The 132,804-nt window shown below is 39.4% G+C and overlaps 1 protein-coding gene across 1 annotated transcript; it reads right to left on the bottom strand.

Annotated features, from left to right (window-relative positions):
* Window positions 1-56,244: 56,244 nt before the first annotated feature.
* Window positions 56,245-131,492, bottom strand: tsnare1 (T-SNARE Domain Containing 1). The gene is made up of 12 exons (XM_044035111.1): window positions 131,401-131,492; window positions 127,744-127,854; window positions 113,164-113,241; window positions 112,746-112,815; window positions 105,808-105,898; window positions 105,627-105,701; window positions 105,132-105,188; window positions 99,458-99,613; window positions 87,663-87,735; window positions 80,799-80,881; window positions 69,112-69,221; window positions 56,245-56,864 (listed from the first exon to the last, which is right to left on the bottom strand). The coding sequence occupies exons 2-11, from the start codon at window positions 127,826-127,828 to the stop codon at window positions 69,126-69,128; spliced, it is 864 nt and encodes a 287-aa protein (XP_043891046.1). The 5' UTR covers window positions 127,829-127,854; window positions 131,401-131,492; the 3' UTR covers window positions 56,245-56,864; window positions 69,112-69,125.
* Between the last annotated feature and the right edge of the window lie 1,312 nt (window positions 131,493-132,804).

Here is a 132,804-nt window from a genome sequence, read left to right as displayed (position 1 = left end):
GTCTCATCAGACTTAGTGAGAAGTCACTGAAACATGACACATGAAGAGAATCATCAACGCAAATGCAAGCTAATGACTGGTTTGCTCCATCTCCAGAGGAGCCTCTTTGTCCCTGCGACTCAGGTTTCTTTAAAAGTATTTTGGCGGGAGGACAGGAGCCCACAACACTGCTCATTTGCACCGACAGCTGAGTCCCAGGGGATCAAAGAGGAGGCGTCACTGTGTTAGAGCTCTCAGACAGATTTGAGTGGTCTCCTTGGCCTGTGCTACAGTTAGCTGTCTCATTCTTGGCTTCCACGTGATGGGATGCATCGACCCACACTGTTAAAGCTGCCAGAGGTGTTTGCGAAAATCCTGTTTCATCTGTTAGCATATGAAGATTAAAAAATAAAATCCAGTGATCAGATGAGTCAGTATAGTTGGCAGGTTTGAATTCCCTATAACCTAACTTAACTTAATCATAATCTGACATGAATAAGGAAGACTTCCAGAAGTTTAACATCACCCTGGAGGACGCAGAAGGGCTGGCACCAGCGATGGAGTGCGATAACTTAACTTGACCCACAGCAAGTTAGTATTTCACCTTGAATTTCCATTGTGATTGGCCCTATGAAGTGACTTAGCTTTATAACAATAATAAACCAGAGTTGAACTTGAAATTACCTCAGATAGTCAAAAAGCCTGTCATATGTCACGGCTATTGAATCATATTAACGGTAAAAACACGCCAATGCGTTTCAGCCATCAAGGCCTTCATCAAGGCAAACATACAAAATGGCTATCCTTTGGCTGTTTTATACCTTGTTGTCATGTGATCACAGTGGGAGTCACGTGACCACTGCAGGCGGTTCAGGTTTCATGGCAACATGTACAACAGGAAAAAAAAGAGAAAAGCGGGAAAATCAAGCTCCAATTACTCCACACCACAGTAGCACTCCTGACTTATTGTTTATCAAGCACAAATCTGTGTTTGTAGTACAGGTCTGTGTGCCTCTTGGTTTGTATGATGCTCTTGCTTGATTTCATTTTTTGCATTAGTAAAAATAAGATAATCCTTGAAGGGGGGGTAAACATTGTATGATTAACAATAAATGAGAATTAGAAAAGCTTTGAAAAGAAAAGTTTAAATTTAACCTGGGGGGTGTAAAAGCTACTTTCAGAACAGCTCTTATAGGTCACTGCTGCCAGATAATGCAGTCCTGCCCAGAGTGTGAACCCTGTGCTTTGGTAACACAACCCCTATCTCCTAAAGCAGATACTCGTCAATTTGTATGCAACACCAGTGAGATTCAAGTGTGAACTTCAAACTTGAGTTGCCCTCTCTAGTAACGTCATTGCTGGTGGGTGGACATTGGTTCTCACTGAGCCGCTGACATTTTCCTGACAAACAAATGTCTCTTGCTCAGGGCTAAAGCAAAAAATAGGTTCCCAATCTTGGGTTATATTTAGATGTACTTACTACAGGAGTGCCACACAGAGACCTGTCTCCTCTGAGCTGGCGAAGAGAAATATAGTGAATATTGGTGGAGCCATACACCCACAGTGAGTTATATTAAACCCATGTGGTTAGTGTCAAACAAATCTTTTACAGTAGCCCTGCACTAACCGCTAATACTGCCTCCACTCTCAATAAAACCTTACATTAGCCTTCCATTTGGTAATTATGTCATTTGTTCAAACATTGTGGAATTCAACACACAGCCTGAAAGCTTCACAGCATATTTCACATCACAAGGGATCATTATAGCTACTTTCAAAAATGTCCAAGATAAACATAGATCTTCATCCAGAATAATTGCCTGGCTGAGATACAGATGCAAGATTTGCTTGAAATGAATTTGTTTCACTCATTAGTTATTCCACTTATCCTTCGAGGGTGGCTGAGGGGCTGTAGCCTATCTCAGCTGAGAGGCCAATTACACCCAAGATCAGTCACTAGCTCATTGAGTTGACGTATAAACAACAATTCACACCTGAGTGAAATTTAGTGTCTCCAATGAATCTCAATGTGTTTTTAACACACAGACACACACAGACAGAGTGCAAACTCCACATAGAAAAGAATAATGTTTCGTCTGTTCATACATGCAGACATCCAACATATAGCAATTTAAGTTTTATGCTCCCCGAGTCTGTCTGGACATATACCATCACTGATCTGTCTGTCTGGACCTGTTCTGGATTATCTGCTGATCCAATCCCCCATGTCTCAGAAAAATCTCAACAGAATAGAAACGCAGCAGTCTGTTGAATGAACAAAAGTCAGAGGACAAATCATAAATCTGACCGTAATTGAGCCTCTAATCTTGAAACCAGTAAGAGTTATATCCATAAGCATCACTAAGGCATCATCATTTACAGAAAAAAAACTGTGACGTAGTAAAAACAAAAGACGTAGTAAAATAGGAATTATGATCTCATAAATCATGTTAGTAATGCACACTGGTGAAGTGTCAACAAACAATGGCATAATTACCTGCCAATTACCTGGTTAATAATGCTTATCGAGGGCCAGGCTGTTGACCTGTCACTGAGATGATACTCACTGTAATAAATCTCTCAACTAAGCAGAGTGTCAGTGTGGAGGACAGCAGGAATCCAGAGGCTGACGCTGACATAACATGCATAACACGACCAAATCATCACATTGCTTTCAAACACAACAGTTCAGAGCCAGAACTGAGTGGCGGTCCCCTGGTGATTAGGGCCCCCGCTAATAGTGTGTGGATTTTAATGAAATCTAGATGTCTTTAGATCTATTTAAATATCTAAAGTTGAAGTTGAAGTGCACATTTGCAAATCTGTTTAAAAATCCAATTGGTTTACTTGTTTACTTGAGGTAGTTGGAGACCTTATGTCATTTAATATGTAGTGATACCTTACCCGACTTTTTTGGACTTCATCATATGAGTCATTACTGGCCAGGTAAACAAATGTGTTAATAAATAATCAATATTTAAGTTGAATGATTTTAGAGAGGTCGATTTTCATTTTCTTGCCCAAAATGCAATGGCAGCTAAATGATATGTTTGACTTTTGACTTGACGTGTGACATAATCTTTTCGTAACTTGAAGTAAATTTAGAACGCTTTCAAAACATTATCATGGATATTTGCAAATTGTATTGCAAAAGAGGCACGGCAAGAAAATCAATTAAGTGTGATTGTTTTAGTATTTATAGATTGTCTTCTCCATGAAACGTGAATGTTGTTGGAAATGAATCTTCTACTCCTTTAAATGTATGTTTATGTTGCATTTTTCATACATTTCTCACACTTCAGGTCCACTATATACATTCAAATGCCTTAAAGCTGTTGTATTTCATTGTATGTATCTTAAGGTTTTTCTTTTATTGAGAATGCCAGGAAGTGATTCCTCTTTTCTTTATAAACAGCAACATGACATGTGTGTGGTACAGATTCTGTAGCACCACAAACTGGACACAGGAAGTAATATACAATCTGCAATACATTATGTCCACCAATACATATTCCATGCAGTAAGTAAGATACACTCTGACATGGTGTGATGGTCTATTCAACACTGCTCGCAGCTTTAATTTAAACTGTTTTTACAAAGCTAATCTCTGGTGGGAGGAGGAGGAGCTGCTTGCTATTCATTCATTTTCTTAATTGAATTTGACCATTTCCTCACTTAGTTAATCCCTGCACTGGCCTGTGGGCTGATGATTGGCATGTGCTTCTCCTCTCATTCTGCTCTCCACTGAAGCAACTACATCTTTTTTCGTTTGTCTATCTCTCCTACCTGCTCTGCACCCCTTCCCCTCTTCTGATCAGGTTCTCCCCCCCTCCTATCACAACTCCGTTCCTTGTCCTCCAACATGCTTTTCCTCCTCATGCACCTGAGAAACATCACTCCCAAGAGTATATTTTTAGTAAAAACAACAAACTAAACTGGCAAATATGAGAACAGCCCTCCATTTTCTTTTTTTTCAGGATAAGGAGTAAAGAATTTGGTCCCCTTTTCCGTTTTATAATCATTTTCTGCGCAGCTCTATCAAGCACAGCATCAGTCAGAGTAGGGCTAAGTTAAACTCCTCTATTCTTTGAGGACATGTGTTAATAAAATGGCCAGCAGATAACAGTAATTACCTTTCAGAGGCTTCTGCTCCTCACTGGGGACACAGTATGAGAGAAGGGTCTGCTGCCTCTTCTTGAGCCCATACGTCCAAAAGATTAATTCTGTTTTTCATTACAACACACCCTGAGTGATACACCAAATGTAGCCCTCCCACCCTCCACCCCCCCTCCTCGCCTCTCTCCTCCACTGCCTCACTGTCATCACTGTATTAGCATAAGTAATTAGAGATTCCTATTTGCCTGCATGGTCTCGCTGATCTCTCTTGATTTTTCTGTAGTTTGAGGCTGCCTGTCTTGTACAATTAAGATAACGTGCAGGGAGGGTGGTTGATAGTGGGGGTGGGGGAGGGGGGGATTTTGGAAGCCTGCAATCTCCCACTTAAACTCTTATCTGTTTATTGTAAACTCTCAAGAGCTCTGTGGAGATTTTAAGGGGTGAGGAGTGCAGTTCATGTACGCTGAACATTGAGGGCCAGCAGCAGCAGCAGCAGCAGGATTGCAAGGTGAGGACCAAGAGTGAAGTTAAAAAAAAGACCAGTGATATGACTTGTGCCGACATCATCAGCACTATGCCATTCTAATAACATAATGAGGTTCTTCTTCTAATCATTTCCAAAGTTCCCAATCACAGTCTGAAGTTCTGAAACACTTTTATCATAGTTCCTCTCATCCCCTCATCTCCCATCTTTAAGTTAGTCCGCTATTATAATGGATTCTACTAGGATTCTAGTCTGTGACATGCTGATACTGAGCGCAGGGTCATTTTTCTTATTGCGTTCCTCACACAACTGTGAGATAGTCCCAACTTTCTCACTTTCCTAGTCTCACTCGCTCCTCCATTTTGGATACAACATTGGGTCATAATAGGAAACTTAATGCTCAGTGGGTTTTGCAACATTGCATCACTCGACCCCCTTTTTTTTTTACTTGAATTCAAATATCTCAACTGAAGTAAGCAAATGATATGCCTTAGCAGAATTTGCAATGCTGGATGAACCCAATTCACCTCACTAATCTGTCCTGTCCTCGTCAGAAAGCAGCCCATTGCTCGCAAAATGAAGCCTCACATGTGCGAGCACACACACCCTTGTCATACTTTATGACTGGTTATTAACCTTTACATGTTGCTCACTTTGTAAATAAACAATGTTAAAATGCTTGATGATGGTGTAACTGCAGCACGGCTATAGTATCACCCTGCACGTGTGACTGTACAAAATCTGTCTCTGTAACCCTTTCCTCTTCTCACCGACAGTCCAAAGCGTGCTCTTCAGTCAGGTTTGAACACGTCTCCTCTCTCATCTACTATGAATGTACTTAGCATGAATTATGTTGTCATGGTTGGAACAGTGGGACTCATCTCTGAGAGATTACTTTGTGTTTCATGCAGATGGGCTGCCTGCAGGAGTGTTTGAGAGCAATGCTTATTAAATCTGCCTGAACAGGCGAGCAGGAAGGCATAAGAAGCCATCTTTGAATGGCTTTTCTGACAGCATCATTTGCATTCTGTAATTAACTGTCTCACTTAAACCCCCTTTTTCCAAACCCTGACACACACACACACACACACACACAAACACAGAGTGAACTGGGGGCACTGGCAAACAGAAGTGTTACTGCAGTGACAAAATCTTTATCAAAGACAACACAGTGGTGAGCTGACACCGACAATAATGTGTGTAGAAACTAAACGTGTGAAGTGTTCATCAATGTTTGTCAATTATAGACACTTGGACTCTTAGTTTTGGTCATCACAAAAGAGTAATACTGTGTTGACTAAGCGCCTGTCGGATGATGAAGACAACAACAACAATGTTAGGGACAGCGAATCAAGAAACAAGAAAGGAAGAAACAAGAGAGAGGTGGCACTATGACATCATGTGGCAGCATCGTCAAACAATGTAAAAATAAAATAGGTTAAATTTCAGGTCTGAAATGCACGTGTAAGACGAGTTGCAGTCATTATGAGTTCCCGTCACACTTGAAAGGGAAACCGCATGTTGTGGCAAGTCACAATTACATTGGCACTGGACATAATGTATTCGTAAACAAATACAGTGTTTGTTGACTTCATACAGTACATGAAGTAACTCAGCTTTAACAGCAGCTTTACCAAACAATAATTATGCCTCCACACAATCACTAACAAACACTGACCACAAATAACAAAGACTTTAAATGTTTCAGAGATACACAACCCTGTGAAATTATACCTTCCTTCCCTTAACTTACATGTCATTTTAAGTTAAATTGTTTAAGTCATTCAACTTAAACAATTTAATGCAATTAGTAAGTTAACTCTAAAAGTGTTTCCACTTTTTTTAAATGAACAAATAAACATCTAAAAATGTTAAGGTGATTTCAGCTCCATATATTGCGCCAGCTATCGCCGATCTAGAGTGTTTGCACATTGACATGGGTGTGACAGTAAATCGAGGAGATTAAAGCAGCCGCAATAATGAGACTGCCAACAGTAAGACTCAATAGCCCACAATTTTGAGGCGTTATCAGTCGATATCCGACATGTCCATCTCAGCATAGCGGGGATTCTATTGTTCTCTTTTAACACATAGCGGTAGTAGCATGTATCGAATAGAACTACACTTAAATAGGACTTGTTTATCGAGTGATAAACGCCACACGCGTCGCTCAATTACAACTGCAGTTTGGTTTTGTTCCATTTAAATGCTGTTTTGTTGAAACATGTGTGTTCACCTCTCTCTCTCCATTTCAAAAGCACTGGTCAGAGGAGCGAGCACAGCTGTGGTTAGCTCAAGAGAAGTCAACAGCAGCAGCAGCAGCAGGTTGGGGTGCTCATGAAACCTGGGCCAGTCGGCTATTAAACAGCAGCCAGATGAGTGTCTCAGTGTAACAGCTATTGAACAGACTGCGCCGAATGAGAGGTAATCAAAGCCAAGTGTAATTACACACTCCTCTGTGCTTTTTCAAACACGGGCCCATTGTGCCCAGGGTTCACAACATTTAATGACAAAGGTGAAAGAGAAAAATATAATTAACGCAGAGAGAGATTCAAGTGTGCACCAAAATACGTGAGTGTGATAAATCAAAATATGCTAATATCCACTGTTGACGTTTCTATCAACTTAACTTACAACATGCATGAACAAAAGCAGTGTTTCCCAAAACTCTATAAACTGTAAAGACAACAAAAAGAACCACAATCCATCTGTGGTTTTCAGCTCATGAAATACGTCACATGTTTTAGAGCACTTTTCTAAATGAACTCTAGAGGTGAACTTCAGAAGTGTTGCACCAGAAAATATATTTCACTGATGAATTCAACTAGATATAGACAGGAACATAATGAAAACTACATTTTTTTGAAAAATATTTACATTAAAAGTAAGGGACAAATGACAGACACACACAATAAACAAAAAAAAAACTCAATGACCATGAACCAAGCGGAAAGAGAATTCGACTTGTAACCAGAGGGTTGCTAGTTTGAGTCCCCGCCAGGTCACGGGCTGGTGTACGTATCCAACCCCCATTGCTCTTTGTTAATAGGTTGTCCTTGTGCCGGTCCCAAGCCCGCATAAATGGAAAGGTTGGAAAAAATTCAAATGTGCAGATAATCCGCCGTGGCGACCCCTTGAGACGGAGCAGTCAAAAGCAAATAAATAAATAATGCTATTAAGGTTTCAGAATACCAGTGACAGGAAACGTTTTAATTGTGAGTGCCCAGTTAAGTGTCACCAAGATGACTGCCAAGTGGTAAGACTTTCCTGACTTTTAAGGAGCAGCAAAGTCTGATAACACCAAGCTCAGAACTTTACAAAAACTAAAAAGCAAACACGTGGATGATTAACTGTAGCTGTACCATCCGTCATGCGTTTGGACAGTTACACGAGGATGATGTCAAATTTTAAGAGACCAACTGGCCATGTATATTGCGCTGACCCTTTTGTGTTGTACTCAAAAAGTCACCATTCACTTGACAGCACGATAAAGGCTCTTCACAGTCTGTCCCAGTAATCCTTTCCACAAAGAATTAGCATTGGGCAACAAGGGAGAAGAGAGCGAGCAGTGTTGGCCATGTAGAAAAGGGCGTTTTGCTCAACTACTGTGTTTGAGAAACTGCAGTCTCTTATCTGAGGTTGTCAGAGGGAGAGAGAGGAGCTCAGCTAATCCAAAACAGCTCTTCTCAGTTAATCTCAAATGAGATGGAAATCCAGACGACTCGCAGGGCCAAAACACATGCTGCCTACGTCCTGGAATATTTTTGCTTTAGGGTGGAAAAAACAATCATCTAATATGTTGTACATTAAAAGTAGGAACTGGGGGGGGACAGTTGCACTGCCTTTGGATCAAATGAATTTTGCTGGATGATTCCCTGCAACATATCACATGAATGAGTGATTAACTACGCTGACTTCATTTTATTGCAACTGAACCTTTTAGTGAGCCAACATTTTGTTGTAGAAGGAAAGTCTACACGGTGATTCATTTAAAGTATAACAGAAAAGTCACACAAGCGATAGAGGCACCCAGTCGGAGAGAGACCCTGAACTAAAGAGCTGCGGGTGTCACGTGACTAAGTTTTGTTTTCAGCACCATGTTTGGCAGGAAAAGCTTCTGCACAAATGCACTTGTGCCCGTTTAAAGCTTTCAGAGTGCACCGTGCACTTTAAATCCCAGAGATCAAGCAATACATCGCAAAACTTGACATAATAATTATAACTGACCCTTATAATGTCCCTGTGGAGCTTTTTGTGAGTATGGAAACAGATTATTCTTCACCTGAGGTTTTCCGACATCTTCTGCTTTCTGATAAACTTTCCCTCATCTTATTCTGGAAAAAATACAAATGGACGCAGGCTTTGTGACAAAGACGCAACTTTTGGAGTCTATACCAAATAAAGACATGGATCAGGTGCAGTGTAAGAAAATGACCAATAATATGCTGGTAAGAGGTTACATTGATTTCTTTTTTTTGTGGAAATTAATTTATGTTAATTTGTAAAGAATGTGGGATTTCATAAGGTGACTAAACGTAATCAAACAGGAGCAGGAGGGCGTAATGTCAGTGTGGCCCAGAAGAATAGAAACATTACGATTTTAGTAAGTTTAATGTTAACCATGTTTTATTTCACACTAATCCAGACTTGAGTTTTATTAGGCTGTTTCCATGTTGAGAGGCAGTGGGTGGACATCTTGTACAGCTGTATGTGTAGAAAGAGAGCTTTTCTGGGCAAGAAGGGAGAGAAAGGATGACACTTTGCTGCAAATCACGTCATTCCAGATTTCCCCATCAAACACTTGCAGCAACGTTGACAGATACATGAAACTCTGGAGACATGCAAGAAATCAAAACAGTTTTTTTTTCTGTTTTTCTGCCTGCTATCGTACAGACGGGGACTGAATGACACAGACAGACAAACAGACATGGTGAAGTGTTCAATTTTAGGATGTGACAGTTTTTGGGAACCAAGCAACAAACCTGGGGTGAAAAATCCACAGAAACTTCAAATGTTTCAAAGACGAGGTTCAGTGATAAAAATGAAAAAAAAAAAAAAAACACAGCAGAATTTAAACCAGTCTTACTGAAAAGTATGAAATTAAGCACCACCACTTGTCATGGAACTTACTTGGGTTTTATGGATTTTCATGGACATTAAGATACATCATTCACAACACATTCTTCATCTTCTCCTCCCTGCTCTATTCTGTCAGGAAGTGTCCCACATTCTCCACAAACATATAGAGCTTATTAAGATATTCAACATGCTGCCAATAATATAGGTTGCTGTCTTCCTACTCTCTCCCCTGTCTCTCTTTCCTACCACCAGAGGGAGCCAGTGGTCTTCTCCTCTCCACCAGTAGAGCCAATCTGAGTGGGTTTTTTTTTGTCTTGTGTGTGTTCATGTGTGTGACATGTTCTCACGGGAGACTCTGATCCTTTGCTGATGTAACACTCACTGTACGGTGAGAGGAATTATTCCTGTGGCAAGTTCAGTCTGGGTTAACACGGTAACTCCGCTGAGATTTGGTTGTAAGGACTCAAACGTGCAGCAACGCACGTGGTTGGAATTGTCGAAATGGAAAGTCACTGTTTGAGATGTACAATCGATACTGCGATGTATCTAATTACAGAGTCAGTCTGGATTTTTGTTAGTCTGCATGTGTCCTCAGGCAGATAATGCATCCCTAATTGCCCCATGACGATGTAGCATCAGTGTGTGAGACAATGTGCAGGACTTGAGCAGAAACTTGGTGCAGTGGTTACATTTGGACTTAAAAAGTTGCTTTTGTTTTCTATTTAAAATCTGTTTAACATAAGAGCGTCTTCATGGTGCATACATTGCCATAATGAAATTACAAAGTGGAAACCTATTATGAATATAATAATGTCATTGTAGTCTTTGGTATGGAGGTGATTATGCTGTAGAATTCTCACAGCTCTTTCAGAAGCTTCTGATGCAGCCTGCCTGGGTCTCCCATTCAAAATCTGAGTGTCACCACAACATTTTTTTGTAATTATTTGTCCTTTTTCTGTTATGAAATTAGGTATCATGACAGAAAATGATGTTTTCAGACGTCACACAGCTCACTCTGGAGGCTCCACATCGTTTTTCACATCACTCCATCAACCCATTCCGTACTCATTTTCCACAATCATTATTATTATTATTCATAATGATCACGTTAAAATGTTTGCGCTTAAATTATGTCTGCTTTTACTGGTCACGACCAGCCTCTCCTGCTCCTCCAATTTTCCTCAAAGGCTTGTGAACTCCATCTCTTTTAGAAATGTTGATATTTTGTCAAAACAGAAATACAAAACATAAGGTTTCACATGGTTTTTAGTAAAGCAACATAACAGCATGTTTTTAAGGCTGCATGTGCACAAAAATAGGGACTACAGTACTGCAGACTGGTGGGACTGTGCGGCAATTATAGAATAGGTTGTATTGTAAAGAGCTTTAAGTGGTTTATCAAGACATAAAAAGAGTGTTTTAACAACCTTTTATTGATATTGCACACTATCTACTAATGAATAAGTAGAAACCAGTAGAAATAAGCAGGTTAAAACAGATATTATTTGCTGTGTGAGTGATCTTGCACACCGAGTCCCTTGTAAGTGTTTGAAAAACCTCAGGCTACACTCGTACACGTCGAGGAAATGCTGCCTTTTTGCGACTAAGGGTATAAATTGCAGGGTTGTGTGACATGTCACATGTGGAGACTGCAGTGCCCTGGGATTGATTTTGCTATCAGAAAAATGGGCAGTACTTCATAATGATCTGCAGCTGTCTTCGGGGAGTTTTGCAGCGAGAGCTGGTGGCACAGGAAACCCATTGGATCTCCTGTGGCTTTATCGCAACCGGCCATTGAGCCGCCGCTGGCTTGCCTCTATCTGCATATCTTCTACTGATGCTGAGCACCTCTGAGGCTTTCAAATCTTATCACAGAGAAATACATTAAAGGCAGACGACATTAGAGTGAAAACTACAGGGTGGCTTACAAAGACTGAGTCAGGGATCTTCAGCCACACTTCCCTTTAAAATGGCTGATGAAATGGAGATGGTGGCTGAAATGCAAACTTGAAAAAAAAGAAGGAAAAAAAAGGCATTCAGTTCTTGAAATATGCATAGGTGATAAAATACCATGCATGAAAGGTCAGTGACGTGCACAGGGGAGGTGTGTGTGTGCCCTGATGGACAAAGAGTGCCATCTTGAGTCACAAGCCAGGGTTTTGAATGGAGGCCTTATCAGGTCATGTAAAAGTATTTAGGGGCCAGCTGCTTTTTGCATCAGGTAAAAGAATAAAACAAAATCATTCTGACCTACAATGAAGTCACAATTTTATTTTATGTGAAATATTGGACCTTAAAAAAATCAAGTTCTAGTGACACCTGACCCACCGGTACCGGTAATTTTTGCCCTTACAAATGTCTATGCACACCCCAGCTATAGGTGTTCACAGTGGGAAAGGGTTCATCCTCTGGGGAGCAAAAAAAACACTTTCAGTAAATCCCATAAGTTAGTTCAGAGGGTCACTAACCGAATACGAACCAATCTTCCAACAAAAAAGACAAAACACAGAGAAAAGATTCTCAGAAAACATCTGCCTGGAGCTTTGATAACATTTTTGTCACATCACAAACAGTGATCATCATTTTGGAAATGTGGTCAAATAATTAGGCAGATCTTTGGGTTTGATTCACACCTCCAGCAGTCACAGCGACGTTGTTATTACTCAAAAAAGCACAACACACAGAATGCACGTGGCTAAGAACTCCGGGTTTTCCTCACATTGTCAACGTCCGCCTCCTCCCAAAAAAACACTGTGCATGCAAGCTCTAAAAATAATACAAATCAAAAACACCTAAAACTTTCCCAGCATCGTGGCAACAAACGTGAAGTTTCTTTTGAAAACTGTGAGGCGGTTGTCTTGTGGATGCCAAAGCAAATGCTCTGAGGCTCGTTCTCTGTGGTCTCTGCTTTCCCGTGGATGTCTCGCTGATTATTATTTCACGCAATCAACAAAGTCTTCACCTCCAGTTGAGAAGTGTGTCTCAACTACTGTGCAATAAAGCACTGGGCTACAGAGTTTGGCAGATCAATAGATTTAGAGACATTTTGGAGCACACTACCCAGTGATATCGGAGAGTTGTAAGGAACGTAAGGGAGGATGAAGTTCTTTTATAATAAGGTAATTATCAATTATGTATAAATGCATTGACGAATGACATTACTTCTGAAATGTTTCAAATAAATCAAAATTTTTTACTCCGAGTGCACAAATGTAACATTTCCCATGGTTTGCAGAAAAATAAAATAGTAATGTTTTTTTTTTCTGAGACAAGGCTCCGACTTTATTTCTTTTCACTGGCAGTATAAATACGTCAGTAATGTCGGCAAAGGATGTTTTTTTTTCTCCACGTTTTTCACATTCTGAGCTGAAAAGTGAATTTTAAGAGACCAGAAATCTCAGCAGATGGACAAGTGACTGTCGAGTTACTGATATTTATCATCTCACTGTGTCAATGTGTCCTCGAGGTGAGGAAGATGAGGAAGATGAAAGCTGCGGTAAACGACTTTGCACTAAAGCCTCAATCTGGACACAATTGGAAGAATTGTGCTATGCTACTTTCTGACTTTCACCCTAAAGCGGTGGTTCTCAAACCTTTTTATACCACGTGCCACCTGAGAAAATATTGAGCTCCCGAAGTAACACCATTATCACCAACGTTAAAATACAGTGGTGTAAATAAGCCGAGCAAAGTCAGCTATATAGACTTTTCACAGGAGGCAGATTTATTCCCAATAAGATTATTTGCTCTCTCACCTCCCTCCTCTTCCTCACATATACTTCACACACAGGTGAAATTAGACAAACACTTTAACATGGGCTGAAAAATTGCACATCAAAGCCAACCATGTTTTTATTGCGGTAATTGCACTGACCGATGCAAGAAACATTAGAATGATCAAATATCAAATTGTGAGACAGATACCTGAAAAAATTCAATTGGAACTACGTTTTACGCTGGTCAGATTTTCAAATTATTCTTGTACAACGACAGTGTTTTTTTCTGAATAAAACTAAAATCAAATTCCATTTTGCTTGACTTTAAACTGTTAATACACTCTCTCAACATGCAGTAAATTGTAAATAACTGCCAGGTATTGAAAGTTCTATGTGTTCTGGTAAAATGGGCAAAAGCAGTTACGCACATTTTCTGGCTCTTTTATGGGTACGATAAGCAAAAAAGGCCTGAATTTCCTCCAATTACCACCAGAGGAAGCTTGCGTACCACAGTTTGAGAACCGTGGTCGGAAAGAATCCATCTGTCCGTCACAACAAGGCTGCTGCGAAAGTGACATTGCTGCTAAGAGTCGACTGATTCCAGCCTCCCGTTTATAATTCACTTCAAACAGCTGCGTGTTCTCCTCAATAATCCGTGCTACACTGCCGGTCAGTCAGCGACCTGCTATTGGGAGGCAGCATGCTACACAGCTTTGACCTTGCTAATAATAACAACACACAGCAGCGCTCAGTAGTGAAGAGTGGCTGATGTTAGGGTTGTGTCCAGCTCAACTCTGGCTCTGCTGTGTGGCGTCTCCTCATGAATAAATGTTGAATTTGCATCCTGTGCACACAGAGTGGCTTTTGTTGTTACCACTGAGGTGGAGGAGGCTAAAACTTTAATGACCTCTAAATTATTCATGTGGCCATCAGATGACAAAAAAAAAAAAAAAGGAGGGGAGGGGGAAAAAGAGGGCAACATCCTGAAAAATATCATCTTTTTGAAGAAGGTGCCTGGTGGAGAGGGAGAACGCCATACATGACAAGAATTGTGTGCACGGCCTCGTCCCCCAGAAAAATCCTCTGCAAACCATGGGAAATGTTACATTTGTAGCATTCTGTACAGAACAAAAGGTTTGAATTTAAAGTTTTGTGGAGCGGTTTCACACATTTCATGTCAAGATGTATGAAGTTAGTTGGAGGTTTCAAGTAGCGTAATGAGCAGCAGCCATGAGCTCATTTCTGGTGCTTCATCTTTTATCTAAAAAACAAAAGAAAACAGAAAGTGTCAACCTATCAGTTTATTGTTTAATCACTGACAAATAAAAAGTGGTCTCAATGGCGTGTGGGTTTATGACTTAATCAATGCTTTCCCCAAATATCTGGATTGGAGCAATCTAGTGAAGGTAAAATGTCAATACAAAACAAATGGCTAATCTATATGAACAACACAGACTAAATTGTTTCATAGAGAGGTTTGTTGCTCCAGCTCCAAATCACACAGCCATATATCCATTATGCCACAAATCCAAATGACTATTCAAAGTTGTTGTTCAGAGTATGGACTGCAAAATCTGTTAACAGTAACTATAATTCAACAGATACATTAATAGTGCAAGTTATACAATTACGTTTATTCATTTAAAGAAAATGAAATAGAAAAGTGAACAAATAATTGACTAAAATAAAGGTAACATTTAATGGTATTAAACACAATTTTTTTTTTTCTACTTATTTTAACCATAAAAGGGCCAGATTAGGTGTTTTTTCCCCCCAATTCTTCGAGAGTAACTTTCAGTATCTGGCAGTCATTTATCATTTACAGCATGTTAACAATTTATAATTAAGCAAAACAAAAAGTTTTATTGGGAAAAAAAACACACACTGTAGTTGTACACAAACACCAGATTGTGCATGTTAAATTTGAAATTTTAATAGTAACACATTTTGAATTACATTTGTTTAAGTCTTTGTAACAATGTCCAACAACAGGCCAAAAATTGGAAACTATGTACACGCGTTTTTTCCAACTCTCTCCTCTCTGGTGACAAAGACGCTTTGCCAGCTTCCTGCAACAGCACAAGTGAAGTTACCGTAATAACCACACATTGGCGTTGGCTTGCAACTTCTCAGCTTTCAAACATGATATCTGCGATACTAATTTAGGAGCTTGAAATTTTGCAGGTTTTGGTCCCTCAAACTTCTCTCAGTGGCGATCAATCACAATGAGTGTGAAGCAGCTGTAACATAATTATCATTAGCATAATGCTTCAGTCTTTATGAGGGATGCTCAACCACCCTGACCTCCCACATGTGTCTTCTCGCCTCACTGGATAAAAGGTCACACTTTTCCCTGCTATGCTATTAGACACAGAGTCCCCCAACCTTTGATATGTGATCTTTGCAGCACATTCTGGTTTATGCCCCATGGTCAAAGGAGTTAAACACTACACGCCCTATAAGAACCTCAGCTGATCTCGGTGCTTGTAGGAGCTCCTTCAGGTGAGGGTCAAGGATGATGTGATGGTCTGACAAATGCAGTATTGTGGTTCTTACACTATGTTAGTCCCCTTCTCTCAGTTCCTCCAATATTTTTCATTCTATCATAATGGCTCATTGAATCAGTCCAGAAGATCTAGGATAGTCGTACACAAGCAAGTAAACAAACAAACTACAACTTCATACTTAATATACAATTAGGTGACAGCCGTACACTGCTCGTACACAATCCAGGGAAATAGAGAACACTCTCCCCAGCCACTGAGGCTGTTGTGACTGTGGGAGGAATAATTGAGTTAAAGCATTAGGCTGAGCAGTGGGACACATGGTAATATGTAACAGGATAAAGGCGGAGGGAGAGTTCTTTCCCAGTGGGCTTAATCTCCAGGCTCCTCAACTCCTTGATTTGCCAGTTTGATGAAATTAACAGTTCCCCTCACCAGTTTTGCCCTCCATCCTCCAGCTCGCTCTGTCCTAAAGAGATTAGACCACTTCAGCTATATTATTCAACTTGTTTATCATTCTCAGCTCCAATTGAAATTAAGTGGTTTGTTCCACCCAGGACTTCTGCAGAAACACTTTTCCCCCCTCTGTCTTCCCTCTTACCTCAGTATTATTAGCTCCCGTTTCTTACAAGATTTATTTGTGTATTTACGGCTCAGTCAGTGATCGTTTATAGTGCTTCTTTTTTTTTGTCCCTTATAAACTTACAATCCAATGTGAAATGTAGTAGAAAAGAATCAATTTAACCAGAGAAATAATTTGTTGGGAGCTTTAAGATGAATTTGAAACCATCTTTGTAGAGATGGACACAGAAATTAAATGTGTACATTATGAATAGTAAACCAGCATTCCATGTAGTCATGTTGACTAGTTTCTTGTGATCTTGTTTGGAAATATAAAAATGAGAAGAAACTCTATAATCTGAACTCAGCTAAAACGTCAACAACAATAATAATGCCAAAAATCGGCATTCAATCAAAGATGGATGCTTTCCTGTTGGTTTTAGAGCATAGGTCTTCACTAGCTTTTTTGACCGTCCCGACCTAACGAACACGCGTACCCAACACCAGATGACCTAATACAAGTTTTTTGCGTTGCAGTCATTAAGGGTGTGCAGCAGGTGGTGAAGATCACAGACAGCAGCCCCCTTGTGACATGTACCTATAGATGCAGGAACACAGCTTTCCAGAACCTCCAGATTTATAGCTGTAGACAGAAGCTCAGTTCTGTCTGGTTTTAAGTTAAATCTCTTTAAGTTTGCCACTGCGAGTCATAAGATAAATTCCAGTGTCTCATGTGGTAACGCGCTATCACTTTTTAAATCGACTGTATTATGCAGTGAATAAAGTCTTGAAGTTAACCTAAAAGTGATATTTTCATTCAAAAATCAAACTCTGCTCTTACAACTCATTGTATTTTAACCCTTAATGCTCTTAGTGCTTAGGATCTGTGCCGCAGGTGCACCCATGGTAATTTGCTGTGGGAATAATACACAACTCCTTCTAAGGACATCCTGGAGGTGTGCGATTATATATATATTATATTATTATATTCAGGCTTTCAAAAAATATATTTTTTTGTCTTATGGGTTGTTGAGTCAAAGTTATGATTCATTTTATGTTGCATTATTGCATAATTAGTAATAATTGTGCAGACTTTTTGTTCATAAAAACAAGCCAAGCCAACTTTGAACTGTGACATATTTCCAAATTTCACAAATTCAATCCGATTTTAAACATTTTGAGAACCTTTTTGCTCAGTTGTGTTTATGTACTGTATGTTTTAAACATAGTAATGGAAAAAAGCAGCGCAAATGCTTAAATTAAAAAAAAAAAAGTACTGTCATTTTTACCCCTTTTGTTTGGGTGCTGGGACCTGAGTGTCCTGAGACGGAACCAGCAGCAGTCTCACATTATGCTATATGTCATATGCTAATTTGATTCAATAAAGAAAAGATGTACAGTAAAACCCTTGAATGGCGTTAAGGGCACCCTGTGGTGACATTCAGCCACCTGCGTATCAGTGCGCTGGAATTTGATACGAACAGTTTAACGCCACAAAGGCCATGAATGAAATTCAGGAACAAAATCTATTCATGTTACGCTGATAATACTGATGGGGACTCACAGCCATTCATGTAGATTAATTGCACGTTCATTGTTAATTAGCGGAGATTGGGGAGAGGCTGCGGTTATCAAATGAGCTTAGCGTATTTAACTGGGACTAATCCCCAGCTTCCCTTGTTTGTGGCGTGTGATGAGGAAGACAGCGGTGAGTCAGCTGGAGAGGTGACAGAACAACTGGATTTACAAACCCATGTTGGGTTCAGAGCTGAAACAGCGGCGAACAAGATTAAACTACTTTTACTATAGATCTCACTGCTCGCCCTCATTAGCATTAATGAGCGCCGTCAAGCAGAGCTACATCCTAATAATGCAAGGTCTCTGTTCCCATGGTCTCAGTCAACATTATGGCTCTTTATTATTGCAAGCAGTAATGTCTTTTTTAGGGAGATAAAATGACTGCAACAAAACAGAGGACACTGAAGGTAATTTTGGTTTCACTTCGTGAAGCAAGCACAGATTTGTTTTACCATAACAAGAAGGATTTATTAATCCATAACATTTCACACCACAGTCACCAGGAATGAGTTTCTGGAAACTTCTGTGTTGCATTCATTGATTGTAGGCTATTTAGATAGATATTTCATTTCAAACATATTTTTACATGTACTTTTACTTCTCATGACATGTTTGAAAAGGAGTAGGCAGAAGTAAAAACTTATATATACCTACCCCATTCTTATTACACACCAAGGTTACTATAACTGAATTGTATGTTGATAAAACACACTAACTATATCCAACTATATTTAATTAAGGGATGGTTGCTCATTCCATGACTATTATGACATTACAACAACATGTCTGGCTTTAAACACTGCCAAAGTAAAAGGGGTAAATGTACAAATGAGAAATGGTATTGGGCCATGATCTCATTCACATACCTTTCATCTCCTCTGCATGCACACTATCACATCCTGGGTAATTTTGCACAACGATATGTGGGTTAGAATAGCAACATACAGTATGACCGTGGTGATTGAGATGGACTGAGTTATCAAAAAAATAAGAAATTGTACTTTAACACTGTGTCGTAGACCCTCACTTCCTGTAGATGGCAAGACTCAGAGCCCATTGTTCTCTTTGCCGCTGGTAGATTTGTATGAAGTTTTTCCTTTTGAACAGAGCTATGCCAACTTCAAACTAACTAACCGTGTCTCATAACCACATTACATTCTCAGGAGCTATGTAAGCTGTGGGCTAAATGAGCAAATGGAACTTGTTCAAAGCAGTCGACTATGAATGAACACAAGCAAACCTGGCTGTGACTGAACTTTGCATAAAATGTTTCACATTTCTTGCTCTGAGTGCAAATATCTCTGAAAACCTCTGGCCCTGTAGATTCAATAAATACAGTGACCTGCAGTCACATATTATTAGTATTCATTTTGTTTATAACTAGCATTGTTAGTATTTTAACAACCCATTGATGAGACACATTAATCAACATTTCCTGGGTGATACATTTTGAAATGTCTAATCGCTGACGGGTGCTATGACAACATATCCTCAGCTGACAGCATGCAGTGGGATGCCCTGGCTGTGTTTGTGGCCAAACCGGTATGTCGTCTGTTGCTGAGCTTGTAATCTCTGGCAGTACAACGTCCCTTCTGACCACCAGGCTAATGCCTCACAGCAGTGACAAGCAGCCAATTTGCACAATGCATTTCTTTCGTGAACGATGGAAAATCAATGCACACTTTGGAATTCCAGCATTGTCTCAGTTGGTGGGTGCAGCATGAAAAATGGTTTGATTTAAATGATTTGGTTTCAGTTGTTTTCAGATTTGTCACAAGATAAAAAAAAACAGGGGACAGATGGACAAAATGTGTGCATAGAGAAAGTCTAAACACAGAATGTAGAAACGCATCATATGCTGAACACATAGCTCTTGGTGTAGACTGCAGGTAAAATACAGTTAAAGCTGGGGTATTTTTCAGATATTTTTTGGTGACCTCTGCACTTCCTCTTGGCTCTGTTTACAGCCTTAGAAAAATCTGGTTTCTGAAGGAGATATTGACCTATCACAGAGGAGTTTAAAGTGAGAGGGCGCTATTATTGGCTTTTTTACCAAGCAAATGTGGCAAAGTTCACTATTCCATCATCAGTAACAATTGCCTATGCTGCAAAGCAACCTTAAAGCGAACATAGACCGGAAGCTCCAATTAACGCTGCAACCGCCAAACCGCTTTTTGTTTTGATACAATGGTGAACATGATGCCAATTGGAGCAGTTAACTAATTAAAACTCACTAAGTTATTATTAGGATTTATAGCCAGCTTGCAGTCATTTATAGCTGTTACCCTGTGAGCAGTCACTGCTTTGGGCACTTTCTTTCTTACAATCTGTATCTCACACATAAAGGAATTTTAATTTTACCCACAATACGTTCGTGGAGTTGGTATTGACTCCGAACAGGAATCAATATAATTTGAGAGGAATGTAATAAAGCGAGCACTGATATCAGTTGGGGAGAGCAAAGAAAGTGATGTTGAACGTCATGTTTTGCCCCATTGCACCTTTGGACAGGAAATTACTTTGTGTTGCTTGTGAGTACACATTTCCTTTCCAGAGTTCATCTTAGAGACGAGGAGATGAGGAGAACTCACAGCTTCTTATCTCTGAGACAAAATTTGATATTCCTTCATTCATAAAGGACGGAGAAGTCTTGCTTGCCTCCAACACATGATCCAGTTTAATTTCCCTCATAGCAAGTATGGCATCTTGACAGTGGATCTGAACACATGCTTTGTCATATCTTCAAAGATTAATGGCAAAACCTCTTTTTTGGACTATGAAAGCAAAAGGCTCCGTGCTGAGATGTTTATATTTTAAGAGTTTCAGAGGTTATACTTCATCAGTGATAGGCTTAAAGGAGCTCCAGGGTTTCACCACACAGGAGCAGGATTCACTAAAGCCTCTTTTACCTGGGATTTTTGAATTTAGGTGAACCCACCAAAAAAGAAAAAGAAGCAATTAACATTATTGCCATCGACAGCGGTCGGACTGCTCTGTGGTGCTTTTTCACCCCTGCATGAACTGCATTGTCCTGAATGTGCCGGAAACAAAGCGAGTCAAAGGAAGAAAGAAAATATCAACACAATGGAGCTCAGTGAAAACCTCAAAGTGATTATTACTTTTTCTATTTTACTTTGGCCCCTCTTTCAATTGATCTGACTGATGAAATAAGAAACTACTGAGCTCTGCCCCAAGCTGTATGAAATAAGATTTGCCACAAACTTTCATGTCTTGGCTATGCTAACGGGTGGGAAATTAATATGAACTGCTGCCAAAAATGGAGCAGACAAAGAAGAAATGAATATTGTCTTATGTTCTGACATATGTTCTCATTTGACCTGACAGTGAATATGAATTACAGGCATTTCCACTGTTTAAAAGTATTCCTGCCTGACTGTAGTGAATCTGCAATGCGTAATACCTGTGGAAATATCTTTCAACAATTAGCTCCAACCAATTCACAGCCTGATTTTTTTTAATGTTGGTGATGAGTTATTACAAGTTGTAGTGGACAAGCCTTGACCTCCGATGTGCATTTGACCAGCAGTCTTACATCATTACATGTTATCTATTCAAATCTGTGACACATCTTGGACTCTGATCTGATTTCCAACATGCTGGCATGATCTAGATCGTCATAAAACAAAATGTGGCAGAGATCACAGACAGTGCTGCTACAATAAAAGTTCAGATATATCATTCCCAGTGACACTTTTTTCTGTGTGTTTGTCATAATCAAATAGTAGTTTGGAGACCAGATACTACTCAGAGCACCTACTGGTGGAAGATCACGTTGTGTGTGATCCCTGTCAACACTGTTACTTTGAAGTGTAAACTCAAAATGGCTGCAGTTCAGCAATTCGTGAAGAGCGAAAGTTGTGCATTTTGAACTTAGCCATGGCGTCATTTGTAGCAGAGCAGGAATCCTAGAGGACTGCATAATGTGCATGTGACGTCATTAACAAACTGTGCAGTAACAGAGGAACAAAACGTAAATGATCTGACAGAACAGTGATTACCTGGCTGAGATCACACAGACTAACAATTCAGTCCAACAGATTTGTCACTCGGCCAAGATACTAAAACAAACACAACAAGAATGTGTGTTTTTGTTCTTTTAACTAAAGGTGTATGGGTGTGTTGACAAGCTGTGGTTTGAAGCAATTTAATTACATCCTCATTTCAGAGCAAAGCCTTTTGAACTGCACTGAAATAGCCAATGGCTGGATTGTTGTCCTCTATTTCAAGAGAAGGCACACACAACCCTGGTCTGAAAGAAACCTCAGAACATTATGTAGATGTTTCTATCTTTCAAGTTCTAAAGAAAACCACCGAAAGCACAAGCTAGTGTTATTGAGCATTTGGCTTCATGGTGAGGTAAAGCAAATGAACAACAGTGAAACTCAAGCCAAACCAAACCAAACATATGCAATTACCTTTCAAACATAGCAGCGGTCCACTGAAATGCAAACTGCACACCTAAATAAACAAAAATAAAAAACAGAACTATGCCCAACAAAACATTACTTAATAATGATTTGTATGATCCTACATGAACGTAAATACACACTAAAGGTTCATAGGTTGATGGAAAGCTCAACTTAAATCCCATAAAACGCCAACCATGCACAATTATTCAAACCAGTTAGTTACAGGAGGTTATACCTGGAGCCCATCAGACTCCCAAACACTGAATTATGTGACAGTGACCAGAGAATTGGGTTTTGGGATTTTTTAAAGTTTGCCCTTCACATTTCACAAATACAGTGGGAAGCTGCAGCTTATGTAAAACACAGCAGAATCCCAAGCAGTGGGTCATTAGATTTATGGTCACTACTTTAAATTCAAGAACTCACACAATTGAATCAATAAAAGCTTGTAAGTACCCTATAAGAGCATAGGCACTACCACAGTACAGGGACTAATTGGAATTGAAGTAAATAAACAATCATAAACAATGCTAAATTTGTCTTGAAGCTTAGCATGGTTGGTTGAAGGTACATTTAAGCTTGATAGGAGCTGAGGGAAATTAACAATTTGGTGTTAATTTGTCACACACTTCACGTTGCACGAGTCATTTCATCACATTTGATCAAAAACTATTGATTAATGTAGCTTGAACGTATGAACACAAACTAATTATACTGTCAGGTCATGCTGTGCTTTCATTTGGACAATTTGAACCAAACAAGAATTGTTCAGCATAAACTAAACCAACTGTATCTTCGGTGGAAACGGGACACTGCTGTATAGGCACAGACTGTCTGTGTGCATCTGTGTGTGTTCTCTGTTCTCAGCCACTGACTGGCAATGCAGGACTGCATCTGAAGCTTTATTGAGGCAACTAATCCACGAGATGCAGCCCTCAGCTGCCTTGCCGGTCTGCCAAGCTGAAAATAATTACATTTTAAATGGCTGTGCAAACAACAGCCACCACATTAGTGTGTTAATACAGGCCAATCACTTCTACTGAAGTAAAAAAAAAAAAAGACCCTGAAATAACAAGAGCCTTCTTTCTGTCCTCCACACACTGATAAATGCAGGGTAGTCCTCCGTGCCCCGGGTGACCATTTATAACATTTGATTATTTATTTATTTACCTAAATCTGCATAATCATTTTGGCTATAGGTCATATGAGAACGAGATGGGAAGCTGAGAATAGCATGCATTATTCATTATTATGCTGGATACAGAGGGTACCAGAGGTTTATAAGATATGTGAGTGTGATTGACCAAATCCATCCTTTTCTTTATCGCAGAAAGGCTTCTCCGACTGGGATACCTGGGGCACCAGATAGTGCACAAAGTGTGTAATGAGGAAAATGTAAGGAGATGAGGTAAAGCAGATAAATTAATGGCCGTGTCTTGTATGCACAATACCCTAACCCCTGTACTGTGTAAACAAGAGCGTTTGACTTCTTACTGAAAACTTGCTGCATCGTAATAGTTCATTTGTGTGTAGTGTTAACCTTTCAAGTCACAAAACATGTGTATGCTTCAGTATACGCTAATGTTCACAGTCTGTGCTGGCTTGAGTAAATGCAAGTGGGTAAGAAAATGCTGTGTAAAAAAAAAGTACACAGTGACTTGATGGAGGTGAGATTTTTTAAAAAAAAAGAAGGGCTCAGCTATTGCAGTGTAGTCCTGACTCATCCTGGTAATCAAAGCTGGCAAGAGTGTCACTGTGTGTGTGTGTAGGTGGACTGTGTGATGAGCGAGCGCCTCAGATCAGAGATAAATGGCTTCATTAAAGTGTAAGTCTCACAAAACCGGAATTACCCCTCCCTCCTCTGTGCCACACCAGATTATGATCTCCATAAATCAATATGTTTCTGTAAGAAAAAAATGTTCCCTACATCAAACCTCCACCAGAGGGTTGACCCACTCTAGCACATATTCCGAGTCATTCTGACTTAATGTCGTGGGAGGTCTGGGAGCTGCAGGTAAAGAATATATTATGGGCTCCACAGACACTTGTTATTATCATGATTATCCACAGTGATCCGTGTATGGCTGTTCACACCTGGCAATAAAATACATGGGTATCCTGTGAACGCAAGACATTGGACTGTAGAAGATGATTGCAAATTAAAAAAGAAGTTGGATTAACCAGATTAGGACTTTGCCAAACAAACAAAATGATCAAATCTAAAAATGTAAACCTGTGAAAGAGGTAAAATTATCCATGGAAAATGATAACACAGAGAAGGATTGTATTTCAGATTTACTGCAGATCCAGAGATACAGACATAGAGCGATAAAGAAAAGTGGTATGATTACAATGTTTACAATTCTGCTAAAAACAACAACAACAGTTTTTCCCAAACACTTGAAAAGAAATGAAATTTTGATTGGATTTATCAATCTCTGTCAATCTGTCAATAAGTCAGAGCATTGCTCTGATCCAACCGTCCTCAAGCATAAGCTGCATGTGCGTTACTCTTCACCAGAGAGAGAACGAGACAACAAATCCAATTTAATATCTTGTAGCTCTGCTTGCCTTCGTGTCGATGCTTGATTGACTTTCTTTGTGTGTGGAGCACCTTTTGGAAGCTTATTATATAACTTGTTTGACCCGTTAATGCAGCCTGTGGTGGTGTCTCAGTGGCACAGTGCTGTCAGATGTGAATTAGTTGCATTGTGCACTATAATTTATGTTGACGTCAGTCTTAATCTGTTGGAATTGACTGGCATTTCATCAGTTACACTTCAGCAGGCCAACAGTGGAAGCCTGTAAGTGATGTAAGTGACGCACAAAATAGTTGTAGGACTTTTGATTTGACATGAGCAACATGAGCATAAGTTAAACAGAAATCAAAGTAAGCATCAAGGAAGCATTTAAAACGAAAGCCGTGTGAGGTAAAACGTCTTGTACCACAATCACAGATGCACTTAAAGTTGTAGTGCATTACTTTTCATGTTCTCCCCGTGTGTGTGTGTGTGTGTGTAAAGGTTATTCCATCACATGTGCACCCCGCCTTTCACCTTATGTCAGCTGGGATTGACACCAGGGAAAAAAGGCATCCAGGTTTAAGCAGAACAAAGCTGCATGTTACCAGTTGAGGTGACAAAACAATCTGGCAGATATTGGTCAAATGAGCCGGGTTTTTAAGCAGGAAGGAGTGGCTGGTGGTAATCAAGCAAATCAGCGGCAGGTGAGTTGGAGGCAGGGAGGCGGGAAACAGAACAAAGGAAGCTCTTTGCCCAGCCTGTGAGGGAAAAGACAACAGACATTCCCACAAACACACCCACTGACAGGGAAACAAGACAGACAGCCATAGAACAAGAGGGGAAAGGCAAAGAGAAAACAGGAGGGAAAACAAGGTTTCTTCACACAAATTAGTTCTCACAATGCCTGTCTCTCAGCTCTACATGACTGTCTTTCTCTCAGTAGAGCAGTGTTTTTTTTTGTGTGTGTGTCACCACACAGAGTAACACATTTTACAGCACGACTGAGTAGGTGAGGAAGAAGAAGCGCACAGTGCGAGTAAAGCGAGGCAGCTTCATACGGCTGCACTGTGGCAAGAAGTGGTGGATTCTGCTGCTAAAAATAAACCTGGACATTCTGTAGGACATCACAACAATATTTAACATGATAATTCTGTGTTCTTGCGATTGTGGGTGTACCAAACACAACACAGCTGCTGATGCTGTTCCTGCACCATGCTGCTCCATGTTTCCTGGATGCAGCCTGTACGAATAACTCTACATAAAGAAACAGCTATACAGGACATGACTGGGTAAATGATAACAAGTGATTAGTTCACATGCTGTAAGATTGTGTTGATAGCAAAAAGGTTACTATTCTGTATCGCACATTTTCATTTTCACTGTGATAGCTGTACATATTTAACCTCATATTTTCTGCTCCAAACAATGTTTACATCATGTCTGCATGTATTTTTGAAACATGCTTGACATCATTTACCAACTTTACTGTGACAAACTGATATAAGGAATACTTTTCCGGCCCAAACTGTATTTTTTTTTCATCGTGTTCCAGTAGTTAATCAGCCAGAGCAGTGATTCACCGGATTTCTTGAATTGTCACACTGACACTGTGACTTACCGTTTCTCTCATAATTGCTGGTGGCACATAGTTGACAGAACACTTCATTACGTGCTGTGTTGAGCATGATGGAGCGGCCGCTTTCCAGTGGCAAAGGAAAGAGTTTGTTTTGATTAGAGCTGTGATCAAAAGTTTTGATGGGCTGCAGGAGATTTTCATTTCAATTTGAAATAAGCCACAGCATTATTATGTGAACCAGAGTCATTCTTAAAGTCATTTTTACAAAATGTAAAAACTCCAGTGTTTATATTTTTGAGACATCATGAGATGTCCATTGTCTGACTGAACCATCTAAGTGACAGCAGGAAATGTGTTGATTTGATCTTTCTGTTTTCACATGGGTATACTCAGAGAAGACCATTCATCATTTAAAAAGTGAATGTCTCTCACTGGATGTTATCTGTCATTTAATAACTGGTGGTTATTGGCCTATTGTGTTGGTAAACCAAGACATCGATCTAACCCAAATTGAAATGGTTTGGTCATGTTCCTCTGTATACACTTTGTACCGTGATAAAGAAGAGCGAAGATCAAGACAGCATTTGGAGAAGAAAAATTATGTGGATCGTGTGTCTCATCAGGATGGCTTGTTTGCAGAAACTAATTTGACTTAGTGAGAAATAAAGATCAATGGCCATGCCTGAAAACATGGCACATGTCCCCTGAGCTCTCACGTCAAAATTCCATTTTTCCTACATTCCATTCTTAAAAGGCCTTTGGCATGTGTGAGCACTTCACCCATAGCTGCCGCTGATCGAACACAAACTTGTGTATAATTGTATAGAGCTTCTCTCTCGACCTTCTCTGTCATGAGCGAAATAGGGGCCATCATTCATCCTTGCCATTACCAGCCTGCCTGCCGTGAATAATGTAATTTGTATCCTCTATGGAGTGCATCCAGAACAACAGGCACTTCAATAAACAAACAGCAGATCGCAGTAGAAATCTACTTGCAGGGGCAGCCTGGCAAACTCTGTGGCCATTAGACGCCCACTCAGGTCGCATCATTTCAGTTCGATAGATCCCTCCCATATCTGTTTTAGAGGGGGCATATGATAATGAGCCTGCCACTTTAGTTGTGCTGCACACACACACACACACACACACACACGCACAAAGCGGTGGAGATTTGTGGTATGTGAAAGGTAAAGGTCAGTTTTTGACCTTTTGCGGGTACTTACCACTAACAGGAGGAAATAGGTGAGTGAGGGAGAGGAGTGCGCTCTGTCATGATGAGACCTGATATTATCCGTCCACAGGAGATGAGTTATGACGTTTTAGTGATGTCAACTTTTAATTGACTTTTGAGCCTATGCATTTATGGACTTGTTTTATGTAATCGATTTGATGTTGTTAATCATATTTTACTGGTGGACATTTGATGAGAATTCAATTTCCTCCCTAATAAGTCGAAGCAATAAATTGAATACAGTAACTGTCTTTCATATTTCTGTCTCCTCGACGGCAGGTATTATTTAGTTAGGGTGAATGGCATCAATATCATGAAAAAGGCCTAACAGATGTGTTTTTTGTGCAGTTTATTAACATACTAATATTCACTTGAAGTCATAACAGCAACAGAATTATGTTGCGTAATTTAAAACAACAGCAAAAGGTGAAAAAGTCGTTCTACTGCTGCCTCCATCACTGAGTTTAAAAGTGCTATTTTTGACTCTAGTGTTAAAAAGTCGTTAACCTTAGAAACACAAACTTGGCAGCCTCTGTGTCCGCGTGAGCTGAAACGCAGGTTTTCTCTATTGGCTTTGGTGCAGAAGAGTGAGTGAGTTTTACACAGCAACACCATCTTCTGTTTCCCTGTGGAAAAAGCCGTCTTGCAGCTTCAGTTGACACACAGTAGATTTTACGTGGCTGAAATCCATTTTTTTCGGGTGTGCCTGAAGGCAGCCACATTTTCACTGAGTGCCTGCCTGTCTTTCACAGCTCCTCGACACCAGGAACTCACAGAGCACAGTGTGTAAACCTCTAACAACCAAACATTTAAAAAAAAAATAAAAATGAAATATGAATGAATGAAATATTCCTAATGTGAAGAATGAAAGTGCCTTGAAATTCACTTAAGAATAATTTAAAATTCTGTGCCATTTATTTGACTCGCCATTGATGTACAAGCTACATGTTTTTTGTCAACTACTGTATCAGCCACACACCTAAAAGGAAACGGTTTTTCAGATTCGACTAAAATATGCTAAATTATATCCTCCCTGTCAAATTTTTGTCCCATAGACATCAATCCACAAATGACCACTTGAGGCTATATATACACGTATATCATTTTTGACGTGTTCATCAGTAGTGGGGTTTTATAGGTTTGTTATGATGGAGTGCTTTATTACCATTCTCTGTGTGTATTTGTACAGCGTATAAGCTTGCATGATTGTTGGTGCAGGCCTGTCTCTTTGTTTGCTCCTCTCTATTTCAAACCATTCTCCAACAGCCTCTCCACGCTCCGTCTGCCACAATAAGATAATCCTGCTGTGTCCCATAAGATGGCGGCATCTGTCATCTACAATTATCTGAGGGAGCTGGCCAAGGAACAGGCAACAGGAGGCAACAGAGGGAGTAGTGAGCCTCTTTCCCAATGCAATAGCCAATTAGAGGGAGTATTACCTTCTCATGTGAAGAGGCTTTTACCCTCCTCCCCAGAGACATGCAGGGAGCTGGGAGTGGGAACAGGGACAGACAGTGCTGCATGACACCGTCAGGACAGGACATGCAGGTAAAGGCAACGTTTCCGCATAGCTGAGCACAACATGGTTGTGCTTGTAGACAAACGGAGCTTTGCCAGTGACATAATGTGACATTGTGTGTGGAGTTCAACTTGAAAAAGTGTTCAGCAAATAAAAACACGGACAGGTGCTTTTTTTGAGTGACAGCAAGAAGTAAGGACTTCTTTACAAACACATTATAAACAGAGAGAGAGAGAGAATTGAGAGGGGTGAAAGAAAGCATTTGTGACATGAAAGGATATTCCAACCATCAGAGAAAAAGGTGGCGATTGGTGTTAAAATTGTGGTGTACACGCAGTGAAAAGTGTAGACAACACAGGCCCCCTTTTCACCTGCCATTAGAATGTGTTTTCTGTCACTTGTTAGCGATTCACCACATGCATTTATACCTGGTATTAACATGCGTCTCCAGTGTCCACATCAAGATCCCACTGCTATCCGATCATCCCCCAATCAGACTCATCACATTCACACTTCTGTTCAACGTGGTCACAGTGTGTCTCCGACCACCCCCCGAAGTGGTTTAGCAGATCAGATAACAATCCATCCTGAATGCGTCTCGGGTGTATTTACAGTTGAACTGGTCTGGCGCTATCCGATTGCGATCCCATCACAGAAAACACATTTTAATACCAGGTGTGAGTTAGAGGATGTCAGCTTTTTCGATTAAGTTCATGCATGCTCAGGAACCGGGCCACATAAACCGGATCTATGCACACTTCGGTCTCAAACAGGGTTTGAGTACATCCGTGCCATGCAAAATCTGTTTTGTTTCAACACGGCTACAAGAGGTCAAAAGTCTTAAAGAGCTGGGCTGAAATTTAGCCTCTACAGTAGGTAAACATGAGAGTATCTGTGCGTTGATAACTTCTTGTTAAAGTATCCAGTTGTGTCATGTGTGTTGAATGGAGAGACCACTATATTCACAACAATGTTTTTAAGACCCATTAGATGATGACATCCGTGTTAACTCGTTAACTCGCAAAAGCAATGAGATGAAGAAACGTTTTGTGAAAAAAAGATAGGTGGATAGAGAATGTGTTAACTTTGTGCAGCTGAGAATAGAATAGAATAATGCAATGTTCCTGCTTTGTTCTTTCTTGCATATGCCCTGTTCTTTTTCCTGAAACTCGTCCAAACCACCTTTTAAATCACCACATTAGTTGTACACAGTTTGAACTAGTGTGCTTTTGATGTTTGTTTTTTTTCCAACACAAGAACTTGATGTTTTTAGAGTGGCTCCATCACTGTTGAGCATAATCATATGTCTTACCATCTCTGGCCTTTGTTAAGCACAGATAAGTAGATTTCCTTCAGTGAATAAAAGTGCATTTTCTATTAAATGTTCATTATGAAATGACTCACAATGACCCTCATTTGCAGTGTTGGAAGAGTTGAAAGCTTTCTCTTTTGTCTTCAGGCTTCGTGTTTGTAGCAGCGACTGAACGTGGCAATAATGTAAAGTTTGACTATTACAACAAGTGTGTTACAACATGACTCTAGAACACTGATTGATAAGTTGCATAAAATACTATGAAACACTGAGATTGAACTGGCCACTGTGAAAAAATATTATGGCATGGAGTGTATGTTCATGAACACCTGCACAAAAAGTAGGCGTACTATACGTATGGCTACTATGAGATGCTCATGTGCACACAATGAAACACACAAAACGTGGCTGATTGTTGACATTTGAACACTGAGAAACATTAGGATTACACACTACATTACCAACACACCACAATTAAAAACGTTTGCCTCGCAGTGAGCGAGGTGCAGTGGGAGTGTTTGCCAGAATGGAGTAGGATTGTAAGTGACAGCAACAATTTATGCAGCACATTTGAACACACGCTGCAGCTGGTTTAATGTGCATCTTGTTGTGAGCCTACAGTGTAAACCAAAACGTTTAATGGATTAAACTTCATCAGAACACTCTCTCTCTCACACACACACACACACGCACAAGAGTGAAGTAGAATGATTAGGAACTTTTTCAGTTTGACAGCTTTTACACAAAGACTTCTCCAATTAACCCACTTCTAAATCCTTCTCATTATCATGTCATCTCTTCTGATTACTGTGAGTTCCTAATACTACTCACTACACTTTTTTTGACAAGATCAGTGGTCTCGGTCAAATCTAATTCAGAAATTATATTCCTGAAAAAAGTAGTTAGTTAAGATTACTTTTTAGGGGCCAAGGACTTGTGTTAGTCCATTTTGGTCAGTGCAATAATAAACTAAATTAGACATCGCTGAAAACCTTCTGTCACTAGCAACCTTATGCCAGTCCATTTATATGTATGCCTATAGTCTATACAAAAACAACACAACTATTAATTGGAGTCAAATTCATCTGTGAGATTAAAGCGTCTCCCTGCGTCCCCCAGCCATCACAGCCTCGCATTATAACACATTTATTTGCAGAGATACTGAACAAGAGCAAATGTGTAAAAAATAATTAGAGCGAACAGTGACTGGGAAGGAGTGGAGGCCCTCACAGAGGACTTTTCCAATTAACTGACTTTAATGCAGCGTAATGTGAATTTTCCTCCCTCGCTCTTCATAATGGCTGCCACCTGACTGCTTACAGTCAATTAAAACATAATACAAATTGACTTAAGCAGTAGGCACTCAGTGATTGAATTTCCTCAAGACAATTACATTTGACAAAGAAAGCAGAGAATGGCTAATTCATTATATATATATGTATATATATATATATATATATACATATATATACATATACATATATATATTTTTTATTATTTCTTGCTTGTCATATTCATTCTGTTAAATGTAATGTTTGTTACACAGTAGCTTCGATATGTCTTTAGTTATCCAGGGGTCATGATTGTCCTGCCTATGCACCTCCCTGGTGGGTAATTTGTTTGTAGTGCAAATGTGCAATGTCTCAGGCTGTATAGCTGTACAACTGATGGGTATAATAACCCTGTGCTCATATTATACACATATCCACACAGGCCCCTCTGCTGGAGGTTTGTCAGTATTATCTCTTTGGCAGTGATTGAGTGTGGCAGTAAAAATGCAGTGAGAAAGATGTGGGGATGTAGGGTGATTGCTGGGTGGCTTTGCAGTGAGCCAAGGTAATTTCCCCTCGCCGCGAACTCAACTTTGTCATTTGTCAGCCACCACACGCGGCTCACTGGCAGTCATTGTGCCAACAGCAGTCAATCACGCTGCTTATGAATCCGAGCCACAGTCAATCGCCCTGTTTATGAAACCAAACAGTAGTCGGTCGCACAGTGGAGGAATCCATTGACACACCCAGTGGTTCCAGCTGGTCACATGAATACCTGACGGCGGGACATCTGCAAGGATTAATTACTACTGACACATGACAAGATAAAGACATTCAGTCCATTTTGAAAATTACAGTTGCGTTGTTCCTTTGGCTGATGCTACAGTCTTTGTTTATTTTCATTTGAACATTTTATTGTTTTGCAAAACACTGTTAAACTGGCATTGTTTTGCTTATTGTTGACACTGTTATAAGTTGACTTATACAATCAACAGCTCTTTGAAATATTGTTTTGGTCATTTTACACAAGCTTGAAATTAACTGCTTTTGGCAAATGCCATAGCATTTTCACTGTTGACTAAAAACCAAATGATGGGACACATTACGCATACATTAGCTACTGATTGAGCCAAATAAAAAGAGAACTGTACTGTGATTAAAATTAAAAAAGCAATTCAGTCTAAATGTGAGTCCAAAAAAGGAAAGGGAAATAAAAACAATGCATAATTGATATAAATGGACAGATAGACAATCTTTCCGTGTACAAGTTTATAAGAATGACTTCATTTTCTAAAATCACATTCCCAAATTTTAGGTAATTTCCTCTGAATAAATTCTCTCCAGAATTTAATCAACAAGCAGCCAGAGACCACCTGTCCAGAGACCAGTTATTTGGTTTCCATTAGAGGTGTACGATTGCATTCAAACCAACCCAAAGAAACCTCAACAGGGGCATAAACACTCCAGGGTTCAGTTCAACCCAAGTGGCAACCATCGTGCAGTTTTGAAGCTTCTAAAATTGAGAGTTAGTCAGAGCCAAGTTGACGTTTTGCGAGAGACATCACCTGAGCAAAAGGCTGCTATTGGATGATACCAAGTTTCAATCATACGTGTCCTCTCGTGCGTCATATTGTAGCATAACCTTAATGGAAAAGTTTCCTGATGCTGTAAATGATGTGAGAATAAGGTCATTAGTAATTTTATTTTTTGAATTAAGGGGTTTTTCTGGATTGGTTTCAGTGAGGAAACTGGAAGGCTAGGCGTTTGAGAAAAGTTAGATGAGGAGGCAAATCATGCCAAACCAGGGAGCCATTACCTCCACCTTTGTCTTCTCTCTACCACCTGCCAGTAGAGGATAACATTGGTGTGGTTGGGTTTGCACTGCAGGGGTTGGAGGTTAAATGGATTCCATCCTGCCGCTCTCTTATCATAACTGTCTACTATTCTGCCAGAGCAGACCACAAATACAATTCCCTAAGCCTGGGGTAGACTGACCAAGGCATCTTTTGCATTTAATAAAGTGCTGACCTACATTTTACTCTACACTCTACTACTTATGTGGTCCAGGTGGACTGGGAAAGTGCATGTAGGGGGTGGGTACTCACTTTGCTGGTCAAAGATGGGCCCAGTCCTATGATGGGTAACGACCCCACACATTCTCTGAATGCCTCACCAAACTGACTTGCTCCATCCCAAAGTTACAGGAAAATGCACTCAAAAGGTTCACAGACACTGGTGAAGAACAATACAATTGTGATATTGGAGGTGGGAGATTAGGACATTTTATCAATATTTAGCAATAATTTAAAGTGACATATTTAGCTCCACATGAGAGAGAGACCACAGCAGCTGAATGCACTGTGTGAGTGCTGACTGTATACAAAAAGCAGTGAATAAAAGACAGAGAACATACTTTTTCTAGAGGTTTTGCAGCAATGGTGTGAAACACAAAAACAAACTTTTGCATGTGCAGATTTCTAAGACTAGAGACACATGAATGCCTGCAGCTCTCACCTATGTTCAGTTATGCACTTTAGCCACAAAGGGAAAACTGGCAACCCTCCGGTTACAAGCCAAGTTCCCTTTGAACTTGTCTGCTTTGGGCTCACATAAAACACCTGTCTTAACCACAGCCACCTGACAATGGAATTGCAGATATGTGCAGATTGCAGATAACTGGGCCAAAGGTGAAAGGCCAAGATGATAGTGACCTTATGTTTCCATGAGTGTAATATACAACATTATAGGACATTTCAATACATTAGGCAGTTGTGTATTTTACATGATTAACAGACAGTAATTGTACAGTTCATGGTGTGTATTCAACACAGAGGTCCTAGCACCTCTGAGAATGCTCCCAGCGAGCACATAACTGTTGAGGCTCCTCTCTTTCGGTATCTGGATCACCACTAAAATGTAAAAAAATGTCTTTCTTGGGTCGTAACCTACATTCCCTGAAAATATCATCAAAATATGTTTTGAAATTTTTCAGTTACACTGCACACAAACAGACAAACGACAGCTAAAGCGTAACCCCCTTGGCCGAGGTAATTAAATGAAACCCTGATCTTGGCATTCATCCTTCATGTGCTCTTCATCGCGAAGAATGGTGAACGTGGGAAGAGAAACCCTGCAGAGGAGAAAGAGCGGGGGCAAAGAGCTTCCACTCTACCGTGCAGATTTACTGATCTGTCATGACTTAATGTGGTTGAAATGGAAAAGAGAATTGGGCTATGTTTACAGCACCATAAACCTTTCTTTTAAACCCAAGGACTCGACCACCCTAAAACTGTAGCGAAGCACCAATAAAACGGAGGCTAACGCTGTCTTTTAACTCTGATGAAACATTTATTGATTTTTTTTAGATCTTGTTTTATTTGCTTATTTTTTTTCCCGTTGGGTTATAAGAATAAAATCAGGAGGTTGCTAATAGTTTGTATGTGAACAACATCGAAGTAAGGGCAGTTAAAAACAGGGATCTGCCGAAAGGAAGACGTCACTTCCTTTACCAATATAAACTGTTTTTGATATAAAGAAGTTGACTGACATTCAGCTGACATTTCAATGTTAAGCTCTGTGTTATTATTTGTTAACAAAGCTGTAAAAAACCTATTGAGTCAAAAGTCACCCCCAAGCCGATTACTTAAGAAGCATAATAACGGGCAAATATATTGTAACACAGCTTTCAGCCACAGGCAAAAATGAATCCTTGCATCCCACTAGGCATGACTAAGATATTTGTTTTTCTGAGGTTTATTTTGAAATTCTCAACGCACTCAAGATGTGAGCTACATAAAACCTCAAACAGGGTTCCAAAAGCACAAGGCAACCAAAGATCAACAAAAGGCGACTCTTGAGATAAGGGCAAGGACGTTTAGTGGAACACATCAGGGCGGGGCAATGGTAATGATTGTGCCTATATGGTGACAGGAAACAGAACAGACTGCTCAGGATGCATCTGCCTTACTATTGGTGATATGTCAAAAGCAAACTCTCATACTATGTGAGAACATACCTTCCTTACAAAACCTATTTCAGAGGATGGTTTAGTTGCACAGTTGGTCAGGATGTCTTTTGTCTAGAAAATGCATTTTAATCAATAAAAGGCTTTCTAACAGAGAAGTTGTAGGAAGTCAGGTGACAAAGTCACCAGGATGTGTAACAGCCTGCTTAATGTTCAGTGGATTACAAGCAGGGCTTAAAGTGAATCAGCATAGCATTCTTAAAATTAAGAGAGGCAAGCACACACACACACACCGACACTTGAAGGAGAGAAGCCTCTATCTGTAGATCATCACACAAGGCAATGGCCCCTTTAACTTCATTGCTGCAGAAGCAGCAGCACCACCCTGCTTTATCTAGGAATGCATAAAAAGCATTACGTTGTAAACTCGCGCATTTATTGTACAGATCAGCTCAGTGAACAGGCAACTGCTGGTGCAAGACAGAGTCACACCACATAGATTAATCCTGATGGGTCTTCAAAAGAAAAGCAGAATGCAAAATTGTGAGTAGTTAACCAAGTCAAAAAAATAGAATGGCATTTGTTCCCCAGCCTCCTGGGTGAATGCCCTATCACATTCTGCTTTGTATGCAGTCTTCAGTAAGCACTATAGTTGGTGGGGGCATTTAGTTTTTCAGATGTGATAAATACCTTTGGTGCACTATAAGGGTATTTATAGTCACAAGGGCCGGCTGCAATATCGAAATCAGAGTTGTAAACTGTGGAGATTCCACACTTACTGCAAACCCATTGCCTATATGTGAAGCCATTTCAAGATTGAGTTTTAACAGCATGAAATATTAATACATTATATAATATTGCAAATCAGAAACTATGTCTGTCAGTGTGATGAAAGGCAAACATGAAATCCACCTTCACTTTGCTGTCTGCCCTCATTAAGTCGTCACATGTTCCAATTTACCATCATCGGCAGTGAGATAGCAATCATCATCAAATGTCAGCCAGGTAATGAATTCTCAAGTGTTCATTTAGAAACACTTTTCTGTGTACTTCACTTCAAATTAAAGAACACAAATACTGGTTCATAAAAAGAGAACTTCAGTGCAAATAAGTGTACCTTTATGACAACATTATATACTCGGCTCAGGTAGTTGGGTCATAATGACTGACCTGCTGAACATTTAGAACCCCCATTTGTGTAAAACCCTTATTAAATCAGGAGAGACAAATGGTACAAATGAAATGTGATAAAAAGTCTATAATCGTTGAAGCTAAGATTCAGTGGGGAGATATTGTGATGGAAGGATCTGGCTTGAGCAGCCAGCAGCTTATACAAAATAAGGGTGATGCTCATATAACATAAATATAAGTTACCAAGAAGCCAACCATCTTGCAGAACCCAAGTTTGTAATCTGTTCCTAAAACTACTACTCAGGATTAATGAATCGTGGGTTGAGAAGGACCACCATACCTCAACAATACTGAAAGATTTTAGCACATCTGTTCAGGTTAAAACTAATGGAGAACCCAAGCGCATTGCTTGTGTGCTGAAAAGAGATACAAAACACAGATAGTAAATACATTATACAATCACAAATTTGGGAAACTGGACAAACAAGTGAAGCAAAGCCAAGAAGAAACAATGAATAAAAAGTGTAGTCCAAACTAACAGCAAAGCAAACAAAAATAATGATGCTACAGATTTTATTTGCCCACAATTCTCCACAAAATGAACGACAGTATTGGTCACAGGGAAATGTGCTAGAGCAAAAACTTCTACTCTTAAAAATGTAGAGAATCTGAACTTCTAATCAGAATTCATGGTATGAAATAACATATCTTACCAAGAGCTAATTACTATTTTCATGATACAATGCGAACATATCATAACCATCTTATATTTTCCTTTTGGGAAGATTTCAAAGGATTGCATGATATTCAGAGTAACCCTGAATGTGTTGGTACTGCAAAGTTTATGCTAATGTTAATTCTAATTACATCACTGATTACTATTCAAGACTGAAGAAGATGGGAGAAGAAGACACAGACTGTGGCCGACGGTTGCCAAGACATTTTGCTTATTTTTTTTTAGCCTCGCGGACTGACAGCCAATCTGTAATGCAATGACAACTCAAACATTTGAATCTGAATTATCTTGAAATGTTCAAAGCCCATTAAAAAATCCCTATCTCACTTTGCACATATGCAAGGAAACAAATTGCATTATAACAGAGCAGCATTATAAACGCTTTACATGCAGTTGTTGCCGCGCAACCAATTGACCCGAATTGGATTAGACAGAGAAAACTCCTCTGTTGATAGTTTCAGATTCTATCAGCATTCAGACGCTGTACGACATAACTCTGTGAGCTCTGCTGTGATTACTTTAATACTATCAAAGCCCTGTTCCTTTTGAGCAGTCTTAATTAGTACAACTTTAATTAAGAATTGATTCATCCAGCACTCACTAAGTGTTCAGTGCAGGGACGTTGACTTTCCTCTGTGACGGTACATTTGAAACCATGGATACCAGCAGTGAGAAACCTCTGCAGAGGATGGCTGACTGTCTACTGACAATGAGTTGACACACTAATGATTTAAAGTGAGTTTGTGTTGTGCCCTGAGGCCCAGGGAGGGCCGATGATTGGGGGGCAGTACTGCATCATCCACAACATTTGTGTGGTAGAGAAGGTGATATCTCGGAAGGATGAGTGAATCCAGGACTGCCGATGAGACAGTCCTGACAAGACAGACGTCAAAGAGAGGGACCTGACAGAGGATGGTCTTCAAGAAACATAGCACAATAGCAAAGTGTCTATTTCATTTTGCATTTTGTTTGCATTAAAACAAAATTCTACAACACTTTAGAAGGCACCATTAGGCTCCTGAGGAGCAGGAGGTGACTAATATTTTTTCTCATAGTTGCACAAAAGCTCCTGAAGCTGTTAGCAATGAGAATTACAAAAAATACACTATAAGCTTTAACAGATCTATGGCCGTGTCAGCCTGGCTATAGTGCTAAATTAGGATATAGCATGTGCTGAAGACACCTTCATTTTTCATTCCTGATGGTTGGACCACAACTAACTGTTGTTTCAAAATAGATTTTATAGGATGTAAATGGTCCGAACCCAGTGGTTTTGAATATGTGTGAAGCATTTAAGGGGTTTACTGGCAAATATCATATAAGTGTATAATTAGTTAATTAGCGAAGAAGTCTTACAATCCACAGTCACACTAGTGGATGTCACTAATTCTTACACACTGGATCTGCAGAAGAAACAGAAAAAAAAAATGGGGGGGCCACAACACAACAGCACTTACTCCATGAGCACAGACATACTGATGCCAGGGTCAGCGAAGGGACAGCCCACTGGGTGAAGACAGGGATCACCCCAAATGGATGCCTCGCCTCCGGCCACGACCAACCCAGGACTGTCTGGAAAGGCCTGAGCCTGCGCCTCTCGCCCGTGAGTCGGCGAGAGACGCTGCAAGGCATCCCTGAAGAAATGGAATATAATAACATCTGACTTGTGTGTGTGTGTGCGGTGAACCGCAAACCATGGGATATTTCATGAGACGCAGTTCTGCTCCACAATGCACCGCAGGAGACCCGGCTGAACCAAATGCCGCCACGCTTGCCTGTGTCATCTACAGGAAGGATGTAAAGATGATGGCTGGACACGAGGAAGAAGTCATTTGTAACGATGGTGTGATGAATAGGTGCAAAAGTGATGTGGAAAGAGAAAACGATGGAGGCTTTCTCTTGGCGGTACTGACATGCACAAGCAGAAGAAGACGGAGCATGATGTGGGGAAATGGTGCTTCTGAAATGGACATGATTCAAGACTATTTTAGCTTGCTCGTCTTCAGCCAGACACCTCATGCTGTACATTAATGTGGACATGAAGTCTATTGTCCAACTGCCTACATTCAAATTCAAATTTGTTGTATAAATGTTGTGGTTTTGGCAAAAAAAAAAAAAACAAAAACATGACATACTTACCAGGAAACTGTAGCCTGATATTTTCAGCTGTTAACAGCACAGGAAACAGGGCACAGGGCCAAGAGTAAATTTAAGGTCTAGGAAGAAAATTGCGTTTGCAGTATCTGTCCTGACCTTTTTGTGTTATGTTGTCATGACAGGATTATTTCGTTAGACTCAGTGAGGTAAATCCAACTCAGAGATAAGGTAAAAGTGAAGACAGGTATGTTTATTGCAAAAAACTACAGAAGTTGTGAATCCTTTCACAGGGTCGAACACAGACAGCAAAGCGAGGACAAGTTACATACAGGCACACGGAACATAGAGCCATGAAACACAGAGGTGAAATGAATCAGAGTTTCGATTTGTTCAGTATGGGACAAGGCACCGCCGACCAAGAGTGAGGAGATGGATCTTTTTAGAGCAACCAATGAGAACAGCAACAGCTACATTGATGTCAAGCAATAGCTTTAACAACTAATAAATCTATCACATAGGTCAGATTTAATATATTTTACATGGTTTCAGCACTCTAAATTTACAACTTTATAACATTGTTTCATGTCAAACTTGTTTTAGAGCATTTTTATGTGACAATATTATACTCAAATACAATATAGTCATTCTAAATACTGAGCTGTTACCTGAATGGTGTTACTCTAACATTATCTAACAATTAACATACTATTATACTGTAAATACAAATTGAACTGTAATGCAAAGCATTACCAAATATGTTAGAAGGGTTCCCGCACCTTGGTTCTCAAATGAAAGGACCTTTGAAGGACTTTCCAGGACCAGTTCCCACTTTTTTTTCACAACAAACTTTCAAGGATTTCCGACATCTTCAGTATTTCAATAAAATGACCTTTGAAGGACCTTTGAAGGACTGTTCAGGAACAGTTCCCACTTTTTTTCAAAACAAACTTTCAAGGATTTCCGACATCTTCAGTATTTCAATAAAATGACCTTTGAAGGACCTTTGAAGGACTTTCCAGTTCCACTTTTTTTCAAAACAACCTTTCAAGGATTTCCATATCTTCAGTATTTCAATAAAATGACCTTTGAAGGACTTGAAGGACTTTCCAGGACCAGTTCCCACTTTATTTTCAAAACAAACTTTCAAGGACACATCTTCAGTATTTCAATAAATGACCTTTGAAGGACTTTCCAGGACCTGTTCCCACTTTATTTTCAAAACAAACTTTCAAGGATTTCCGACATCTTCAGTATTTCAATAAAATGACCTTTGAAGGACCTTTGAAGGACTGTTCAGGAACAGTTCACTTTTCAAACAAACTTTCTCGACATCTTGTATTTCAATAAAATGACCTTTGAAGGATTTCCAGGACATCAAAACAAACTTTCAAGGTCAATAAATGACCTTTGAAGGACCACTGTTCAGGAACAGAAACAAACTTTCAAGGATTTCCGACATCTTCAGTATTTCAATAAAATGACCTTTGAAGGACCTTTGAAGGACTTTCCAGGACCAGTTCCCACTTTATTTTCAAAACAAACTTTCAAGGATTTCCGACGTCTTCAGTATTTCAATAACATTTTTGGCTAAAATATTCATTGAGATTTTTGGCCAATGAGAAATGCATTCGGACCATCTGTCTCCCTGCTATCACATGTCCTGGACTGTCTCCCTGCTGTCATATGTACTGGTCTGTCTTCCTGCCTGTCTTCCCGCTGTCCGATGTTCCGATGTCTTAGCGGCTCACAATGTAGTTCTTCCATCCATGCTTGACATCACCTCGTCTGCAGGCCCCCGGTCTTCCTCCATCTCTGCTTTCTGTTTGTGAAACACGATACTTTGTGTCCATGGCCATGTGCTGTATAGGATGAATAATTTCAGTGCAGAGGTAGAAGTGAAATAACTCGAGAAACGTACAGAAGACCACGCTATTGTGACGTGAACATTTTTTAAGCCATAATGAAATGCAAGAGCTCAGTGAGCTAGTAAGTTTGACTTAATTACTTGTGCTGACTCACTTGGCTGAGTGACAGGAAAATAGAGACCCAGAAGCTATGATTTTTTTTAGAGCCACACTAATAATAATGTTGATTGGCTATTTTCTGTTGAGTACTCAACCGTAATCTGTGACAATTCTGCACCTGTCAAATCCCCAAACTTTCATTTTCCACTTCTTCCAGTAAATTAAAATAACACTATGGGCAGCCAAACAGGGGTGAACCTATTATTTGTACACTACTCTGCAGCTGTCAGTCTTTTGTTTAACGGGACACTTGTCTATTAATTACTGTCACTGAAGAACAATGTCTCAACAGTTAGCAGAATTAAGTGTTTGCCTCAGAATATTCATTTTAGCCAAACATTGAGATTTCTGGCCAATGACAAATGCATTCAGACCATCTGTCTCCCTGCTATCACATGTCCTGGACTGTCTCCCTGCTGTCATATGTACTGGTCTGTCTTCCTGCCTGTCTTCCCGCTGTCCGATGTTCTGGTCTGTCTCACTGCTGTCATATGTTGATCTGTCTTCCTGCTGTTCAATGTCCTGGATTGTCCCACTGCTGTCATATGTCCTGGGCTGTCTTCCTGCTGTCGGATGTTCTGGTCTGTCTCACTGTTGGCATATGTACTGCTCTGTCTTAATACATTTTATCTATGAATATATAATTTCACCGAGCCCGGTCTGTCTTACTTTTATAATATTTTTTTTTTTTTATGACAAATAACCTTATATATCTATACCTTTTTAAACATCTTGTATTGTCCTCCCTGCTAATTGAGGTATCTGTGCAATATTTGGAACAAAATAAGACCAGTACATTGACTTTACAGTTTACTGAACTTAATATTTGGACTCTTGTCTTGTGTGTGGTTGAATATAGTCCTCATTAACGGTCCGACAGTCTAATTGTCTAATTGGTTTACTGTGAGCTTGAGGTCAGAATAGTTGACCTCACACCGTGCTTCTCTCACAAAGAAGTGACTTCTGGCGTCATTAGTTCTCAAAGATGACATCTCTTGTGACCCCGAGAGAGCTGGCTGTTTGATTCATACAAATTGATGTTTGGCTCGCTGTCTGTTTCATGGGCCCTCACTAGCTTGCAGCACTTTGATCATTTTTCAAAGCCATACGCTGCATAGACACATGGGACAAAGTTTTTTTAAAAACTCTCTGGGATTCACAGCAAAAGGAAAACCACTCAGTAGAAGCAATTGCAGTTTAAGGCCATGTATGTTCACTGCAGCGGTATCGCAGTCATCCGGCAGCAGATGTTAACAATACAGCAGGGAGCCGGAGCAAATGACATCACTAATGCTCGTAACAGAACATATCTGTTTTCAAAGTCTATTTTATTTGACTATTGTCGTCCGGCTTCAGTTATTTTAGTCCATACGGCTTCTTTAAAGCTGCAGCGCATGATGTTTGGTGATTTCTGTTTGTTTTGATGCTGTTATTCTGCCTCTATTTGGTCTTGAACAGACATGAGTAGCAGCATTATATGTATGCTGTGTCCTTCATCTGAAAACAGGCTTTGACAAGCAATGTCATACCTGACTAATATACCAGTGGTGTAGGGGTGGGAAGATTGATTCTTTTCTTTTTCTTTTTTCTTTCAGGAGAATTTACTTCTTTTCATTTTTTATGGACACCTTCTTTTCACTCATACTCCAACCTGTACTAGTGCAATGTGGATGTTGCTGCTGTCTGTCAACATAAAACAAAATCACTTCCTGTGTGCAAGTAACAAGAGATCTAAACACTGCGATACTGAAAAACACAGGAGACAAATGGAGCTGATAGGCTTACTCAGCATTGTGTGAACTCATTTGACAATGGTTTGAAAGTAAGGGGAATTTGTTTATTTTTGTCCCTGGGAGGGAGGTTACAAATTTTCTCTTACAAATGATGTAAGCGATCGGGGTATCACAGCCTCTTCCATAGTTCTGGATATAATCAAATGTGTGTTTTTTTGTCTCTTTCCTGTCTGTTTGTATTTATCTGTTCAACACTTATGAAATTGTCTGTGAAGAGACTTAACCGTTTTGCAGCTTTCGCTGTCTCCTGTGTGGCGCTTCCAGTCACACAATCACGGAGTGCATTCACCAGCTGTACCACTTGTACAAAATCACTCTTGGCTGCAACAGAAATCAGACTAGAGGAGACCTTTAAAGAAACCTAGTTCTCCAAATAAGTGTCTTCAGGGGTAAAATGGAAACTATCTTCAAATCAGTGTTTGCTTTATCCTTTCAAGGTTCTTATAAAGAGTGTGAAAATGTTGATGACAAATCCAATTCCTTTTTGTGGAGGTAATAAAGGCTTGCCGTTTGCAATCGCACTTTTGCAGTTATAGCAGGGGCAACAAGATGGGAGTGACAGCCAGGGAAGACGTGCTAGCCAGGGGATTTAAAGTTTGGAAAAGACAGGCTGCTTCAAAAGTGAAGCAAAAGCCATTGTTAGAGTAATTTCATTTCATGAATAGGCGCTTGACTGCCTACACTGGCAGCCTAGTCCTCAGCCTGTGTACCTCAGCATCCTGCACCAATGAATGACAGACAGACAGACAGCAGCGCTTCCAAAACATACAGACCTGGAGAATCTGGCACTGATGTCCAACAACCAAAGCCAGCACCACCACCACTGATGTTTAAAGAAATAGAGGAAGGAGGGAGGTCCACGTGGAGTCAACTGTACTTTATGGAGGTAAAGATTTATGGGGGTGAGGTTTCTCTGGTGAAGCTTATCACTCTGGGGGGAAACGAATGGCATTCAGCAAGGAAACAAACATGTAAGACAACTGTAACAACAGCTCACAGGAAATCAGAACCAAAAATACTTTATTATTTGAATGTGTTACAGTTAGTACAACAAAGTTTGTAAAGCAAAGGGCAAAATGTTTTTAAATTAAGAAAATATTGAATTGTGTATTTTGGTAAATGAAAAAATATCAAATAACGATATCACAATACCATGGTAACACGTCCACAGTATGGTATTTATTGTGATTGTATGGTAGAGTATTAATTGTGGCATTGTAACATAGCTTTGAGTTGCTTGTGGAGTAAGTGCTCTTATTGATTGTATGACTTGAGCTTTTGTCTTTTATTTGAACTTTGCCTCAGCTTCAAGTTTACTCATTAGAACACCCCACGTACGATCGATGACAAACTGCTCTCCAAAGGCATTATCAATAGAGAACTGCTGAATCCCATACGTAATCCGGCAAAAGAGAAGCACTGAGTGGAGCACAAAGGATGATTTGCACAAGAGATTATTGTCTCTGTGGTTTTCTTTTTTTTCCCCACCGCTCTGTTTCACTGTGGCAGAAATAAAACTAAAAGATTGACGCGGACAAATTGGAACTGTTGTGTCGTGTGTGTGTAGTACTGTTAGTTAGTTTCATATGTGCCATTGACATTAAACACATTTTTTTTTCTCCCATGCTGTTTGTTCTGAGCAGAGTGTGAAGATGGGTTAGTGCGGGTTAGGTCTAGGTCTAACCGGGAGTGACAGTTCACTGTTTTGAAGAGGCGGGGTGACTGATGCATTATGCATGTGTTCAGTTTGCATTGCGAACCACAATGAACACAGCAAATACCACAGCCTCTGTTGTGCTTCAGAGTGCACTCCTGTCAACTCATTATTTGCTCTCTTGAAAGTTGGGGCGGGCACCAAATTATTGCAGAAGTTTTATGTCTAAGTCAACAATGTAAAGAGCAATTCTTACTGTAACTATGGTGATGGAGGACAAGGAGACTAAAAGAACAGTTGTAAAGGCTTAAAATAATAATCTTCCTTCAAGTTTCCCATTAATAAATGCTCATAAATGTGTGGCCTGTCTGGGCAAAATTACTATGTAATAAATATACCATAACAAGACAACTCAAATAATACTATTTACTGTCTCAATTACTTACTTACACAGCAAATAGCACTTAACAAGGCAACTCATAATAATAATAATAACTCTGTTGGCCTGGTAGAACAGCATCAGAATGATTTACAGGACTGTTTTCATTTCTCACCCTCATTCAGTAAAGCTGCAGCTTCATTCATTCATTCATTCATTTATTTCACTTCCCTCCTAAGCAATTGATCCTCTATCTTTTTACCGACATGCCAATGTATTCCAGGCAACTTGCCTAGTTCTCTCACCTTAACTTTGACAGCAATGATGAGAACCTTTCAGCATAATGCAGATGATGTGAATTGTGAATTTGGTAGAAAACTAGATTTCTAGACCACCTCTATAACTTTGGAAAATAGCTTGTGAAGTTCAGCCATCTGTGGTGAGTGCGACGTGTTCTGATTGCTTGAGGCTCTTTAGCTTTTGTCTCTTTGAGGAGAGTGGGTAATGGCGTTTGACCCAAGTATGTTAGCGACAGGACTTTGTACTTTGTCTCCAGTGTGTTTTCTAACCTTCACAGTCCTTCATTGTCCATCACAGAAAATGACTGTAGGTTTCTGGCTATAGATTCACTGATGCAACTCTCTATGGACAGGAAACATTATGGAAGTATGGAGAGGCCTTTCATGACCCCCATTTGATTCCAGAACTCTCTTCCTCATGCCACTGCGGATACGCCTGGTCTTGTGTTTTTATCACCTTTATGGACATAATGCACTGAGTCACTGCTGCAGTGTCAGAGGCTGCTGACAGACAGTCTTGGCAGATGTCACAGAGATAGTTTTACATTGGAGCGTGGGACAAAAGAATCGCAGCAACTCACAATCTTTTCCACCAATTAAGCATGGCAAGGCTTCGAGGTCCTGGTGTGGCAGTCCGCGAGGGCAATTCAGAGTTTATCAGGTGCAATATCCTCTCATTCTTCATGCTGTCCTCCTGCTGTTTCTCAACAACGTCTCACCGCTACCCATACCCTTATTTAGCAACAGAGCAGCAGCACTTTGCGTCCAGGGAGAAGCCAGGGCATCAGTGGGCAGAGTGATAACATGACAGAGTGGGGGCTCCGAAATGTGTCTATTGCTCATTAGATAATGGGTTATTTTGGGTGTTGAGATGAGTCTTCCACATCATTAAGTTGTGTGACAGGGGTTTCTGCAAAGTGGCTCGCAGAGAGGAGGGACCGACGCTGTGATGACAAATGTGATGAGAGACCAAGCTGCGACATTTGAGTGCACAGAGTGGAAACTGCTGACTACACACATAAATAGTGTCAACATAAAATGCAACAAATGGATTTTGATAGGAGAACTCGTAGCATTAACAGTTACTCTCCTACCAACTGTGTGCGGTATTAAGGTATGGGCTTTTTTGTCCCTTAAGAAAGACAAAGGAGAAATGTTGATGACTCCCTGTGGCTTTAATTAGAGTTAAGCAGCTTCATTGCACATCACTAAGTTCTCCCATTGCCTCTTCATTTGATTGGACAGTATTGTGCATTGTTAATGTACCATAAACAATGGGAGTAGGTACAGTAAAAGAAACACAAGTTTATACACAATGCAGTGGCGCATATCGGTCTCTCTATTAAACAGTATTTAAGATCTCCATTTAAAAACTCCATATTCCATGAAGTTATAAGGTCTCACTGTTAGAAAGCCCCGTTCTTCAGACTGCCCTCCGAAGCCACACCTCCAGAGCCCAATGCTTGTTCACATAGAGTGTTGGTTTCACACGGATTCAAGAACACTGCGCAGCATCTGCGACTTTCGGTACTTTTTGGATACTTGTTCAATTGAATGTGTGATGCCAAAAAACAACGGATGCTCTCAAAAGATCAGAAAGAAGAAAGTTAACCTACCTGTCCACTAGAAACAGCGCCACGATTTCAACACTTTGCAGCCCTTTCTGGGCTTTCAGTTGTCGGCACCGATTGTGTTTTTTTAGAGGCCTGTCAATTCCACAGGTGACTGACAGCTTTCATTTTTGGGACAATGCATTAATGAATTGGTTACAATACAGTAAAAAAAATGCTCCAGAAAATGATCATCTATTGTACCTATTAAACTGTACATCTTCTCCTGGTCTCTCTTTTGTCTCTACCCTGCCTCCCTCTCCACCTTTCTGTCCCCCACCTCTCCTCTGCCCCCAAACCAGTGAGATAATGTGATTTGGCACTATACAAATAAAATTGAATTGAATTCTGTCGTTTTTTGGGCTGCGCTTGTGTGTGCGTGTACGTTGTGGACATACTGTAGGTGAATGATGACATTTACATAACACGGACCATTGCAGACTTCAGCAAACTTACAGATGCATAAACCAAAAACTGGCCTCCAGGACAGCCTCATGAAGTTGGGCTGGAGATTTCTGTTTCGGGCAGTTTGGTCAACATCTAATCCCTTTGCTAATAAAGTGTAAAAAAACAAAGAAACTCTGATACATCCATGTTTATGAATGCTCAAGTACAAAACCGTGCCATATTAAAATTACCCATCTATGGAATTCTCATGATTCTGTGTTCATCTGGCTTAGCTTCAGTTATAGATAGTATGGCCATAAATCATAGTGTGTCTATTTAGATATCTGACATTTCGATGCTCTTTAGGAAGCAGCGGGTGGGTTGAAAAGAGCGGAGGAATGCAGCGCAGAGGAGTCAAGGAGCTCTGAGAAGCATTTATCCAGATGTCGATGATAAGGAATCTTGTCAGCCCTAACTCAGACATCCTGGCATCAACTCACACACAAACATGTCTCTGTCAACAGAATACACTTCAACAGAGGATCACGGCCGTCAGCATTCTGGGGGAATGTCAATATAAGGCGGCCCCACCAGGTTTAGATGAGAGCTGGCATGTCAGGTGTTTGATTAGCGAGGTTGTGTTGTGTTAAATGCTGCACAGTTGTTTTTCCTGTTCATGAGGACTGTTTTGCTCTTTCCAAAGTACTGAAATGGAACCGAATATGTGATTATATACGCACAGGAGGAGTGCCAGACTGTCGTGGAACCCTCATTTCATTATAAATGGAACTGCTGGCATGTATGTGTGACCAGAACACAGACATTTTAGTGAGGCGTTTAATGCTCTTTGGTGATTCACTTATATTATAAATGTACATGAGGAAACCAGCCAACAGCACTGACCTGGCTGTATTGGGTCAATTACTTTGAACAAATTGGACTACAGTTTTAGATATTATGGTTAGTTTTCATACTGCTGTGCTATTAAATGTGAGCCGTTGAGCAGAAAGGCCAGTTAAAACATGTGGTTTAAGTTCAAACACAATGTACATGACAGTGTCTGCCAAGAGCTGGAATGAGATAATAAAACCAAAAAGCTCATTTGGTCTATTAAAAATACACTTTAGAGCTTCAGCTTGTCAGTGTCCGTGTGCTGTCCGGACACCGAAATGTCAATGGCAATCATAGGGTAAACTGTCAAGCTTCATCCTGCAGTAAACAACCAATTTGCTAGAAGTTGGTAAACTAATTAAGTGACAACGATTATAATTGGGACCAGGCACAGGGGATGGTTGTAACTTTTTGGCATTTCTGTGTGTATTCTGCAGCTCTTTTGACCCATTGTGTTCAAAATGTAATGAATGGCGTCGCTGTTCTCTAAGGAAAACAAGCAGATAAATGCAGGGTGTAGGTCGCTTTCATATACATTCACATTTGCACTTGCATGCTCATGGCCGCAGAGCCGCTATAATGTCTTCTACCACTTTATCCTCCACATGAGGGTTACGGCGGTGGGCCCTGGTGCCAATCCCAGCCATGCCATCCAATTTGCCTAATCCGCAAATCTGCATGTTTTTGGACTGTGGGAGGAACCACTGGTGAACCCGGAGAAAACCCCCCCACACACACACACACACACAACACGGGGAGACTCGGACAAAAAAACAATGACATTAGTAACAGAGTTAATATGTCGATGTTTCTGTAACACAACCCAGTGCATCTCTGCCTGTCTCGTCTTCCCTTCAAATGCCCATTGAAGATGTAATTACTTAAAATGAAAACATAAAGCCTCTGCTTCACCAACAAACATCTTCACATAAATGCCATGCTCCCCAGATGATGAAACATAGGAATTCTAAAGCACAACATCACTGGGTTCCAAAAATAACTAAAGTAGGTTTCTTTGTCTCTTCATTCATGCATTCATGCAGGTGTAATGACCACTATGTCCTTTTGGTGGGGGTATTGACACTTCAGGTATTTAGTCCTATTAAGAGAGCTGTGGTCTCAGAGTCTGTTGGAACTTTCAAATATAATACATGTTGTTACCATGAGTGTGTGTGATGTACAATATTGATTCATAGAGATTTATATCAGCCAACAGAGGTCCACATACAAAAACCGACAACAAGATGTTACTGTTAATGTTATTCCCCACGTTATCTTTGTTATGCAGATGTTTGTTAGTTTACGTTTGTCTGTGAGACTTTGACGACAGAACTTCATATTCTGTTTGTTCGTGTGATGATATACGAGGAAGCCATTGTGATTACAGATACAGTAATATGCTGTGCGGCCTAGTGGGGTGCCTTTAATTTCTCGCTGCAGAGCTCAGTCTGATCCGTGGTGCCCCTAGGAGCTATAAAATGTTGATTTATTTCCCTCTTCCACAGCTCTGCACATTGTGCCTGGAGAGGAGCTAATGATGTACTACTGCAGCTATTTAAACCACTTTTCGAACACTGATGTATTCCTACAGAAGAGTAGGTATGGAATTAGCATACGTTTTACCACCTTGTGATCCCAACCTTGAACCTGACGCGCTTACTCGTACTTTCTTCAGTCCTTTTATCAAAAGAGGAGACAAATGGTACTCACCAAGAGAGAAAGGATCACACACAATTTAAACACAATAATAAACACAATTTATAAAAATTATCTCTCTGCGACTCTATGTCCACCGGCAGAGAATGCTGTCGAGAGAGTCGTCCTGTAACTCTTAATGCTCTGTGAGAATTCTCAGCAGGAGATGAGTGACACTGGTGTTTCCAGTAATGTCAGACTCTTACAAAACCAATTTGAGCCACTTATTTGTGATATCAGGCCCTTTCAGAGGACATAACAGAGAATGTCGCAGTTACCCCATATGATTACAGTGGAGCGATTGCCGCCATGTCATGTCATGCTAGGTAAACTGATCTACTGGATCAATTTGAAAGGGTTTTGTAAGTATTATTCACCTACAGTGGGATCAGACTACACAAATTTAGGTCGATTTTCAAGCACTTTGGTCATGACCGGCACATTTCCGGTGTCGGACCCAATTATTTCTATATTCCTGCATAGTCTGACATCTCCTACGTTGTTCGACAACAGAGTGCTCTGGCAGGGTTTAACATACAGACATAAACATGCTGAAGAAGAAGAGGGATCCTGCTGCTGATGATGATGTTTGGTGGAATAGAGACACCAGAGAATGATCCGTTGAGCTTTGGCAACAGTACCTCTGCCTCTTGTCACAACCGAACAAGGACTTGGACCCAATTGCATGACTCGGGAGAGAAAGTAAAAAATAAACAATCATTTATTATGAAATAGCAACGAAAAACCACTCATATGAGGGAAATCTACTAACAAAAACAAAGGCTTGACAAATGTAACAAACAAATGTAAAAAACTTGACAAGACAATGGCACAGTGGTTACGCCTGTTCTCTGGTTCACAGGAGAGACCAACTGGCAACAGACAAAGGCAGAAGCAGACCATATATACACATGATAATGAGGAACAGGTGGAAACAATCAGGGCGGGGAAGACAATCAGACCGGCGGGAAAAACACAAGGGGAAGGGGCAAGTTATTTTGAAATTTCAAAATAAAACAGGAAAGCACCAAGACAACATTGACACAAGACTAAACTAACTAAACATTAGCAGCTTTCTTGGTCATGACACCTCTTTGACATCTCAAGGGACTGCCACGACAAAGTTAAAAAACTAAAATGTTGGTGAGAAATAGCGCAGGCACGTCAGGAACCTGGTGATTCATGATTGACAACTCCTTGCCTAGCATCCCTGATGACCTATGAACTTTTTTCTTATTCATGTTCAGTTAGAACTTCAGCAGGTGGCCTTATCTAAATGCCTGTTGAGTTGCTGCCATGTAATTGGCTGAATAGATAGCTGTGTTGAACAGTTATTTATCAAAGTGCGTGTGGGATTCTGTGAACCATTATTTTATTAGGAAGTCACTTTAGAGTCACAAGTTATTTGAACTGGCTACTCAAAGGTGGTGCCCACTCGAACAAATTTGCATTGCTCAGTTCACTGCACTTGAGTTTCAGTTGTTGTGTATTCATTAATGCATACAAATATGGAACTGCATCACAGAAATACTATAAAAATAGTTTTACAAATAGATCCATTATCTAAATGGTCACCTCTGCAATTACATCGAACAGAGGAGTGTTTCTATGATTCTTTACTCTCCTGTCCAGAATGTCCTGATCTGTGCTGCATGCAGGATTTGCATGATTTAAGATTCATGAGGTTTGAAGCAGGGAGAACAAATTACCCCAGCTATTCATCCACTGCTCAGAAAATATTTTGGCTTTGAAAATGAAAGTCACCCTTCAACCAATCCCACATACACGTTGGTTATTTCCATACATTGTGTCCAACACAGCATTTTCAGACAAGCCATTACATTTGGATTTAATGTGTGTAACATGGGATTTATTGGCAGGAGTTGTATAAATGTATAATTTCTTTAAATTAAAAATCATGTGGTTTCTGTAACCTCTGACTGCGCCTTTTATATGTGCTTTGGGCAAGAGCTTTACTTCGCAGAGGCTGGCTATCTTGTGCCACCATGTTTCTACAACATTTTGAATGCACAAGCATTTCACATTTTGCAGTTGAAGCATACGATGCATCAACCCAATGCATAAGCTAATGAGAATGGGAAATTGGAAGAGTGGCAAGAAATGTGAAAAGGTGTTTACATCCTTTCTGATATGTGAAGGCCACCATAGTAACCTGAAACGATCAGATCATTACACAAGTCAATATCAAGACCAGGAAAGGAATCTGTGAGTTCTGAAAAAAAAGAGAAAAAAAAAAGCACACAGCAAAAAAGGTAAAAGACTGACATGGTAATATGAATGGTAAAATAGTTTAAAAACATCAGTAAAAATCCAGCAAAACTAGATACAAGTGTGGCTAAAATTCATCAGTGAAATCAACTTTAAAAAAAAAACAAGAACAAAAGAGAAAAGTTGATTTAATAGAAAAAGTCAGGTGATCATGGAGGAAGACAAAGGTCAACAGTAGGTTAATAGATGAATGAGCCTTGAGGGTTAGGGTTAATAAGCAAACATGTTCACAGGGGTCAGGCTGGGGTGAAAGGAAACACTGAGAGGCTGAAATGACCCTGTTATGTTAAGAATGTTCATTAGGATACTGTGAAGTTGACAGTTAAGGTCAGATGACAGATACTGGCAAAAACTCACTGATGGCTATAGTTTTATTTGTTTGCTTTTACATTAGGGACAGTATCTGGTACCCTGTGTTTTGGCAGCTAAGCCGATGCCAAAATGTGACGTCAACAGAGTAAAGGTCAGAGAGTGTCGTCACTGGGAGAGTCATGAGCGTGACATCTGACACAGGAATCAAACCCACAAGACGGAACAGCGAGTACACCATCGCCTCCATTGTTTGTGTGCTAATAAAACAACGTCAGGCCTGGAAAACTACGAGTCAAGTAGAGTCAACTTAATCTCATCATTGCTACCAAGGTTCTATTCAACTCAAATCGGTCATTGCCAAATTACTGGAGCCACCCATCCAAGTGAAGAGAATAACATGAACTCTGAATGAGAGTGAATAGTGCAGTTTCATGCACCATACAGAACTCTGAATTGTTCCCCCTCCACCAAACCCCTCCTATTGAATGTAATAACATGAGCTAAACTGACTGACTGACCCACATGATTACTTGTCATGTGTTGTAAATGTGCATTCATACGCACACAATCATTGTAAAAGAACCCAAATCAGACGGTCATTTCAAAATAGGCCGACAGGCTGTTCTGTGCACAAATGCCATCGAAGAGCGGGGAGAGAAAAGTCACAGGACCCACATAAAACTATTAAATGTTGAGCACAGTTAAAATCCTAAAGTTAATACTCATGCAGACCACAGTGAGAAGACAGAACCATTTCAGCATCACAGCTGTACTCCGGTAATGATGCCATATATGAACATGTCTGCCGTCGTAACAATGCATTCTCCCCCGTGTGTTTTTCTGTTGGTTAACATTCCAGACGTTGAGTCGAGGTGATACCGCCTTTAAAATTCTTCGGTGCACATTTTCCCTCATTCTTGCTGTATTATCAGACACAGCATGCTATCCGAACAATCAAGACCACATTAACTTTGTCGAACAAAAGCACACAATTCAATATAATCTAGATACACAGCCTCCTGCTGAAAACCTGACTGATTGCTTTGCAAATGTTTGTAAAGCTTTTTTTAAAAACTGCAATTTTCCTATAATGATTGGTGTTTAATGAACAGAAAAGCAACACAATCTGGCTTTGTAAAAAAAACATTTGAACAACAAAAACTGAATTATGTTGTGTAATTTCATTATGCCCAGCGCGGATGAGCAACTCGTCTTTCCTCCCTACTTTCTCGACCTTTGTTTCTCGTGTGAACGAAGACAGTTAATATTTTCGGAGGTCGATAATTCCAAAACAACAATAAAGAGGCGATTGCGATGATGGACATATTAGAAGAAAGAAAACTAACATTTTCAGCTTCACTGGTGGAAAGTAAAAGGCGGACTGCGGGACTTGACCCTGCAGCTGCACAGCATGACATCATACTTATCAGCGCGTAGCCTTGGGTGACAACACACAGCAACATAATCTTCCCTCTAACAAATCAAATAAAGCCTATTACTATCTTGAAATAACACTTGGAGCTAGACACATGAAGCAATAAAGAAAAGGGAGAATTATCTGCTGTGTAATTAACTTGCGCTCAAGGCCACCGAAATCTGTAATATATGGGCCATGCATGTCTCCTATGCTGGTGAAAGTGTGAAGTACATTGTGTGTGTGTGTGCGTGTGCATTTACACAGACGTGATTATGTTGCATTACAGGGATCTAACAACTCGTATCTTCGGGTGTAGCCAAGCGTATACGTCCTGCTTTTCCTTCCACTGCTCTGAATCCACAGTGGGGGCGAGTTCCTTGTCATACATTTTGGCAAGAAGCAGTGTGAGCAAGTGTACTGTATATATATGTTTGCTGCCATTTGGCAAGAAGTACATACTGTAGATTGTTTGCAAAGTGTGGGGGAATATGTTGATGTAAATTGGTCACAATATTGTTGGTGAAGTTTTCTGTGCTGTCTAAATCTCTCTCTAAGTCACTAAATTCACTCAGTAAAGTAGTTCAAACTACCCGATGAACAAACAAATATGAAAACTGGCCTGTCTCATGTCCCTTTCGGACAGAGAACGACAATGGCACTGCTGTTTATTGTTATCATTCATTTTAAAAGCCTTTACTGTGCAAGGATTTATTTATTGTTGCTGTACCGGGCAAAGGACATGCACAATGCAGTGTGCCATTTGGTGAGTGCACTTATACTCCATTTTAACCAGTAAAAAAATATAATAATGATAATAATAATAATAATAATAATAATAACAATTGGTTTAAAGAGGCTTTTCAATAGTGGGAATGCATCTGACTCCCACATCAAATGACTCAGGTCTTTACAGGCTTTTGCTGCAATCGGAATGTGAGATATGTGTAAATTTCTTCTTCATCTTCTCTGTTTTGCCAGAGATGTGTCATCTTTGAAGCTCCGATCCTTATTTAAAACTTGGGACAGTCAATATCATCTATTTCATCAATCTGATCATATAAATCCATGGTACTCAAACTGGGGGTACACGTACCACTGTGGTACACAAGCTTCCTCTGGTGGTAAATCTGAAATACTGCTCTACTGTACCCGGGTATGTGATCCCAGGCACAATGAAACAAAGAGCCTAATGTAATTTATAACACTGTGCAATATAGCGAGAAAAACAATGATGTTTTTTAGACAGAAAAGGTGCATTTTAAACAAATTTAACCAGCTTCATAGATCATATTTAACGTAATAATACTTAGAATTAATTAATACTTTCTTCAGTTGGCGAACACTGACTCAAGTGACTCAGAGGGAGCCAAATCCTAAAAAGGAAACGGTTATTACAACTGTATGTGAAAGGGCCTTTATACTGACATATTTTAACCTCCCACTATGCATTAAAATACAGCAAATTGTTATGATGAAAGAAAATTGAAAAGAAGTCTGTCAGGAGTTGACATAAATCTGGTGAATTCTTGTAAAATTATGCACCAACTAAATAGCACTCCATGCTGCTTCTGTTCCTGTATGGTGGGCGAACACAATAGCTGACAATATCACACATGTAAACACATGTAGAAAAGTCTTAAAGTGGTTCCGTTTCGGTCAAACACAAACACAGCCAGAACTTCCTGTTGTTTTTCAACATACAATTTTATTATGGAAGATATATTTAGCCAAATAATATTTCCCAATAACAAGGAATAGTACAATACTGTATACACTGCTAATTAAATGACACGGCACATTGATAAATATGAGGTTAACGTCAGTAAGAGAACATAAAAGAATTGGAGCATACAGTGCAGCAGTGAGGACAGTAAAGCTCCAGCGGCTGTGTCTCACCTTGAAGCCTCTGCTCCATCTTCATCTAGTCCTCTGATAACAAAAAAAACAAACAGTGTGCGATATACAACCGCACCCAATCACATCCAAGACTGGAAGCACCCGAGCCTGTACCCCTCCCTGGTGTAATGATGATTTCAGCATCGATGGCAACATTCATGCAACAGAAAACAGCATAAAAAAATTTTAAAAAAAGGAAAACAAGCGTGGAAATGATGGCATGAGGGGCTCGGACTGGGGGGCCACCACTTGACAAACTGATACTGAGAAAGTCTGCCATCCCCAGACTGAAGCACGTGTATACGGAGCCACGGATGATGGAGTAGAGATGTTGCGGGGCAGCTCCCTCTTACTGGAACCCAGCTGCTCAGGTCAGGGTTCAGACAGTGCAGGAGCACTGAGGTGATGCTACCTGCGAGAAACAAGCAGAGCAGACAAAGGGCATCAATCCCTCAGCAGACACCAATAACTCATGTTCAGAGATGGTGGGTCAGCATTTCCCAGCAACAGGAGGATACAGATCAGTGATTCTTGCTTTTTTTTTTTTTATGATTCCCTTTCATTTGTAAATTATTGGTTAAAAAAACACACGTGTTCTGAAAGTGACGCAGGTTAAGGGAAAAGTCATTTATGATTGGTGAGTTTTAATTAAGTCGGGCCAGAGTTCATAGTGCTGAAGATGGAAGTGGTTCATTAATCACACACTAGCAGACTGGTCTGGTGCAGAAAAGGCCAAAGCACATCACTTTCATCTAAATTATAGTTAATCGTCGACCAATAGAAAACATGTAAGTGAATTAAGCCCAGCAAGGAGAGAATTTAACGTGGCTCATGTTAGTCTGTGGTGAACACAGTCAAATCTGATCAAAATACAGTTTTTAGTTATTTATTTTTACTTTTTTATTTTTTTATAAATATGTGGGCTCCATGATGTGTGTATTATTTTAATGTAATTAATAAAGAAGGATATGCAACACTAGTTAATGTTGCGATTCAAACCAAAGATGAATGAGAGAAAGCCTCATTGAAAATGGTGGGAATTAGCTTCATTAAAAAATATGTTGGTTCAGTTCACGAGTTGATGGACATCTGAATGTTAATGGGATTTTAAATTTATAGAAAAATGTCATATTTGGCAGCAGAGATGGACAAAATATTACTGACAAACTGTGACGATGTGAACTGAGGGATGATTTTCCAAATCGATAAGTTGGCTTTAGGGTTAATGGACTGGAATGTTGTGCTGAGCAGTCAAAATAATCATCGCAGAAGTCAGAAAATGAAAACTGCGACCATTCTCAAAGCAAAGCAGTAAAAAGAGAACTAAGAGCAGGTGTTAATATATGTTTATACATTTCTTAATGATTTTTCAAGGCTACAAAAGGTAAAATAGAACAAAAAAAACTCAAATTAGAATAATATAGTTTAGCAGAACAGTGGGCAAGTTATGTTTGGGATGTCATCGCTCCCTTGCTATAAATGACCAACGTATACTGTACTGTTATTCAATTAATTTTCAATGTTTACAAAAAAACACACACTAATGCCGTCAATAGTTTAATAGATTTGTGGGCAGTTTCAGGTCAGATAATTACATGCATGAAATAAACCAGACTCCAAAATGAACAGAAAAGATAACGAAACGTCTGCTTGGTGTGAACAACATGGTTAATTCATACGGTTGAAAGATAACAGTTATTAGGCCGGAGCCAATTAACTCTCACTGATAAATATGCATGGATTGATGAGCTTTGCAGTTACCAGTGTGTAACTAAAACCTGGGGTAAAGATTAGCATTTCACATATCAAATGACAGTTTTTTAATATAACTCGTTTGACTGCGGTTATTTTCACTGTGGCTGGTCAAATACTCATGTTTCTCGACAGCATATACTTAAAGTCTGGTTTGCACAGTGGCATTATTACAGACGTCCCTTTATCCAGTAAGCTACTTCAGGGGAACATGACATGTTTGCAGGTCAGACAGCCTCTTCTTTGTGTTCTGAAGCTTCCCATGGTTCTTCAGTTCAGTAAGTTCTTCAGTTAAAGGTGCTTTAACCACCTCAACTCCCAACTTTCAGGAGCAGGTTCCGTCATCTGAGCTCCTTACCACATCGAAAAAGTCTTAACTCTTTAAAAGTGTACTTTACAAAATAACCCACCAATGTAGCATCCAAATTAATGTGCATCTTTTCTAATAATAAAGTGTAAATAGGCTAATGTTTTTTATCCAGAGTGAATTTTTTGTGAATTTTTTTTGTGCTGTTTTTGTGCGAGATGGTGTGTGTCTTGAAGTGGGAGGAAAATCAGATTTCAGTGAATTCTTTATAAGGAAATAGGACAATAGAGCTGTGGTAGCTGACACCATGCAATCCCATCATGCAACACCAGCAAGCAATGCCATTTCGACAGGAAGCAGCGTGATGTACATCCACACACGCATATAACAGGCAGCATACAACTTGTCTCATCGTGTCCATAGAAAGTGAAGATGGTGGATAGCTGTTGTGCAATATAGGATGACTAGGAAGTCAGGAACAGGCTGAAGGGAGAGCATTTTTATCAGATCACCAAAGATACTGAGGATGCCAGAGGCGGATCACTGCTACGCGATGGGAACCCACAGACAACGCTTAAGTGATCACTTCATATCAGATACTGTATCGCAACGCTGAAGTTGGGCATCCAGAGTCGCAGGGGAAATAAGTCACAACTCAAGTTTACTGGGGTAGAAGTGTATTGGACTAAAATGTAAAGCCTTACTGTATTTTAAGACACACTATAAAAACCTTTATTACCTTAAGTTTTCGTAAGAGCTCTATGGAATCATCAACAATTCAAATTGCGTGATGTGCTTCAGAGTGAGGCGGCTACAGTATTCTATCTTGTGTCGTGAAAAATCTAGAGCTTTTCAGTCCAGTTTACGGATCGATACGGATAAATTGGTGGGATAAATTGATGCTGTCCAATCCCCAAGTCCAAAACACAGTATCGAGATGCAGGAAGCTAATGGCTAAGTATCAATCACAGCCAAACGCTGTTCCATGGCACTGCCACTGACTGTCAGTCATTAGCTCAGAGAATGCCACACCCAAAATGAATGCCACGCTATTTGTTATAATTTTTCCCAAGTAACAACAGTGAAATCACAAAGCCTCTTTTTCTTTTATGCTGATGATGCAGTTTCCGGAATTTGCAAAATGTTGGTGTAATTAATTATAAACGTACACACTCGCCGTCCAAGTAATGTAAAAAAAACACAAAAGTTATAGTCACAGCAAAGTGTCAGAAAATGTATAAATGATGCATGTAACATCAATGGATTTTTTTTTATGCTAATCCATAAAAGGTTTTATTTTAATTTTCAACATCAACTTAAAAACTATATGCAAAAAAAAGAATCTTGGTGTCTCAAAAGCGATTTAACCCTTTAACACTGAGCATATCAAAGGAGACACGTTTGCACAAGCGCACTTTACAATACCGTAATTACACAATGGTTTCTGAAAGCTGAGAAGTTGCAAGTCAAAGCCAACGTGAGGTTATTACGGTAATTTCAATTGCGCTGTTGCAGGAAGCCGGCGAATCAACGTCTTTGTCACCAGAGAGGAAAGAGTTGGACTGTTCCAACTAAAACACATTATTTTAAATGTTTTCCACTTTCAAATTGAACGTTATTTTAGTTACTTTTCCTGGCCCTTTTTCTGGTTAAAAAATAAGCAAAGCAGGCTTAGGTGTTAGAGGGATAATATCACCATGCAACATATGGCGGTATTTTACCCCCCCACATACACACCTCTAACTTCTAACTAATATATATGTATTAATAAGCTAATTCCTACTATTTCCAGAATATAGTGAGCAGTAATATCTATCTGCCACATATGTATGTAACTTTCTTTACTTTCGTAAATTGAAGGCACCAGTGCTACAGAGGCACATATTTTTTTGCCAAAGTAAAAAAAGCACAGAACCACACCTGAATATGAGTCCCTTCGAGCTGTCACAGCCATGGCAGTTTTCATATGATGTGATTCAACAGTAAGCCCTGCACTGGTAGATGACACTCATTTCACCTATTTAAGTAATCAGTCAGCTTTAGGTAATCTCCGATCTCCTGGAAAGCTGTTGGCAGTGCATGCTGGGAGTGTTTGCTTGTATTCAGATGTGGAAAGGGAGGTTGGTATTTTGATTTCATTGGGGATTAAAGGTCACAAGGAAGTACTTAAATGCTCCTGCAGAAACTTTGGGCAAAATCATTTCTCCTCAGCTGTGAGTTGGCAGTGCACTCAGATCACCGTTGTCACAGTAAGTTGTCTCCCACTTTGCAGTGACAGAGCCTCACACACCCAACCAGTAATCCCCTGCAGCAAAGTTTGGAGTAAGCTGACGGCATGGAAAAAAAGATAAATAAGGATTTTCATTTTTCACCCTGTAATGAAAAATTGCATTGCACTTTCTCTACTTGCTGCATTTATCTCCAACACACTTTCAGATATGACTATAATGACATGACAAAAAAAACACCTTCTTACCATTGTTTTACATTACATTTATATTACAATTGTTTAACATATTAAACAAATTAAACTTATTTTTAATGTATTCATTTTCAACTTAGAGGTTTCCCATCATTTCACTAGTGACATATTTGAATACATGGGGAAACTTTCACCACTTAGAAAAGAGAGATTGACTGACAAATGACTTGCATTAACTTTGTTGTTTATTTTCCCCTCTGGAACATGTGAAATAACCATATTAAATCAGGTAGTCACTTGGCTATTAATCTCAATGCAGCTGACTAGTCCCTCAAAGCTAATGGGGTTTAGAATTTGCATGAAGCGAGTTTACCCACAAAGCTTCGCCTAAGAGGATTGCTGTTCAAACAGAGAGCTTATTGTCACACTTGTTCATAGACATGGATTAACGATAGCAGGCCCAATGAACTCCACAAACTGTGGCGGCAACTCACAGTTTCGCTTCACCGCTTCCGATCTCTGTTCGAGAGGGACACAGTGATTCACTGCAACATACTGTACATAAACAGTATATTTGATGCGGGTGCTGGATTGTTGAGCACCACTCAAGCATGTCATGAGTGTTTGAGCAATAAAAAGTGAGGGAATGTGCTGTATATACCCCCTGAATTCTCACTGTGTTGTCATCTTAGCTTTTATACATCATTTGAATAAGCCTCTTTCATTGCACGCATGTCTGCTATGTTTCATAGTGATTAAAGCAGCTTTAGGAGCTAAATATAACGTGCATCCGCTGCATTAGTTCTTCAATAGTTATCAGAGGGACAGGTTTAAGATATACAGGTATACAGTATACACATACTGGTTTCGACAGTTATTGTTAGGGCAGGTCTCGCTGAAACAAAAACTTATCTGGAACCTTAACCATGACATGTTAATACCGAACACTAGCTGACACTGCGGGACATGATTTTGTCCCCTAATAATATCCAGAACAGCTTGTATGAGCAGCGCAAAAGTGAGTTTGAATTTCTGTGCCCATCCATCTGTGTTCAGGGTCTACATGAGTGGTTCTGCATTTGCTCGGAGACATGAAGCACCCACCGTACATGTCAAGTACGTCTACTCGGGGTTCCCTGAGGTCTAACAGCAGCCAGAGCCCAAAGATGACTTTGTAAAATAGGGCTCCCAGTGCTACTGGTACACTGGCAAAATAGTTAGTGAACTCCCATTTTGAAGCCTTGAGAGTCATATTAATATTCTTTTTTTTTAAAGCCAGAAGTAGCTGTATTTGAAAGAACTGACTAAGTGTTCTTGTTCAGACAGAACTAGTTAAATCAATACATGTTGTGCTATAATGACACGTTTAACCATTTACTGATATGAATTTGTAAAAGTACAATTAAGGACGTTGGTAGTTGTGTCTTTTCTAAAATATCTGAAAGTTTTAATAAAACTATTTCTAATACAGTGTTTGCAATTGTCTTCTTTGTTCTATCGTTTTTGTTCAAGCTTGACTTAACACAAAGGGTTTCACACTGTTTTGAGTTGTGAAAAAAAACAAAACAACCAGTGACTGAACTATTTTAAGACAAACACATCAATTACACCTGGTGGTGTCCGGTCATCCAGATCGCTTGAAGAGTGTGGTGGTTGAAGTAATTCAAAATTTAACTTTAAAAAAGTAACATTTCTTTAGAGAAGTACTGACTCTTATTTGGAAAGTTTTGATGGGATACCAGTGAGGGGGAAAAAAGCCTCTACACTACACTGTTGGAAACCAATTTCCATTACTCCCTGTTCTCTGGTGTTTTACCCCTTCCTTCACACCATCAGCACACCTGAGTCTAATCAATCAGCAAATCAACATTCACCTGCAGCAACATGAAATCTTCTCGTCATTCCACCCGTCAGCAGCTTGTTCAGTCACAGACTGTGGTAATAAATCCTACCCCACCATGACTGTTGATGTTTTTTCACCTGCCATCTGTAAAAAGTAACTCTGTGACTCACGTTCTACTTGTTTCTGTCAGTTTGCAGCCTTGCCGCCATCACTCAGCTCTGCTTCAGAGGCTGAACTCTAATGGTCCTGTTCTCCTCAACCTCAGTTAACTCTACAGCCGTTCTGGACTCAGCCATCAGTGATAGAGTTTAAATATTCAAATCATTTTTATGTATTCCGACAATTAATTATTGTCGGGATACAATATTGAGAAATATTGACAAGTGAGCCAAGACTTTTCTGACTGTAAATGTCCAAATAATTTATATTTCAAAAATATAATCTTCTCTAAAATCAATTTATTTCTATTTATATAGAGGTAAGTCTCTGCTGTGTCTAATAAGCAGTAATAAGACCTGAATTTAGTGACCCTAACACAATTCACAACTTTAGATTTAGCATTTAGCTGTAGTATGCATATCCAGAGATCCGCAAATGACTGTGTGAACAAGAAGCGAGGGCAGTTCCAGTAACATGATTCGAATAAGAATAAGTGTCAGGGTGCAGTTATTGCATTATTTAGGGCACCATAAAGAGCCAGGCTATTGATTTGAGAGCAGAAGCAGCTCCCCAGTTATTCTTGTCATTGTCAGTATCATTAAACTGATGTATGGCTCATGCTTTTCTCCTCTCTGCTTCTCCTGACTCTGCTCTTTGTCACTATCTCACTCACTTTTAAACACTGGCTGCTATTTCAGGAAGAAAAAGACATACACACACTTGTTGCCATTTAAACAGCTTTTGAACTGAGTCATTGGTGAGTGATTTGTCATGTTTCAAAGGTCTAGTTCAGATAGTCATGGTTTGGTCACCTGAATTATGGTGTTTATGAAAAGGAAAACAGACGTGAGCTTGATCTATACTCTCAACACTTGATAATTGGTGCTTGAACTTAAAATCACACACAACATTTTCAGTTTATGCTTCGGCGAAAGGTTACACTTTGTGTAATGGATGGATGTGAGGAAATTGGTGAGTTGACTGATGAGATTTTAAATTTATTCCTGGTAGGACAAAAGGAGCACAAGAGACGTCGGTGGTCAGAACAAACCACGGTCAAGCTCGATCTTTCTGTATGGAGTTTGCATGGTCGCCCGGAGGACATGAGGAGAGTTGGGCTAGGGTGAGATGGAGGCAGATGATCCACTGTGAGGACCCCTAAAAAGAGAAGCTAAAAGAAGAAGAAGAAGACTCCCGGTGAACTGTAGATAATGATCAATGAAGGAGATTGCTAAGATGAATTTCCTTCATAGGGTATCTGGGCTCAGCCTTAGAGATTTGGTGAAGAGCTTTGGGCATCTGAAGGTCAGACCCAGGACCCACTGGAGGGATTATGCCTTGTGATCCCCCAGGAAAAGCTGTAAAGCATCGCTGGTATTACAGATGTCTTGAACACCCATCCAAAACTTGGATGAGCAGAAGAATATGGATGGACTCCAGCTTCATTTCACAGTCTGAATGCATCTGTGTGTATTCAGACAGTGAAATGAAGACTTGTTAAGACAAAAATCTTCAAGTTTTCTCTCCTGGTAAAGTGACTATCTAAAATAATAATTATGATTTCTTGTTGACACTTGTCGAGGAAAATATTTGGCTTGTCAGACATAAAGTGCACGCCAGATGAGCAAAAAAAAAACCCAACATTTCTCACGTCGTAATTGACTATCATTTTATCACAATGTTTGCAGGCGGTGATTCCTGCCAGAGGAGGTGTCACTGACTACTGACTGAATTGGTGCCCAAACATTTGGCTGTGTGTATTTGTCTATTTATTTATTTATATCTGTGAAGCAAATAAGAAAGTCACTTGGATCAGAGTCACATTTTGTGTTGTGTTGACTAAGAAAATCAGAAAGAAAATTACCCATAATGATGTAAAGGCCAAAAGTTCAATGTGCTTTCATGGACCGTTGACGAGTTGAATAAATGGTATCTTGTATTTTGGATGGTGATTCTCTGTCTTCAGGAAAAGTGCCGTTATTTATGCCAATACAACATAAACAGAGGATGCAAAGTCTGTTAAATCTCACATTTATGGTAAAATAATAATTATATGGTTGAGCAGTCACTGCAGTAACCCTCAGTTGTTTCTGCAGCCAAGTGTGTTCATATGGATCTTTAGTGCGAGAAGGTGTTGATATTGCCAGGCTGCTCAGCTGTGGCAATAAACTCAACACATACTATTTCTTACACACAAACATATACACACATTGAGTGTGAAAACAGCTATAAAAGATACCATCATAATAAAGTTATACTATGGTATTTGTACACTGTGATAAATGAAATAGAGGAAAATAATATTAGCTAGATATACATATGTAGACAATATGAATCAAATCATCCTATTTTTTTTCTGCTCTCTTTACTCAGCTCATGTGTGGATATTTTGTTAAAGATAGTTGGAGTATAAAGCTCACAGATGGGTTCAATTGTTAGTATGGCACAAACAAAGCCCACCTCTGCTGTAAATAAATGTGGTTGTTATGATTCAATGTTAAATGGAAAGTCGAGGTGTCTGTGAGTAATTATGCCTCATATTCTATAGACCAGGATGTACTTGTGTTGTATTTGGTAACTCTTTGTTACCACACTGACTTTTTGGCATTATCTGGTTATGGTTAAAGTTAGGGAATACACTTTGTTTAGGCTGCCCAAATCAAGTCAAAGCAAGTCAATGCAGTTTCCTGAACAGAATAGCTGTGCAAAAATGAGGAACAGGAAAATATGAATTCCTGTCATTTTTGAAGAATAAAAATTTAATTGTCCACAGATGTAATCCAGTTTTCAAAAGTAACTTATTTAAATTTTTATTTCATATAATTAAAGTTCAGATAAATACAGCCTAGTTGCCTTTGATTTAAGGTTTTTTAAAAAAGTATTCTCAATTAAAGTTGCCATTTATCACTGTGATAATGTAAAAGGTTTATATGTTGATCAAATTTAAGTTAACATTTTTGAAAGAACCAAAGAAAGGCTTGGCAGTAAACAGGCACTCAATAGGTGAATGACTGGCTGCAGACAGTTTCACTGTATGGATGTCCCTCTTTGATAGGTAGAGGTCACTCAAGGATTCAGGTTTGTTTGTTTTTTAAAAAAGAGATTAAAAAGCACATTATGTAATATTAGTAATATTATGATAAAAGAAAAAGAAAGATTATTATTAGTATTATTATTTACAAGTGACCAGAAACACAAGTCCACAGTTGGTTGGTTTAGAATGACAGTCCCCTGTGAGCCTGGTAAACATGAATGTGTGTGTGTGCAACAGAAAATATCAATACAATTTTTTATTTTTTTTTTACAAAACAATATCTGCCAACATATCTGTAGTCATTAGTTAGTCTGTCCTTTAGTGCTGCTTTTAGTCACAACAGGTGAACATCAATATCGCTCTGTCTTCACAATGACTCATTGCTCATTTTTTTTTCGAGTGCTGAGACTGTCATGCTTTTGTAACTGATAGTGTCTGGCTATTTGATTGCTGACCACCTACTGCTGCGCTCGTCACCATGGGAGCATCAATTCTGCCCGCTGTTTTATGAATAGAGCGCTTTGTTCCACCAGATTTCCATTTCCTTCCTCGGAGGAAAATAAGCGATGATCGATACTACATACAAACGGTGGTGTCTTGAATTGAATGTCATGTCGTTTGTAGGAGAGTTTTCAATCGCAACTGGATAAAATATGTCAAGCCTGCTGCAGTGTCATTGGGCAGATTTGTTAAATCTCAAGTAAATCTAAATAATTTAACAGGTACTTTTTTAGCTCCTCTGTCAGGCCTTGGTGTTTCTCAAGCATCTTGTCCCAGTCATTCTCAATCACCCTATAGGAGGTGTCTTTTAGTCTGACATTGGAACTTCCAGACCATTATCAGAGCAACTATTTTAGCCACCTGGTTGTGTTCCATTTATGCTGTTCCTGTCTGCATCTGATATATAATGTGTGTTTGAGGTCAATTTTTGCTTTAAATCATATTGACCATTGTCTATGTACACCACACTTTCATTACGGCATAATTCATTTGCCCCAAAAAAGATAAGACACAAAATAAAGATGAAAATAGCCTCACATAATCACATTTTGACGTCCATATTTGGAAGTATATAATTTCCCTTCCTAAGCCAATGCATTTGATGGGTCAATATTGAAACAACATCTTCAAACCCCAAGTTTATTCCTTTCACATTAAAGAAACATAATAAGAATACTGTCACTTCCAAAACTCAGTCAAATCACACACAGATTTATGTTTTATATCTTAGTGAGGACACATCATAGACATCATGCATTCTAAGTGTCTAACCCTAACCCAATTCCAACGCTAACCCTAAAAGCAGGTCTTAACCTTGGAAAAGTACACACACACACATACATACAAACACTTCATACGTGAGGCTTTCCTTTGACAATGGCCACGAGTTTAACTTTTGAGTCTCTACTCGCACGAGACCTGTAACAACAAACTGTCCAAGAAACCAGACAAGGGCTAAATAATGAAGATGATGATGACGAATGAGACCTTACATCCTGAGTGTAGGTTAATATCAGTGTTGTCGGGTTATTTTCAGCACGCTGAATAGAAACGATGCAAGTGGTCCTGTGAAAAGGTCTCTGCTGTATGAGCTGATGAAGGTTAAAGGCTCAGATGTGGTGTTTGTACAAAAGACTCACAGTGACAGCTTTAATGAGCCTGAGGGGAGGAGAGATGTGTGTGTCTGTGTGTGTACTACATCTTTGTGAGGTCCAAAAAAAGCGTACAAACCTATTTTGTGAGGACATTTTCACCTTGTGGGGACATTTTGTCTGGGCCCCACAACTTTAAAGGGCCTTTTCAAGGTTAGGACCTGTTTTAGGGTTAGGGTTAGAACTGGGCTAGGTAATCTATCAAGTCTATGATGTGTCCTCAGTAAGATATAAAAACAAATATGTGTGTATTAATTGTTCTGAGGCAGAAATGACTTGTAATCATGCTTCGATGCACTGAGGCTACTGGAGGCAAATGATTTAGTAGTTGTGTGGAAAAGGATGAATGGTGATAAAAGGCAATATACTTGGACTCATGCTAGAGGGAATTTAATATCCTTGGCTAGGTTAGTGCAGTTTTATTGTCTATAACATATTGTCTAAAAAGTGCAAAATTTTGCCTGTTGGTTTGACGGATCACCGCCCTGTAATTTGTCATGTTTGAAACGCTTACATTCCTAAAGTCTTAACTTAACTGAACAATGGACGTTTTATTACAGCTTTATTATGTGTCACTCATTTTTTAAGAATGAGAACTTTTGATTTTTTTTTTTTGAAAGGAGAACAATAGCATTTTAACTCTATGAGACAGTGATGGGATAATGGGAAAAACAGAGATAACACTGCTTCGTCAGCAGTCACACAGGACATTATCAGATCTATGACAAATGTAGAGAATGATATTTTGGAGCTGCACTGCAGGGTTTAGCAGAATGCAGTGGATATTGAAGCAATATTGAAGAACTTCAAACGAATGGAAAGTCTCTTACTGGATAATTAGGTAATAAAGCTCAAAGTGAGGCAATGCCACTGTCCAGTGTCTTATTTGGCCTACAGAGAAGCAGTATGAGCTCTGATATGGAACAGGAACTCAGGAGAATTTAGTGAGATGCGGGGATTTTTTAAGCACAGAACTTTTTTTTTTACATTTAGAAGACTTGAACTCAGGCGCTTGCTGCACTGGAACCTTTCATGCACAGTGGACGTGTTGTTCTGTGGTGTCCAACACACAGCGACACGTCACATCAGGTGCCTTTGCTTCAAAATCACCTTGAAATATCCAGGAAATAAAATGAAAATAATGATGGATGTGAAGGTGGTGTCTTTTGGTGAAAGTCCACCTCTTGCTTGATTTGATTAGCTGCCTGAGCCGAGTGTGACATTGAGGAGTGCTGCAACTCTGTGTCTTGTGTTGAAAAGTTCAAAATATTGTAACTTTTAATGGCCGAGAATGACCCCCACCTCCCACCATAGTCTGGTTCTGCTGACAGTTTCCTCCTGTTAGAGTGAGTTTTCCCTCCTCACTGTTGACAACATTGGCTTCAAATTAAAAGGAAAGAATCCGCTCTGTAATGTCTAAATTATAACACGATATTTGCCCAGTAGTTTAATGGAACACTGAGGGAGATGATGTCACGTCAGGGCCTTACCTCAGTGGCAAGTTCTATTTTCTTGCCGTAACAGCTATGATGATGACGAGGATGGTGAGAATGACCCCTCCAGCCACCAGGAGGTAACACTTCCTCTTCCTCAGCTGCCTCTGTGGAGAAAGGATTCAGTATGTGGGTGCAGTTCAAGAGTCACAGTTCCCATTGGACACTTTACACTGCATTCTGTGCCTTTAAGAGAAAGCTAAATCTGAGAGAAACTCGTCGTTGCCTTTAAATAATCATATTTTTTTCTTTCAAATTTCAATTTGTCCACTCTTTGTTGTTGGTTTCCGTCACACGGCGCTGGTTTAAGTAGATTTTGCTGTTAAGAAAACTAAAATGCTAAATCTTAAATACTCTATTTTAGCAGCCCTGTAAATGTCAAGCTCCAGTTTAATGGCCACGCAGCCACAACAGTCAAACAGCCCACTTACACCGCTTAAGTTGTTTTTCGAAACAATTCCACGGCACATGTTTACAGGCACTCAGACTCACAACACACACACAAAAAGAACAAATAAGACATCTTGAAAGCGTTAATTGAAGTGTTGGCCATCAGTGTGACATGATTGCTCATTTAACTTGTCAGCGTGATGAGGGAGGATGGCGTAAGATTAGAGGGAGGAAGTGGAGGAGGGACAGCATATTAGACACCTAAATACAGTATTTTTCTCCCCCCTCCTTATTATAACTTATTCATTCAGCCCATGAAGAGCTGTCAGTTTCGTGTGACACAGGCATTTTAAAATCAAAAAAAATAAAACGAAGAAAACTTTTCATGAAAGGGTGACTTATGCAGATGATCACCTTCCTCAAAAAAGCTTTCAATAAACTTTAAATGGATTAAAAAACACCTAATACTCTACCACCATTTCATCATTGTTTTTTTTTTCCGAAATACCACAAATGTCAAAATATTCTAAGAAAAACAACTTCAAAAAGTTATTGCTCGTATTGGTTTAATTGAAGATCAAGTTTCCGCTCTAAATGTGAGTTTTTAATTTGCTAAAGAACTCTCCAGGCCGTATGACGTCACAATGGTTCCATTTCACACTTTCTCTCTGAAATTAAGGTTTGTCAGTTGCACAAGCATTATAATAAAATTATGAAACTATATGTTTTTTTAAAGGGGAATGTTTTCTTTTTTCAGTAACTATTAAGTATGTGATCTGAATTACTTTCTGCAAAGGGACAAGCTTTCATTGCCAAAGTTAAATTAAGTTATGTTATTTTGAAGTTATTTAAGTGACTTATGAAAACTCATAAGTCATACAGCATGCGTTACAGGCATGTGCATCCTTTTTTTTAAAAAAAAAAACAACAACAAAACACTTGGTGCTTGGTGCTAGTAAGATGTGCTGGGAACGTGCCAGAAGTCTATGAAAAGTTTGTCAATGAAAAGCTGCAGATCACTCAATATTAAACCCCCGAAACGTGTAAAATCTCACCATTTCATCAGCACTCGCATTCAATCTATTATTTTCATTTTAAGTGATTAGAGGTCCTTTCAGAAACATTTTCAGTTTTATTTCCAATATCGCCTGTGGTGTAATTTAGATGAATGCTTCAAAACATTTATCCAAACAGCATGTGCGTTTTATTTACTTCAATTACTTGGCATATTTTTTGGAAAGAGGAAAACTGTTGACTGTGTTGAGCAGAAATACTGAAGTAAATAGAGTGAAAAGCAGGGGTTGGGGAATATTTATATATTTACTTGTCTCCTCAGGCGGTAACGATGTGTTGGAGCACAGAATCTATGTTGTTCTGAAATGCTTTTTTCTCTCGTTTCTTTTCTAGCCTGTTTTTTTTTTTTTTCCCTTACAAAGGCAGCGAGAGCAGCAGCGTTAGACCAGAGCCGAGCTGGAGTCTTTAAATCCTGACGCGCTTCAAAGCACGGAGAGAGCAATTCATCTTCTTATCTGAGACTCAAAACAGGCTTTCTGTATGGAAGAGAGAGGGAGAGGGGGAGAGGGAGGAAAAAAAAAAATGCTGTCGAGTAATTTTCCGTTTAAACGTTCCACTCCACAACAATTTGCATAAGCAGCCCTGCGTCTGTGATAAGAAGATTGGTAATTTTCAAAGGCTCTGTGGGGATTGAGAATTAAAAGCCTTTCTCCACTATCTCCCCTCTTGCAGCTGGCCACCACAGATTCCCCAGCTTCTCTCACGCATTTCCTCCTAAACTACGCCTTATAAACTTTCTCTGCCATCCTCTCCTTCTCTCTGCTCGCTCTGACAGTGCCGAGTCGTTCCCCCTCTCTATATACTGTATTCCACTCTCTCTCTCTCTCCCTTTCATCCGTACTCACTCCTTACTTTCTCTATTTCTCTTGCTCAATCCTCCCAGCACTGTTGTTATTTGGGGAGGAACAGGAAAATAAATAAGGTAGAGAAGGAACAAAAGCGGCTTAGTATAACAAAGGAAGTGTTGCAGCATTTTTAAACCAGAATTTTCCAGATTGCAGAATGGGCTGAGAGGTGGGACAGTGGGACTTGCAGAGGAAGAGAGAGGAGGATAGAAACGGGACGCTCTCATCTCCAGAGACTTAATCTGTCAGAGAATTGTCCTTAGCGCCAGAACTTCTGAACCAGTGGGTGCTGGAAGCTGCCAGAGAGAAAGACAGCATTTATTTCACTTTTGATGTTAAATATGTGGGGAATTATACATTTAATCTGGGATATAACTGAATTAAACCAGGTTGTCAACACTGACATATACAGTATAACATGCTTCCAATAGCTATAGCCACCATGATAAAATATGCTGTCAACAAGGACATTTAAGCTTCATTGAGAATTTTCTCAATGTTAATGTCATGTGTTTCCATTCACCTGTACTTGAAGTGCAAGTGGAAATACCAAGAATCCAAAAAAATCACATGATTTCTTTTAACTGTGTGGTTAAGTTTGAAAAGTTAGTCTGGTAATGAAAACGGCTGCTTTGAGCGGGAATGATTCTTGGATGGTTATTTTAAGAAGAGTGCATTGAGTGTAGTACTCAATGCTTAAGAACATATGTGAGGCTGGAAATAAATTAATTGGCTCAGCTTCAGCTTCTCAAGACAAAGATACAACATAACTCAGTTGCTGCATCTATTTTCAATCATGAGAAATCTTTCAACCGGCGCGACTGCCACTGTATAGAGTAATTAATATTCTCTGACAAAGAACACTGGTCTCACGGATAAACTCTCCTTTTGACCGCTTCACATGTCTGAAGTCAATGCACTATGTAGGGCAAAGCCATGAGAACTACATCGCTGGCATACAGCTGAGCTGCTGTATCTAGCAATAACGAGACCTTAAAATCACCAAAATTAAACGTGAGGCAGGGCAACTAGGGTAGTGACGAAGGAAGTTGATTGTTCCACAAGACATGCATACATATTCAGGAGTGCTCCGAATTAATTTGATATGACAATGACTAGATCTAGACTCCACGTCACATTTCACTATGACTGTGCTTGTACGAATGTAAGCAGCTTTAAGCAGCTTCAGGTGAAACTTGGGTACCACTGACTACATCAGTGACTGTCAAGGCATAATGTAAAGAATTCTACTGAGTCCTTGTAAAAAAAAATATACAATGCAAATGCAATTTTGAACAAATAATGACTTTCTTGGAGAAAAGTGGTGTGGTGTGGTGGTTAGCCTCCCCAGTTTGAATTCTGGTCAGAGGTTGTGTGTTTCCTACGTGTGTGGGTTTTCTCAGGGTTCTCCAGTTTCTGCTCACAGTTCGAAGACATGCCGATTGTGCTTTAGGTTCATTGAAGACCGAATTGTGTGAATGTGTCTTGGTTGTTTGTCTCCGTATGTTGGCACTGTGACAGGCTGGTGTGTGTACCTGTGTGTACACAGCCTCTCACCCAATGTTATCTCCACAACCCTCAATGAAAGAGCTACATTAAACCATTTGGACAAATACCATGTTCCTGCTATATAGCCACTGATGTTCGAATGGATAGCACGGCATTCTCTGGTAAATAAAAAAACAGATTTCTGCATGGTCATTACTTTTTTTACTTGTTTTCTTTTAAAACATCTAAAGTTCAGCAGTGCGTAGACAGAAATGAAAGTTTGATATAGATAAGGAGAGTATATATGACTTATTCGGCTTTCAGCAACTGACCAATTCAAACATTTCTTTCTCCAGAGGAAAAATGCATTGGTAGCATCATGGCTGATAGCACAAACCAACAGTCCGTCTCATCTCTGTCTCCCTATCATGGGAGACAAACTTACTGTCCAAGGAGAAAAGCTTACCTTGTGTGCTATGTGAAATATCCTACTAATACAACAGTGTATTACATGTTAATGTCCATTATATTATTCTCCCTTTATCGCATTTGGTTTGGAAAATTGGAAGTCCATAAAATAAATAATGTTTCCAGCAAAACTGCCTCGCATGTAATCGGCTTATATGCAATTTACATAAAACCAGAGTCTCATGCATTCACCCTGATTATGATATTTAAGAGGTGCAACAAATAAACAGACTTCACAATCCTGGCATCCTGAAAGTGCTGTGACAGCTATTGTCAATAATGGAACAAATACACCCACCAGCATAAGCATATTTGGTCTCGCAAGGTAACGCAACTTGACCAAGTGATGCCACGGCTACTGTTATGGTCGATAAACAAATGAAATTCACACTGATAAATAAGTGAAATTAATTAAAAAAAACACCAAAGCACACATAAAACCAAGAGAAAACAATACCACACTGTACAGTCTATGCCTACCATCAAACTGTAGTCTATAAATGGATAATAATATTTACAATTTAAAAACAAGTAAAGTACCATTAAAACCATGATTTACAAGCAGAATAAACCAAATAAAATAAAACAAAACAACAGTTGCAGTGTGTCTGGTATACAGTCCACTAAAAAAATAAAGAAAATAAAAACGACTTGCTCGATGCAATGTTCCATAGACCAAGGGGACATTCACTGTGTCTTAACTTAAAATGAGTGATATTAACAATGATATGAAGCTGGTTGAAACGTGTTTTGGCTCAACCATATATTGTATATAAAAATGCAAGTGTATATGGAAGTGTCTGAAACCTGTGATCTAAAAATGGCCATGATCTTTTTGGCCATTTCAGCTTCAAACAGACTCCAAAGCATGACATAATGTATTGTAAGTTGAACACTGCGTGATTGACAGCTAGTAATCATAATTAGAGTAGATGCAGCAGACAAGCTGTCAGTCAGGCCTGACCTCACTCTTCCAAACATGTTTTTTTTCAACATGGAGCTGGCCAAAATACTAAACTTAACAGTAGTTCACAAACCAAGGGGTGACATGGGTGTCTCAATAACATCATCATCATCATTTTCTGAATGTATATGCATGTTTGATTCTTGGCGCCTTAATGAAGAAAATAATTCTGTCACTTTTGGGTACACACATGAATTATATCTTATCTTATCACTACCATCTGACATCAAAAGACTTTTGTCATAAGACAAGACAAAAGAGGTAAGTGTGATGCGCAGTATGAGTCCATTGATTTAGTATGGCATGCTAAATGTATACATTTAAAAGGCTCCTGGTGAGAACAAGGACTCCACACCCCTAGATACAATAAACAAGCTGTTTGGACTCACAAAGACATTTTTATTGTCGCTATTTATGATTCACCTTCAGCAAGAAAGGTGATCTAATCATGGAGCATATAGGGAATATAAGCCTTGCTTTCATAAGACCTTTCATATCATGTCTTATGCACGTGTGTGTGTGTGTGTCCGATATAAACAGTGTGGCAATGTTGTGGCAATGTTGTGGCAATGTTGTGGCGATTTTAGCTCCACACTTCCAGATTTGTAGCAAAACACAGGGTGCTATCTTTCAATGGTTTATTAGACTGTTGTGTTTCATTATGTTATTAACTCATTAACTTGCTATTAAATATTTTATTTTAAATTGTAATCACGATAGTGTAATAAAAGCCACAGAAGATTTGCCACACTTTGTCCACAAAAGATGACCATTCTACTCAGTTTTTAATTCATAAGTGCTGAAAGGGTAGAGCTGAATGCTTGAGCAGAACTACACAGTGGTTAAATGTACAGAGGTTAATTATTCACAGGAGAGAAAAACAACAACAACATTATGGGCAGCAAAACCACATTACACAAAAAGCAGTAACTGGAAACGACACAATATGCTTACTGCAGTGTCTCAGAGCCATCAACCATACTGTGGTCGTGGCCTTTCTTTGTGGTCTGGAATGACCAGTAATTATATGGCCTTTAGAGAGGTTCTATAATGCTGTCTAAACAACTTGTTCAACTGTTGCACAATGGAAAATGGAAATTGGATGATTTCTCGAAAAAGGAGCGCAAGTGCTGTTTCAGCAAATGCGCCCAAAAAACACCACATACTTATGTTCAAGTGACAGAGCCTTGTATTGTGATTTAGGAATAATGAACATATACCTGCAGGGTAAAGTTATGTGACCTTTGTTGTGTTCAATTTGGTTAATGATATACAATAAATGTCAGACAATTAATTACTTTATTAATATCGATTTCTGAGTGGAATCTTATGGAAACACTTTAATTAATTACATAAGCTGACAACTGAGAACCATCAGAGGTAAAACATTCAAAGTGAATATGTTTTGTATCTTACCTTATCTTGTATAAATACCTGTTGCAAAAAAATACTTCACTAAACTGTAAACTATAGTCACTATTATGTATTTATTGGAGCAAAAATATGTCCTTTAAAGGTGTCCCAGTTTCGTCCCAATGACTCTTTACAGTGACCTCCTGGCCTCTGTTAATATTAGCATCCTAATATATGTATCCCAAATAAATTGAGTACCTTTCATTAGTAATAACATGTATTATTTATTTTATATAGTTCCAAAAATAGTATATACTACTTTAAATTCTTTGGTAATCGGTTGCAGCAAAAATGTTGAGTATTCTACACATTCACACTCCAAAGAGTATATAAAACCTTATTGTTTATTATCTGTTGCCCTCCTTTGGGTGTGTCTCACCAAATGGTAATGGTCTAATAATACATGTGTTCCATTCATTATTTTAATTTAGGTTTCCGTTTTCCTTGGCCCAACTGTGGTTGATCATCGTTGATCATCAGCTTATACAACTAGATGGACTAGATGTGAAAGAGTGACACAACAATAAGCTACAGTTTCCCTGCAGTGTTCACATTATCCCAACCCCCAAGTCTGAGAGGAGTGATCATTCACAGCTTTACCACTGTGATTAGGTTATCCTTTTTCATTATCTTATTTGTCAAAAGGGCATGCAATTTGTATGTGTCAGTGTCTGGATGGGCCCATTCATCCATCTACCCATAATTTACAAGACATCTCTTTTTGTCTTCTTTTTCCTTTACCTTCCTCTTCCGTAGTTCCGTCCACAGTCACAATGCATGGCCGGTCTATATTATGCTCAATTCAGCCGGGGAAGAACTGTGTTTAGTCGATTTTTTTTTTCCACAACTAAGAGGGATGTAGTCACTCACTGAGAGATCAATTTTCAGTTCTGAAGACGGAGAGACTTTAAAGTCTTAACAATGACATCAGCATGGGGCCCACCTCCACTCCCACTGTTAGATCAATAATTAATTCAGTTGTTTTGTAGCTTTTGAGCTTCAGTTTTTCCCTCACTAACTGCTCCAACATAATGGTAATTATAACCCATCTTGTGCAGCAATCAACAATGAGAGTTCACTGTGGTCTACTGAACACAGATGAGGTGATAAAACATTGCAGCAACTAGAGAAACTTTGCAGCAGCGAGAGTAATTTGCCTCCAGACAATGCATTATAGATTTAATTTATTTTCAATGTGAATAGACGGGGCAAGGCACGAGAAGAAAATGACATCTGCTCTTAATTGGTGGAGATGCATTTGTGTACAAAGACCAGCGTTCAAGGCCGTGCCAATGGCTTGAAAGTGTTTGGCCTCTTTCAAACTATTCCTTCCTTTTTATGTGATCACAAAAGTGCCATTAGCTTCACGCTCCATTCACTTTGTAAGGGGTAATTACAAGATACTGATTGGTAAAAAATATTCAGCCACTGTATCAGGAATTAAATGAGATTAAGAGTTCTTAGGGCAGATCCTGCACCGAACAACCAACAACAGACTGTCGCACTTGGGTGAACCAAGTTTTTGGTTGCTTTTGGCATTTTGAGGAAATGGGGGTGATAATAATTTACTTTTTATGAATGTGGTTAGGTTTTGTCACTAAATGTACTTGATATAGTGTCAACATTCTGATAAAAATTTCTCTTCAGCGCGTCCTCATATAAGGGCATCAAAAAATCAGCCATGTCACAGGATTTCCCCATAACAGAAAACATGTCGTGTCCATCCATCCATCCATGTTGTCTCAAACTGTTGTTTGCTGTTAATGGATGTTGCTCACTATGGTACAACATTTAGACCTGTCGGTTTCTTTCTGACTGGATCTGACTTTAACCTAAAGCAATGGAAGCTCTTGAGGTCTGCATCTTCACTTGACAAATGCCTCATTGATTGTGGCTTCATTCACTTCACTTTCAAATGTAATGCCTCTTTTTATTTACTCCAGTAAAGTTTTACTTTCTTTAGTACATTTAGCTTTTTTCTGACTATTTGTTTTGTTCTCTATTCAAATAAATGGTGCGTGCCATCTCATAATTCACACAAGAGCAACACCATTTTCATAGCGCAATGACCTGTCTCGCATGCTTCCAGAGATAAGCATGTCTGTTGAGAGTTGCTTTAGTGGTTTGTATAAGTTAATACCTTGATCTGACAATACATTACTTCATAATTTCCAGCTCTCAGTAGATTTCTGCAGTAACTTTTTAATGAACTTTCACATCTGCAAGACAGAGTATGTTTTTGTTTGGCAATTTTTTGTGTGTTCACAATGCAAAGTATCTCACCTGTGCCTATTTACCACAATGATCTCCCTCGCTTATGACACATAATTACACTGGGAGGTTAGCTCCTTCTCCTTGTCCTCTCCATTCATCAAGTTATTTCTGGAAAAATGTCTTTTTGGCATACTATGTAACAGTGTAGGCTGATAGCACCCACCATTCAGTGTAATTAATGATTATTCTGAACACATGTGTGTCCGAGTAATACTACAGTAAAAGAATACTAGCGTTGCTATACTCCATATCAGCCTCTTGTAGAAAATATTATTATTAGCACAAGCAGGAATAAGATGACAAATGTCATGTGTCATCTCAACAATACATATCAGTACAGTATAAATGGTACAACTCCTGAACCTGAATCAGCTGCTGACATCTGCGTACCACAAGGCACCTTCTCTTTCTATATAATTCCATTGGTTTAATCAGTAGTCCTAAATATTTATAGCTTGCATAAAATAAAATGTCTATAACTGTTAAAGCAGTCTCCTCACAAACAGGTAATTGGGTTTGTTAATGTGGAACAGTGTAAAATCTGCACTTCTCTCTCTCTTCACTTCCAATAGCCTGTCTGTGTGTCTTTCAGACTTCACATCTGTCTCTCTTTCCCTTTCTCCTCCTTCTTCAGTTCAGTCCGCTTTGCAACGACAGCGGCTGTCTGGATTGGCGGAGAGTTAAATTGCTCGGTGTGAATTTGGTCACGGCTCAGCTCTCCTTGAGATAATGAAATGACAATTAATTGGAAAGCTGTTGCCATTCGCTTATTTGTTCACTCACTAGTGGAGCAGCAGCAGCATGAGAAGATGACAGAAATCACTGCAGTCATCATCAACTATGGAAAATGCTCAGCAAACGTTTTCTCTTGGAATGACTGCTGATATGATGCATAATATCCATGGCAACGTAGAAATATAAAGCTGAGTCCACAACTCTCCAGGATTCAACCAAAAATATACACTCACTGGCCACTGTATTGAGAACAACTCTTCAACGGCTTGTTAACTCAAATATTTAATCAAGCAATCACATTGCAGCATCTCATAGTCTCTCCATATAACCTTCCAATTTCCTGGGATTCCAATGCACAACCATCACTGGTGTTTATAAAGAATGGTCAAGGAACATCCCAGCGAAGGGTGGAGCCTGGTTAGCGCATTCAGCAGGTACAACACTCACTATCTTTAACTTTTCCTGTTGTGTTCTCATGTACACTTATGCCAGGATCAGACTACACAATGTTTTTGTCTTTTACGATGGTCACCATGTCAGATTATCAATCACAAGCATAGCATGGATTCTTGCCATGTTTGGCAACAATACAACAATGACACTGACCGATCATCGTTCATGACACTGCATGAGTTCGTAGGTCATTGGGGAGGCGGGGCAAGGAGTTGTCAATCATAGCCACCGAAGTGTTGATAGATGGTAGATAGATTACTGATGTATTTTTGACAACTGTACAATAGAAAAGCCTGACCAGGGACAGAGATAGCAAATTAGCCTTGGGTAAAACTCTTACATGCAATGCATCTGTGATGTGTTAATTTCAACTTGTTACAATACTCCTTGAGGAGACGGCCAAGTGGCAGGGGTACTGTTGCCAAAGCTCAATGAAACGTTCTTTGGTGTGTTACGCCGGTTCAGCACTTTGTTATCCTATTGGTCAACATCCAGGAGTGCTTCGTGGGAGATGTCATTTATAATCAGGTCCGACATTGGAAATGTGTTGGTCATGACCAAAACGCTTGAAAATTTGGTGTAGTCTGATTCCGGTATTACTTTCACGTTAAACAGAAATTTGACGAGGGAGCTGGCAGGAAAATGTCTGGATTGGCTTTTATGAATATCTGTGTTCTCACATACATAAATAGGTCTGGATTTTAGTGTGTTGCTGTAGGCATCAGTCAAGAATGTTCTCAATTGAGCAAAATGCACCACAGGTGGTTAAAAGACAATCACATTCATATGCATATCTGTGGACAAGTAAATACATGACATCATTTTCTGAGAAATTAGATCACGCAAATCTGTGGTTTGCCAAAACATACAATGGCAAACCACAGATTTGACTGACTGGGTTGATATCCCTTATTAACCCAACAACACTAAAGTCAATCCAATATTTACCATTGCCTGCAAAATTCACAAGACAGAACAACACTGAGTCCTGGTCTACTGAGACACTTCCTAACAGAGCTGCAATACACATATATTTCCTTGAAAAGAAAGTGCAGAAACAGAGCCTTGGGCATCTCATAAACCATCTCACCAATATGTTCTGTGAAGTAGGAGTTCTTGCCATCCCAAATCACAGAAAAAAAATTAACAATATAATTGTTGAAATTGCCATTTAATGCATTTCCCTCTCTAAGTCAATACACTTGTAGCAACGGCTACAAATTTATAACCATTACCACCACAGACATAACACTTACCAATGAAATGGGAATAAATATGTGGTTTTGTTGTTACAAGACTCAAGGCAACAATATTGTGTTTTCTCTCTCAAAATACAATTAATTTAACTGGGAAAAAAATAACTCTGACACAGAATTACATCATCTCTGTTATTATGCTAGAAGGGGACGTGACAAAGCTGTGTAATCTAGTTAGCAAAGTCCCTGTTTGCACAGCTAATCAAACTAAGCTTCTTGTGAGTGCATTACAATTCAAAAGCTCAGTATAATACACTGAATTAAAACCAAGCAAAGTTAATGGGAACTACGGAGTGCACTGAGGTCGGAGGGAGTTTAATGTACCTGATAATGGTTGGCCTTCGCAAGCTCCTGATTGGCTGATTCCACGTTGGATGATGAAGTCTGGATGTAATCTTCAATGCTGTCTGGAAAAAAAGCAAATTTGTTTAATGGGCCATTTTTATTTTGTGCAACAACTCAAAGTTTCAAAATTCCTTCTTTTTTCTTACAAATTAAAGAAATATTCTTGGGACCCTTTTTACATATTTCCCTTGGAACAGTTTACAATAAATAGTAAGAAATCAATGAAGGGTTGGAGATAATAAAATAGTAGCTTTACATAGTTTGAGACCAGTTTGAGTCTAAACATTGTGTTGAGTATTTAACCTCTTCATCCCAGCTCCTTTTTTTTGGCCCCCTGCTCGAAGTTCTGTACTTTATTCAAAGTGTTTTTTGACATGTGTTTTTTTGTTTACATGATCCGGCTGATTCTCCGGTGACATTTTTTAATGTTTACACTGTGACTGTGTTTTTTACACCTGCTGGTTTGATTGACTGGTGTTTTAACTGTGTTTAATGATCATTCAAATGGTTGTTATGAGCTTTTAGTGGAGTTTCTGACCTTTCTGTGGGTATGCAGCATGTCTGTTAAAGTAAGACATGGCTTTATGATGTGTTTGTTGCCACATGCTACGACAGCCCCAGTGCTGTAATGGGATCATGGAGAGTTTTAAACCCTCAACCACACTACACACTTCCTGCCAGCACAACACAATGGTTGGATTATGTAAACAGTGACCAGTGCTTACAGTTCAACAAGAGTTTTTAATTGGTGGGTCTGAAATTTTATTTTACTCATTAGTGCTGGTGATAACTCCTGTGCGTGTGTGTGTGTTCATAGGGCTAGTTGTATATACTGTATGTAATGATAAATTTGTCATTTGTCGCGACCATAAATAAAGACTGCAACCACCATGTCAGATTGAGTACACTTCAGCTTACTTTAATTTACAGAATGAATGTTGGGTTCTGGTTGGATTTAGTTAACATTCTCTTGGGCTTGTTTGGACAGAAAAATATGGCCCGAGAAATACTCCCAGTCACAGGGCTGCAAGGACACAGGGTGAAACAAAAATGAATACAACCTATTTTAAATGGTCTGTAATGGAAATACATTTTTGTAAAACAATATGTCCATCCTCCTCCTCCACTGTGTTACAAAACACCAAGACAAAAATAAAGCTGAATTGAACTAAATGGATAATTAGATTTTTATTTTATCAAATTTATGTGAACTTGTTTCTTTTGAGCTCAGTGTAAGAGTCTCTGCTGTTGTCAATTGTGGTTAGTTTCTCCCCTTCTCTCTACTCTTGTTTTCTCTCATCTCCTCCTTCGCCTCCATCCACTGCTGACGTCAGGGAAGCTACACTGCCATTTGCACTGAAGGACAGACTTTTTAAGATGACATAAAGACTGCTTTCTATTTTAATGCTAGTAATAATATTGATTTCTCTGAAAATGGCTTCACTGCTTTAATTAATTATTCCACAACCCCAATTGTGGAAGGAACATTTTGTAGTTTTGTTTATCCAAGAGGCAACTCTAATCCCACCAAACACCAAATTATGTTTTCAGCAATCAGATAGTAATCAGTCACATAAAGGGTCCAAAATCCAAAACTGCAGACTCATCCTGAATTCTGTTTTACACAGTATTGACAGCACATTATGGGACAACTAACCCCCATAATAGTAGTGTTACTACAAGGGATGCACCAATACTGATACCAGTATCTGGTGTACTCTTATATGTATTTGTAAATCTACTCCGATACTGCACTCACTACAACTTGCTACAAACTAATGGCCAATGACCATTAAAAGAGAAAGGTCCCCATTAAAGGTTGTCAATACAAAGAAGTTAATGGGATGATACCAAATGTGTTTAATGAACGAGATGTTCTACACTGTTTGGTATATTACATAACCATGCACATAATTACATGTGGTGTTAATGCTGAGAATGTGAAGAGCGCACAGCCACAAGAGATGTGGACTAAGACACCTCAGTGTTTCCTGCTGTGCTGACTTCTGATCATTACTGGATTGTTTGAGCTTGTAGAAAATTAACATTTTAATTAACACTCAACAAGAGCTGAAGGCTGAATGCGTGAATGTACTCCTTTGGTGACTCAGAGGAGAGAGAAGTACATGCTACATATGTACTTCTTCAACTTGTTAATTGATTGATGGTTGGACTGTTATAGTAACCAACAGCTAATCCCACAGGCTTTATTTCACTATCTAATAATCCTGGTCTTACTTTTCTCTTCTTCCAAAACCCAGTATATCCATCTTTCCAACTTCACAATCAAAAGAACCATACCCTGAAACAAATGACTTAATGTGCATCAACCACATGAATAGCATAACACCAGACCAACGTGACACAGTGTATCTCGCCAACAAATTCCACAAAGAAGAAGAAGAACAAGAGAACAAAGAGCAAGACTGGATGACAGCATTCTGCTGTGCTCTTCTTGGCATGTCACTGTTTATCACAAGAAGTCAAGCTTTGTTTGAGAGAAGGCTGCAAGCTGCTCAGAACACAGCTGTTTTTCTGCACTGATGCGTGCAAGTGACGATTCTCGGTTGACAAATCAGTGGACTGCAGTGTCTGGCTCTGCCCTGCCTACTATGGTACAGCTTGGAATGGTAAAGCCCTGAGAACAGTATCTTTACTTGGTAGTACTTGGTACTAGGCGGGTGTGCGCTATGCCCTATGACCGCGCGGGTGAGCTACGTAGCATGACATCGCACCGCTGCAACGACAATGGCCGCGACACAGTAGACAACAACACAACAGACAACAATGGAAGACATCCAGCAGCTCATTTCCTGCTTGGTTTTGTCGTCAAGATTTGTATGAGAATAGATTCAACAACAGTTGCAAGGGAGTGATTTTTTTTCTGTTGTCCAATTAGCTGACTGTACCGTACCATTTTACTCTGGTTGTGCCGGTTATTTTGGTATTATTCCTAATGGAAATGCAAAAAAAAAAAATATGAATCATACCAAAATAAACCGTTCCACTCGGTGGATACACGACATAAGGAACTCTCCACTAATGCACAGCCCAGTAAGTGTCCTAAGTGTGATGTACCTTGAGCAACTCTCAGCTGGACGGACCTTTACTGCATGTGTCTGTCCTCCTTTTTCATCATGTTTCATGTCTCCTTCTCACCATCAAGATACAGTTTTGCAGAAAAAGTTAACTCAATATGACAGTATCTAGACAGCAGGCTTTCCCTCCTTTTGCTTCATTATAACTCCAATTTTCCTCTACAGGGTACGCACTGTACTCATTTCTTCTCCTGGTATTTCCAAAGCGGTTGTGATAACTGTTTCCGTGTTGCCTGCAAAAAACATTTGTGTTTTGTGCACACAGCGGTGCTCACGATGACACACTGCCTCTGTGGAGGAGTACCTGCTTCCTTAGCAACATCTTGCTACAGCCGCATTTCGAGGACAGTAACCAAATGATAATTCACTTGCAGCATCCAGGGACATGAAATTTGTCTGCACATTACACGCAATTAAATCATGTTAAGATCCAGTCTTAGTAAAGTGTTAAGAAGGCTTTTTTTTATTTTAATTTGGATTTAATTTGCTACGTGACCATTGTGATCGAAAAAGGTCATAGATGTTCAAGTGAAATATCACTTACATGTACTTCTTTAAATGCCGTTTAAAGTAGAAATTTAAATGACAAATCCTCAAGCAATAAACATGGATTTATACGGATAAATGGGTGAATAGTTACATTACATTACATGTCATTTAGCAGACGCTTTTATCCAAAGCGACTTACAATGGAATTGAGTACAATCCTATCCTAACCTCGCTGAGGTTAGGATAGTTAATATTGTTCCCATTAAGACCATCTCCTCCTTTATATTTATGTATGGCTGAGATGAGAAACAGTTAACTGAAGGTATGCTAGAGTTCTTTTTGAACTCTAGAGGGTGAACATACTTTTAATATACTTTCCTGACAGCCACTGAGGATTTACAATAAACATAGATATAAGGATGCTATAAATGCAAAGTTGAGTGCTTCAAGGTTTAATGATTTCAGACCACCATGTTTATAATCTCTGTACAGACAAGTTATTTTAAGCCCGTCAGGCTTACCACCCCATAAAAACTGAAATACTTTGGGCCAAACTTTTCTCCAGGGAAAGGTATATTACAGATATTAGAATTTATCACCGTTATTTTTCCATATAAACTTGAAGGACTTCCCAAACCTTTTAAGATTCTGTCAGCTCTTTGTAGATTTCTACAATACCTGTCTTCAGGAGGAGTAACTAAAAACTTCAGAACCAATTTTCTTGAAACTTTGGCAGAGCGGATGTGGGCAGTGCAAGAACCTATTAACTCACTCTGCTAGATATTGGTATTTTTTCCACTTCCTTTTGATATAAGGCTTCTTTTATATGTTATAATATTCACGATCCTATGAAGATGATTCCTAACATAGTGACACTCTGAGGTTGCATTTCACCCAGCAGGACATAATTCCATTTTCTCACAAATGTCAAAAGCGATGATTTCCATCCAAACCATTCTCTCAGGAGGATGAACTCTTTTCAACCTCATGAAGTCTTTTGCAGTGCCACCCTCAGGTTTCACACTTATTGTTGTCTTCAAGATGTATTATGCTCATGATCTCATTCATTAGCATGGCTTGACTTAATTCATGCAAGCCCTGAAGTGGAATACAATTTGTAAGGATCTGTACTGATTCCCAATTCCTGGCTCATTCCAAAAGTCAAACACAAACTATGACAATACAGTGTCTTATAGACATAATCTCCTAGCACCTAAAACACAAGTGTTCTCTGTGATGTGTACAAATAAATGCAAATGTGCGGTGTGCCAGCATTTGTGTCCACCTGCTAAACCAACCTTAATGATTGTGTATCGCTACTCCCAGACATTATGTCCTTAGCCAGCACAAATGAACCATAAAAGCACTAATCCTTCCTTTTTGAGACATTTTCCTTTTTCTGTGCTGAATGCTGCTCTTTGTGAAAAACTCACAGTCACATATTATTCATATCCGCCCTCTACACCAAGAAAGCCTTATTTGAAAAAGGGCCAAAGGCAATTTCAGTGCATCTCTTTTTAATGGGGTGAGGTCTATTACTGCATGGCTCTGTGATGATCAGATTGGACTTCTCTTCTGCCGTGGTGTAATTTCATGAACTCTGCAATCTTCCACAGAGTCCTATCTCTTCGATCATCCCTTTAGGTGAGAGTACACAGAGTTCCTTCACCCTCTGTGTCCATAATACCATACTTTTCAAATTAAGAGAATACAAAAAATCCCCTCTATGCAGTTCTTTCATGTGTCATAATCCAGATCAAGCAAGAGAGGCAGAAACATTCCAGAGAATGTTCCAAAATGTGGAGGCAGACTTCATTGATTTCTATATCTGACTAAGGAATTAACCCAGAAATGTGTTATATTTCATGAATTCTAATTGTATTTCACATCAACCCTCTGAACCTATCTCTATAACCACATCTCTATAGTTGTGCATATCATCACGATAGTGTTTGAACCGCTGAAACAAGGAAATTAAGTTGATGATAATGACTTTGTGACTTTGTGTATGAATGTGGTTAGGTTCAGGCAGAGAGAAAACGTCATGCATTTTCCTGAAAGTGTGAACATCCTCTACATTAAAAGAAAAAAAGAAAAAATGAACTGTGGTGTGCTTTGTCAAAATATGTCAACATTAGGAAAGAATAACAGTGACCATATCATTTTAAGAAGTCACTGGTAACAGTAAAGGTTGAAGAGTAATGTTAGCCTCGTATTAATCAAATTGTCTGAGCCACAAAAGCTCAAGATGAACTGACTCTGACTGAAGTCTTTAGTCCTTTCGCACATTGTATTTCCTCTCAGAACTGAACTACAAACCATTGAAAACAATGTTTTCAAGGTAATGCTTATTTGCCTGTTCTACTGTGTGATATTATTAAGTAAAAGCCAATTCTCCACTGAATGTTCATGATGGAGCCAGACATAGCTGATAACAGATTTGTGACCCAGCAGCAAAGCCTGCGTATCTGCCCTATATCTGTGTGCTAAGTTTCTTTCTTTCTGCCAAGTTTAAATCACTGCAGGGTGCAGAGAATCATTTACAGATACCAGGGTGTCTAAATGGATTTTCTCTGACCCACAACTTTCTGTATAACCCCACAACATTGGGCTTTCATCACAGTTTGTGCCGGCCTGGCAGCACAGTGGAGGTAAAAAAAAGTTTGTTTTGCCAAGTAGAAATATTGTGCTCATGTCATTAATCAAGCGTGTCAAATTAAAACACAAAGGTTATTGACACGACCTGAGTCAGGGATAACAATGTAACTAATATTAAGCATACACAAACACTTACTTCGGTAAAATGTCAGAAAGTGTTTTAAAATGTTGATCAGTGTACCTGGAAATGCTGTTGTCCTCCAATGTCTTGTTTTGTGCACAAACCACAATTGTTCAGGTTTTATACCAAATTAAAAACAATGAATAGATCAATTCAGCCCCAAACAGCTGTATTTTCATTTGCACAACTGAAATCAAATATAGCTATGTCACAGGTTTTCACAGCAAAACAAGTCCTGGTGCATGCTAGGCTTCATGTAATCCTATTTAGATGTTAAAAAAAGCATCGAGGCTCAGACAATCCTCTCCCTAGTCACCTCAACTAACTCTACTGGTGGGACACCTAGGCATTAGCAGGCCTGCGGAGAGATATATATCACCTCAGCATTTCTACCTACCTCATGTCTCCATCGTCTTAGAGTCAAACATGACCTTAAAAATTGAAGCAAAAGATTGCACACAAACAAACAAAATTTACCTATGGCATCTCCTTGTTCGTGAACCATACTGGCCAGATCCTTCATAATCTGACTGACGTCCAGCATGTCTTTCTGTGGAGAAAACACAATAGCAAAAAAACGTTACTCTACTGTTTAACTCTGCGTCTGTCAGTTTGATTCGATGAAATGGGCATTTATTACTCATGCTTCACAGAACATCCTCATCCTCGTCATGGTTTGACATATTTACGCCATAGAACACAACAATGTGTCACAGTGAAATACTGTGTCATTAAATTAGGTGATTCTTTTGTCAAAAGCACAATCACTCTCTACTGCCTTAAAAAAGAAATCTGCCCAACAATGTGCCAGTAAACATCATTTTAAAACTAACACACTCATGAGTGTTGGGATGGGCATGCAGAGTGTAAATGTTTCACGCTTGGTGCTGGTTTGTACAGCACTTCACCAGGTGTACAAAAGAGCCAAAAAAAAAGTATAGAAAAATGTTTTAGTTTTTTTTCCCCTCTGTCTGTGCTCCAAGAAAAATGGTGCAGCTACCATAGCTATTTACCCATGATCTCCCAACATTGAATTTGCTCTCTCTATTTTAACTCAGAGCAACATGAAAGCTTATAAAAGTTATGTCTATCTCCTGCTCACAGGTCTCCCCTTTCCTCCATTATGGCTCTGAGCAATCACAGCTGCGTTTGTGTAGCCTAACCCACTGGGCCATCCATCACAGGTGGCGGAGATTGCTGTGGAAACTGGCAGCCATCCTGCCACTTGGCAAAAACCATCTGAATGGAGCCAGAATGGCCACTGGCAAACCTTGTGATGCTAAAGACTGCTTTGCATTTATCTTTTGGTAACCCTGTCGATCATGCTGTAACAGAATACAAATGTATTTCACCTGGCAAAGCATCGCACAATCAGGGCCCATTTCATCATAATGACAGAACAGTGTGTAACCAATTTAGTAAATAATGTGAGGAAGTGAATGTCAATAGGCAAAGACACACACACACTCACACACAAAAAAAAGAGAGCAGATATGTGACAGGTTGGGACCCCTGCCTGAGGCCTGAGTGGGTGTCCAGGCTGTGGGCCAACACTGTGCCCTTTTCCATATTTAATAAGCTTTAAATTCTGCTCATGAACAATCTAGCAGCCACTGGGTAGTGACATTGGGCTGGCAACCAAGTGAAGACTTTCCTCCAAAGTTTACATCAGGTTTACTGGATGAGGCTTCTTTATCAGATTAACTGCTTGGAGATTAAAGTTCAGCATGGACGTGAACATTAGGTGATGGAAAAGCATGTTTATATTGTGTTTGAAACCTGTTTGATTCATTTGGTTTGCACTCAAGTAAAGTGTCATTCATTAGTCATCCCTCAGCTCAGTCTGATCTTGGTTAGCCATGGTCTCACCCACATTGGTAAAATATACAAGAGAAACCTATTGGAATGTGGCTGTAAAGGCAAAATAACTGGCAATTACACTTAAAAAAAAAACCTTGTGAACCACACCATTTACAGCTGTGTTCAAAATAATATGCCTAATTATTATGTCTCATTTCACTTGAAAACAAATGTTTCCAATAAACAATAATAACCACCTCAAAGGTTTGTTCCTCTACAAACCAGTCAAGTTGCAGGAAAATGTTCACAATTTCTCTTTCTGCTTAAGAGATCCATCATTAATGCCATCCACAATTACTGTATGACTTTTTGTTGCTCGAAAAACATTTTGCAAGGTCACTGTGACCTTGATTTTTGACAACTGAAACCTAAACAGATAGACAAGTTGACAGGTGACAAGCTCAAGAGAGCTCTGTGTGCCTAAAAACCAACCACATACCCGCATTTTAGTCAAAGGTGACATTACCAAAACACCACCCCGCTGATATGCAAGACATGTAAATGAGCAGTTTTATATTAGTTTGGAAACATGAGCTCACACGTGTCAGTGCTTTATGCAAAAATATACAATGGTGACATATAATAACATAGACCGGGTTGGGACTCAAGAATAAGCTGACATTCACCTCCATGGGAGGCGCACATGCAAAGAAAAATAATATTCTGGATAAGGATCAATAAGTGTCACCAACATATGATTGAAAGCACTGAGTCAGACTCATTCCACTCTCACCTGTGCTGGTTCTGACCCCTGTCAGCCCTGCCGCCACTGCTGTTGTTATTGTGTGTAACTAATGGAAAGGACATGCTTGAACAATTGAAAGGCTCCAAGGGTCTGTATATTTTCATGAAACTGAGATGTCAGACTGAATTCAGACATCTATCCCACCTGACACCGGGGTCTAGTGTGTGGACAGCAGAGACACAGAAACACAATTAAATTTGAGGCCAACACACACACACACAGAGAGAGAGTCACAAACACAAGTCTTTTGGCAGCATACAATTGATACCTCAGTCAATAGCATTCCTGCATCTCTTTTTTCATCCAGTCATACGGATCTGTGTGATAGGAACTGATAGGGATACGGGGGGGGGGAGGGTCTACGGGTCAAACTTGATGCAAAGCTTTTCTACATCAGATAAAGAATGAATGGAAAAAAAGGAAAATCTGATGCTACCTTTCTTTTACTTGAACTTCGGCATTGGCCTCAACCTCTGGACCAGGACACAATTTACTATTTGTAGACTCAATGGTAGTGCTTCCCAGAATGTGGTGAATGTGAATGTGGGGATCATTAAATAATGATATCTCTTTGTTTATTGTTGTTATGTTTATTCTTTAACATTTATATATTTTAATAGATATTTATAATAGACTAAATAACATTTTCAGTATTATCTTTTTCTGTTAGCGTTGAGCTGCATTATAGCTAATATACAATCCTGGTCGTCGCCTACCAGGAGCAGCTCAAACCTGTAAAGTTCATGGTATTAGCAGTGAAATATCCAGGCCATGTTTTGGTATTTTAAAAAGGCACCAGCAGAATGAACCTGATTTATTGTATATTCCAGCATATGACAGGGATTAGAATGAGGGATTAGTGATTGTGCCACGTAGAGCACATCATTATCCTCCGAAGGATGTCCTGTAACGATTGCCGTTTACAGAGACCAGCAGCACACATGCTATTGTGTGGCTCAGCTAACAGTGATGAGACAAACAGCCCAGTGAGGAAGTTTCCTCTTGTGCCTGCAGAGGGAAGTGTGGCACAGTGGAGCGCTGCTACCAGCCTTTAAAAGGTGAATCAGCTTCAGGAATAAGAGCTGATTAGGTATGCTAGTCAGCCATGAGGAGGGAAAGTGGTGGTAGACAGAAAGGCCCCCGAAGAGGCGTTGGGGAGATTGGGAGAAGGCATTTTCACACCTTGTTTGTTCTGACAAGTTACTACAAACTCTTAAGTGCTGTCTCCCACTCACAAACCTGGTTCAGACCACACAATAACATCTGTTTTGGGCGATCCGATCACAAGCAGTCAATGCTAAGGCACCTAAGACGGACTGCAATCCAACCACTCTGGGGACATATTCTTTTAAATAACGGCCAATAATGTTTCCTGGCCAGAATATCCAAAGCCTTATCCCTAGCCTTAACCATAACCACTTAATTCACAAACATCAAGTTCTGCCTCATTAGGACCAGGTTTTGGTCCCCACGGGGACTAATGGTTCTGACAAGGTCAATGTTTCTGCCAAAAGGTAACAAATACAACTACACACACAAACACATTTGCACAGCATTCGTAATGAGGACCCTTGTAGACATAATGCATTCCCTAGCACCATACCCTATCCATCAAAACTAAATGTCTAAACATAAAACCAGGTCTTAACCCTAAAAAAAAACTTGAAATATGTGAGGAACAGATAAAATGTCCTCACTTTCCCCAAATGTCCTCACTCCATATGGTTTATGTCACACATACAAAAACATACACACAGTCTGCAATAAATGGACTGGCTAAAAACACCAATAAGTGTGATGTGATCTAACAGCCCAAAACCATAATTAGAACAAAACCAGCCATTAGAGCCTTAAAAGTGTGAATTATAACACTCAAGTCAACCCAATAATGTATGTGTTGTTGTACATACCCATACTTGCTTATTGTAAGTCGCTTTGGATAAAAGTGTCTGCTAAATGACATGTATGTGACTTACATTTAAACAGCTTTCATATGACATGCAAACGTGGTTAATGAGCGTCGCCTTCAGATGTGGTAGTATGTGTTTCATGTAAAATGATGGTGCACTTAACTTGGAATAAATAAAAAGCACTGTTATACTGCACAGCGTAACTATAATATTCTTAGTTTACCCTGGGTAAAAAAGGAAAAAAACCTTGAGTGACTGCTTTTATTTGAAGACACAAAAGTGCTGATTAACTGGTTGTTCAATTATTGCATTATGTAATTGAACTGTTATATCCACTATTGAATCTAGGCTAAAAAATAAAATAAATTGGCTATAATTAACTAATCAACTATGTCCCTGAAATATTTATGAGAAAACTAAGAAGTGCAAATATTCACTGCTCATGGTTTTTCTGCAGCCTGTGTTTCCAACTAAATCAACTACTATTGCTTTGAATTTGAAATTAAATTAAAATATAACTCAATAACATTTTATACCATGTCTTTTATTTGCTACTATGATTTTTGTTTTTCTTTACATCCAAACGTTGGTGCTATTGCTCAAAGACACAGTAATTAACGTGTAATTTTGCTCCAGCAAAATACAAGAAGCAGAATCAGCATATTCAAATAATTTGATTCAGCTTTCCTTAATTCTTATACTTATTATTAAGAAGACATTGCATGAAAATGAAGACAACAAAACTGAATAACCCTCAGAGTTAAACAGGAAAGGTACAAATGAAATAGCTGGTAAAGGCTGTTTCATATAATCAGAGCTTATATCCATGGAGTATATCTGTGTATTACTCATGTTACTGTGATTATATTACATTGTTAACATCTTATCACCAGGATATATAACCTGTATTGCAGTCATCTTAATGCAATCACTTCACTTCACAGTAATATGCTGAAATATGCTGAAGCTGCAGAACAGACCTTCAAGCCAGAGCTGAGCAAACAGCAGCCAACCATGGAATATGTGCTTTGTTGTGTTTTATTGGCTAAAGCGTTAGCGTTTCTCAGGTGCAGTCTGGTTTAGGATGAAAGTTAACCGACTCTGTCCAGACGATTGTAATTTGGCAGGGCTCAGTGATGTATCCGTGCTCCACAGGCACATTAGTCATCATTTGCTGTCAGCGCTTGTCACTTCAAGTTCCTCTAGTTCCTGGCTGCACCCTGACAAATCCATAGCCCTCGAGGGGGAAACAAAATTTGTGTGTGTATCAAGCAGCTTGATGCAACACACCAATCAACACAGGATATTGATCAGTGTAAGGCCTTAAATGAGGACGAGTTTGAACACTGATAAAAAAGATTCATATCATCACAGAGGTCTCTGTCATTGCAACTGTGTGCCTCAGGAATTGTATTACAACTGCACAACATTCTCAATTATGTTTCGTATTTGAGGCAAAACGCTCTTTTTCCAACCATTTTAATCTTGGGTTTGAAAGGATTTTTCCAGAATGACTGCAGTGCACATGAGAGGCAGTCTGCCCAAGGGTGTCATACAAACCAGGACCGCCACTCGATCTACGTTATTGATTAAGAGAGAAACCTAAATAACATGGTGGTGTTTACGCAAGTGTGACGCAGGGGTGAAACTAAGAACACAAACCAACAATTGGCCATGGGGATGGTGTTATTTTTTAAAATTTTCTTCATATGGCTTTAGTGAATTTTAGTAATTTTGGTTATACCCACTCATTTTAGAGTGAAACTATAGTTATCATCATTCTCATTCCTGCCAAAAGTGCCACAAGCGGTTGAATCACATTAATATGAAAGTTTAAATTAAAAGTTACATGTTTTTTGGTCCAGAATTGTGTTGATTCCTGCATAAATAAATGAAGCCAATAACCAATTCTAATATTGGTACACCCTCCTTGCACTTTTCCCTCTCTCACACCCATATACACTGATTTCACCTGGAAAAAAAGTTTATCAACTTTAATGTTGGTATGAAATTCTCCCCACATCTCCCACCCGGGCCCATAGGCATCGGGCAACAGCAGAAAAACTGTTAAACAGATTTGTACGCTTACTTGTGAGAAGAGTAGAGAGAAAAAAATTGACATTTTTTTCCCACTGCACAAGAGACATCTCTCCGTTTTGCCCTTATGGATACAATGGTTTATAAATGTAAAATCTTGTTTCCTCTCAGGTAAAGCTTGAAGGACATTAAATTGCTACGACAACACAGTGTGAGCAGCCATCAGCCCGAAAGCCAAAGGAGGGCGAAAGAATGCAATACAGACGATACATGTCTGCTGAAGCTTAATCTACTTCCTCTTCAGATTTAAGTATTTATAGCCCTAATTTAAAGAAAGTTTTCATAGAAAAAAATGTTTAATTGCTGGGTGCATGACTTTAAGATATTTCACTGTACATTAGATTAGCATATTCATTCATTCAATCATTTGATGGGACTCGTTTTAGAAGAAATTGAAAAGGTTTACCTACAGTGTCTCCATTCTGAGGAGACTATACGACTTTAAATTTCACAGAAACCTCACATTCTCATTATCTCGAGGGAGCAGACTAACAAACAGTACGTGGTCTGCCACCATGATATTAGCTTCAATGTGCAAAAAGAGCCAAATCAATATGCCTTTGATTGCCAGGGTTAATAACAAATGATTTGGCTAAATAAATCACTTTCTCTCCTGCTCACAGTTTTTAAAATGTCCTCCTATCTGTCAGCTGGCATCATTTATATTAAGTGTTTCCCACTACACCTGTCTTTACTGAAAGCTAAACTCTATGGATACATTGTCTTGAGAATACACTAATATGCAAACACACTTTGAGTTCCTCTCGCTCTCTATACATATATCTATATATACATATGTCTATATATATATATATACACACATATATATATATATATATATATATATATATATATATATAGATAGATAGATAGATATATATACTGGATGAGTAATATTTAGATTATCCTTGAAAGTTGCCCCCTGGTCTTTTGTTAATGAATTTATTTTTGATTAGATGATCCCCTGTGCCAAAGCATATACAGTGTAACAGGCACTGACAGTTTAAAGCCCCCATCGGACCATAACATGTACAATTTGTAGACAAAATTGTCTCATTGCTCCCTGTGTTTCTCCATTTCAGATCTTTGCTTAACTTTGGACAGACATTTCACTTGCTCTGACTTTCTGTTCGCCAGGATTTTTTTATTAAAGACTCTTTCGTTTTGTGTTTGTTAAAACCATAGTAGCTAATCTGCCATGAATAATTAACATAATAGTTTATTCACATAAAAAAAGCTGCATCTGAACAAATCCTACAAACCATTATTTCCTGTTGCAGTTTAGTCATTTCTGAACATAATTTACAGGAAGGGGGACAAGATGCCGCTGGATTGGTCCTATAGAGAGAGGACTTTAGGAAATCATGACGGTGCTGAAGGAAAGAGTAGGAAAAGGCTTTGTAAGATAAATCCCAGCCAGTGCACTATAACTTGCCAGCTCAGCTGTAGCCAAGAAGCTGTGGCCGAGTTCACACACACACACAGTCTCTGAGGAAGGTGGAATTAACCTCAGAAGCACATCAAAGCTTTTCCACAGAGCGAGGGGCTGATAACGGCAACAAACTGAGGGCTTCGCCGCTCCTCTGGGAGGACAGCAGCAGGGAAAAAAGTCAGGCATGTTGGGATTCAGAGCGAATACTGCAGATTTATTCCTACAAGGGGATGAAAGGTGACGTTTGGGTGGCAGGAAACGCGGCAAGGAGAGTGGAAGGGAGGTGAAAAAGCGCATTGCCAGATACTATCATTCTCCCTGGTGCAACAACATCAAGCCCCTCAGTGCCTGTCAGAGCATGACATTTATGCAGCTATGACTAAAAGGTCCAGACAATGCTGTCTGAACACCAATCATCTGACTGGCCCACATCGGCGCCTGCGCTGGAATAAAGCTGTCATTCCCTTTCGCCGTGTGTCACTCTACAGGGGTAGACTGATGCACTGCCTTTTTCTTCTCCTCCTCAGCTCAGCTCCCCGTGGTGGGATTAAGTGATTTGAAAGGTTGATGAAGTTCAGACGGCTCCAACTGGGCACAGAGTTACATCTTCATTATGCTGCAAAGTGTTCCTAAAACATTATCATTAGTCTTCAAACCGCTGGATAGCAAACTGCTGTCAAAAGTTGGGCCGTCTCACACACACAGGCTTGTCAGTTTAAAGGCAGACTGCAGCGCCAGGTGTCAGGCTTTAATTCAGCCATATGCTTCTGAGACTGCTGATGAAGTGTATCTTCTAAAGTTTCCTCAGCAGATTTGCCGAAAAAAGTCCTTGTTGATGCTTTCAGGGAATATTAATACAGTAAATATTGTATTTAAAGGGGTTTGAAAAAGATTGGTGGGTATACGCAGCCTTTTAAATGCAGGTAAACCTGCTGAAAAAGTTATTTGACTCCTTTCTCATTGCCAGAAGGATTTTTTTTTCACAGTAAGTCATGTCTGACATCAAAAACATGCTGTATACACATAGAGTATATGCTGTATATCAATACAGACACAGTTTAAGCACTAGAAGAGAAATGATTCCCTTTTAACTCAAACAAATTCTGGAGAACAATTTCAGTGATTTATCACACTGATAACAGTTATGGAATTATTAGTAATGTGATTATGTTCTTCAAAATTTCCGTATTTAAGCTATGGCAGACAGAGACACTAGAAAAACATTGAAAACGATTGCCGACTTTCAACTACTTAAACTACTTATACAATTTTGCTCTGCCCATATTGAAACATGTTTTATTGTACTTATTGTGTAACTCTCTTTAAAAATATTTTTGGCTTCTAGGCAGTTGTTGGCAGTGCTCGAGTAATGATTTTTCCACCAGAGGGACCTGTATGCAGAGTAGTTGTAAAGGAACAGTTAATAGGAGCCTCCTATCACTGTGAATTGCCCTGTCAACATACCCTGTCATCTTCAAGGTTCAATGTGAAGACTAGAGGAGGTGCAATTGTCTTTTAGTTCATTTTTTAAATTTAAAATATTATTATTTTGATTCATTTGTATTTACATACCTCGTAATCTTGGATGAATACAACAATTATACTATAAATAAAAATCAGATATTGTTTACTGGTTTAATGTACATATACAATAATGATGAGCTTTTCCTTGTCTGAAAAACATTATGACTTCCAATCCCACTTTGCACAGGTAATGGAAGAAATAAGCCTGTGTAAGCACATTCATAATAATTCAAGCAAACTATGACAAAACACTAATAAGCTTTCGGAGGTGGCAGAAAAAGAGAAAATCTGAGTTTCAAGTTGCTAACTTGACATATGTTGCTCTCCGAGGAGGCAATATTTGCTTTTCTTTTTCTCCCTTTTTCCCTGTGTTGTAAATTCTATTTTTTTTTCTATCTCAGAATCATGTCTTTAAAGGTAAATGTCCAGGGGGTCTGTATTTGTTGTATACATAAGTCTATGGGACAGATTTATGCACATGAAAAAATGTATTTTTCATCTGGTCCTGAGTGAATAATCGTAAACAGGTTTGGATTTTGGAGGCAGGTTGGGAATACATAGTCAGGAGAACATGAACCATGACTAGCAAATATTTGGCTTCTGGGACATATGTGAAATATTATATCTCAGCGGGGATAATGTTTAATTCTAAATGCAACAAAAAATGATGTTGTCTGCCTCTTGGGCGCAGATCTGGGGGCCCAAAAAATCAGGAGGGCCTAACTGCAGTGTGTTTGTGTAAACTGACTCTTGCTAAAGAGATAAAGCAGGCCGTTTTAGGAGCAGAACCTTTCATATTGAAGATTTAAGATTAAGATAAACCTTTCATACTTAAGATATTGATGAATAGATATTGATATACTCCATCTCTCAGTCTATTTAAGTCTATTTGTCCTGACGGAAAACCTAAAACTTAAAGTACAGCACACAACATTTATTCCAGTTCAGGTTCATTACTACACACATGCTGAATGTTGTTCAGAAGAAATCTGATTGGCTTTTGGATAATGGATTGGAATGTTGAAATGTTTGTTTCTGGATCAGGAAGATCAAATGCAAATCTAGATCATTTAAATCCAATTAGACTGTGTTGATTTGAAGGCTGAACTGCCAGTGCTTTCTGAGACTATAAGCTAAATCAATCGCTAAATGTACAAAAGTTTTTGACTTTTTGCTTGCAGTGGGCCCTGCTCCTATACCTATAGAGCCAGCCAGGCTGTGCTTTGCATGCAGACCACAAATTCCTGTTGTGGCAGAAAACAATTGCCCTACAGTCTGTGGATGTAATGAGTGTCGGTGTTGCTTGAAGTTTTGAAAATGTAGCAAGATAACCTTTCTTGATCTCCAGTAAAAACACAAAAAAAGAGTGAAGGTGCATTGTTTTTAGTCAACCTGCACACACCGTAGCTAGGAAAGATAATATTCTATTGCTATATTTCACTGCCCCGGGGCTCAGTGTCCTACATCCCGAATCATTATAACATGAATCAAATACAACCGGTTATCGACTGTGGCAGCTTGTAAACACCTTCAGACAATTTCAGTTTTTGGAGTTTTGCATGAAGAGGAATTACAGACAAGATGCCCTTCAGCAGGTTTTCTAATCTCCAGCTGCTCCTGTGGAAACAGTCATAGTGGAGTCAGTGTAACAACAGGCAACCGTGTGATGAATTCAATTCAACACAGCTGCACAGTAGCTCAGCTCTACATCTTTTACTGCTGCACCATTTTGCTATAAGTTTACTCTATGTATACAGACTAATCTGACAAAGTATTGAAAGTAAGGTGTCATTACTGCAGTGGCATCTCCGATCACTTTGAATAAGAAGTATAAACAATTTTGACTGCTTCAAAAAATAAAACTTCAAAATAAACCTGACTGTGAATTGCACAAGCATTTACCTAATGAGGAGTAAATATTTGTGAGTTTGTGCTTAGTTTACTTTGTTTTTATTTATAAGCTCGTCTTTGTTTCATTTTTATACTCCATCACTCCATCCACTGTGACACCTGGAGTGTGTGCTGCTCTCTAAGTGGTAGTGCCACAGGTGTGGTGACTTCCCAATTAGCTGGGTCTCCTCTACATGACGGCTGTGCACTTGTACTTCATGTCTTCATCATTGCCATGACTTAAGCTCTGGGATTTCCTCCCCATGTTGCCAAATCATGAGTTAGTGTCTGCAACAATAACCATTCCATGTTCTAAGTGACATGTTTTCTGTCACTTTGATTCAGAATCTCTCCCTGTGTTTGTAAGTGGGGATCAATAGTTGTTTCTGTGTGCTGGACGCTGCTGCTCATCATCTCTGAGTCCACCCTACTAGTTACATCAGCCACTTGAGCACGTTCCACCACACAGAGACTCTCAACACTCTGTCTGGACGAGCCAATGTTCAGCTCCTCAAGCCTTCACCCGTATAGCTTGTGTTAATAAACATCTTTGTTTATTAAAAAACTCTGAACGTCTGCATTATGGTTTGTCAGTATGTACATATATATGTATATATATATATATATACATACATACATATGTGTGTGTGTGTATATATATAGATATATACATATATATACATACATATATATACCTCCATATTTTTTACTTACTTCCCATTTCTCTGTACCAGAGTATAATGAGAAGAGCTTCCTCTTGAGTTCATTTCAGTTCAAATGTTATGAACATAAAAAATGAAACTAAGTGTTTTACCTCAATCTGCAGCACAGCTGCCTCTCTTTGGTGAAGCACCTCCACATCTTCCTCGCTGATCTCAGATAAGAAAGCCTGAGCTCTTCCCTCTGAGCCCGCTGCTTCACCAAACACTGGACCCTCTTCCAGCTGTTCACTGGATGGAGTCTGTGGATTCTGTTGGGAACACACACAAACATACACACACACACACACACACAAAATTAAGATTGATCCGCCAGGATGAGGGATCTTACATCCTCTCACACACCTGGGATGTTGTCCTCAACAGGATGTCAGGGGCTCAACAGGGGCTGTAGTTATCCCCTTACACGTTACATGTAACCTGACATGACCCTTCTGAGGAAGACCACAGGAAGTGGTCAAACATGTCAAGGTAATCTAAAAACTTTTTTTCTGTCTGACTGAAGGAACCTTAAGCTCAATGATACCTAAAAGACCATATGAACATTTTTGGACAAAGACTGATCAGATCATGTGGTTAAAAGCCTACTTTTAAATGACTGTAAAACAACATTGTATTTACACTTTCATGATCAGATTTTATTATAAAAAAAAACAAAACAATGGATTATGTTTCAGTCACCTGATATCTTCACTAAATCAGTAAGTCCCTGCTCCAGTCAGTAGGGGCACTTCTGAGCAGGGTATTTTACACTCACACACATGCAAGTCCCCACTTGGCAAAAAGGAAAAATAAATCATCAGAGGGTCTGGGACATAATTTTAGCATGATTTAAAGCATGAGCAACAGGGGACCTGAAAAATGTCCCCTGCTGGCATGAAGGTCCCCTGTTGGTATGTGTTTTATGACTCTGGGGTCCACTGTTGGATAGGCTGACGAGTACACACACACACACACACACACTAAGTAGACAAGACCTTAAGAAGTACTGAACCACACGTGTTTGGAATACACTGCATAAATGTCTTACAAACATACATAGTATATAAACAGTATATGACAACATTATTTTATAGAATGCATTTATAATTACATAATAATGACTATATAACTCATCCAGTAGAGCTACCAACTAACTTGAATATCCAGCCATCCATTTACTACCGCTTTATCCTCCACAGGAGGGTCACGGGGGTCGCTGACATAGGGCAATCAACTTGAATATTAAATGTAAAATTAGTAAACCAATAAATACATGAATCGAAGCTAATCTCCATACAGTCGAGTATTTTGTCTTGTTATTAGAATTAATTGGTTTCTTGGAGTGAAGCCAAGCTGATGGTTTTACTGACTGAAATATCTTGTCTTTGCACTGGTGTTTAACTTTTGACCAATAAGATAAAATCAGGAGGCAACCTTAGCTTCATCTTTTCCAAACGTCTTTCTTTCTGTCCACTTGCTAAAAGAGAACCAGCAGCATTTTCAAGAGTAGCGTGAATGCCAGACATAAATTCACAGCAGCAAAAGGGATACATTTAGAGAGGTTGCATTCACATGCCAGTACACCACTTCAGTCAGACAACTCATGTTTGAATGTTAGACTGTTTGTTGCATCAGTATATAAATGGTTACGGTTGCCGTCCAGGCTCTGACTTAATCACTCCCCACAGATATGTTACGTTGACATATGAGTGATGAGCAAACATCTTAGACCCCTACTGTGGAGCCTGCAGGTGAATGCAGTGCTGGTGGTGGGGCTTAATGCATGAGCAGCAACACCAGCACAGGGTAGCAGAGGAGAGATGGGAAAGTATTGCAGCTTAAATAGCCTGCCAAATTGAGAGTGGGTGTACAGTATGTAAGGCATGTCTTATGGACAATGAAATGAAGCTCGAGTTGTATCTTATATCTTGCACAGTTTCAAGTGTTGACAGTCAGGACATATCAAAACAACTACACCAAACACTATGAGATTTAAGCACTTCATTGTCACTGCGTAGTACAATGACATTGCTATTGCGAAAACCCCAGAGGTGCATTTAAATTCTTAAGGCATAAATTAAAATGTCAAGGCGTAAAGGTTCAATAAAAAATAATGAACATTTGAAAGCAGAGACACATATAACCACTGTGATATATGGCACGATAAATACTAAAATAACCAAAAACAAGTAATCACTGTGCCACCAAACTGCTTTGAGTGTCGCCATGAAGGACGTAAACAGGTCTTATTCTCTTGCTAACCAGCAAAGATTATAATCTGCAGCATCGATTATGTATTGCCCATCTTAGATTGAAATGTTCAACAGGTGTATGGCAGTTTGAATCCCCAGGACCACCTTTTCATGGCTTTATTAGTTATGGATAGTCAAGCTGCAAAGAGTATAAGGAAAGAAACAGGGAGAAAAAGGGAGAGAGCAGGAGAAGGTGATGTGCAACAAAGGAAGGAAGGGTGGGTGGGTGGTTGTTTGTTTGGTAAGGTAGGTCGGTAGGGGGAGAGGGAGGGAGGGAGGTAGGTAGTCTGGTTATTGCAACCTGCCCATATTGTCTGGGTGTTAAAAAGCCTGATGGTTGTGGGGACAAAGGAATTTCTGAACCTTTCAGTCCCACAGTGCAGTAAGATCAGCCTCTCACTGTGGCTGCTTCTCTGACCAGTCAGGATGTTGTGGAGGGGGTGTTTGTTATTGTCCATGATGGCATGCAGCTTCCTCCTCATCAGCTGTTCCACCACATTTCGGAGAGAGACCAGCACCCTCCCTAGCACGGAACTGGCCTTTTTCACCAGCTTGTCTAGGCAGCTACAGTTTTTGTCTGCATCTTGACCAAGATGTTGTGAAGCCATGCTGCAAATCAATACAAGTGGATGGTTATGGGCATTGGGCTCTTACAAGTTGTCGGTCTTTCTGTCCTTGAATTTGAGAGAAATGGTCCTGGAAAGTCCTTGAATTTTAGAGAAATGGCCCTGGAAAGTTCTTGAAAAGTCCTTGAATTTTAGAGAAATGGTCCTGGAAAGTTCTTGAAAAGTCCTTGAATTTGATATCAACCAAGGTGTGGAAACCCTGTGTATGGGTTTGTGTGAACATAAGCAGGAACAAAGGGGGAAAAGCTACACAGTCAGAGAGTGGGTCTGCTTTTTCTAATGTGTTCCACCTTTGTGTGGCTGACTCCACAGCTAATTCACAGTACATGAGCCAGTGTGGGTCAGCGCGCAGGGACCAACCCAGGCTTAGTCACAGCGCTCTGTCTACTGGATACGCTCTGACTCACCACTGCTCAGCAACTCAACTCAGCTACATCCTGCTGACTCCTCCACATACATGCCCACATGCTCTGGAATATAATAGCACATCACAGAGTCAAGAACGACACTCAAGACAATAATTCTGACATGGGAGCACTTTGCAGAGAATTTCCTGCTGTCAATTCCAGCCTACTGCGATGACCCGTGGGTGACAAACAATCAATAACATTTGCATTTTTCCACAAAATGCATATTTAATGACATTCCAAACATATCTCTCATTTGCTGTCCATGGAGTGGGAAAAAAAGCCTGCTATTTCACCTATTGCAAAAACACTGACAGTCCCCAATGTAACTGCAGACTCACCAATTAATTCTTCTAATGCACTTACAGATTAATAGACTTGCTACTATGCACTGAGGGTAGACAAAGTTATATCACATATCCCTCAGCTTGCCACCCACAAAGTCCTTCACCTCTATCGCTTAGAATAGAATGAAAGACCTTGATAATTTGCCTTCAGAGGGATGTAAAAGCCTGACGCATATGACTCTTCCCTGTGTAAAAAAGAAGATAGATTTTAGAGGCTCTTTGTGAGCTAAATAGTTCTGCAGCTGCCACTGCTCAGCCAGATTAATCTGCAGATGACTTCCAACCACTTCAACGGCAAGGCGGTGTTCAAGATGGTCTTTCAATCAAAAAAGTCCAGATCTTCCTCCTGCATAGGTGTTGTTGAATGTTCATTTACATATACACTGAACTTTTTCTGTAAAGATGGGGGCGATGATACTTTATTCATGTACAGCCATAAGAGCCCATGGTCTCAAAGAAGAACATTGCAATTTTAATTTTAATTTCTGACTGAATGTAGCCCTTTTGCCTCACATTTGTGTCTGCTTGTTTTTAAAATTTTAAAAGTTTAGTAACTGCCGTGTAAATGTGCAAAAACAAACATTGTTGTATGACCGATGAGTATAAAAATTGTACTGTTTCTGCAGGTCTCGCTGATTTCTCACCCACACACATCACTCAGCTGTATGAACTGGGCTGATCACGGATCATGCAGTATACAGTATACACTGAAATAGTATGTTCTGCCCTCTGCATAATTATATGTGTTGACCTGACATGGGCAATTTCTTCCAGTCACTTTAGCTGTGCAACTGAAACGCTTGAGACAGGCTTTTGATTTTTCTGATCTAAACAAGGCTCCGTCACGTCGTCATCAGTGGTCAGAGTGATGTTTTTAATAAAATACAGGTCCGATTTAACCTGATAGTAAATAAATGGTTATTAATGAGGACTTTAAAACAAACTCAGCACAAATAGTACAAACAGTCATGAATTAGAAATGCTGCTTACCAAACACAAAAGTAATAAAATCTTATATTAGTATAACATCAATATATTAATGCTACCAATAAAATGTATAGTGTTGCACATGGAAAAACAATCACACACAAACACACTCTGCTGTTGGGTCATTGATTGCATCCTGTCTAAAAACAATTTGCTCTGTGCGAGAAAGTGAGTTAAATGTAATTTAACTAAAGAAAAGCAAGTCAAGCAGTGCTTGACCCATCAGAGCTAAAAATAGACACCAATTAAATGATACCTCAGTGGAAGCCCTTTCTCTCCTGACATCAGATTACACAGCTGTGTTTGTTGCGAGTGTTAGACGTTAGCAGTGCAACTGGGATCTTGCAGTGAAATTCTGTGTGTGTGCGGTTTAAACTTCATTATTCTGCCTGCACCAGGTAAAACTTAACAACGTCCAAATAATCTTCACATCCAAACAGATGCAAATTGTGTGCATTTTCCATAAGTGATAGTCAAAGCAGGTGAATAATCATCCATCCGTCCATCGTCAACCACTTGTCCGAGATTGGGTCATGGGGGTAGCAACTCTTGCAGAGAGCCCCAGACTACCTTTTCCCTGTCCACATCATTGAACTCTGACTGGGGGATCCCCAGACTACCTAGTCCTTGTTCTGCCACATAGTGGTTAGCACTCTTGCCTTTGCAGCAAGAAGACCTGGGTTCGAGCCACGGTTGGAACAAGGGCTGTTTTGCATGGAGTTTGCATGTTCTCCCGGTTTTCTCTGGGTTCCCCCCACAGTCCAAAAACATGCAATATGGGGATTAGATCACTCTAAATTGACCATAGGTGTGAATGTAAGAGTGAAAGGTTGTTTGTCTCTATGTGGCCCTGTGATGGACCGGCGAACCTATCGCCCTATGTCAGCTGAGATTGGCACAGCAAGCGACCATGCATGAAAGTTTTATATTGATTGAATCATCACATTCACATCCAATGTGTAATATTGAAGGACCTAATAAAACTCTTGGATCCATATATTTTTTTAAAGAAAACAAATACCTTTCAGCTGTGACATGACAGCCTAAAAAAAATTTTTTTCAGCAGCCCTGTGAGAACGCAATCAAGCACAGAAATGCCACCATCCTGCTCTAATATGCATAACAATAAAACAACAGGAGGATTTTCACTACCGCCATATTAGCTCACCTTTTTCTTATCTGTCTGGGCTGGAGGAAGCAAAGCCTTTGAGCGTTCTGCAATTTTCTGAAAGAGGAGCAAATGAAGAGGCATGGTTAAAAAATACAGATTTTTCCTTCCAGGAGAGGTCAGATGTTTTGTTTAATGTTAATGTGAAAACCTGCCATACAAAAATGATGTTCTTAGGCAACTTAATTGCATTCTCAAATGAGTGCATGTTTCTAAAGGACTGTGTTTTACTTGCAATTACATTTAAAACCGGGACATAGTTGTCATCACACTACTTTCAGCCAAAAACAGCAAAAAGTGATTAAAACACTGTAGATATGTTACAACTTGAAAATAGAAAATATGTTCCTCACAAATCATAATTGAGAAAGCGCTTAAGTTATGTGGGAACTTGATTTGTCAGAGAGTGTGTTGCTTTGTGTTGTCTGTTTTGTCTCCGCACCATCTGCCATTTATCAGTAAGACTCCAGTAACCATAGCAAATGAATAAATCACCTTCTGCAAATCCCCATAGCACTGCACAGACTCTGACAGTTCAGTCTTTAGTCGAGTCAGGCGCAGACGGTCTTGCTGTGCAACAAAACAAGATTAGCTTTAATTAGCTCAAATGCTGTTCAATCCGCAGCTGATTCTTCAAAATGACAATGAACAAGGGAGGAATAAGAGCATAAAATACCCGTGAAGAGCCACTGATGATATCTGAGAGCTGTTTGATGAGCTGGCTTGTGTTGGTGATGACTTTGTTGGTTTGCTGCTGTGTGGAGTGGCTGGAGAGAAGATTGGAAGACAGACAAAAATACACACACACACACACAGCAAGAGAGAGAGAGAGACCATTAATGAGAATTCAAGTGGAATTAGACTTGTATAGAAATGTTACAGAGAGGTGATATTTTGAATCAATACAATAACAAAAGCCTGTAGGAGACAAAAAGGTCAAGATGTTTAAAATGTGCTTTCTTTCACTGAAAGTGACTGAGAGTGTGTCCTGATAATCAGGAAGAATCTATGCTTTTTTCTGTAAAATTCTGTGCCACCATCTCACAACATTATTAGTAGTCACCTCTGCGTGTCTTCATCCTCAATTGCGTATTCTCCCCGTTGCTCTCTTGATTGGTCTAAATGACACACTGACCACAGCCATTTCTCCCAGAGTGAATTCAAATCCATTCATGCTCGAGATGGAGTAAATGAAGGACACATATTGATAGAAAGAAACCTTCTTACTGGAGCAGTATAAATAAAATAAATGCAGGAAATGAAGGAAAATATAACGAATACATCATATTAAGAGTAAAAAAAGAAACCCTGCAGCACTGTGTGAGATCACATCTGACCAGCAGAGTGACTGAGTATTAATAGCTCTGGTAGAGATGGTCTCTATTCGTCATCTTTGTTTATACAGGGAGGCCCAAAGGTTGAAGTTGCAGCAGTGTTTACATCTCTGCAGCAGCATCAATTTTCAAACATACATGCAGCCGGGGTCATCCCGGTCTAACAGTCTGCCTCTCTCATCTGACTTGACACTATAACGGGCTGCCCCACAGAGCCAGAGTCAGCAGCGCAATCTGCTGCTACACACACCCGGCACACATATCGATCTGTGTGTAACTGGTGGCTGTGGGAGGAGGTGGACCGTGGGGCATCTGGGAGGGAAAGATCAGGTCACTTTCATTTCTTAGCTATTCACTCACTCACTCACTCACTCACTCACTCACTGCAAAACTGCTGTCTGCAAGCTGCTTTTCAGACATGCACTAAAGTCCAAAGAATTGTTTTGTCCTTCCCATTGGTCTATGCTCAGATTTTATTCCCACTTTTATCAATGGTGGAACTTGGCAGACCACAATGAAAATCTCAGCAGCTGGAATTGAGATATTTAGTTTTTTATTACTAATCAGTTTGGATTAAGCTCCATTACATTCCTATTGTATTCCCATGATGCAACTCAACTGCAGATTCTGACTTATGTTTCACCCTCCCTCCTCCCTATACCTCACCTTATAAACATTTATTCACAGATAAACAGTCTATATGAGCAAACAAGAACAGAGTCCCTTCTTCTGACTGAACCAAGTGTTGTGGGATAGTGGGCAAGGGTTTCGTAGATTCACTGTGAAATCCTTGAAGCAGAGAAACCATGGCGATAGTTGTCAGAGCTATTTAACACTTCAGGATTTTGCTGAGAGATGTGACAAGTATCCCTTAGCTTGAAGCCACTTATGCAACTTTGACATTTGATTTTATTTTAATAACTTCCGCATCCTTCCCTCCTCCAGTCACAGGACAGAACTTTGTTTATGAGTAAAAAACATTTATTTTCTTTTTTGGTAGTATTTTTTCGATATTTTTATTTATTTTATGTATCTCTGATGTTGTTTTTAAAGTGCTTTATAAATAAAGTTGGATTGGATTAGATTGTCATCTTCACATCCTGCCAAAAGCACCACAAGAGCTTAAAAGGTGTATAGTGTGTAAACATGGTAAGTAAGAAAAATGATCTCAAATGTACATATGATCTTGGCTGGGGCTTAGTCAATGTCATCTTTCTATAAGCACATGCATGATTGCACTCTTTTTAAAAGTAGAACTAAAAGGAGGCAAAGGGAATCCTGTAAAACTTGCAGTCCACCAGCTAAAATTGCGAGCTGAGCTGTTTCAGTTCAGATGAGCTCTGATAGATGGTCTGTGAAACAGTGGAAACCCAGCCCACCACCGACGCGCTGTTAGCAAACAATTAGGGCTCGCCCACCACTGAGAAACCCTGAGAGGACCCTCTGCGGCATGGCGGCACAGTGATACATCTGCTCGTCACACTCTTCTCCCGCAACAAGCTGGAAAGCCAAGTGGCCCGAAAACAGCATGCAAAAGATTGGAACCGCTCACACTGTGAATTTCAATCAGTCAACTCTGTTGTGTGTTTTTCTCATGCCCCGGTGAACTGAGCCAGAAGAGTCTGAGAGCACAGCAGGCCGCAGGGGGACGTGTGAGGGATGGTGAGCATCGAGTGTGGGGGGGCCAGGGTGGGGGAGAGGTGCTGCTTGGTGGGCGGGCGGGCGGTCATGATGCTCTGACTTTATTCATAGGGTCCAAACTTTACAACTTGTGCAGTTAAGGCGAGCTATGGTTGTAGCTACTACTATCTCTAAGCATGAGCGGGGAGTCAAATTATTATTGAATGGTTTGTATGTTTGCCTTTATGTTATTTATTTACTTATTTATAGAGCGCACCGTTGGAAACCAAAGTTATAAGGCGCTATATGATTTTAAGCAGTATGACATTAGATGAATTCAAATAAGAAGGTAATAAAATAACAATATACCAATCCTGGTTTCCCATCCAAGATAACAACAGTAAAATAAAGTAATAAATAAAAATATAGGAGCAAGACAATTATAGGGGTTGAGGCCACAATATGAGCTGAAGTGAAAGAAGTACGTGATTTTGTCAGAAACTGTCAGTTGACTGCGTGTATTTTAGTGCTGAGCAAAGACACTTCCAGAGGGTGGAGGCCACAAAGACTCAAAGCACCTTTAGTACCTTATCTCCTCTGACCTTTATTCCAAATGTAGTGATTTATACCAGCACTGAAACGCGCTAGAAGAAGCAATGCAGTGCAGAACACAAACGCAACACAACACAAGAAAGCACCACAGAGAGCAGTGATGCCGTTATGGTGGTTACTTGTCACGGTGTAATAACAACATTAGTGTATTCAGCGAGGTGCCATGTTTCCATCACTGCTGATCAGAGCCACTGTCAATAAAAACCTGTGTCGACTGCAATAATACAGTCATTTAAGTTGGCAGTAAATGCTAATTGTGTTGTGTTTTACTGCAGACAAAAGGCGAATGCTTGTTTTTTTGACCAGTGGATCAGAGGACAGTAGACAAATTAGCTCTATAGTAAGTTACCACTATTAGAAGCTATTAGTGGGAATCAAAATGTTTCATATTTGTGTATTTGAATGTGTTGGATGGGAGTTCTTCATTGCAAGACTCAGCAAAAAAGTTAGTGTTAGGGTTATTGCCAAAACTTGATTTTCTGAATATGATACTGACGACCAGCTCCCTCAGGATGTTTGAGGCTCATAATCCAGCTTCAGTTCTTGACTCCACTCTTAATGTATCTGTGCAGTACAAATACTGTGGCCCTCTTTCTCTGCTCACAGTTAGTCATTTGTCTTTTGTGTTTCTTAGGTCACTAATCCAGAAATTCTTAATCCTGGTCTTCTGGACCTCACTGCCCTGCATGTCTAAGGTGTTTCCCTGCCCCAATACAGCTGATTCAAATAGTCAGCTCATGCTAAAACATGCAGGGCAGTGGGTTACGAGGACCAGGACTGAGAAACGCTGTACTAATCCTTTCGTTTGCTCTGCATCAGATCACTGCTCTCTAATGTCTCATTTAGCTCTTCGTGAGCATTCTGAAGCTCCAGAGCTGCCTGTGTCCCATCTGCCACACACGGTTTTTCAATTAACAACTGATGTTTGAACATTTACACCAGTGAATCTGATTATGGTCCAGATTTAGCACACTGAAATCAATAAGGGGTCTGTCAACAACCCAAACCGGAGAGGAGATTAAAGGTCATTGTCCAGGAGTGAGTGGCTCTTTTGAGGCCATTTATAATGATTATTGTACGTGGAACCTTCTTGGCACAGGGACAAAGGTTATACTGAACATAGTTCTCTGTCATGAGGTCACAAATAATAGTGCAATACAGTCACACAACCACAAGCACACGGCAACCGTGCCTATGGGTATAAAATGTCCATTACATGTACATGTACATTCAATGGTCAAGGACGAGCCGAGACGTCCTTCAACAAACAAAATACAGATTCTAAATGTATAGAAGCATATTATTGTGCTTATTCACACTTTTTACTCTTTCTAATATTTTGTACAACCTCACTGATATAATGTGTCCTAAATAATGTGTCCTGTATAATGTCCTAAAAATACACACATACCTATGCAAGTGACGGTAGACCAGTGGCAGAGCAAGCTGTCTTTCAACACAAAGGTTGTGGTGTTTGATTCCCGGCGCCGCTTGTCTACATACACTTAACCCCACATGACGGCTGTGCTGGCAGCGCGTGAATGGGTATGAAAGATTAGTGATAGGAAATGTGCTGCTGTGAAAGTGTGAGTGAGTGGGTGTGAATGGCAAAACTGTAGTGTAGAGCAGCTGTGAGTGGTCATCAAGACTAAAAAAGTGCCATAAATACAAACCATATATATATATATATATGTATATATATATATAGAGAGAGAGAGAGAGAGAGAGAGAGCAACAGATGAACTGCTTCTCATCTGACATTTAAATGTGCATCTTCAGCAAAACATACACCCACTACTGCCTTGTACAGATATGCTGTACATAAACAGTACATACAGTATTTGCAGGAGAGCAGGTGCATTAATGTAGGTTTGAGAGGCAGCGCAGCTTGTGTAAGAGAAGAGGAGGATGAGGTGCGTGATCTGAGCCTAAAAAGATGGCTGTGACATTTTTTGCACCTGTTTCCTGCCCGCTCTTGGCTGAGTTGATGATGGACATGGTTTCCGTTGGTTTCTTTCTTCTTTATGGATTGTTTTTTCGAAGTATTTGCCAGCGCTATGACTGAATGTAATGTACGAAAACATGAGCGAGGTGTTGTTTTCTCAGTGGATACGTATCCGCATGGAGATGGTTCTTGACCATGCAGGTACTGTATAGACATATAGTTCACTGCAACTGTCTTTTATATGATGTACATCTGTGATTTATGGAACCATGCAGTTTAACTCTATGAACACGTTGCCAATAACTGATTTAGTGACTTCTTTAAAAAAATAATTTCTGTTGGCAAACAGCAGATTGTTTTTATTTCTTCCTGTCAATTTTATCCAAAGTGATGATTTTCTGCAACATAATGCGTCCGCATACTGACTGTCACACCTGAGGAGCACACCTGCTCTTTTTAAAAAGCCCTAACAATGGCGATGTCACTTGGAGCGTGCTGTCAATTAAAGCACAAAGACTTTAGTCCGCATTTACAGGAAAGGGTTAAACGCTATTAACCATTGAATTTCTTTGCCTTCAGACAGAGGCCTGCACTTGTCGACTACTGACTCGCTGTTACTTTCAAAAGTCAAGAGTATCGCTTCATGCTGAGAAAGATGTGTCTGTCAGTCTGCTGGGGGAACCCAATCGACCCTCACACAATACACGGTGTTGTTGCAGTCTCCTGCACAGAGTCAATTGCACAATTCAAAAGGTTCGAGCACAATCGTTGTTGCTGTAGATATGTAATCAGTTGTTCTCTGGAGGGTCGCCCCCCCCATTTCAGCTCAGGGGCCCCAAATGGTCTGCATTGTTTGCCCTGATTTCTCTTCCTAATCGCAAACATGCCTTGGTGAAAAAGATGCAGTAAAATCTAACTGCATCTGCAGCAAAAGCAAGATGATGGCAAATGTTACGCACTTATGAACAATATAGAGAAAAATTAGCTGGATATTTTTGATAGAATGAAATACTAATGCAAAACAAAGCTGACGGCAAATTCAGTTGAAAGACTTGACGTGGTTCCTGTTTTCATAGTAGTTTTATAACCAAATAGAGAAGCTTCACAATGATATTGTTTGAAAACATGAATCACAGAAGAAGGGTTGTCCTGGGAAATTCAGGAGAGAGCGCAGACAGCCAAAACCACGTTATTAAGCCTGGAATTCTGGACTTTTTAACCCTAAGTGAAAAGATATCGCCAGAGGAAATGAAAAAGGACTTGGAAGTAGTCCATTTCAGTTTCAGTTATTATGTTTAAGTCGTGTCAGAGTGAACAGTTTTTTTTTTTCTTCAATAAAATGTTAATTGATGAGGAAAAATCATCAAAACCATAAAAATATTAATTTAAAGCATCACACAAATAATGTATGTGATGCTTCCTGTTATTAGTGTTTTTGTTAATGTATGAGAATACTGGTTATTGTTGTATGCCATGTTTTGTTGATTTAAGTGAAGTAAAAAAAACATTTACACTTTTAGATGTGGAATGTGATTAAAATGTATAAAAATGATGATGTCAAAATCACTGGTTTAATGAGCTTTTGAAATCCCCATTAAGTTTGTAAAGAGCCAAGAAGCCTCATGTCTGTTTTCTGGAACAATCTTTCAAAACAATGTAAGCTGCTGAATAACACAGAGCATCACATCGCTGTAATTTACATCAGTCGAAAACACAGGATGTGTTGTGTTTTGTAATCTAGCATTATATTTTTAAAAGAAAATAGAAGTTAAAAATAAAAGCTGCCAGGCATTGTCAGTAAGTTTCCAAGGCAATCATGAAAAAAAAAAAAAATAATGGTTCAATACAATTGGTGACATGCCAGCCAACACAGTGGGACGTAATGCATTTTAAACAGATGCAATCATCTTAGATTGGCCACTTTGTCATCAGCGTTGAATCTGGTAATTGGTGAAAGCTCAACTAAAAAGGAATAATCAATACGAAAGAGGGCCCAAGAAACAAGAAAATAAGCACTTTTCTGGAAAGTGGAGCAAAGTGTAACCCTTTGCACTGAGCTGGAAAACAATTATGTAGACGGTGCGTTGTGTGCGTGTTACTCACAGACTCTCTCGTAGCTCTGCTGTGTCTCTAGATGTTCCCAGGGCTTGAAGGTTCTTCTCTAATGTGACAACTGAGGACCAATTGAACCACAACATTAAACAGTCTGTGCTGAGCTCACAAACACACTCATTAACCTTGCGTCACAACCCTCCTCTCATTTTACAATGGCTTGACGCACTTCTTTGGCTTCAAGGTATATTTTAGATCATTTAATTCCATGTGCAGTATAGGATTGCTATCACTTCATTATGATGTACTGGTGTACGTTTGACACCAAACCCAGATCATGATCTTAAAACTTAATTCTCAAAAGGCCAAGGCTCAAATATAACAAGTCAAATGTCTCAAGTTAAATTCTAGAAGCACAAATGCATGTACAAAACACAGACAGCAGTGATACTTATGAATGGTGTTTTACCGTTGGCATTTATCTGGAAGATATTGGAGGAGGTCTCCTGAAACACATCTTGCAGTTCAGCGGGGCTGACCTGTGTGGCTGTGGAGAAAACAGTGTGTCAGCAAAGACGTCGCACTCCAACGGAGCGTGACACAAGAGAGCTGACTACACAGTGGCAGCATGTAGGGACTACAGCGATGAAACAAAAGCCATGTAAAAACTGCAAATGTGAGCGTTTTCAGAAGCGTGCATCCGCCTGCTTGTTTGTCTTTTTTTCTTGTTTGCCCGTCACACTTTACATCTCGAAGGTTTATGTTGTAAGGTTGGAAACCAGACCTATCACATTTGTACCCACTCTCACAGATGGCTTTGGCCCCGCCCCACCCATCCACACAGATTCCATTATCCATATGTCAAGCAAAATCACAGCCATTTACCACATCTAAACTAGGGCAGCTTTTACACAAAGAGTGAGACATAACACTTCCACTAAAAACTAAGATAGCTGCCGCTGATGTACAGTATTAAGGTCTGTTTGATCCACAATTGCAAAAGAATCTAACAAACTAGACGCCTAATTTTCTCCAAGAGAATAATAAACAGATACTCTTACAGTCGACAAGCACAGCGGCAGTGAAATGGGATTGCAACCTGACCATAAAAAAACTGTGCAAAGAAACTTTTATTGGTAGAAAGGTGCTCTTTGTTAGAATACAAATGAGTAATAACTGCCGACGCCAAAGGAGATCTATACACGCACGTGTACAAAGAGGAGAAAAGAAATAAAGTGAAGAAAACAGGAGAAGTGGTTGTGCAAAACGGAATATCAAAACACACAATAAACAATTTTCAAATCAGAAGATATTGACGTCTGTTGGGATAAATAAGAAATAATACAGATTTGGTCCTTTTGTGAAAGTTGAAGAAACCAAGAAACTTGTAGTTTAAAAACTCCAGAGAAACGACAAACACTTTAACATATTTAACAAATCTGAAGTAAAACACGCCTCAAAGTTATGTCTCTCAAGCTGTGTTTGAGTGCATTGAACTTTCATATTGCATCGTCGTGAAGTTAAATCATCAAACATATCATTTTTAGCTTTACATAGTGGTCACATGTTAATCTGGACATACTAACAGGTGACTAAACATGGATAACCAAGACCTGAGGCCTGATGCATGACAACAAAATGAGGGATTAAGCCGGAATATGTAATTTATCCTGGTTGAATTTAGCCTTGAGTCGGTTGCATGAAAGCAGTGGTTACCATGGAGATTTATTCTGTGCAGACACAACAAGGATTTGTTCTTCAGTTAGCTGTCACTCTAATCAGAAATAAATGGGATTTACAGTTATTCATGATGTCCAAGATGTATTTTAACCTCAGTTTTATTAGCCTGCATTAATATTACAGATGTAACTAATTCTATGTATTATTATTATTGTAGATTAGAAATGGCTGAGGTTGCAAAGATGAGTCAGTGATGAGGGGAATAATATAAAGTCTCATTCATGCCATCTGTGTTTCTATGTTCTATGTTTTAGATGATGAAGCTCTGATACAAGTGGTCTTCCCACTTGCAGAGTGTGTAACCTTTGAAATGAAAATAAGACGTCGCTCCTAGAAATGAATTTGCCAAAACAGATGAGAAAAAAATAGTGTTTTTCAAAGTTGTATATTTAGAATACCTCTATTTTTCATTCATTATATAAAACTACAATGTAGTCAAAGGTACCAACCTCAGATTGATTGATATTACAAACAAGGATTTAGCTCCAATGAGCTCTTTAAATATTTTAGTGAGTCATTAAGCATTGAACATTACTAGTATCGGTTAATGCATGGATTTCTGAATTCTTCTTTTGTGCAACAACCCATTGATTTATATTCTGTAGCACAACACTTTCAAATGTGTGTCAAGTGATGAAGTATAAAAAAAAAAAAACACGCTTCAGAAACCAGAGGGACTCTGTATGCAAGGGTTTTGTTCACATTAGAAATAAAACTGTCAAGTGCAGTTCTTGCTTATGCTTAAATCTGGTCTTTCTTAACACAAGCCATCATTAAATGTTTAATAAATCATCTCAAGCTGCCAAAGCAAGATTTAAAGAATGAATGTAAAGAGTTTAAGGACTTGCACGTCACAGTCAATTTAATTATAGACGGAAGGAAGACTGACATTTACATTAATTAAATTGAGCGACGTGTATTGTTATTGTAATGAATAGAAGTGAAAATTAAATGGACATCAAAGGCTGTGGGAGCTTCTGATGTAGGACCTGACTGCAGTGATGATGATAGACCGGACGAGGGAAATGGCACTTAGCCACAGGCTGGCAGCAGAAGTGGGGAGTCTGCTGTATAAGTTATGTGGGCAGGACCATTTTCCTTGTTCAAAAGCACATTTCATTGCAAATGACAGGGAGGGTTAATGGCCTGAAGCCATTACAGCGGGCTGAAATCAACATCACAACCTGTGTAAGCTGCACACACAAGCAATCTCGCCCACTATTTTGCCAAATATTACACCCATAAATTACTGCTATCTATTTTTTTTTTAGGGTACAGGGGGCACAGATGCAGTATAGGCTTGAATGTAACACAATTTGAAGACTGGAGCATCAAATATTGAACTAAGCTAAAGAGAGACAAATTAGAGGTGGACAGTGAACACACATTCATTGTGAGGACAGGGAGAAGAAGTGTGAGACCCCCCACCCCCCAACTGTATATCACAAGTCATTAACCAAATTGGTGAATTATACCGACAAACCGTCCAGGTAATAACATGATTGCATGCAGTCAATCGAGCAGCATTACAAGATTGTGGCACATTTGGAAATGGGTAATTTTTCATCTGGGAGAACTTGAGTGCATTTTTAATGTTATCTCAGCACACACACACACACACATACACACATTTCCAACACACCTTTCTCTTACTATGATGGATAGATACCTAGTGTTCATGCTACAGTGGAGTTTGGAGCAGTCTGTCCCTGCATGGGCTCGCAGAACAGGTGTAAAACCAAAGTTTATGTTCTTGCATGTGCTAGAACCAAGCATTTTGACTGCACACAGAGAGATGGGAATGAAATACATCAGCGTATCACAACAATAATGTTATTATTTATTTCTCTAGCAGTTTTGTATGTATCTAAATTATTGCAGCGAGTGTAGCTGGGTGTTTTCTGCTGTCCTAGGCTCTGGTGGCTGATTTAGACATGTCGGTGTATTCAAGTAAGACTAAAAACATTTAGTTGTTCGATGTAAACGGCACGTAAATCATCTTTTTCTTCGCCATTTAAAAAAAAAAATTCCCGTAGACGGCATAGTTTCAGGAAATACCTTGGTCCTGAAATGACTCAAAATGAGGTAGTACATAATACTAGGACTGTAGTTGCACTGTAACTTTACACCAAAAAACATAGAAGAAGATGTAAACATTATATATAAAAGCAGAAACATTTATCTAAGTGTACGGTTTGTGCCATTTTCTTGTGAATATTTAGCGACTTTAGCGACAGACTTTTTTTAATTTTGAAAAAAAGCAACTAGCGACCTACTGGTAGCAGCATGCTGTTTGCATGGTAAATAAATGTCGCCACAGCAGGGACGGACTGCATGAGGATATAAGACAGTTTTACTGTGAATTTAAATACGACACATGTTCAGTGCTTGACAAATTACTGAACACCACAGTGCCCTTTTGTTTACATGTGCAATCACACGGACAAAAAGAGAAGTTATTTTCCAGAGAAATAATCTAATAATTTGGTGTTTTTTTGTGCTCAAAAATCAATGGAAAACTCAGTCCCATTGTGTGTGATTGAATTTTTTTGTAAAGTTTGTGTTCAAAAAAAATAAGTTTTCAAGATTTTAAGGGGAAAATGCCACCAAAAAGAGGCGAGGTTAGTGGTGGTGCAGTCAACCCACCAAGCAGCAGACCCCAGTTTGTAGACCAAACATTGGATATATTTAGGATTATTGAAGTGTCATGGAGAATCTTCTCTTGGGTTTTATTTGAGACCTTGTGATGAGGAACAAGTGTTATTGTCCTTGCTCCAAACTATGGATTTTGTGCTTGTATCACACACGCACACACACACACACACACACACACACACACACACACACACACACACACACACACACACACACAGTGCTCATTCATAACACATCATCTTTTTGTCATTTTGACATTGGAACCACAACACATAATTGTGGAAAGGGCCCACAAAGGGTTATGTCAAAATGTGTGTTTGGCAAAATAGTTTGGATCCCTTCAGCAGCAGCCATTTAATTTCTCTACAGTAGAAAATGTTCTCTCACATTAACTTGTCAAACACTTTCACATGCACTTGTCAGTTTTACTTTCTCTGTTACTTCAAAGCTGCACTGGCACCTTCATCGTCACTCTTGACAAAACTAAATCGTGGGAGCAGGGTGCATGATCGTTCTCAGATCACTCTTTCATTTCATTTGCCCTATGAACATCACCAGAGGAAATTTGGAATTGCTCAAAAAGACAGAGGACTCTATTTGAAGTCACATTGGTCCACACTGCCCTATTATTTTAGAGCCCCTAAAGCTTGATACGTTTAAAATTCTTGCTGTTTCAACATTATATTTTTGTTTGAAAACACATAAATTCTGCTCCTGCGATCCACACAACATTTGAAATAGAAAATGACTCAGCATACAAACCCTCGCTGGTAACTGAGTACATTGCAACCTGAGACAGGTCATGTGATATGTTTTCAGGTGTGTTAGTGTGGACACAAATTACCTCTGATATAGAGCTGAAATGTACTGAAGTTGTAATTGAATCATAAGGCAAGTGAAGATTTACACCTTTGTGAAATATAGATATTTAACTGTTTTTATTGTACTAGTTTATTTTTTTAATTGTAATGTTATCACCATCTTATTCGACCATTTTACCAATTAAAGTGTCCCGATAATCACATTACCATACTGATATTTGGTGCATCTGAAATTACATTTTACATTTAAAAAGTAAGAAATAAAGTTTCTTATTCCGAATGACTGTTGTGTTAATGAGTTTATGATACAGAAGGTTTTAGATGACGGTGTACCATTACCATGACTAAAATGCATTTAAAAAAACTGCAGAAACTGAAGATTCATTTGAATTTACAAAGCTTTTACATTTGTCCTGGAGCCTGAACATGAGAATGCAAAGATAACTTGTTTGCCTGACCTTATACTGGAGAGTAATTAGAGATATATTAATAGGAGTCTTCAGTGTTTGATTTTCCTGCAGTCGACTTACTGTAAATATAAGAACAAGTGCTTCAAGTAGAATTAAAATACGAAGCTGAAGAGCAAACTAACTTTGCATATTTGTAGATGAGAAGTATGATGATTGGTTAGCCGTGGGTGATTTTCTTTTTTTCTCTTTATTTAAGCGCTAAACAGTCAAAACAACATGCCCTGATTTCTCTCCCTGAAATAACGAGAGTCCCAAGCACAGGGTGGGGGATGAATTACCATCATGCCCTCACAAAGTAGCTTGTCGATAGCACAAACGCGCTATCTGCAACATGTTCAATTACACTCTCAAATAGGCAACAAAGTTAATCAAGAGCTGCCGTCTCATTATGCTGGAGGTCAGTGACTGCCTCTCCTCACTGGGGAGGGACACAATCCAAAAACCTACAATTTAGCTGCTGAGCAGCTGATTGAGTGAATGAGAAGCAGGCCAGCTGGCGCTGCCGTCAGAGCTGGTGAGGTTGAGTTTTAGTTCCGTTGCAGAAGGGCAACATTGAACAACAATGCAATCTGAAACATGTCTTATCATATAGCTTAGATTTTAGGGTTACGCAAATGTTCTCAAGCTGCTGTCAGTAAAACCCTAGCATTAATATATCTATTAAAAATCTCTTTTTTCCCCAAAAAACTGACATAGTATCTACAGATCAATTATTTTGGTACACCTCTCAGTGTTTGACACTAGAAATAAATGCGTGGCTATACTAAACCATACTGCTTGATGAAAAAGAATAGCTTATAAGGGAAGAGGAAAGGTTTAGTTTGGAAGAAAGGAAGTTATTCCAAAGATAGCCAAACATGCATGTTTGCAGATGTATGAGAGCAGCTTTAAAAGGAAACATGTCCTCCAAAAGACGAACAAATCAATGATAAAAATCGTGTGATTTGAGTTGGTTGATGCTGCAACTTCAGTGACCAAATTTTACCTCTAAAAAGAGTCTTGCTTCACCAAAAGAAGTGAATATTGAGCAGCCTTGTCATTCCCAGAAAACTAACATCTACATCTAACACATTTGCATGTGAATGCACTTAAATAACAAGAAACAAGACACTGCCAGAAGCCACTGAACTTGCAAACACACTTCAGTTTAGCATTTTTCCCAAATTGACTGTGGTATTTTCAGATGCTCGCCATACATAGGACATAATTAACAGGAACTTGCTAAATGAGTGGACATCAAGAATATGAAAACTCATCTGGAACGGCGGCTTCTTTCTCATGGCAACTGTATATTCTAAAATAACTTGTGCTAGCGCAGGTACATTAACATACAGTTGCTAAGCATTGTGACTAAAATGACACATAGAGGAAGAAGAGAGAAAATGATGGTGTTATTATCATAAGCACAAAAGTCCCACTTTTACTTCATTTGTAATATACTACTACTAATAATAATGATAATAATAATAGTACATTTTATTTGTAAGCGCCTTTCAAACACTCATGGTCACTTTACATTTGAAAAAAAAAAACTCCAAAAGACGCCTTACCAATTAATGTTATTGTCCTGGTCTACCATTCAAAGATATTTTATGGTGCATTACTTACAGACTTTCTGGATGTTTTCTGACATTGGAAGTTAAGTTCCCTGTTTTACATTGTAGTTTATTACCTTGTGTGTCCGTCATGGCTTTGCAGTGTTTTCCTCTCCTATGATTCTCTGCCCTGCCTTGATGGGATTCACCTGTGTTCATGTATGTCTCTCAGTCCCGGTCCTGGGGACACACTGTCCTGCATGTGTTCGATGTTTCCCTGCGCCAACACACCTGATTCCAATGAATGTCTCGTCAACGAGCTGCTTGCTAACGAGCCATTCATTTGAATCAGGTGTGATGGCGCAGGGAAACATCTCAAACATGCAGGTCAGTGGGTCCACAGGACCGGGATTGAGAGACACTGCTCTCGGGTATTTAGTATTGGTTTGTCTGTTCAGTTTGTTGTCCTGTTATAATAAAAAAATAAATAAGATTTATCCATTGGAAACTCTATATATCTTGTGTTCATTGGTATTGATATTGAAGCTGCTAATATGTTCAGTTCTCAGTGAAACTATAGAGCAGAGGAGACAGTTTTAATTAGTCCTGCAGAATAATATGAGTGTAGACTTGTGGAAGGATGTGGCCACAAAACAGCCAAATAAATCAGATCAGAGGATGCATTCAGAACACACCTGGGTGCAATGAAATACCGTCTACTAATGACTGATCATTCAGGACTTTCTTTAAGTTCTTAAATGAGTGATGCTCGGAACAAAAACAGACGTATTTACAGAGAATGATGAAACTAGTGATATTTTAAGGAGGGATTTGATTCATGCTTGGAAAATATGGAGAGGGAATCATGAAGCAAAACATCAAAGTTCTCCTTGTGGGTTCATTTTTTTTAAACAAAAAGAAGTTTTCCTTTACCTTGTTGAACAGTTTTTGAAAATCAATCTACCACCTTCTGAAAACTGGTTAACAAAGTAAAGGAAAACTTCTTCTTGTTTGAAAAAACAAACCAAGTAAGTTAAATTAACTCACAACATGAAACATTTAACTGAGAGAAGCTATGGTACCAAACTTTAACGTTTTGTTGAGGTGTTGTGGACTGTGACAGTCTTATTAGGATGTAACAGTGTTACAGTATTATTATATAGTAGTATTTTAATGTAAAGGTACTTTGAATAAGAACAACAATCGTTTCCTAACCCTAACAAACGGTCATCCTCAGCCTCCCTTCCTTGTTTTAGATAAGACCACTACAGTTAAACACTCCCACATCTAGAGACAAGTAACTCATTTAATTAAAAATTTAATTAAATGAGTTCACATGCTGCAGTCTGATAGGACATTCACTACTGATGATGATGATGGTGGAGGCTTCCTCATAACTTGTGCCTCGCTCACTTTGCTCATTGGGAAAGACACCATCTGCAGTGGTGTGAAAAGGAATCACTGAGATAGAAGACACCAAGGTACCAAACTGATCTGCTTAAACATTTGGGAAAGGGCATCAATTATGTGATTATGTGAAACAACCTTTCTTTTCCCTCATTAGTTCTCCCCGTTGCAAATTGAGACTGTAAATTACTGTTGACAGAAAAAGAAAGCTATTAAAAGTACCACATTTATAACGTGTGAAGTCACCACTGAAAGAACTCTATAGATCAAATAGAGTGTTACTCCTAAGCCCACATTGCCTCACAAAAAACACACACAAGCAGATGATGCAGTATTAGGACCTTTCAACTCGGTGATTGGGTAATACCGGGGTTCAAACCATTGACCGACTTGTCATGGGATGCACTGCTTCACCAGCCGAGCCACGGTTACCACACACCACAGCACAGTCGCACACCGAAAATATAAGCGATATTTATTTTTCCACTTGCAACACGTTTGTTTTTCCTGAAGCTGTTAGGCCAGTGTAATTACTTCCATGATCTTTTATCCTTACTTTAGGCATCTGCAATTAAGAAATTGAGTGCCAAATTTAATACAAAACATGACCTTTCCACAAAACAATTATAGCTACACGCATGACAAATGAAGCTATTACCTACAATTTAATAAGAGTAAACTCAGCAAGAGATAATTTGATGTTATGAATTTCCAAACGTCAGCAGCAGTGCGACGTTTTCTTTTACAACCACATTGGGAGAGAAATGACGATTTATATTTAGATTTATGTATGCATTTTCATCAAGTGGTAAATGTGTCAGATTCACTGGTAAATGCTCTGTATCTGTGTAGCACTTTCCGTCGTCTTGATGACCACCCAGTTCACTTAAAACTACCCTTTTCCATTCACTCATCATTCACAACCATACACACACACAGCCGCCACGAGCAGTTTGGGCTTAAGAGTCTTGCCCAAGGACACTTTGGCATGCAGATCAAAGGAATCATAAACTTGAACAACCATCTGGTCAGAATATGACCACCTCTATCTACTGACCAACCTCGTTTTAAGGTACAAATCAATAAAGATCGCATTAACTAAAGCTATACTGTGTTCCCTATAGTGTCATATTGTTAGGTGGTCAATGCCATTGACCTCCGTTGATGATTTCTTGACACAATTCATCTTAAATACACTTTTATATGTGAAAAGGTTGAATGCAAACCCATTCTAATTCCACACCAACAAAAGTCAACAGAAGTGTTGGGTCACACAGGGCTGGACTTGGGATCACCGGAGTCTCAGTTGGCCCATTAATGCATGCGTGGCCGTCTAGCACATGGCCCAATTTAGCCACTTACTGCCCATCAGCAGAGCATCGAGCTGGAGCAGCAAATGCTCATCATGGCTCTGTCACATCCAGTTCACCCTCTTGTTTCATTCAGGCTTAATAGGTGGGGCTGTGTCCCCAGAGAGCTAATCACAGGGAACTAACCATGTGGACACATCCACGAGTCAGGTCTAACACCCAGCACACTGCTGTCAGCTGCAGAGAACAGGTGGATCTCCTCACGGCTTTCATAGAGTGGGAGCAAGGATATCCTGCTGTCAAACAAGGACAATGCAGCTAACCACCTTCATAATCTCTGGCTAGGTTTTTTCAGCTAGAGCTTAAATGCACAAAAATACAGGCAGTTGTGTTGATTCAATTGCCTCAATCACATGAGGTGAGGGTATCCAGTCTTTGGAGGAAAGAGTATGAAAGTAAAAGCAACTGTCTCTCAGCTGTTCTTCCTTTACCACTCATGATAAAGATGTTTCTGAAGTTAAATCAATCTGCCCCGAGTGTACTCTGCCTCTCGTTCTGTTTGAGCATGGGGTTGTCTCCAGCTCCCCTCTGCGAACCTCACAGGGTAAGTGATATGGATGGCTGGATGATTATACTCTTTTAAGAGCAAATTACCCTTTTATCAAATTAGAGATGTGCTTGCCTTCTATAAAAAGCTGATTATTTTTGGTCCAGGTTAACAACAGAATGCTGCAGCTGGAATCTGCACTGTGTGGCTCATACCTTTTCTAACCCTAACCCTTTAAGACATACAAAGTGATGAATGGACATGTTCAAGTCCCTCTGTATTTCCCTGCTTCTTATTGGGTGTCCCAAGGCATTCCCAGGAGAGACTAGAATCTAAAGAAATTGAAATGTTACAGCCACCCTGGGGTCTCCCCCCAGTAGAGTGTTACCACAAAACTATCCAAAAGGAAGATTCCCAGGAGGCATCTAAATCGAATTGAACAACCTCAGCTGACTCTTTTTGACTCAAACAAAATGCGGCTTAACTTTGAACTCCGTCCAAATTCCCGATTCCCTCACACTTAGGGAGAAAACTCATCTGGCTGCTTTAATCTACAATCTCATTCTTTTGGTCACAACACGGACTTAATGACAGCGTGATGGTGATAGTAAACATAGTAATCAAAAGCGTTCACTTCCAGTTTGGCTGGTCCAGTAACAGCTTCATTTGTGTCCAAGTTACAAATCTAAACATAATTGTGCCTTATTTGCTGAGCGGATTTTTTTTTTTTTTTACTTAATTGTCATTCCTCAACAAGTGTCAATTAATCCATTAATATAACGTGCAAGACAGTCCCTGTTGTACAGCTGACTAGATCATAGTAATAATTTGCTAATAACCACTACAACTCTCTGACTCTCTTCAGTCTATGTTGCTCCCTTTTATTTCGACGTCTCTCACCCTAACCCATATTCTTTCCTTCCTATCCACTTTTCTCACACATCCTAGGACCTCTCCCTTCCCCGTTGTTCCCTCTCATTGATCTTTGTCGGATTTTTTTTTTGTGCCCCTGTGTCGTCTGGCCTCTTTCCAGGTCTTCACAGTGGAGAGGATGTTGTGTGGCTCAGGTCCTAGAAGTTGCTTGATGCATTCCTGCATCATATTTTTGATGAATAATGCACTTGAATACTTTAGTAAAGTTTGCAAAGTATGGAAAACTGCACACACATTAAAGGTAATACCATCTCAGTATGATTGCTACTGTTATCTGTCAAGACGAAAATAGTGAGCATCTGTGTGCTTTTCATTTTCAATTGAACATTATTTAAAGAATCATATGGTGTGTCAATATGTCATGATATTATAAACATGTTCTATTATCCCGAGTGAGACACAGACACATAAAGTGACACAAAGCAGAGTGGAGGATTGAAAGGTATAGCCTGGAGAGCGAGAAGAAAGATTAGTCTAAATGACAGCTCTATTAGAGACTTAACCTGGGCTTTGATCATTTCCTGAGCTCTCCTTGAGATCTGCCTGAGTAACAAATGGCAAATCTGACAAGCTCCTGCACTACCCCCCTTTTCCAAGAACCGCTGCCACTCATACCTTTCATAATGAACCCAGTCGTCATGGTGATAAAAGATCCCTTTTTGGCGACTGAGTCCAGCATCTGTTGGCCAACAATAGACATTGGAGCATGATTGTCTCATTGTAAGTTTTCAAGAAAAACAGAGAATTTCACTGTAGCATAATAACTTTTGCGAACGACTCCCCTTGACTGTCAAATATGATTGCTATACATATATATCTGTACATATACAGGCCACAGCAGAAAGATAAGACCATGTTTGATTAGCAGAGACTCCGGAAATGAATTGCTCTACATTACAGTTTTCTGCTCAGTAATTTAAGCTTTTTCATAAATTGCCTGAGGTAGTGACTGCCTGAACCATGCTGCTGCATACACACTGTGCAATTATTCCAGTGGCGAACAATAAAAATCAACATGTCTTACACAAGATGCTTTGTAAAGTAACATTATTAGATTGTATCAGTTTTTGTTGTTTTCTTTAGTACAACATATATGTATATATGTATATACATATCTATCTATCTATCTATATATATATAGATAGATAGATAGATAGATATATGTATATACATATATACATATATATATATATACATATATATATAAATATACAATACTGTATATATAAATATAATTATAATGCACACTGTAACAATGGGTGTAGAGCTCTAAGAGCTTCATCTAGATCCCAGTGTTAAGCCACAGCCTATTCTACATTGCACCCCTGCAATATAGCAGTGCATTAACAGGTCTACCCTGACTACTGTCATTATTTGGAGGAGTGGGGATCAGGTATAGACATTACATTACATTACATGTCATTTAGCAGACGCTTTTATCCAAAGCAACTTACGAAAGTGCATTTAACCAAACTTCTACCCAAGAGTTAAAATGACTATAATGCTGATCATAAGCAGGTCAAAATATAAAGCCTATTACCCATCTTAGTTTAACCGGTCAGCACGCAAAAGCTTGCTAATCAAACTAGAGGTATATGTTAGGACGTAATTGTCATGAATTTGGCCCTAAACAAAGGAAATGTCACATATAGGACTGAAGCTGACTGGCTATGTGAGGGAAAGGGATTTCAATACTTGGAAATAATATGAATAATGTTCACAGGAACACATTCCTGAAGCAAGATAGGAAAAAAAAAACCTGTGCACACAGTTTTGAAGATAACTAATATTGAGTTTTTGTCTTGCTCCTGCTCAGTAGTAGTAATACGACTACTAAAAGCAACAAAAATGTCAAATCTGTAATTGTAAGTGTGCGTCTCGTCTGCTTAAACATTCTAAAAACCTATAACACACACACACAAAGTAAATGGAAAATATCCGTCACCCTGTATATGAACAAACGCTAGGACACTGCAGCAGTTGTCTGTGCTGCACGTCTTTGTTCACTTTTTTTTGCATGTAATTGTCATATATTTATATATTGTGCAATTTTATGTGTAGTGTTGTTGATTGCTTGAATTATTCATTTCTTTATGAATTATAAATGTGTTGTGATGACAGGGACACCTGACTCTGATTACCTGCTTAAGAAAGTGAGTGACTCATGCAAACTTTCATAAAGGCACAATGTTCACCTTGATATTAATAACGTGCTCTTGGGAGATCACCGGCGGAAGTTCAACATAACTTCGAACTTTGTATCTCATCTTTCTTTGTATTTATCTGGTACATTTTTATTATTTTCTCCTGCATTGGTTTCAATACAAATAATGAAAAAAAAAATGGTCTCGCTTTGCATAGCGACATTCTTTAGACCTAAAATAATAACGGATAACATGATCCATCCGTCCTTATTTGACTGATATGAGGGTGAGGTGGGGGATTGGGGGCTGGAGCCAATCTCAGCTGACATTGGGATACATTACTAATTTATTGCATGGCCATGTGTTGAACACTAGGTGGTGGTGTCCATAAATTACAGACAACACAAAAGTCTCACATCTGACATTTCTTTTATAATCAAGCTCCAATAGCCAAGGCAGGTTGGATCCATGGCTTCGTGCTAATGATGCCAAATTCTGACTCTAACCATCTGCAGTCTCAGCGTTCATTACCACCAGGCTACTTCCCCCCTCCACCCAACATTTAACTGCCCAGTTTGGTGAGCCTGTGTGTGCTGTAGCCTTTAGATTTCTGATAAAAAATATTTGCCCCATGCCATCTGGCAAGAATTTGTTCATATGAAAGGGTACACTGCTGCTTCTGTCTAACAAATCTCATCAACTGTATATCAAGGAGCTATTAACAGAATAGTGTTACCTGGTCAATATAGCCATTTAACTGCAGTGACAGATGTTTCATGCAACTAAAGCTAAAATTTGGTTAAATGAACATTGGGCAAATCCATTACGCTTTTTACTGGGTGTGATTCTCTCATTATTACATCCCCTCTCAGTATGCCAGTCATTTAGGGTGCTCATTAAAATGGACCATTCCGGGCCTGCGCTGACAGACATATTGCAGCCCCCATATTTATGGTGTGCTCACACCCCGAGGAAAGCAAAAGGGATTTGTTTTCTTGTGGCACTTTTTCAAAGCTATTGCAACCATGCAAATGCGTGCTGGGTGACACATATATACGGTATAACCAACAGCAGTGCGAACCTGTGCGAAAAATGATTCCACCTGTCAGTGAGGAGTTTGTCCTGACATTACACAGAACCACAGAGACAGAGAAGCATTTGTTTCCAGGACTTTCCCTGAAAGGTACAAAGCAGCAATGGTGAATATTTCAGTAAAGTTTAAAGTATAACTATGGTGACCTTTTTCTCCTGTCAAAATTGGTTGGTATTTTTCGCTTTCCTGTCAAATCCCATACTGTGACATGCTATATGAGCGCAGTAGAAGGTGGAAACATCTTAGTAATTCTCCCATTTCCCTTAGGTGATTATACCAATGTCAGAAATGTGAAGAGCTGACCATTCATTGATCTACACATAAAACATATGACCTCTCAAAGAGAAGCAAGCATTTAATGCATTTTAATGAAACCATCGATACTGATCCTTACCTACGAGCTGGTAGCCCTGTCTCGTCGGACCTCCAAATGGGTTGCGACTGCCAAAGGAGCCTCCGTCGATTGACCCATATGACATGGTTGGTGAAGTGTCAGCTGCAGGCTCTTGGGAAAGAGAAAAATAACCACAATAAAACAAAACAACATTGAATGGCACATTGCTGGACCAATTTTAAAAAGGAATGAGATCCCAGTAATGGCAACAGGTCAAGATGATAAAAATAAATAACGATTTCGATATTGTAGGAGAGGAGGTCTGGTGTAGGTATTGGCAGGACTTTTTCTGTACTGTCAGTCGCATGTGGAACAAAAGTATCAATATTCCTTGGCAAGCTTTGCTTAATGGAATGTTTTCCCTGAAGCTAACTACCTACTTTCCAAGACATCATGCAGAAAAAAGCATAACCTCTGCACTGCACATAGTGTTTATGATACTTAAATGGTGTTTCTTACTAGCACTAGACGCAAACAAAATCCTGAATTTATTTTCTTTGGTGGCCCCGAGTAAAAGTAACCTGGGACCTGGGATCCTACAGCAAATCAAACTGGGCTTTGTTTTGGACTTTCTAAAGTATTATGAGCTTGAGTTTACGCTTCATACCCGGACACTCTGAAACTATGAAGCTTTAATGAGCTTGAGTTTACGCTTCATACCCGGACACTCTGAAACTATGAAGCTTTAAGCTGTGAGCTAGTGCCACAGGTCCTTGATAACAGATTTCTGTCCTTGTTGCCACAGATGTGTAGAAATTATGCGACACATTCAAGTCACAAAGAATTCTACCTGTTTCCCATGAAGCAAATGAAAACCTTGTTGTTGCTGCTGTCATTGATGTCATCGTTTGTCTAACTTTTGCCTAACCTTCCATTGCGATACAAACACAAGAAGACCAAATATGATTGATCAAAGGTTCCCGATTGAGTTACTGACCATAATAGCATAATGAATGTGATCCCTGTTTTGTTTGTCTCATGCATGTGCATTAAGAATACATTTACACTGTAGCTGTAAAGCATGAAAAAGAACCTTACGGGGCACCAGCAAAAGCTGAGAAGAAAGTGTTTATCCAAGTGCCTCACACATTTCAACAGATGCCATTACTGTTTGCCAAAAAGGCAACTTTCTCAACATTTACAAATTGTGATTTAACATTTCTGTATTTATACAAATCACAACAAACACAATCTGTTCAGAGCTTTGGTGGTGTAGGTAAATGTTTTGTTTCTCCCTGAAATAGATCCAGGCAATCTGCTTTACCTTGCTTGTTGTTTTAATGCTTGCCATGTCCTCAATCCATCTTAACATAAAGATTCATAATATGGGCAAATATTTGTTTCTTAACTGAATATCTGATGATATTCAAGATCATCAGTATGCTGTTCTCTGTTTCTCTGCTATGTGGCATAACGATCATTACAGGCTCTAAGGTCCACAGCATGGATCTAAACATTTGGTAAATTTAAATGATTCAGCATAAGTCAGCCACAGTTTGTAATAAATTAGTAATAATGTCAGATACTTATTATCTAACAAGGACTTGTGTTCCTGCAGGAGTAGCACCATGTACACATAGTGCACATTATGCCTGGTCTCCTGGAAATGATTGCAGGTTTTCCTTTTTTCTGCAAATCATAGAAAAATTACCTTCAGTATGGAGAAAAATGCTTTAAATGTAATGTTCTGAAAAAGTTTTCATGCACAGGTCTTAACAATATTTCACAAGTAATTCAAATAACTGAGGTACAATGCTCACCAGCAGGTGGACAGGTGGGTGGTAGTGTACGATTGGTGAGACGTCCATGAGATATCCACTACACAACTGACCACAATTCAAGACCAGATATTAATGTGTGTTTTCCATGAATAATGTAGACTGTGACCACCTGTCATAGTCCAATTTGCCCAGCCATAGTTCCATAATGAACCAAAAAGAAAACTGTGATAGATCGTATAGGGTGGCCATTTTGCGGCATTTAGTGAGACAATACAATTGTGTACATGATAACGATGGTATCATGATACAGTGATTCTGAGATACTCAGTTCATCACAAGACAATTTATCTGTGATATATCATGATGTATGTGTAACAGAAGAGGAAAAAATATTCCTCAGAAGGTAAGTAAAGTATTTGTTCACAGTATTTGTATTTATTCTATGTCTTGCAAAGTGCAGTGCAACAAAGCAGAACAAATGCAAAAAAATATACATTCCAGTTCTTAATAAGCATATAGAACTTTTTTTATGTAAACAACAAAAGACAGGAAGAAGAAAAACGTTTGCTTTACTTTACTTTTGCTGACAAACGTGTGCTCTTTTGACCACTCGGCATTAAATGCGGTCCGTCTTTACGGCATGTTAACATTCAGTTAGCGAGATGAGCGACACAGCTAGCACATGGGAACAGGGGGCGGCTTGTTTACATTTTCAACCAATAAGAAATCAGAGAATTGAGTGACACCGCTTTTAGCCAATCATTTTTAACCAATTTCTTTTTTTAACCGAAAGTCTTACACCATTGGACGACATGCAGCGTTGCGTTCAGGTGCAACTCCAAAAAGAAGGACAAATAAGCGTCCGGCCGGACAGGGCATTTAAATTCCGGACGTATGGCCACCCTAAGATCGTAACTTGCACTGATACATTATGTACTGGACTTGCAAATAACTAAAAAAAATGTTGTTATGTTAAATAGCTTTCCTGCAATGCACCTTTCCATCCTTCCTGGTCTTCCATAACCACTTAAGACTATCTATCTATCTATCTAGCATGGTAGCTAGCTAGCCTTGCCTAGCCTTGTTCCCTATCTATCTATCTATCTATCTATCTATCTATCTATCTATCTATCTATCAATCCTGGTAGCTAGTGTGGTAGCTAGCTAGCCTTGCCTACAAGTTACTATGTTTGAGTTTCCAGCTTTGAACCCATAACTGATTTAAATGTGGAGATTAGAGTGGAATGCAGAATACTGTGCATTCTGCTGGAAAAGGTCAGATCATTATGTGAACATGTGTTTGACTCGCGGCCAGAGACACACAGATGACACTCGAGTCAACAAGTCTCTCCGGGTACCTTAGCATCTCCATCAACCGTCAGAATGTGAGACTGGCGAAGTGGCCAGTGCTCTTCCCTGACCATGAAAGACAAGCATTCAGACAAGCAGGAGAATGCGATCACACAGGGGGACTGTGCTGCTCATTACTGTGGTGAAGCCAGTGAATCCAGCCTTTTGGACTGGCATAATGGCTGCGAAGTGGGACAGAGAAGCAGCCAGAGATTCGGCATCCACACATTACACAGAGATAAACTCACTGGGCCAAAAAAACATTTAATCCAATTAATTATCATAGAGAGGGGAGATGAATTACTTCTGCCAGTCTATAAACAATCTTCACTCAGCTCCATTTCAAGCCTAGTGACTGTGCCACACATCCCTCTGATATGTGGACCCATGCCGCTGCTATCTGCATATGAGGCACATACACACTCATGGAGGCATATTCACGTCTGTCTCATGCACACACACACACACAGCTATTCTTATCCTCCAAAAATGCCTGGAATTAATCTCTTATTTGTTCACATTCAAGTGAAAACAGAGGTAATCAAAGAGATAATGAAAGGTATAGAAGGTATTGGTGTGTCATTACTCAAACGCTTGGTGGCGTGATCTTCAGGGATGTTGTCACAGCTTCGACCAATCACAGAGCAGTTCACAGAGAGCACTCCAGGTGACCCTTTATACCAGAACTACTCTGCATATAGGACACAGAAGTTACGACTCCAGTCGTGGCAACAACTGTCTGCACTGCAAAGAAACCTAAAATAAAAAAAAGATTGCAATTAAACACGTGTCAACACTGGCAGAGAGTGTCACAGATGGAGAGACTGCCTCTGTGTGAAAGGATTGTGTCTGTCCGTGCTCATCTGATGAGAGAAGTTCAGGACAAAGAGCTGCAATCCAGACAAATTAAACTCCACTATAGACTGTTCTTCTTGCAATTATGCATTCTGTTCAACCAATGCAATTTCATACATACAGTATTGTAAGCTCATAAATTTCGTAACAACCTTCCACTTCCACATTCTAAAGCACCGGTTTGGTTATACTTTACTGCCCACACTGTGGAAAACTGTGTTTTGCTCAACATAAATTACAAATACAAACAAAAACTATTTAAAAGCAACAATTTTTGACGTAATAGTTTGGATTTTATTTAATTTTATTCTCATCGCCGTAACCTTTCAACCTTCACTCATATGAACTGTACTTTTCAGAGTCAGATGTCACTAAACTGTTGTTACATTATGTTCTCTCACCCTCATAGCTATGCAATATGTTTCCCATTTTTATTTTAACTTATAATGTGATCAAGTTGTGTATGCACCACAGTACCTGAGATGAAACTGTGTGTTTTATCACTCTTGTCCTCACTGGGGACAGCAGGTTCCTTGTCGTCTAACAGTTTTCGACTGACTTCGACAGCTGGAAGTGCACTCTCAATTATATCTTGCTATAAAGCAAATAAAGAGAAACACCACAATCTCACCTTCATTCAAGTGTCTTTTTTACCTACAGAGAAACACGAAAATAACTCTGTCTCTCCTCACCATCCACCTCCACATGACTCTGCTATGTAGAAAAGTAATTATTATAAGAGACAAACAACAACGTCAGTCACCCTTGAACTAAGGATTCATATAACAAAAAAGAGATTGTCATCCATATTCTTCCAAAATAACAACAACAATGGCAAAAGCAACTATAATAATGCCAATGTGACCTTTTTTTAATAATAGCAGGGGAGTTGGACATGCCCTCAAAGCACTTCCTCCACACACTTTAATCTATATGCGAATGTCATTTGGAATAGAGGCCCAAGAGTTATTTGCCCAACATCACAACACTGAAATTTCTTGCTGACTGCTGCTTTTAAAGATGCATTTTCTCAGACACGTGTGGCACAATAAGTCTTGTGTAGGAATTAGGTAATAATACGGCCGTGATTTCCAAAGTGTGGATTTGAGCAAAGCCTTTGTCCAATGTGTTACTG

The sequence above is a fragment of the Solea senegalensis genome, linkage group LG9 (genome assembly GCF_019176455.1).
Source record: "Solea senegalensis isolate Sse05_10M linkage group LG9, IFAPA_SoseM_1, whole genome shotgun sequence".
In the NCBI taxonomy this organism is placed as follows: domain Eukaryota; kingdom Metazoa; phylum Chordata; class Actinopteri; order Pleuronectiformes; family Soleidae; genus Solea; species Solea senegalensis.
The sequence above is the reverse complement of the archived record's forward strand: the minus strand, read 5'-3'. Positions and strand labels throughout refer to the sequence as shown.

Excerpts from the sequence above, each read along its gene's own strand:
- tsnare1 (XM_044035111.1), bottom strand. The coding sequence starts at position 127,828 with ATGTCATATGGGTCAATCGACGGAGGCTCCTTTGGCAGTCGCAACCCA. Across the intron at positions 113,242-127,743 it reads ACAGGGCTACCAGCTCGTAG|CCACACAGGTCAGCCCCGCT; the intron begins GTAAGGATCAGT and ends TTTTCTCCACAG. Across the intron at positions 69,222-80,798 it reads CGAAGGCCAACCATTATCAG|AGGCAGCTGAGGAAGAGGAA; the intron begins GTACATTAAACT and ends CTTTCTCCACAG.